General features: G+C 38.4%; 1 protein-coding gene across 3 annotated transcripts; it reads left to right on the top strand.

Moving 5' to 3' along the window:
- The first annotated feature begins 32,149 nt into the window (after positions 1 to 32,149).
- Positions 32,150 to 99,378, top strand: adamts18 (ADAM metallopeptidase with thrombospondin type 1 motif, 18). Of its 3 annotated transcripts, none has more exons than XM_065289307.1 (23): positions 32,150 to 32,578; positions 32,675 to 32,738; positions 33,614 to 33,933; positions 52,299 to 52,572; positions 53,228 to 53,427; positions 53,539 to 53,622; positions 54,187 to 54,346; positions 55,394 to 55,499; positions 56,193 to 56,330; positions 56,812 to 56,965; positions 61,158 to 61,253; positions 61,643 to 61,791; positions 67,414 to 67,586; positions 71,258 to 71,388; positions 71,505 to 71,628; positions 72,709 to 72,956; positions 77,448 to 77,568; positions 79,432 to 79,558; positions 85,569 to 85,773; positions 90,242 to 90,433; positions 90,870 to 91,115; positions 94,978 to 95,161; positions 97,143 to 99,378. In XM_065289307.1, exons 1-23 carry the CDS (start codon positions 32,477 to 32,479, stop codon positions 97,259 to 97,261), a joined length of 3,717 nt encoding a protein of 1,238 aa, XP_065145379.1. In that variant the 5' UTR covers positions 32,150 to 32,476; the 3' UTR covers positions 97,262 to 99,378. The 3 variants fall into 3 exon arrangements, with proteins under 3 accessions (XP_065145379.1, XP_065145381.1, XP_065145382.1); XM_065289309.1 differs by having other exon boundaries at positions 71,261 to 71,388; XM_065289310.1 differs by lacking the exons at positions 32,150 to 32,578; positions 32,675 to 32,738 and having other exon boundaries at positions 33,793 to 33,933; positions 52,299 to 52,576.
- Positions 99,379 to 144,179: the final 44,801 nt, after the last annotated feature.

Here is a 144,179-nt window from a genome sequence, read left to right on the forward strand (position 1 = left end):
AGCCTTTGTTGTTGCTTTCTTTACAACTATACAATTCAATAAATAATCAGTTTTCTTAATACAACATCCGCATTTCATTAACTATATATGTTGTGTATCAGGGGCCAGATTTACTAAATGGGGCAAATTAGCGTGAGAGCGCAATTCCAAAAAGTGCAGATGGGAGTGGTAATGTCTACGGGTTATTTACTAAAAAGGTGCAAATTAAATAACACAGGTGCAACAGCTGATTTCCATAATGACCAACACAATCTACTAAGAGCAGAGCAATTAGTTCAGGTCGCAAATAAGCAGAGCTGATGAGGTGCGGATGTTAACTGTTAACACCTGATGCTCTGAGTTTAGCACCATGGACATCATAGCGAACAAAGCCACAAGACACTGAAAAGTGAAGATTTACAATAAGTTTTAAAACACCTGGCATTGTGTGACTTCTCCTAGTGTGACTTCTCCTGCAACTTAAAAAATGGCTTTGCATACAATCGTGTTAAATAATATGTTCCTCTGGCATTCCAAATAAACTGTTATATGTTAAAAAAATCCTCTGCCTTGTACCACACGCTCTCTGATGCTTCTTCTATCAGCTACAATTTCAGCCATTTCAAGCGCAAAATAATTGAAGACATGCTTTTTTCTGTGTTAAAGGAACACACCACTTTATTTGAAAATATGCTCATTTTCCAGCTCCCCTAGAGTTAAACATTTGATTTTCACTGTTTTGGAATCCTTTCAGCTGGTGTCTGGGTCTGGCGGTACCATTTTTAGCATAGCTTAGCATAACTCATTGAATCTTATTAGACCATTAGCATCACGCTTAAAAAATAACTGAAGAGTTTCGACATTTTTCCTATTTAAAACTTGACTCTTCTATAGTTACATCGTGTACTAAGACTGACGGAAAATTTTAAATTTCGATCTTCTAGGCAGATATGGCTAGGAACTATACTCTCAAACTGGCGTAATTATCAAGGATTTTATTGCTGTAACATGGCTGCAATATCAGGAGACTATTTTCAGGCACTCCGTAATATCATTGCGCAAAAACATTAGTAAATCGTGTTGCGTAAATCATTTAAATAATCTCCTCCCATTTTGCATCTGGAAGGGAAACTCCTAGAAATGCATATCGTCGCTGCCTGATGAAACTCACGTATGTCCAAAACGGTAACTTTTCAGAAAGTGAAAAAAACACCGTATATCAAAAGCATTTGAATGTAGCGTTGTCATACTTGGTACGGCATATTTACATGTAACCATATTCTTGCATGATATAATCCACATTTGACCAAAATTGAGTTTAAATGGACATGCGTGCATATTTTACAGTAACTTTGATCGATACGCGTTCTTCCGATCATTAATTAGAATGGCCAAAGTCGTGTTTCGTATTGACAGATGAATACGCTCAGTTTATTAAATAGCATACGTCTTGGTTAAATACGCTTACTTTATTTAATATTAATTATAAGTGTATTAAATGTCCCTTGCAAACCATTAAGGGACAATGAATCAATACACTGACATGGTAATGCTACACAACAGGGGCGTCAGTTTGTGTTGAAAAGTGGTGGGGACAAAAGATCTTATAAAAACATTACTGCAGGACGGGAAAAATATTGAATAACGCGCATCAAAAATGGGCATAGCGTAGGCCAGTCAACAACAAGAAAATAGTCAGCATAAATTTATAAACCCTCAACAATGTCGAATGCACACATCACACATGTAACAGTCCCTGCAACACCAGCTCAACCGAACAGTGCCAAAGCACCATACCGTAGAAAACAGCAGCGCGTTCAATAAATGATTACAATGAATTTCATTACATATGTAAACACACCATAAGCATACAACACAACATATGTGACACTAGACCACAAAACCAGTCTTAAGCATCGCTTGATTTTTCAGAACATTTTAACCAAATGCTTTCAAAAAGTGGTGGGGAAATCCCCAGCGTAAATATCACCAATGCTAGACAGATACTTTGTTTGCACAGTCCTACCGTAATTAAGTAACTCCTAGATGTTAGTCTGGCGTCCGGGGGAAACGTTTACCTCGAAGGAAAGTCATTGTCATGTTTAATCGGCTATATCCAGTGCTGAGGTTCGATGAAACTTTACGAGACCTGCGAGATGCTTCACAGGCGGAAGATATGCGGCGTGATTGACAGCTTTGACACCAAACGGGTACGTGAAAATCAGATGACATGATTTCACAAGTTTTCATTGGCTATTTAGGTATGTGACGCATACTGTATATGGAAATGAACCTGGACATTCAATCTGTCGAAAAATCTCAAAATCGGCAAAATGAACATACGTGAGTTTCATCGGACAGCGACGATATGCAATAACGTCAGTCACCAAAATACCTAGACCACACCTTTCCAGCACTTATTATCCACTGCGTGTCTTTAGTAAATCCCGACAGTCATTATTTAACAACAAAATTATCGTTTGTGTTAGCGCAAGCTGTTAGTAAATCTGTCCCTAAGTCGTTGAATCATAATATCAATTGTTTTCTCTGTGAACAGCAAACGTGGTTTAACTCCAGGACCCTGCGGTCATATCAAATGAGTCACTGGTCTTTCTGAGCAATCAGGGCGGAAAATTGGAGACAAGAGACCTGACCGTGGCCTTCTAAAGCTGGGCTAACATGCTCCAACCAACGGATAGGGCTTTTTATGCCTTATATAGCCCTCTCAGATCACACTAACAATCCCTATTGTAACACAGATCATTAGGAAACAAACGTCAACCCTTTGAAATATGTCATTATTCATGCAGAGTGGTGAGCCGTGATGGGATTCAGTTACATTTTATGTCACTGAGAGTTTGGTGTAGGGGTTAAACAACCATTGCAAAGAGAACAATAAATGGTCTAAAACAGAGGTCTTCTACCTTTTTCAGGCCATGTACCCCTTTATGGATAAGATGAGTAGCAGGGCCATTGCACCCCAATACATGTATCAAATTAGGACTGGATTTACATGCTATGTTATGATGGTTAAATTACCAAAAATATAAATGTTATATAAATATAAAAATAATTTTTTTTTATACATTTTTGATATACACAGTCACATTGTTAACACAGGCTAGGATAAGTAACATTTTAATTTTACTAAATAGATTTTAAACTGGATACGTTATGCTCTTTTATTTTAATCAAGTTTTATTTGTTATTATTAGCCTATTAGTGCATTTTTGTTTGCTTAATTTCATTATTTAAAAAAATGAGTAAAAATACTAGAATTCAAACAATTTGGAGGAATAATATATAAAATAATAGAGTTTAATGGCTTACTTCAGTATTATGTCACGAAACACATAAGTATTAGTGATAAAAATAGCTAACATTTGACTTTATAATACATTGGTTGTGAAATTACTAACAGCTTGAAAACGCTCTGAGCGGGAGTCAAACCGGCAATCGATCCACCATATGAGTCAAACGCGCCGAAAGCCCGGGCACACTTCACCCTTTGCATCCATCTGCGGACGCATGTGTGCGGGAGACAGAACCGGGCACGTAAAGTGAAACACCCACATGATGGACCGAATGGGAGATTAGGGAATGATATTTACTTACTGCACCGCCTTCATACACTAGCAACAGAAAATAACATCTTCTACAGTCTTAACACATCACTCATGTAGTATATATCGCGTTTATGATTGCAAGGTGGTTAAAAGATAAATGGACGGATAACCTCATGAGCAAGGTAGAATAATTCATTTCAAAGCTTGTCATTTTAAGAACATCTTAAATGTTTGTCTTAGGAATGTCTATGGCATTGATTCAACAAGGTGCTGAAAGCTTTCGTTATAAATGTTGGCCCATATTGATAGGATAGCATCTTGCAGATGGAGATTTGTGGAAAGCACATCCAGGGCACGAAGCTCCCGTTCCACTACATCCCAAAGATGCTCTATTGGGTTGAGATCTGGTGACTGTGGGGGCCATTTTAGTACAGTGAACTCATTGTCATGTTCAAGAACCAATTTGAAATGATTTCGAGCTTTGTGACATGGTGCATTATCCTGCTGGAAGTAGCCATCAGAGGATGGGTACATGGTGGTCATAAAGGGATGGATATGATTAGAAACAATGCTCAGGAAGGCCAAGACATTTAAACGATGCCCAATTGGCACTAAGGGGCCTAAAGTGTGCCAAGAAAACATCCCCCACACCATTACACCACAACCACCAGCCTGCACAGTGGTAACAAGGCATGATGGATCCATGTTGTCATTCTGTTTACGCCAAATTCTGACTCTACCATCTAAATGTCTCAACAGAAACTCATCAGATCAGATCAAATCACCTTTCTTTCCCATTCTGACATTCAGTTTGGAGTTCAGAAGATTGTCTTGACCAGGACCACACCCCCAAATGCATTGAAGCCACTGCCATTTTATTGGTTGATTAGATAATTGCATTGAGAAATTGAACAGGTGTTCCTATCAATCCTTTAGGTCAGTGTATATGAACACCGACGCCGTCGAGGCTACACCTTAGGACCTACACACAACTAGCCCTTAAAATTAGCAGTCACTTAACTTGGCTTTTCCTAAGCACTACCCTGTTAAAAAGTCTAACCAGCATGTGATGTTAGATGCTGATCTTCAACATGATGTTGAAAAGCCCAAGTCACACCTTTTCTGTAGCTGGCTACAATTCAAATCTCCAACACTGGCCTTCAGGACAATAACAGCCATTGTACCTAAACTCACTCCTACAGGTATATCTCTAAATTTACACTCTTTACATGAGTGATGCCTAGTTGTTCCATTACAATGAGGCACTGAATCACCAGTGTTGGGAACGTTACTTAAAAAAAGTAATTAGTTATAGTTACTCACTACTTGTTCCAAAAAGTAACTGAGTTAGTAACTGAATTACTCTATAATAAAAGTAACTCGTTACCAGGGAAAGTAACTATTTGCGTTACGGTTAAAAAAAAGTTGCTATATGTCAAAGAATTTGTATTTTTTTAGCAGTTTTCACATGTCAGTTGAAATGAGTAGAACAGACAGGTGTTCATACATAACTTTCCATATTTATTGCACGTCAACAGACAGCAAGAGTTTTATCCTACACTTCAAGTATTATCTTTGTAAGAAAAGTAAACAGTTACACCATATAAAGTGGATTTAACTTCAGCAAACTAAATTAAATAAAACTCTCTCAACCTGAGACAACTGGTCAAGTAAACAACCTGTACTTCCAAGTTTTTTGTTCACAAAAAGTTAACTTTTAAACAACAAAAAGTGAGTTTGCTCTGTAGTCGTATTCTTAATTAAATAAATCAAACTCCCAATGTCAGACAACTGGTCTGGTAGACATTCTGTACTTCAGGTATTTTCTTTTAAAGTAAACAGTTAAATAATATAAAGTGTGTTTGCAATAACTGTAGCAAATTAAATAAATCAAACTGAGATAAATAGTCTGGAAGACATAGGCTGCTGTATTTCGTTTTCTTCATTAAAAAAGTAAACAGTTTAACAATATGATTCATTAAATTAGAGTTGCTTACAACGGATGTCGACAAAGTCTTCACTCCCGGACATAATGTACACATTACATGCACGTTCTTGCTTTGACCACAATGAATTTGAAGTAGTGCTTATATCTCCACCTTGAAAATGCCAACTTTTCATCGGATTGCTCCTCCTGACTCGCCATCTCTTCTGCTGCCGCGAATCTCTGTTTAGCTGTTCGGTGTGTGTGGGTAAATTCCAAATGCCGTTTGTGCGCCCTTGAAGGGCACTTCGCGAAGGGGATGTAAAATCCAAATAAACAGAAAAAGACGCTGTATTTTATCACCAAGTGTATTTTAATTAGCCACACTATCAGACAACATTGCGCAACTTTATCTAGAGTTTATACATCAAGAGATTTGATCTTCGAAGGGAATAGGGCATAGTGATCATCACTTTCGATTGGAATTCGCCCTGTGTGTGTGTCGCCGCAGGCGCGTGCGCTGGCATGTGTATAACAACACTGGCTCTGATTGGCTACCATGAAACACATTACTCTGCCTTAGCCAATCATAATCGCTTATCTCGTTATTAACCTACCTCCTCACTAGCTGTGTGAGCCAGGGTTGCGTTTGGATCACACAGGTTAAAGGGATAGTTCACACAAAAATGAAAATTTTGTCATCATTTACTCACTCTCATGTTGTTACAAACCCGCATTAATTTCTTTGTTCTGATGAACACAAAGGAAGATATTTTGAGAAATGTTTGTAACTGAACCATTCGTGGACCCCATTCACTTCCATAGTAGGAAAAAATAATACTATGGAAGTAAATGGGGTCCACAAACGGTTTGGTTACAAACATTTCTCAAAATATCTTCCTTTGTGTTCATCCGAACAAAGAAATTTATGAGGGTTTGTAACAACATGGGAGTGAGTAAATGATGACAGAATTTTCATTTTGGGGTGAACTATCCCTTTAAGTCAGTGCATAGTAACGCACCGCATTTAACGTCCGGTAACGTTAACGGCGTTGTAACAGCGGGAAAAGTAATTAATTAGATTAGCCCGTTACTGAAAAATGAACGTCGTTACGTAACGCCGTTCTTTTAAACGGCGTTATTCCAAACACTGTGAATCACTCACGAAAATGTTTACCCATTGGGTTTCTCTCTGGTAGAATTAACTGCCAGTCTCCATCTGAGTCAACAAGCACCTTTAAGAAACAACTGAAAATACACCTGCATTTACTTGACCATGCTTGACATGTTTGAGCGCATTGTGCTCATGTCGTTCACGGTGGATACATTTTCCCGAGAAACAAATTGTCTGTGGTTTTCTTAATTGATGATTCTTAAACTTCTGTTTCCGCTGCTCTGTCAGCTGTGTGTATCTTGATTTCAATGTTAAAATGTCTGCTGAGATAATAGGTTTTGTTTTGAGAGTTTTCAGGACATGTGTGAGTATATTCAGAGATCTGCTTCAACTTTTCTGTTTAGAAAAGAGTGATAAAGGCTTTCAGTGAGAGAAATTAAGCTGATGACAGAGTAATTTATGGTGCGGGCCAGGCACCAGTTATAATCTGTATTGCTGGGGTGGATTTATTGTTGATCTCTTTGGCTATTGCATTAGAAACACACAAAAAATTACCAGGTAATACAGCATTATGTCCAAAGCCCCTGCTAACTGCAGAGGCAAAATAAACATGTTTGATTTATCACAGAGGAAAGAGCTTAGGAACTATACAATGTAGAACAGAGTTGGACATGACAATGGCAAATTGCTCTTGGTGTTTATCACCCGCTGCCTGGTGCAGAGTATTTTGATCTGTTTAATGCATTACGTAAGCCTCAGATGATACACACCCCTTAGATCAAAAGATTACAGCTTGAATGGACTATTATGTTAAACTGCGCTATTGTAGCTGTGCTACACATGTGCATTTGTTTTGTTTTCTCTGTGACAAAATAACTCATCTTATTAGTTTCTAGGTTTCACATATTAGTGCACTTTGCTCTAAGATGTATTTAGTAAGAGCCTGCAGCCCAAAATGTTTTACATCTTCCCATTGAGTTTCCTCTTCATTTCATGACATTGAGATAATTACAGTTTATCCTTCCATTCCAGTCAAGTTGACCGAAGGCGCAAACATTTATATACAGCACATAAATCTGCTGGAGTGCTAAATAAACCAACAAAAGTAAATCCACACATTGTGCAAAGAGTAACCACAATCAATTGTTCTATCAGACCTGAGAGTTTTTGTTCTCATTGAAAAAGAGGATGCAGAGAGGATGGCACACCTCCGGGAAAATCATGGCCTCCTTCACACCAGTTTTGGCAAACTTGTACCCAGCCTGGAAAGGGAACAAACAATCTTTGTTTTCAATGCTTGGTTAAATCTTCAAAAAGGAGAGGAAATACTTTGTGTGTAGTTGGGACGTTGGCAGAGACTGACAGAAAGGAAGTAATGCCCAAAGAATCAATGGAAGAAAAACTAAAGTGGGTACGCAGGTGCATTGGAGCTTAGGGCGCACTCACATTAGGTAACCCAACCAAACCGTGCTCCAGCACAATTGTCCCCCCTCCCTACTCCCCCAGACGCACACACTCAAACTGTAATTTGAGCGATTCGAGTCTGGACACGCTTTCGTCATTAGGATGCGATTTTTTTTTAAGAAAACAGGAAGTAAAGCACTCTCTTAACACTGGAACCCATCGTAATGTTAAGTCTCTGTTTTTTAATTCCTAAGTAGGTGCACAATGGCTATGTTTCTACATGCACAGAATTTTGTCAATCCGATTGAATTTAATACGATTGAAGGTTACGACGATACAGTTTACATGCACCTTAAAGATTGCAATCTGGTTAAAATGTTCATTGTATAGAATCCGAACCGAACATTTGCGCAAGCGCACAGCAAGGGTTGCCAGATTCGCTGTGGACAGCATCTCTCATCAAGTCAAAACGGAGTTGGAGAAAGTTATTCTTAAGAAGTTTCCAGATATAGGTGATGTGATGAAAACACACTTTTCAAAAGTCACAACACAATTTTATTGCTTTAAGTAGCCTAATGTTTTAAAAGTACACGTAAACGTGGATGTACATCGCGTGACCCCAGTAACTTTACATTAATAATGCGTGATGCCACTGCCTTGCTATTGCGTGTTTCTGTGACGGGAATCATGTGATATAAGAGTTTAATATAAGACGTGAACTTGAGCACAAATGTTCTGCGCATGTGCACAATGTATTTTTGCATCTGATTAAGAAAATACTATGATTCACGCATTTACATGTGTACTTTTCTCCTGCGGATCGGATCACAGTACAGCACCCCCTTCAATACGATCCAAATTTGCATCCGATCGTATTGATTAAGGTGTTTACATGAAGGCTTTTCAATACGATTGAGCCATCAATACTATAGTGTTTGTAAACATACCTACTGACACACAGCCCTAACTCAGACATCCACATGATAACCCTGCTGCATGCATCAGAAGGTTTTTATGAAGCAGATTGCACCTTTCTGTCCTGTGCTCAGAAAAAAATTATTGGGTTGGTATACAGTGGTGTTAAAAAAATAGTATTGAAAACATTACAGACTGAATTCCAAATCAAAGCATTGACAAGATGTATCAAGTCTGTCTTGTTCTTTTAGAAAATAAAATTACTATTTTAAAGCTGTTAAAAAAATAGCAGTGTCAACATTTTTCTCTGTAGACACTTAAAACTGAAGAAATTTCTTAAGATTTAACTTTACTTTAATTCTTACACTCTGAGGCTATTTTGGGGATTTTTGCCTGGATTTGGCCTACCCAATTTCAAAAGCTTCCCATACCCACATGCAGAGGTGCACATACAAAAGTTTGGTATCATTTTACAGGAAACCCTTTGAAATTACATAAAACACTGTTAAAAGTGCTAAACATGGTTGTATGTGTTGTCAGTTCTCTAATAAGCACAAAAATAAATAGGCGCTTTTTTATGTTTTTTTTCTAAAGTCTGTATTTAAAAGTGTATAACTCTGGCCCTGAGTGGTAACGAAACCTCCAGACAGTTTTGTTTGATTCCAGCAATTGCCAGCTTACAGAGGAAAAAGGAATTTTTTCTCTATCATAATAAATGCAAAAGTTATTTTACTCCAACTGATGGGAGGACTAATACGCTTTTGGTATACAATTTCTGCCTAAAAACATTTGAAGTGCTCCCATAACCACATACAGTGGAATAAATGCAATATCTTTATATCATTTTGCAAAAATCCCTTTGAAGTTACATAAAAAGCTGTTGTTTGTGACAAATAGTGTTATTTATGTGGTTTTTCATATGCTAAAACACCAAATTTTCTTTTTTTATGTTGTAAATACTATCTTTGATAGTGTATAACTCTGGTTCTGGGTGCTCTAGCAGACTGCAGACAGTTCTGGTTGTTACCAGCAGCAGACAGTAAACACCCAAAAAAAGAATGAACTCTTTAGCATGTTGCATTCAAAAGTTATTCTCATTTTACTGAAGTGTGCGAAAATAAATTTTTCATATAAATATTAATTTTTTGTTTTGCACATATAATAAATAGAAAGGGATTAATTATGCACACAACCAAAGAAAATGCTGTGAATGGACTCATTTTTTAGAGTAGGACCTAAAATAAAAGATGGTGTATCATTTGTGGCTATATGTGCTATCTGAGGCAGTCCACACTCAAGTTTCCCATATGTTTACAAAAGACAATTTTTTACCTCATTATTCATTCGATGATTGTTAGATAGGTGATGATAATAGGACAAAAATAACGCTGCAGACTTATTCCTGAGAGTGAGAGCTTTCATTTGATATAAGACTTGCCCATGTTTGTCATACTTGAAAAACATGAAATATATGAATATTAAAAGATATTAAAAAATATCGGGGGGGTGATGGTGTAAATTAATTGTAAATAACTTTCTTACAGTAAAAGATATGTCAAAGTGATGCATATCTGCAGAAAGTAGAGAGTCTAAGCTTTCAAACAGTATCTCATATGTGGTACTGGGTCCATGACAGACCATTACAAATTACAGGAATATTTTATATTAAGTCAAAATAACATAATTCTGGACCCGGTACAGGGTCCACAGAGTTAAAGAAGTTAAACTATTGAATCACTAATATTTCATTGCATAAGCATTGTTGTTGATAACTGCTCAAAATCTGTGTTTAACCAACTTTTTGTACCTAGAAACAGGTATTTAAGCACAGGATCCACAGTTCCTGTCAATTTTTAGGTTTTGGTTTAGAAACTGCATTTTTATTGTCAGCCCACTTCCAAGGGCAACTTAATCTCTTCAAGTATCCTGATTTATTCAAACTGATCCATGTTCCCTTGTATACAATAAATAGGCCAAACACAGAAATATGACAAACATCTCAATACCATAATTTTGGCACCACCATGCTTAACTGTCTTTACACTGTACTGTGGTTTAAATTCAGTATTCCGGGGTCGCTGAAAACTATTTTACTCTCATGAGGCTGCAAAATGTTACATTATATACATGTTTCTAAACAATATATACATGTTTCTTTGGGTCAGTTGATGAGATTCTACACATGCCTTTTTTCAACACTGGTGCTTTACAGGGGGTTCTTGCAAACAGCTTAGCTTCAATCAGATCTCTCCTGACTATCACATTACTTACAGATCATTTTAGATCATTTTTTATCTTTCTAGAGGTGATGTAAGTCTGAATCTTTGCAATCCTGTCTACTCTTAGATAAACTGTTAACTGCAGTAACTTTTCTAAAATCTAACACCATGATACACCTTAAACTTAATACTTTTGTCAAAAAGATACATTTGGATTTATATTTGTTACAAAGTTATAGTTAGACAGATTTTAGTCTTGTTTTATTATAAGACCGAATGCAATAAATGGTTTAAGATAATCAATTGTTTACTATGATACTCACTAAGACATCTATTTTGAGACATGTTAATGTGTATTTGTCCATAAACCTAAAAGATGCGAACATGAACTCATTTAGCTCTATGCACGTACGCTATTGTTGGGTAGGAAGTGCCGAGCCGCGCACACAATGCGTTTTCAAGTTCAAGGCAGCAGTCCAGTCCAACACAGTTAATCTCATCAACACAATAAAAAAATCCCTTCAAGAATAAAAATATGGCATTGAGTTTTGTTGTAAAAGAGTACAAAGGGAAAAAGAAAGTCACAGAAAGACAAATAAGCTACTGTGCACCCTCTTCCAGCCTACAATGAAATCATTATGTCAAATATGCAACGTACGTTAATATTTTCTTAATATTTGTTTTTAACAATGAAAAGAGTGAAAGTAGTGCATTACACCCTATAGCTCTGCCGCATTATTGGAGTATTCCACTGTATTGCATAGATGGGCTGAACGAGCTAAAAGTCGCAGAGGGGAAAGAGCCGAAGCTTACACAGCAGAATTTGTAGGGGGGGGCTGAGAAGAATTTTGGGGTGGCTAAAGCCCCACCCCAAAAATGGCCTAATGACGCTCCTGGTGCCAAAAAATGCATTGAAATAAGTTAAATTGTTCCCTGAAGGTTCTCTACATAGAAGGTACATGTATGTGGCTTTATTAAGTGTAAAAATGATCCAGAGATGGTTTTACACATCCATTTACAACTCTAGGATTTGCACTTACAATGAAATGGTCTATTATTACAGTATTTGAAAGGGTCATGAATAATAATGTTGAGCTCTGCTTTGATTGGCTCACTGGTATTTAACAAATTTCATTGCAAAACATGCAAGTTTTTTTTGGGGGGGGGGCAAAAAACACTTTGGACAGTGCTTTGGACAAGACAGTAAACAGCTGTGAAATCACTTAAGATGCAACTTAAAACATTGCAAATGCTGAAAGTCAGAATTAAAAAGCCACACATTAGGAGGCACTCTATGTTGCAGATTCTCTCTATTTCATTGTAGTGCAGATGATATTAGAAAGAGGATTTAATTAGGTAAAAGTAAAATAAAAGCTCCAGATGGAAATGTTCTGTGTGACCCCCTATAGTGGCACACATTCTGTTCAGTGGAAGTTTCTTTCACTTTGACACTAGAAAGATTTCACCATTTCAGTTACGACTGTTAATGAGCAGTGCTGGTTTCTCTTCACAGACACTCACCATGGGAGAGAAAACTGAACTTCACGCCCGTCAGTAGTCTTTCATGAAAACTCCCAAATGCCCTTTACACTATCGGAGCTGTTGGAAAACATTACTACTGTTCTTCACTGACTTTTGCTCGTGTGAACACTAGTATATTCAAAGAAATAGTTTCTAAAATGAAATCATAAAATTCTCTCAATTATTTACCCCTTATATTACTGTTCTACCCATTCAGTGAACCATACTGTTGTATTACACATTTTGATCACTTAGCTGACAAAACTAAAAATATGTCTTTGCTTCAATTTAATTGTACAGGCAACTTACTGACGGTAAAAATCACATAATGCAACATATTGCTTGTCCTTCAGCCAAACCAATTCTAACTGGACCTTGGCCGTAAAACACTTGACCCTTCTTCAGCACATGTTCCTTTAAGTAAATAATTATAATCTAGTTTAGTGGTCTGTTAAAAAAATTGGAATAAGGAAAACTTTTAAGGAAACATCAAAGGCAACCACTCCACCCATAGACAGGGCACACCGCAAAGTAGAGGAATTAACCATCACACCATAATCAGGGATGATTTTTTTACTAAAGAAAGATCCTAAAAATACCCTTGCACTTCCATTTTTCTCTCGTTCTGCATTCTACAATATTTTGCCTCTAATTTATTTTTTACCTCAAGATGTTTACCCTCTAACTAAGTGAATGATGAAATTTTGAGACAAGATATTGGCGAGAGAGAGAGAGAGAGAGAGAGAGAGAGAGAGAGAGAGAGAGAGAGAGAGAGAGAGAGAGAGAGAGAGAGAGAGAGAGAGAGGAGTGGAGTGTGTCCATGTTTGCTATATGGAGTCATTTGGGCAACTGATGCCTGTCACGTCTTCCTGGATGAGCCATGCACTGCCATGTGGCACAGCCAACTCATTATTGTTTTACAGAATAATGTGTCATATTGTTGCAGACCCAACTTCTATTAATAGCATTTATTTGAAAGTTACTTTATAAACTTTAGTTACTTTATACTGCCCTCCAAAGCCTAGTGCAGTATCTACGCAAACACTGAAACTGAGAAAAATGGCTTTAAAGTTTTTACACTAGCCAGCCAAACATGTTGTAGGTAGATTAGTGGTAATGCATTCATGTAATGCCTTTTTAGGAAGAAATTTTTTATAGATAAAAACCATGACCACCGATGTGACCTTTGACTCCCAAAATGCAGATACTGCACTCTGCCTTTGAAAGACCTTACACAACTAAAACACTATTGCAAAAGCAAAGTGCAGTATCTACGAACTAAATGTGTTCATTCAACTTTTTCTCATGCTTCTTAATACATTTTGATTGTTTTTAATAACTGTAATAGTTTTATTTATGTTTGTGAATGCTAAAAATGCTCCTTATACCACAAAGAGAGTATTTAACTCATTTTATTAATTTTTATTTATTAAAAAAATTAAATTAGACGAGGTTTGCTTTAAAACAGTAGTTAAAAATTAACAATTTAAAAATAGAAGAACATGTTTGTCCCAAAGACATTCCGTGTGTCTCAATTCGTTCCCTAGCTCCCGAGGTCGTGAATCAGTATATCGTGTACACAGGTTCGGGCACTGGTAAGGACCCTAGCTCACTTCACATTGGGACAATGTTCACTTATTTTTCTGTCACGTGGCTGCTTAAGCGCGTTGTGATTCACAGCTGTTACTCATCAACAACCGGCAAAACCAACATCTCTCTGACTTAATTTTAAAAAACAGTACATTGTGGAAAATGCTGTCATTATTCTCTTACATATCTGTGCATAAAATTGGAGGCATATAATTACATTTTAAATTTAATAAATATATTTACAATTTTAAATAAATATTATTATTTTAAATATTGAGTAGATTGTGGTCCCTTTCTGTGTAGCAATGTGTGTTTATATTTACAACTAAAACAAACGTTTGTCTTTATAAAAGTTCTGTTACATTTCATAAAGTTTATTGAGTTGGATCACGTGATGTTCGGGTGGCGAGCGTCAGAAAAGGTCACGTGATTTCCGGTTAGGGAACATAGGGAACATCGATGCTCACTGGTTTTTGCGTTGCATTGTGGGAATTTTTAGGGAACGAACGTTCCAGTGCACTGAACAGATTTTGCGATTGAGACAGCCCTTAAAATGGCCGACTCCCTGATCAGTGCCCTGACTACTGAACAAGGGAGCTGATTGAGACACACGGATTATTGTTTCAAATGTACTATAAGTGGTACTAACAGTATGTACATTTTAGTTAATTTTAATTTCAAAGTAGCACAGTTATGTAAACTTAGATATTTTTAAGATTAGCTTAAGAAGTACTAAAATAAATGTTTTAATATTAAGTAGCCTACAAAATTAGTTCGTGGAGAAAGAGCACTTATTATGGAAGTGTACTTTTTCACATAGGGTGCTTTCTGCTGGCCCTGCTGCGATCGTCAGGTTGACTGGGCTCCGCTATCTTTGCCTAACAATAAAACTTTACCAGACTCTTATCAAACTTTTGAAGGAGTAACCCCTGTCAATACAATTTGATTAGCTGCCTAAAAAGTGGAGAGATGTTCGAATCAACAAACACCAATGCGCTTGAATCGGATTATATCATTATTGTCAGAGGATATTGCCTTCAATGGACGAGCACAGGTAGGTCAAAACTTGCTAGCAGCTGGCTAGTCAATGTTAACTACTTATAAAGCTGTAATTTGCCTTAGCATGAGTTATTATTTAGCTATCTTCATTACCAGTATTTGTTTATTTGCGTTTTAACGCAAATTCATTTGGCCGCGGGATTGTGCCATTGTTTGTTTGTTGTTGTGTGTTACGATCGGGGGAAACCGCAATATCTGCGGTATCAAAGCCGGGGAAACAAAGCCAGAACGCAGTAACATCACTTACTGCGGTTTGCCTTGGTATTAGCATGAATTTTGTAGTTACTGCAATTTTGACACCCTCATTTCTCTGAAACGGGACAAAATTGAACCAGGAGACTTTGTCACAAGACAGAACAGATGTCATAAAGCTCATTTCAAGCCTTAACTCAATTTCGACCAAGTGTGTAGTTACTGCGCTTTGGCTTTGGACGGCAGTATAAATAATGTGTTCAAATATTGTATATTTGTGTTAGATTAGATTTTTTTTTGACAATATGCATGTTGAACTGTACTTTGTTTATCATTACTGGTAATTATACACAAAAAAGTTGGTTCAACCTAAAAAAGTTATTAACCTGGTTTACTTTTTAAAATTAATTTTATGACCTCAAGAATAGACTATTGTAACTCGTTACCCAGGGGTGCAAAACGGCACTGCAAGAGTGCTTACTTGATCTAAGAAGTATGATCACATATGCCCAATTTTGGCATCTTTACACTGGTTAGCAGTTAAATATCGCATATATTTTAAAATATTGCTACTCGCCTTGAAAGCCTTAAATGGCCTAGCACAGTGCCGCATGGAGTCTGTGAGTTGCCCGCCAAAGCACATTCTAAATGTTTTAATCCCCATAAAACTTTATAATATATTCTCTAGAATCAGTAATATCTGGCCCTCTCTCATGGGTTTTTTTCTTTATAGGACCCGATGAAACGGTCTTTACGTTACAATATTACTACGCTCCCTGGTACAGTTTAATTTAAGTCATTGTACTCTGCTACTTTTGTTAAGTAAATGAGTCATTTATCCCTGACATGAGAGAGATGTAGTGAGCAAGATCTAAAGTTAGATCTGTGGTATCTAACAATTTTGGACGTAGCCACACTGTAAAAAAAAACTTTGCTGCCTTAAAATTTTTTGTTAAATCAACTCAGATTTACAAGTCATGTCAACAGAAATTAGTTGTCACAACTTATAAAATATAGTTGAGAAAAGTCAACTTAAATTTATAAGTTATAACAACTCACCTGTAGTTATAACAACTCATCTCTAGTCAAGATAAATAATAGTAAGTTGAAATGACTTGTAAATCCGAGTTGATTCAACAAAGAATTTTAAGGCAGCAAAGTTTTTTATAGTGCATAGATAGATCTATAATTTGGTGTTGTCGGCTGGACGAAAGGTGCAAAAATATAATTTCCATAATAACTGATGCAATCTACAAAGAAGCGCAAATTTGGTTAGGGTTTATGATATGGATTTTAAAGTGTTAAATAATGACGCATCTTCAGCGAAAATGTTTCACTACGTGTCTTAAGTAAATCCTTTATCGCTGGTGTAAACAGTATCTTTGTACCTGAAGAGTTCATGTAAGTACCTCAAAAGTACATATTGATATGTATATTGACATATTGACAAAGTATATATATCTGTATACCCAATGGTACACATTAGGACCTATTTAAAGTGCAGTCCTTCCAGAAAAACTCAAAAAAAATCCTTGATCTTGCGGGACGTTTTCTTAAAAAATGTGATGGAATATGCGGGATATTTATGCAATTTTATGCAATGGAATTGCAGGGACTTGCAAAAAATTGTTTTCAGCTTTTACAGCTTTTCAAGGATGTTCACATCACATAATCACATCACTTAATAACGTTCCCATGGCAACGGGGGACATGGCTGTGCTTGTGTGAGGTAAATGCAAAACTTTTCAACTTTCTGCTAAGATACATGTGATTTTTGCTACGAAATTGCGGGGATTATGAAATCATGCAAGCCACGCATATTTTTCGCACTGAAATCTACAATTTATGCTGCAAAAGTGCGGCGTATTTAAAAAATTTATCCCTCGCATAAATATGCGGACTTTGGCTGATTATGCGTTAAATCATGCGATTGCATAATCATGTTTTTCTGGAGGGAGTGTAAAGGGTACTGTCCCAGTGACAACTTTTGTACTTTTTTCTGATAGTGTATCAAATTAGAAGGTTAGTGTTTGTTCAAATCGCCAAACCTACAGTGTGACATCCCAAGGGGAGCCAGATTTTAATTACCTATTTTTTCACATGCTTGCAGAGAATAGTTTACTGGGTTGATCTTTAACATATTTTTTTAGGTTGATAGAAGCATTGGGGACTCAATTATAGCATTTAAACATGGAATAGTCAGATATCAATTTCTACCAGAAAGACTCGAAGATAGGTTAAGACTTGATATATGAGTTTATTTAACAGTAGTTAGCAACCAAGGTTAGAATGTAACACAGTATAGTTCTATGGCGTAGGCCCCGACCATAGTTCAAATCCGGGGGTCACGGATTCTTGCGGTTCCTGTGAAGATGAATACAGGCCAGAATCTAATGTATGGACGGATGGACGGAACCGACCTGGTGATGGTGGTAGGGAGGGTGGGTTGTAAATGCTGGCATCAGTATCTGCGAACGCAAAGACAAGTGAGTACAAGGCTTATATACTCTCAGTATCAGGGGTGATTGATAGCGCCTTGTGAAATGAATGACGTAACATTCGAGTTTCCTGGTAGAACTTGCGCTACGCTACGCTAAAGCTAACATTTATATAGATTTTTATATAAATAAATTCTAAGATGTTTCTGTAGCCTTATTATCCATGTTGCATTGTTTCAGAACAACTTTACATTAAAACATGTTACATGACGGTTTGCATCTGTGGCACAAAACATCATGTTATTTTTTTACAAAAAAACACGTGAACATGCATAATTGTGTAAATCTAATTTGGGTGTGCTCATATTAATCATTTCTATTTGGGAGGTGAGGCTGGTTTATTTGACTCAGAGATCTCATTTCTCTGTCTATGGACCCGTAGCGCTAATGAGTGACAGGCAGCTCCCACAAACACAAGGCTCTGTTTATCCTCTCAGAGGCATAAATCCAAATTCATTTTAGTAATCCCTAGCAAATAACCCCCACAAACCTCACAATGTGCATCAAAGCTTCCGTGGTGATTTTTGGGAGAGCGCAAGCGCTTTTGATCCGACCCCACGCCCAATGCATGCTGATAGACATAATGCTCTTGGGGGAAAAGGTAATACATCAGATGCATTTACGCAATCAGACGCTGTGTGAGAGTAAGCACATGCTACTCTCAGTTTCAATGAGACGACTTTCTCTAGATGCACCTTTATGTGTGTGTTGTTTATACAGAGGTGTGGGGTGTTAATTATCCTGTCTCCTATCCAACTCCTAGTTTTATTTGCTTTGTTAGCTTTGCAACCCATAAATGAGTAGTTCTTTAGCTGGGTTTTGATGGTGTGCGGGACTGTGAAACATGGCTATGATGACTGGGGTTAATACCTCCCATTAAATGCACTGTGAAAATCAGCACCTTTTTTCCCCTCAATGTCACTTTTTTAATCTTCCATTTTATTCATTTTTCTCATTCCTGTACTCATTGGCATCTGCATGACTGTTCGCCCCAAGACATATATTCTGTTCTGAGGCATGTCCCCTATTTATTCCAGCCAAACATCAGAGGAAATAAAGACACAACAAACCAAAGTGAGCCCATTTGGATGGCTGGGTGGTAATTTATGGCTTCGTAAATATAGCAGCAGATTGTGATGTGGTCCAGAAGGCACTGCGGCAGTGAGCTGTTGACAGTGAGCGATTGGATACGCTTTACCCTCCTATTATTCAAAAATGCATCCCGTTTGCTGTATCAGCTCAGCCTGTACCCCTTGGGTCTGTGATGATGTGGCATAATCATGTTATGTTACCCACAATTCTTTGCACACTTTACAGGCCAACATGAGCTGTGGGGAATATGGTGTGTTTATTCATTTGTGTCCCTTGTGAAGTGTAACCTTATTGGGTATCTTACATGTGGTTTTATTGGATAACAGATAGGTCTGTTGAGTAGGCTGGCTTAAAAGCCTTCATTTTTCATTTCATTAAAAGTTCTGAAACTGGAGTTAAGAGTTTACAGTCAGTATTGGTGTTCCTGTAGCTCAGTGGGCACAGCATTGTGTACAGCATAGAGCAAACATTTTTGGGTTTGATTCCCGGGAAAGCCCATCACAATCTAATGAACAAAATAACCTTGAAAGTAGCTTTGGATCAAATTATCTGCAAAATTATATGGATGTAAATGGAACTTAATATCATATTAATAGAATATGTAATGTCCTTAAAGGGTAAATTTTACAAGACTTTTTGAAAATGTCAAGTAAATCTTTGGTGTCCCCAGAGTGCATATGTGAAGTTTTAGCTCAAAATACCATATAGATAATTTATTATAGCTTGTTAAAATTGCCACTTTGTAGGTGTTATCAAAAATGTGCCGTTTTTGGGTGTGTCCATTTAAATGCAGATCTCTGCACTATGGAAGTGCTTCTAGGTTAATAAAAGCACTGGGGACCCAATTATAGCACTTAAACATTGAAAAAGTCTGATTTTCATGATTTTTCAGTGATTTATATAATTTAAAATAATTTGCTGACCTGCACGGCATTGTTCGGACACCAAAAATGTCACAAGCTGATAGTCACTGAGGGGTATGAGTCACTTACATTTGCACCTAAGACACAAATGAGGTAATACTCTTTATTCACTTATAATAATGCTTTCGGTGAGGACGAGGAGAAAAGAATGAGGAAAAAATAGGTCATAAACTCCCATTGTAGGATGGGTAATTGGAGCTCTTCAAATAGTCACTGCCAACTTCTCTTTACACCAAAAAAGACTAACTTGAATGGCTGATTGTGGTTAACAGCGGTGGCTTTTGCTATTGATGGAGCCCGGCTCGCTGTCTCCTGTTCACGAGTGAGACCCTGTCACAGCGTGTCCTGTCACGCCTGTCTTGCGCCTCCAAATGTCAATGAGAGTTAAATATTTATCTACCAAGTCCCTTTTAAAGCAAATTTATAAGAGCTCAATTGACTTTTTGTTTAATGTGGAAGAGGAGCTGAAGTAACAATGGTGGTTTTAATCTCTGCATGGTGAAAGCATGGGGAATATTTTCTGTGATGTGTAGGAAATGTGATTTTATGTGGTTGCATATTAGTGACAATGATATCTTGTGCACTGGTTGGCTATGTCAAACAGCCAATCAGAATGACCCGAGTCCCAGAAGAGATGCGCAACCCAGCCTGCATGGTCACACAGTAGGTAAGCTGGTTTAGTTGGTTGGTTGGTCTCAGCTAATGGTCACCCTGTAACCAAACTGACTTGATTGCCTGAGCTGCGAGACCAACTAAGACCAGCAAACCAGCTGGTGGCGCACTAGTTGCCCTTTTGTCATAGCTGGTAAATACATTGAAGTACTGCCAGCCAACTTTAAAGGTATGCAGTTATGTTGGATTTTAATTTAATTAAGTTATTAAAGTGTGGGGTTAAGAACTTAGGACAATGACTCTTTCTCTCTCTTTCTCTCTCTCTTTTTAATGATAGTTAAAGCATAGTCCATTAAGACGTCCATTAAGACATTGAGACGGCTCCTCTAAACAATTCCTAATCTAGCTTAGTCTGTAGGCCCAACTGTTGATTATTAACTGGGGCGATATTAAATCATGAATATGAAAACTGACATGTTTTTATGGTCTTGGTCTTGACTCGGACTCGACTGCATTTGAAAAATAAACAGACTTGGTCTCAAATCGGTCGCGACCCTAAAAAGACTCAGTCTTGACTCGGCATAGGTGGTCTCATCCCCATCACTAGTACACACTGTATATTCTATTCCATTCCCCTAACCCCAACCCTCACAGGAAACGTTTTCCTACTTCAGATTTTCAATAAACATCATTATGTGTGATTTATAAACTTGTTTCTTCATAAGAACCTCAAAATGTCCCCACAAAATTTTACTGGTATTCCTATCTTATTCCTACCAAATGTCCCCACAAATATTTACTGGTATTCCTATCTTTGTGGGTACATTTGGTCCCCACAACTTGATGATTACCAGGCACACACACAAACACAAACATAGACTTTAGAGCAGGGTCACAAACCCTGTTCCAGGAGATCTACCCACTTGCATTCTATATTTCCAATCTCGCTTTAACACACCTGGCTTTTTAGGTAGCCATGAAAAGCTTTATTAGCAGGATCAAGTGTGTTTGATTAGGGTTGAAACTCTGCAGGACAGAAGATCTCTAGGAGCAGGGTTGGTGACCAATGAGACTTTAAAGCATAATGTAGGAGCAAATACAGACTAATTTCGCTGTACACACATTCACTTTCAAAAATACAGTAATTGTACAGCTTAGTCACATTTCTTATGTCTGTGTAATATCTGTAATATATGGAATTCGCTGTTAACCTCATCTTAGCTTTAATTCTTCAAAGAAGGTGTAGAACTATTGTAAAAAGGGAAGAGTTGAACAGAGAGTTTCATTGAGTAGAGCATGGGCAGTGACTGATGTGAATTGGCCTCCTGATGGAGTCTGGAGATGTCTCTTTGGTCTCCCTACAGAAGGAAGCCAAACTGCCACTCGGCCCTCAGCTGACTCTGCCTGCAGCTATTTGCAAGACCCTCTCTAAATGTAAGAAAGCCAGAGGTGAAGGGGGGCTAATTTGACAAAGTGAAAGCAAATCATCTTAAAGAGTGAAAGTAGCATGCAAGAGAAGAATGTGTGTGTGTGTGTTCGTGTTTTTAGACTATTGTCAGGCCAGCCAGCAGGGGGCTGCATTTGGAATTCCCCAAGCATGCTTAAACGCATCTCTTTCTTTATTACTCTGTCTAACCTCAGCCCTGTTTACCAATAATCTTCTATTTACTACTCTTTTTTTTTCATTTCAACCAACTCATTGGCTTTTCATTTGGTTGTTAAATATCTTGGCTTGCTAAACTTGGGGAAAGTCACATAACTGTGGGAAAATCATGATTTTAGTAGGTATGATCTTTAAAATTTCACTTTAGCCTTGTTAAATTAAAAATCTATTCACAAGTTCACTGTGCAACATGAACAGTTTATTGTTTATAGAATAACACAAAACCTTGTACAGAGAGCATTAAACAACTGCGATGTATAAAACAGAATGCCACCAACATTTTGTCTGTGTTGGTGGCATGGAAATGCATGGGGTTTAAAAGGAACATTAAGCTGGGGAAGTAAAGGGCCTTCACAATTTAGATCTTTGAGATCATTTCATTTTACAAGTCCTTGAGAAAAAACAAGCTTTATGAGGATTGCTATTTAGCACAAACCTGTTAATAAGCCATATGTGAGGCTTTTATGGTCTGTCTTTTTGACAACATTTTGTTGGTATTTAAGGGGTTTACACGTGTTTTCTTCCAAACGACGTATAGGGGCCTGAAAGTTTTGAAGACAAGTTTTGGATAACAATGCCTTGTCATTTTGTCAAAACTATGAAAACGTGAATCTGTGACGTCATGCACATACATTAATTCTCTCTAATGCAGAGTAAAATTAAAACAACATTGCCGGCCTACAGGACTGTGTTTGTCCAAGATACTGAATTTGTATACTCTTCTACAACAAAGTTTACAAATTTGTTCCAATTCATAGTCCAGGGTCACTTGTAGAAATACACCTACCTTATCATTCGTCTAAACAAAATAGCTTGATGCTTTTGCCCTCACTCTAAAAAACAAACGGTGCTATATAGCACCAAAACAGTTGCTTTGGATCGTAACGATAGAAGAACCATTTTTAGTGCCATATAGCACCGGTGAAGAACCAGTGAAGCACCAGTGAAGCACCAGTGAAGCACCTGTGTAGAACCATATAGTGCTATGTAGAACCATATGTGGTGCTATATGGCCCCTATATGGTTCTACACTGGTGCTTCACTGGTGCTTCACTGGTGCTTCACTGGTGCTTCACTGGTTCTTCACCGGTGCTATATGGCACTAAAATGGTTCTTCTATCGTTACGATCCAAAGCAATTGTTTTGGTGCTATATAGCACCGTTTGTTTTTTTAGAGTGCTCTTAATTGTTTGTATTTACCATTCTGTAGAAAAATACTTTACTTTAATTAAAAATGTCATTAGAAATGTAACAGTGCCGAAATTTTCCCACCAATTAACCAACATACAACAAACCTGGTAAAATCTGTATAACATTATGAATGCCCGTGCAGCCGTACGCATTTTACATTCACAAATTAGCTCCAGTTGTTTGAATGCAGTGCATGCATCAAATTGCTTATGAATGCCTGTGCAGCCGTGAGCCTTTAACTTTTGAATTAGTGGCAAAGCAAGGGTATTGTTTGAATGCAGTACTTGCATTGGGTTTGTCCATAGGACTGTATCTTATAACTTTCTAGATATGGAACTAGCCTATTCCATAACTGATTCTTGCTATTGGACTTGGTTATGTTCTGTGTTTTTTTATTTAATGGAGAATTTTGAATGTTTTTGTGATTTGCATTAACCCTTGTGTTGTTGGGGCCATTTTTGACCAATTTTTTTTTTTTTTTTTTCTTAATTTGGCCATAACTTTTTTCTGTTTCAGCCAATGGAATGATTTTTGGTGAAAAATCTTATATTTACACATATTTAAGAAAATGCTTTGAAATTTTTCAAAAACTAATATAACAATATACCGTGGGCAAATTTACTACCCTTTCATGTTGTTAGTGGCCAAAAAAGGCCATTAAAAATATATACATTTTATATATAACTCAATGTACAAACCAGAAATTAAGCTTTTTTTGTTTTTTTACACAGGCCTACTAAAGGGTTAATGGTGTCACATGGTGCTCAAGAGTAAAAATGACAAATTTGACCTCTTTGCAAAAGGAAAAACCACCAACAATCAAGAATGCATCACTCTAAAAAAACAAACGGTGCTATAGCACCAAAACTGTTGCTTTGGATCGTAACCATAGAAGAACCATTTTTAGTGCCATATAGCACCAGTGAAGCACCAGTGTAGAACCATATGTGGTGCTATAGTGGTTCTACACTGGTGCTTCACTGGTGCTTCACCGGTGCTATATGGCACTAAAAACGGTTCTTCTATGGTTACGATCCAAAGCAACAGTTTTGGTGCTATATAGCACCGTTTGTTTTTTTAGAGTGATGATAATAAGGTGTCATGGCTCTGCAATAAAAAAGATTGTTATAATGGAAGTCAATGGGGCAAAAATGGCCACAAACCATAAATGATGGAGAAAAAAATAAAATCTGATGCTGCACAAAAACTAAAAATGCATCAAAACCAATGTTTTTACTAATCTTTGACATCGCCAAGACTGTAAAAAAATCCATGCCACAATCAATTTTTATATTGACAATCTGTAATTTTGTGTGTTTTTTTCCCCAAATCAGTGACACCACTTATGAACTTGGTTTGAACTTGGAGTTAAAATCATGGAATATTTGGAAACATTTGATAGTTTTGATCAGTACTGAGGTTGATTAACAGATTTATGAAAAAAATTGAAAAAATATTCATCCGATACATTTTTACAACAGTTTAATTTAGTGGACTTTTTTGGCCACTAACAACACGAAAGGGTAGTGAATTTGAACAATGCACAAGGGTTAAGCATAAAGGGTAGTCACAGAAATATATGGGAACGTCTAGAATTTCTATAATTTGTTTTGTAATATTAGAAATGTCATTAAATAATTTTGAATGAGTAACACAATAATATACCACATATTATTTGTGTAAATGTGTTATTGCCCAGCGTTGCATGTGGGGTTAAATACTGGTAAATAGAAGCATTATAATTCATCATGTTGGAGGGCAGAGTTGGAGGCTGTGGGAGCCAGACAGCCTGTGAATATATAAAAGCAATGAGTGCAGCTCAGGACTGCACTTCACCACCAGACCATGGCTAATGGGAGTTTAACAAGGTATTAAAACATAGAGCATAGACCATTATTTAGACTCCAACCTGACAGACATTCAGAAGAACAAGCTGAAACAAATCAGCTGAGAGAAGGATTGTCAGGCATTCATTCATCACATGAACGATGTTTCTGTTGTGCCTAAGTGTCTTTCCCGATTGTTTATTTGTCAAGCAATTTTAATGTTTAGCTCGGCTCACCTCTCTTAATCTTCAAATCCAGAATGGCTCCCCGAGCAGCCTGCTCAGGGCTGAGATGAGCCCTGCCTGCTGGCATGATCAAAGACTAGTTTTATCCTCTTGAGGGGTGTAGGTTACAATACCATTCACTTTACGGGTGGTCAAAGGGTCAGATGTACTTGCAACCACAAAGGAGATAAAACCTAAGAGTAGCAAGCCCAGGGTCAACAGATAGGGTATGATGTATGAGGCGAGTGGGGACGATATCATGTCCAATGCTTTCATGGACCACCACGACTCTACGACCACTTATCTGAATGTCCATGTGGTGGCTTGAAACCAGAGCTCAGTGATAGGATCAAAAAGTGAGCGACTTTTGAGATTAGTACTCAGAGTCAGAAACTCAATGTCTTTGTAATGTAACTCTTTTGGTAAAAGGATGGCACAAGCAACACCACGGCTGTGGATTTGGTTTCCAGAAAAAATGTAAAGCCTGAATTTATTGTAGGTTGCTTTGTTTACACTCTTAAAACGAATGTGTTAAAACAACACACCTAGACACATCTGTGTTATTTTTTGAACAACACACTTTGTGTTGTTTTAACACATCTTGTCTTGTCTTGTTTTTATTTGTTTGAACACAAAATCAACACGAAATGACATGTGTAATGTAATAAAATAATATGATGTAATAAAATAATACATATTGTGTTAAATAGGATAACACAAAACAATAACAAAGAGAAACAAAGGGTCAAACTGCCTGGCTATGAAGTAGCTTCATGCTTGTTTATGTAATTTGTTTCATGCCAATAAAAATGAACGTGAGAGAAAGAAAATTATGTGTGAGCAGGCAATATTTACTTTACGTTGCTTTGTTATATGGTGTGAGATGCCTGAAAGTGTGTCTTATGGCGCTTTTCCATTGCATAGTACCCCACGGTTTGGTTTAGTTTGGGTCGGGTCAGCTTATTTTTGGGAGCTTTTCCATTAGGTGCAGAACGTGGTACCCGATACTTTTTTCGTAACACCTCGGTTGGGGTTCCAAGTGACCCGTGCTGATACCAAACGTGACGCGAAAACACTGTAGATCAGTGATTGGTCTGAGAGAATCGTCACTACCAGCGTCATCGTTATAATGTAAAGATTAGCTTTATCTCAAGTAAACATGTTGTCATTTGTGCTCTGCTAAGTTCCCAAACTCGCTTTTAGCGATAAAAACATCCACAGTTTGAGAATCAGGAACACCATAACAGTTTTTTCCAAACTTGCAGTTTGTGGCGGAACATTCGCGACAAGCACGTCAGCATTTTATGCTTAAATGCAACTTCAATGACGCTCAGCGGAGCGCATCCACTGACGCCACTGGTGTTTGAACAGAAACTGTCATGTGAGACAGAGGTAGTGATAAACGCGATGTGCAAATTCTATTTGTGGTGGCCAATTAAAATTTTGTGGCGGACTGAGAAATAAATAAATGTATGGGAATGTACAACGACGCTCTCATTTGTATGATGTCACAATAGTATGCAGCGCAAATATAATGACACGCCTATAATCCCTCCCACTACGAAGTGATACTAAACTCGATGGAAAAGCTAACCACGCCAAAGTGAGGTGAGCTGACCCGACCCAAACTAAACTAAACCGTGGGGTACTATGCAATGGAAAAGTGCCATTACACAAAGTGTGTAAAAGTTGGCAACCATGCCAATATTCTAACTATACAGATACTTAAGACTATACAGATAACCGCATCCAGATTGCTCTTTAAAAATGAAGTCTAGACTTCCGGACCAAGAAGCTGTCAATTCAAATCTCACTAGCCAATGAAAATAAAGTGCTGTTAAGTCCCACCCACACAAGAGGTTTGTGCCAGAATGATAAACATAAAGATGCATAAATTAACGTAAAAAGCTTAAATTAAAATGCTGAAAGTGCTGAAAGCACTGTTAGAAAATAATTTCTTATTTCTAAAAAAGATTTCTTCTTTTTTTGTTATCAGAATGTTTTTCTCTTGTCTCATTGTATATTTTTGTTCTTTTTTGAAAGTTTGCTTTTAGTTTTATTAGCACAAATCTGATTCTATACTTGTTGGCATTACAGTTGCATATCTCTTCACCATGTTCTTTAGTTTGTCTCGACTGTTGAATTCTTAAAAAGTTGGTAATTTTTACATCAAGGATGCTTTATTATTTAATTTTTTTTTTCAATAGCTGTCATTTATTCCTTTTATGCATCATGATTGGAATCAGTGTGTGCACTATATTTGTCCCAAAATGCTGTTGAGATTTGACTTAAATATGAACTTTTATGAAGAGGCCAAGTCTCGCCATTACGGTACAGAAATGATAGAGTACAACGAACCACAAATGCTGTATCTTTTTCTTGATTATTGTATTTGGAGTGTCAGTGTTGCCACTCCTTATCCCCAGGCTCTCTCTGGTCATTGCGGTAAGTGAAGAAAGAAGCTTCAGAACAAATTACTGCTTGTTCCTCCAACCTCTCCACTCCTGCAATTTTTATATTTCCACACATGGGGGAAAAAATACCCAAAACAACAATATTTAGGCTGCAATTACTGGAGAGTAAAATTCTATGTCTGACAGCGATTGAAAGATGATGGTTTTGAATGGTCAAACACGGCACTCAGAAGATTCTTCTTCTTCAGACCGCTTCGCTAAAAATAAAGTGAGCCGGCCTGCTTGCTCGCTGCAAACAAGGACACAATGGAGGCTCGCTGTGAGGTCTACATTAATGCTCTTCAGCCAGTATAAATCAGATGGTAATAGGATGCAGAGTGTTTACTGCTCAAGTAAATTTCTGAGCTTTCATGTACAATAAATAAACATTGACGTTTAAAAGACTACAGGAACGAAATAAATGAGCACGTAGGTGTGTGTTTGTGTCTGTGTTTGTGTGTAATTGATAGATCACAGTGAAAGTCCTTTACCAGCAGACTCCCAGGTGCCTCCTCTCCCACAAATGATCTTCCTCTTACCTAAAGCCTGTAGGGCTAAAGCCCTCCTGCGGTGGTATTTTACACAGGTACTGTTTTTCCAGACAGAAACAGCATGTCATAGTCGTCCTCTCTACATCAAAAAACACTCAATTTTAATTCAAGTATGCTTTATTGGCATGACAAATGTTTTGTTGCAAAGGATTTACATACAAATACACAAAAAGGCAGTGCACATCAACAAAGAAATAGTAAACGAATATAAACGAAAAATATACATGTCATTGGCAAATAAGGATAATACCAGTTTTGTAATTTGAGAGAGAAATGTGACATGAATTTCTTTTCCTTTGCATCTCTCTGTTTAAAAATCATGAGCATCAATTGATCCTTAGATGACCTGAAGATAAACAGATTTGTCTAGCCGTCCATAAAGAATGTCTCGAGCCCTAAAAACCCTATATGGACAACAAAAAGATAAGGATGAGGTTTATATGATTACTATAACATTGTTTTTGACTTAGATGAAAACAGCATTTATTGCATATATGTAATTTCCTTTCAAATAGATGTGGACTGTGGACTTTTTTTCTGTTAAGTGAAGCACCATGAATTGCATGTGCTCATGACCCACCTGAGACCTTCTCAAGTGGACGTAACATTTTTAAATATATTGTTTTCATTTATTATATTATTCTATTTATACTTGGTCTGTTTGGTCTTTTTTCGCTGTTATATACACCAAAGGTAAGAAAAACTTTACAGCCTCTTTACTGAATGTATTCAAACAATTCCATCATAGGGATAAGGCACTTAAGATTTTATGGTTCAACTCAGATGGCTTTTAAGAGGAGACGGATGATGACGCTTGATCCTAGATTAAGAAGTCATTATCTAGTCTTATCAGATGGTGCAGCATTGTTTAATACAAATCCAAAGTCTTTTTTCTTGTCTCATAGCTAAGCCACCCTCATGCACCCACACAGACTTACACATGCACGCTTGATTATTTGCACTATGCTGACACTCTTTTGAAGTCCAGAAAACACTGACATAGTGCAAGAGAGATGCTCTTTCAGCAGCCTTGGTTCCAGCAGTATTTTTCTCATTTATATTTTTTTGCAGAGGGATTACAGATAATCTAAACCATGAACTAAACCAATCAGCTCTGAAATTAATCACAACACTACAAACTTTTTTAGTAGATTTTTTTATCTTAGAAAAAGACTTGGTATAAGATTGTGTACTTGGGCAACAATCTACTCATCCCATGAATAATTCCATCACATTCAACAGCAATAAAACATATCTGACGTCATTGGTTTTTAATAAGTTTGAGGGCACAAGCAATGTTGTATAGGCAGTTGTGCTATGCTCTGAGAAAACCTTTTTTCAGTATTATAGATAGTTAGTTCTTTAGCGAAAATGTGGCTATTTAACACTTTTTAGATAACATTGTGACTTCTATAGAAGCTTATCCTAACAGTCTCATTGCTTATAACACCGATTGTTTCAAACGTATTTCTCTAGAAGCAAAAATGAATAGGATTTTTACTTTAGAAACTTGAGTTCGTGTTTACGTTTTATGTCTTGAAGCCAAAGATGATATCAAGAATGTATTCTCCAGGGTATAGGGTGAAGTCAAGAGGTCAGTATTGTAAGGCATTTTTATAATTTCCTAAACTTTTTTGGGTTTTAGTGACACAGTCAAACAAATAGTTGGTGCAACTGCCACTCAGGAATATATTGACTTATGATTTATGAGCCTTCAATAGTCAACATTCTGGTCTGGATACCACAGTTATTTAGTTAAAAATCCAGAGCCATACAGTATATTATTGACAATACAGTATAGCTGCATTGGGTGCTGAGTAGAATTTAGTTTTCATAAGATTTATAGCCTTATACCAATCACCACAAAATGAATGATTCCTTACAAACCTGATGTTATCACATACATTCCACATGATCTGTGCTGTCTGTTTCCTCATAAATCATTAAAACCTAGCAGACTAAAGTTGAGATCTCTATCATTTTTTGGAGATGTGCTTTAACTGACCATCACACATTATGGTTTCAGTGTTCTCTCTGTTATTAAAACCCAGCATGGGGTAAATTAAGAGCAGATAAAGGCATAGTTCTCCTCAGCTGGGGCTGCCGCTGGAAATACACTGCTCCACAACATGCAAACAAATATAAAACAAATGATATACAGCCACGTAAAGAAAGGGGAAACAAATGCTTGCAAATATCAGGTTAGACGTTGAGGTATGACCTCAGTGCCTATTGCATTATTTTGGTTCAATTGTGTAAAAAGTTGGCACGTATGACCATTGAAACCAGCTTTGACAAAGCTAACCTAAATAGATAAAGATGCATGTTTTAAGAGCCAGTGCCATTGAAATCCTGATGTTTCGCTTTTTTTCTTTTTATGGTATTCCAAAATACAGAAATGGTCCAATAGCATCTGTGATTAGAAGTTAAGAACTGGATGGCATAGACAGCCTCATTTTTGGAAAGACATCTATGTGTGAGCCCTGTTTTTATTTACCATACCGCATATACAGTACACCCATATGTCAGCATATGAGCGTTGCTTCATGATATGGTGTGGATTCATGTTGAGCCCACTCCATTCAGTGCAGTTAGGGCACGGTTTTATAAACAGGAAAAGAAATATTGGCACACAAATATGCGGTAAATAATAACACTGTAGTCAAAGCAAAGCTCATCTTCCAGTGGGGCTTGCTGCGGTTGGCTTTGAGAAGCAGCCCCCAGCCAACGTTTGCTAAAACATCTGACAACAGTTTTTCTAAGGGCTTGTTTTAAAATGAGGCTAAAACCTAATGGATTGTAAAGGCGCAGTTTAACTCACTGAATGATTCTATTCACATGTAGATTTCCTTTGAGCTATTTGTCATATGGTGGACATAGTATAGAACGCAGTAAACTTGGCCACCGTTGTTCATTAGCCAAATTTGAACCCCCTGAAAAACAAAACAAATTGTAAGATGCTTTTAATCAGAAAGCTCTTTAAATAGTTTTTTAATGCTTTGGCTCAAACCCTCTTTTACAGGACATTTTGAAAAATCAAGTAGAGATCTTTTAATAAATCAGCAAGCACTGAAAACAAACATACAACTGTACTGTAATGCTCACATTCACGCATCAGTAGACAGGGCTCTTCTCCTGATAGGACTTTGGAGCCGATGTGAAGTGGTCACTAACAGCTGTCCTCTCTCTGGTTATCTCATCTCATATACAGGGAGGAGAAGCTCTTATTTGGATAGTGTTAAAACAAAGTACTTCCAAATAGATGTCATAAACCATTCCAGCAAACACTTAGGAGCTTCTGTACATGTAGGTATTATACCCCAAGCCTCACTAAACATGAGCTGAGCTTTTGCTGAACACGTTAATGACAGCAGAATATTTGAAACAAGACCTGACGTGAACGCGCTTCATTATACAGTACAGCGTACAGTATCATAAATCACCCCCTCAGCCCATTCACAACTTTTCAGTTTTAGATTGAACAGATAAACTTTCTCCACAGCGTGTGTTTACTTGCTCTGGCCATTCGTTTAAAGAGTGTTTCTCATTTCAATGAACTCTGTGATCTCCGTGCCTGCGCTCATCTGTTTGTCCGACAGTGATGAGCGCTGATACCCTAAATCGCCCGCAGATGCTCGTCGCTTATTGGTGGAAATCCAACCCCCACCCTTTGCCCATCAGCCGGTGCCACTATCGCCTTGTAGTATACACACGCGCGCACACACGCGCACACGCACTCGCTGACTGTCATTGCTCAGCATTCACCAGCGCGCTCCCGGACGCTACCTGTACTCGCGAACACGAGCGGTGTGCTTCGCCCTGATGCACCCGGTGGATTTAACTTGAGTGAAAGTGCTTTTAAAACAATTAGCAATGATTGTTTATTGCATTGCATGGATTTGTGGATTGTTCCAGTGCCAGTTTTTGAAGAGGTAACAGGAAAGGTGCACGCATGTCCATATGGATTGCATTGTTTTATTGCTCTGGACTTTACAGGTCCCGCTTGTGAACGGCACTTCAATGAGATTGCTGGTCAGCGTGTCGTTTGGGAACTTTGTCAAGGCAGGTGACATGCTGAAATCATTCGTTTATTAGATGCATATAACTAAGTCTCGTTTGGTTATTATTCACAAGTTGATGTTTGCTGTGATTTTGCAGGCTCTGCTGTTGTGTTGCCTTCAGTCTGTGTCATTAAGCGGTGTCACCGGCGGTCTCTATCACGGTCTGTGTCTTAACGTATTGACGTTACTTTTTATTTATTTTCTTAATGATGACAAGCGATTTACTGCTGCTGGGACGTACGCAACTTGCTGGTAAAAAGTTGCTGTATAATTTGGCAAACTGTTTTGCCTTGAAGCATACCTGTAACCAGACATCTATAAATACCTCCCTAAAGCATGCTACACAAAAAAAGTTTTATGCTATAAATGTACTTCCAGCTTGTGAGGATCCTATCCCTGTAATGGAGCATAATACTGTATGGACGTGTGCATTAAAGGCATTACTTAAAGCTGCCGCCAGAGCAAATTATAGTTATTTTTCCTATTTATTTATATTTTTTCATCTGTTTTATATTAACCCAAACATAAATGTGGACAAATTTTCTTTGAAATGGACAAAAATAGTTATTTTTCCTGAAGTTAGAACCGTTTTGCTTACATATTCAGATATGCTTAACAGACAGATTAAAAAGTCAATTTATAAAACATTAATAAATGATATTACGAATACATATACTTATCCCTTATTATCATATATCAATTACTTTTTGACTGCATATGCCTAACTTAAATTTGTTCAGTGTATTTTTTCTGGAGTGTAATAACTTTACTGTTATTTTAATAGGGTGAAAAATAAGTAATAGTAAAGAATGAGTAGTTGTGTCAAAACATTTAACTGGTAAACTATTTACATTAATGCATTTGGCAGATACTTACCCAAAGTGACTTATAGTGAATTCAAGCTATACATTTATTATCACTATGTGTGTTTTCTGGAAATCAAACCCTTAGCCTTTTGCACTGCTATCACATTTCTCTACTAACTGAGCTACAGGAACATGCATACTCTGACATTTTACATTGTGTTTTTTCCCAGATTATGATATTGCAACACCAGTGGAAGTAGACTCACTCGGCAGCTACATTTCTCATGATGTGTCAAGGCAAAGTCGGAGCAGGAGATCCCTGTCTGAAGCTGGTGGTCAAGTGCACTATCACGTTTCTGCATTCGGAAAGGACTTACAGCTAGATCTGCAGCCGTCCCGTGTGCTGGCTGATGGGTTTACTATACAAACACTGAGTGCAGAGGGCATCAACACAGCAATCCCTGACCCTGCTTTTCATAAATGTCTATACCAAGGTTCCATACGCAACCATTCAGAGTCCTCTGTGGCCATATCCACCTGCACAGGCCTGGTAAGTGTTTCTTTTATAATCTCTCTTTGGCTACACTAAAGTTGCACTGACAAAAAAACACATCATATATCTAAAAATGAGAAAACATGTTCACTGGAGCTCTTAAGCAAACCGAAGCGTAGACATGCTGGAGCGTCAAGCTCTGCTTGACAAATCTTGATCTCACTGTTTTTCTATAGAGAGAATCACATGTCTCACCTTGGATGGTAGACTACTGTAAAACCATATCCAGAGTTCTGCCTTCCTGTCTCCCTTGTTCCTTACAATTATAGATGCAGTGAGGTTTCAGGCACTTTGCTGGCAGTGCTAATCTTTGCATTGTCCTTTTCATTAGCGCTAGCTTCTCCACAATAAAACAGCAGTGACCCATTCTTTAAAGATGGTGTGACAACACAATGTGATTTGGAAGCAATTGCTTTTGAATAGACTCCTACGTCTCTTTGATCTACTCCCCCATCTTTTAAAAGCTCTTTTCTAAAGGATGGCCCAAGCTATAGGTGATTCTCACAGCAGTCTAATGATGCCCCTATTTTACATATACAGGACACCAAACAGGACCTTCGTGTCCTTTCGGATTTTGTGCTTAAATGTAAAAAGGAAAAGGGATATGTCCAAGTAAAAAGGGGTCTCACTTTCTCTTTCAACCTCACTTTCTTTTCCCTTTCTTTGTTGGAATGAGAAAGAACGAGTCACGGAGGACTTTAACCCTTCCATGTCATCTCCACAGGATGAGGAGCTTTGGATTAAGTACAAATGAGAATCTATTCATCCCTCGGCTGGGCTGTTCTGAAAAGCCGAGGAGGAGAGAGAGAGTGAGACAGAAAGGTTATGTGTGGTGAGAACCCAAATGCAGAAGTAAAATAAATGCTTCTGTGGATAAAAAACCCAAAAGCCAGTACATTCAAAGGTAGTCCTGTCCATTAAGTTACTGAGTCGATGAAAGCCTGATTTGCTTGGTCTAGTCCTCTTACTCTCTGTTAAACAGTGTACAGCATACCAGATGGAGAGGGATTCTGTTGTTAATTGAAGAACGGGCAGTCTTGGCCTTTGAATCAGGAACAGGGGGATTTACTCTTTAAATCCTGCTTCATTTAAGTTTTTAATTACTGTGCTCTCTGCGCCCTTCAGCTGCTATTATCACTTGCTTCGAATGGATTCTCTGACCTCAGATTTTACTGCCTGATCAAACAAGAACTTTGCTCCCGTTTAATTCCGGTGCTGAGGTTTTAAGTCGTCCTGGTGCATTTCTACCCTGAAACAACAAATCTGATGATCATAATGCAGTGGATTAGTTGGTGTATTCATTTATATAGAGATTCTTTAGGTGGGCAACATCTATGATAGCAACAGGAATGATTACAATTTTTCAAATAGCAGGTGGAGCTTCTGAAGTTTGGTGTGATGTGGGCTGTGGTTTCCTGTTTAGAGGTTAGAGTGACAGAACTTCGACCGTATGAAACTTTGGGTCGGCTTTGCAAGTTCAGAGTTGCCTTACTAGCCTGTAGGCATAAGTAAATTCACATCTTTCACAGCCTTTCCTGGGTCAGCCTTCCTTATGGGTGTTGACAAGTTTAAGCCCACCCCACTTTGAATTGTACAATTCTGCTTTTCAGATGCATTTTGACTGACTGGGCCACCAAACCAGCCAGAATTGGATGCATTATGACAATGAAAGACTATTATAAAACATGCATTGTTAAGGGAAGATTTTTTAGTATTTTGCATTTACCATGTTATAAACAATTGTTATTTTGCGTTAGTTTGATGTGAAATCGCGGATACACTTTATAATAACAATCCATGAATCATAATTGAACTTAGACCTAAATTAATTCTAACTTGAATATAAACTAATTGGGACAGATTCCTAGACAGGGTTTAGATTAATCTAGAACTAGGCCTTAGTTATATTATAAAATCGAAATAGTTTTTACAAATAAACTTTACAAAAGTGTGCATCTTGAGACAAAACAATGGCTTAACAACGTATATATGTTAAGAGATTTCATTACACGGTTTTTTAAATTAAGGCAGCTTAAACATTAATTTTAGTTTAGTACTAGGATAAACCCTGTCTGGGAAGCTGCACGACCTAATCACAAAATAATAAAGAATCATCATTAGTGTAATAATTAACAGGTATAAAACTAAGGTGGATGTTATTCATGTATGAATTAGTAGTAAATAATGACTCTTCATTAGTTTGTGATTAGTACATGCCTTAACTCATCATTAGTTTATATTTAAGTAAGACTTAATTTAGATCTTGGTTCATTACGGTTCATGGACTGTTATTGTAAAGTGTTTCCAAAATTGATGAACTTAGTGTAATGTGTAATTTATTAACTCATCCTCTGACCAGCATGCACATTTATTTATTAAAGTAGGTTCAATCTCAGACAAAAAGGTACCAAAGGTGTCATGGGGCAGTACCTTTTCCAAAGTTTTTTAAAAGGTGCATATTGGTACCTCAAATGTATATTTGTACCAAAATGGTAATTAGGATCTTTTTAAAAGGTACCATCCCAGTAACAACGTTTGTAAATTCTTTCTGAGGGTGTAATGAACCAGTTGACTTCACTAGTTCTTTATCTGTTCATGTTAGTCAACATCGTTTGTTAACAATCAGCATGTTTGCTAAGGTAACAATGGATTGACTAAATTGCCATAGATAACAAATGTTTCCAGTAAATTATCTCATGTATATCACATAGATGAAAACCATTTCCTTTTTCGTGATGTTTAACTTGAGTGAGATGCCAAAACAAGGAAACTTCTTCACATTATATATATATATATATATTACATTTTTAAAAATTTTTACTAAGCATCAACACAGAAGACTAATGTCTGATGTCTAAGCGTAATCAGCGTAGCCTAAGGAATAAAAAAACAGCTGTATTTCACAATAAAGTTTGTTTATCAGTTTCTGTTTTAATAATGTTAAAATTGTTTAATTTATTAAAATAAATTATTTTTCTATTGGAGGGCAGGACAGCAGGGCTTGATATGCTCTTCTGATTGGCTGTGTTTTTTGATTGATTGTTGCACCTCGTATTTGATTCACATCTGGTTAAGACATGTTTTTTTCTGAATTTCAGCTTTTTCAAAACATGTCCAATCATGCTGAACTCAGACATGACCCCCCCCCCCTCCTTGGTTTAGTTGTTAAACTTTCACCCATGTTCTCCAGCCGTGTTACTATTTACTTTCAAGAACACAAGAAATAAATTCTCGATTGGGTAATTTATCACCTAAGCAGACCTATTTACATGTTTCTGTTATTCATTATAAAAAGAACTGAAGGAATATCAAGCCATCAATATTCTAGTGATAGATAAGATGATGTGAGATATACATAAGCATTGTATTCATACAAATCACAGACCTCATGTAAGCTGTATAAACAATGACACTGAGCAATAATTGAATCAATTATGCACCGTGTACAGATGTTATGAGGTGTTTGTGACTTTTGCTGAGCAGGTCTCTCACATTCTCTGTCTTTCTGGCAGAGTCCTCGGGAATTGTGGGGGTTCATGAAGCCTTTTTGGATAGCAAAGAGTGTTCTTTTATCTTTTATGGACAGCCCGTCCCATAGTCCAGGGTGCTAGACTGTCTGTGAATGTGTGAGATGTAGTCGGAGGTGTGTGTGAATTGCTGCTGAAGCACTTCAGCTGTGTTTATTCAGTACCAGACCTGCTGGTTCAAGCTGATGCGCTAGCGTGTGGGATTGCACTTAGGGACAGTTGTGATGCTAATTCACTGTGACTGCAAAGGAGAAAAGCTGTCAGTGCACTCAAAGCTTGTCTGGATATACTGCAGTGAGAGTGGAGCACCAGGCCATTCAAACTTCAATAAAAGAAAATGACTGAGACTTACAATATACAGTCTATAGAGAACGAATCTGTAGTGCTTGTGTGATTCAGGAAATAGTGAGAATGCTTTGGGATTTCCATCTGTCATAATGATGGTATGGTTTGTGCTGTTGGTGGCCTCCCAGTTTGAGACTGACTTCCAACTATTGCTATTAGTGTAGTTATAAACTGACCACAGATTAATAATAATGTAGTAGACCCTTGTATTTATATATCTTTTTTTAAATATTTATGTGTGCTTATCCTTTCCTGTCATTTAAATGGCAATAGGATTTTTTGCTTTAACAAAAAATTCTGTCATCATTAAACACCTGAGTGTATTTGAACCCCTTTGAAAGTGAATGGGGTCTATGGCATTTCATGTAGATGTCAGGAGTTATTAATTGATAATTATAAGTATAGGAATATTTAATGTTTCAGATTTTTCTAACCATGCTACTAAGACTATTTGCATCTTGAATCTTGTGATCAGGGCCGGATTGTTCGGGCCTGCTTGTCGGAGTTGTACGTCGGACTGATGCAAAAACCCAATGTCGGCCTGACGTCAAAACCCAACTTTGGCCTGACGTATAAACCCAAAGTTGCCCAGACGTCAAAACCAAACGTTGTCATGATGTAAAAGCCCATCGTCGGCCTGACCTAAAAACCCAGACGTTGGCCAGACGTCAGAATGCAACTTTGGCTTGACGTCAAAATCCAAAGTCGGCCTAACATCAAAACCCAACAGCATGCTGACATCAAAACCCAATGTTGGCTTGACGTCAAAACCTCACTTTAAACTCACGTCAAAAACCCAGCTTCAGGCTGACTTCAAAACCCAAGGCTGGGATGATGTCAAAACCCAACATCTGTCTGACGTCAAACCCAAGTCTCCCAGATGTCAAAACCCAAACCGTTTTGATATAAAAACCCAGCGTCGGATTGACATAAAAACCCACCGTTGGCCTGACGTCAAAACCCAACGCTGGCTTAACGTTTAAACCCAGCGTCTGCCTGGCATAAAAACCCAAAGTTGGACTGACGTCAAAACCCAACATCATGCTTACATCAAAACCCAACAGCATGCTGATGTCAAAGCCCAATGTCGGCCTGACGTCAAAACCTTACAACAAACTCACGTCAAAACCCAAGGCCGGGCTGATGTCAAAACCCAACATCTGCCTGACGTCAAAGCCCAACCTCGGGCACACGTCAAAGACCAAGGCCGGGCTGACGTCAAACCAAACATCTGCCTGACGTCAAAGCCCAACCTTGGGCATACGTCAAAGCCCAAGGCCGGCTGGCGTCAAAACCCAACATTGGCCTGACATCAAAACCCACGTGGGACTGATGTAAAAACACAACGTTGGACTGACACAAAACCCAATGTCGGCATCCAATTACATATGCTTTGTTTCATTTAAGATGTTTGTCAGTACAAGTATTATTTTTACATAATTTTGTGTGAATTTGTCCGCTTAAGCACATAAAGACCTGAGAATCAATTGTGCACAGTCTGAGATGCTGCTTCCTGGGCATGTGGTTGGGATGTGCATGCACATAAAACTTTGCATTCATTCTCCTTCACATTTAATTGTCAAGGCTAAAACAGTGCAAGTTCTGCAAACTGCTCCTAGAGTCATTCACGCTGGCCACAGACAATCAAGCTGTTTTCCTCTTTTCTGAGATTTTTATGGTAAATAATGAGGTCTCTGTGAATAGTAGTTGCTTCTGACTCAGCCCGTCCATGAGTGTACTGTAATACAAGTACTAACATTGTGTTGTTGTGGACTTGGGCCCCCCCGGACAAGGTGAGGCCCCAGGTGACCGCCTGTATCGCCTGTAGGATGGTCCGGCCCTGCTAGCAATACTCAGCCTTACAGAGGCATGCTTGGCATTAGTTTGTAATCCTTTCTACCTTTCTATTCGAAAGCTTACTAAAACATGTTCAGCCAATCAGTCTTCTAGCTGCAACTTAATTAAGAGGCACGATGTGACACATGAGACAACACTCAGTTGATGAGTTGGACATTTATACCTGTGTGAGTTTTGGGAGGGCAGAGAGACAAATTGAATATACCTGTATGCTGGGATCCTTTGTAGTTACAAATGTCCCCTACTCTCCCTTTCATAATTCACTGGGTGTTATGCCACGTTAGCAGTGTGGGAGTTGCCAGGGGCAATTCCCTGGTGGTCTCCGTGGTGACAGTGATGTAGAGACTGCTTAAGGATGCCAGAGAAAAAGGCCTGTGATAGAGTAAGAGAGAATAGAGAGGGCAGACTGGTCCCACTCTGTTCCTGTAACAGCATTATACCCGCTTACTTTAAGGACGAAAACTAATGGCCAGTGGAGAAGTGGCTGTCACACCAGTACTGTCAAGCCGTAAAAAATTATCAGGACCTTAAAATTCATTTTGTACAACTTGTGTGTGGCATTTAATTTCTCAAGGTTAAATTAGCCAAGACCATGCATCTTTCTGGAATTAATGGGGTGATAAAAGAACAGTTTTTTTGTAATTGATAACTAACCTGTGTGATATGTGAGGCTTGGACAGAAGATTCATCTTTTAGGTCACATACCTTAATCAGTTAGCTAACATACCCATGGGAAGACATTGTGAGCTTGCTCTTGCTGGTTTAAAGATGAGAAGTACTTTATCATCTTTTGTTATAGATTTAAATGGTTGGAAATTTTAATTCCAGCGATTTTCCATTCAGTCTCTTGTGCACTTCACATTAAGACCACTAATGGACCAACTGGCCTTAAGTTTTATGTTCAAAAGCAGTTGCTTAAAGGTTATTTTCACTTATATGTTGCCTTTAAAGATATATGGGTATTAAGCCCAGTTGGAAGAAAGTTTTTATATGGTTTGGGTTCATGCATCAACTCCCTTCTTTCCCTTTTCTTACCTGGCTATTATGATGTGACTATGCTATAAATAATGGACTTCTTTATCAAGAAATCTAAAGGCTATTGTTTTAAAATGAATCCACCCAAACATCCCTTAGAAAAGAGATAATTTAGCCACAGTGTATGCGTGGTCACATCCTTGTTAACTAAATAAAGAATTTATTTACCAGCCCAGTTCTTAAAAAAGTCTTGCATCATGGCTACAATAAGTAAATCATTTCCATTACCATTATCTTCACATTATAATATAGACAATATATTTATGTAATATCATGTACATACCCCGTCTTATTATGGTTACTTCATGGTAGCTGTTCCTAAGTGCGCACTCATATAAGAATGGTTGCCTTGAACCTAGCACGATTGTCCCCCCACCTCTACAGGTTGGCACTCAGACTGTACTTTTATCAAACTGTGCCCTGTTGTCATTAGGATGCCATTGTTGTCATTAGGATGCCATTGCCATTGTGAAAAAAATAACACTGGAGCCCATCATCTTTTAAACCGCGAATGTCAGAAATGTGTCTTCAGACATTCACAGCAACAACAGTCAGCTTAAAATAAAGAGAATGAGTTAAAATTACTAAATGGCTTTTGGCCCAAATTTTCTTGCAAGGTCCTTAATTTGTCTGTGTAAACATAACACACATTCCCCACAGTAGTCACTGAGTCGATACTCTGGTCAGACTCAAACCGGTGGCAGAATGCAGATGTGTTTTAAAGCTGGGTAATAAGCAGCTTCTGGTTTCTCACCGCTCTTCTCTAACCTTTACGGCATGTAAACACTTACTCATCTAGATTATAATGCCAGCATGGTCGGAGGCTGTAAAAGCACATGCAGTTTACACAAAAACATGCTAATTGTGTTTTTTATGGACAGAGCAAGGAAATAAATGATTTTCCATACTTGTGCTGAGGACACACAAAGCAACTAGGGTGTACTCACATTATGTAAATGGTAACGTAAACGAGTATGTTTAACCCCAAAGTACGGTTTGTTTGGCTAGTGTGATCGCTCCATACAGTATCACGGTGCGGCATACCTAAGGGTTCCCGGTTACGCTTTGCAGAAGTGGGTGTCTGTCACGAATTTCCGCGTTTTTTCGTGATTGTAACACAAATTTCTGTTTATGTGTCATTGTTACGTATTGGTAACTTACTGTAACAGTTTTTTCCTATTTTCTTACGTTGTTGCTTCGGTTTAGAGATAGATTGACATAAAATGACATTCTAACCCAGGGTTTCCCGCAGAAAATTTGTTAGTTAAGGTGGTAGGGTTGTGCAGGTGGGCGGGCCGGGGGCGTGGCAATCATAGGGGCGTCATGATGAAAATATTTTTATTTAAAACACTCAAATAAAACTCAATTTTGAAAAAAACTATGACAGAAAATGAAGACATACTAGATTATTAATGAATTAAATGTTTTATCAACAGGCTAGTTATCCTCCAGACATTGACGGACCATGTCTTTCTCTCATTTCGGCCATGTGGCGTGTGCCTGCTCGCAATGTGAAGCGCGTCCATGCTATTCTCCGAGATGCACTTGACGGCCTTTTGTGCAGCAAATTTTTTTTTTGGACCCGGATACAGTTCGGGTATGGTTAAGGATGATGTGAGCGTGCCCATAGTCAAAGACCAAAGATCTTATGAAAGCACATTAAACAGCTGGTTCCTACGGTAACATTTTACATGGAGCAACCTTTAAGAACCGTGGTTTATTAGTTAATTCCCACATCTGATAATCCTTTGAAAATGTGACTAATCTCTTCTGGCGGCTTTTGTCTTTGCTGTGAAAATGAAACGTGCTTATCTGGCAGACGGTGGCCCTCTAATCTGCATCTCTTACAAGTGTTCCTTGAAGGAGATAACTAAATGTCTGGCACATGAATGGGAAACCAGAAAAATTCGTCCCTTCTTTGAGCGTAATGGGCTTTGAGTAGTCAGTAGTTCTTTTTGTAGAATGGTGCATACGTATAATTATGTGATCTCATATTACACATTATTACATAAAGACTTGCTGTTACCTGACTGTGTAGTCGTAAGTAGTGCAGAAAAGTCTGTCAAGCGTCAGATCAGGTGTGAATATCCTGTTTTTCTAAAATGAATTTTAAAGATTTTGCTACTTGGCAATTGATTGTATTAAGTATCATTGGCTGTGACAAATAGACTAATCAATGTTGTGATAATAGGATCCTTGCTGTTCTTCAAATCTTTTTTTATCTTTAGTTAGCTTCCTCTCTTATGTTTTTAGCCAGCTACTTTTTCACCACACTTAGACATGCTGCCAAAAAATACCTGTCCCAGATGGAATCCATTTACTTATTATCAACCCAAAGCACCTCCATATGCTAACTGCTGGGTAGAGTTGTTAGATATTTGACAGTAAAGTTTGGTATGTCTCTTAAACAAATAGAGTACATGTGTTATAATTGTGTAAAGTGGACTGTAGGGCATTTGCATTGGCCTTTTAGGATGTTGGTTAAATGCATGTTTGCGGGGTGGCTTGTACGGGAAGGACTTCAATGCAGGAAGCTCATCTTGGCTAATGTGCTTGCTAACATGGTTTGTTCAGAAAAGGAAATCTGGGAGCTTTTCGGTAGCTTATGTAGTCAGTCAACTGAGGTTCATTTTGATCTTCCATTACCACTTACTTTAATTCCTTCGGTTTGTGTCAGTTAAGGTTTATTGTCTGCTTTCCTCCTGAAAGTGACATGCATGTCAAGTATGGAATGCATACTTTAAAGGTGACCTCTGCATTTAACCCATCCCAGTGAGTAGTGAACACACATCCTCTTACAGTGCCCGGGGAGCAATTGGGGTTAAGGTGCCTTGCTCAAGGTGCTGTGAGACTCAAGCCAGTGCAAACACTATGAATAGAAACAGAATAAATTGGCTAATATGTATAGTATTCACAAGATACACAGATACAAAAATTAGAAACTGTTCAGACTTGCATTAAACCTTACCACACACTTTTCAACAATCACACAAATCCAACTAGACATTTTTGGATTGATGTTCACCTAAGGGAATAAGTAGAAAATAATGAAGAAATTTTTTACATTTTATCTGTCAGCATGGTTTGCAATATAAAAATGTGCGCAAACCCACATCAAAGTGCCGGGGTTGTCAAATTATTTTTGAAAGTAGTGTTTTATCATCTAATGCAGAATGTTTATCAATAGTGTTGGTTTTTGGTTGTAAGTATAGTTTTAATGCAAAACTACACTGTAATTCCATATGTTAATAATAGGATGATTCAGTAATAATAGGGCTATTATCATCAAAAAAAGTTAACCCTGTTATTTAAATAAAGTGAAATTACATACTACCCATTTTTGGTAGCTTGCAGCAGACGTTAGGCTGTGTTTAGTGTATGTGTGTGTGTGTGTGTGTGTGTGTGTGTGTGTGTGTGTGTGTTTGCATGTATGTTTGATGTTGTAGATTTTAGGTTTACAATGGATCACACTTCTGCATGTATGAAAATTAACCTCCGCACACACAAACAGACACATAAGCACATTGTGAATGAAAGAGAGATGTGAAATCAAGGCAGGTAAATTGCTTTTTCAAGTAGCCATTGCAGTTTAACGGGACAGGAAATAATAACGTACTCATTAAGGGCGCACTCACATTATCCAAACCAAACCAAACCATGCCCCAGCGCGAATGTTACCCCTCCCTACTTCCCCCATGTGCACGCACTCACACTGTACTTTTATCGATCCGAGTCCGGGCGCGCTTTCGTCATTAATGGCGCTTTTCCATTGCATAGTTCCCCACGGTTTAGTTTAGTTTGGGTCGGGTCAGCTTACTTTTGGGAGCTTTTCCATTGGGTGCAGTACGTAGTACCCGATACTTTTTTTCGTACCACCTCGGTTGGGGTTCCAAGCGACCCGAGCTGATACCAAACGTGACGCGAAAACACTGTAGGTCACTGATTGGTCTGAGAGAAGCGTCATCGCTATAATGTAAATATTAGCTTTAGCTTACTGCTAGCTTGCGCTGTCTCAAGCAAACATGTTGTTATCTGTGTTCTGCTATAAGTTTCCAAACACCCTTTTAGCGATGAAAAACATCCACAGGTTGAGAATCCGGGACACCATAACAGTTTTTTCCAGACTTGCAGTTTGTGGCGGCACATTCGCGATGAGCACGTCCGCATTATTATGCTTAAATGCAACTTGAATGAGGCTCAACGGAGCGCCGTCGACTGACGCCACGGGTCGGGTGTTTGAACAGAAACTGTCATGTGAGACAAAGGTAGTTATAAACGCGATGTGCAAACATCTATGTGGTGGCCAATTTTAATTTTGTGGCAGACTGAGAAATAAATGAATGTATGGGAATGTACAACAACGCTCTCACATGTATGATGTCACAGCAGTAGGCAGCGTAAATATAACGACACGCCTATAATCCCTCCCACTCCGAAGTGATACTAAACTTGATGGAAAAGCTAACCACACCAAAGTGAGATGAGCTGACCCGACCCAAACTAAACTAAACCGTGGGGTACTATGCAATGGAAAAGCGCCATAAGATGCGATTGTTTTGAAAAAAGCAGGAAGTAAAGCTCTCACTGAACACTGGAACCCACCGTAATGATAGGTCTGTGTTTTTTTATTCGGAGTCGTTTGGTGCGCGATTACAGACAGCCCTCTCACATGTCATCATATTGCTTAGTTGATCTGTCACGTGCGCAGCGCGGACATTCACGTAACCCCGCTGCGCGCATCAAAAGGTTTTTACGGAGGCAGATGAAGGTGAGTTGTCGCGCAACTGACGTCTTCACCTTTTGAATCGCTCCGGCCCTTCACCTCTGCAACCCGGCCGCGGCGCGATTAACCAATCCGCGCCCGGGCGCGGAACAGAGCACTCACACTAGTCAAACGAACCAACATTATCTGTTATTAAATGCATATTTTCACCCAATTTAAACTACTTTTAAAGTTTTAGATGTTTTTAAAGGTTTATTACACCCAAATACTGCTTTCTTTATTTAAATTAAATCTGATTTTAAGGAATGTTAAGTAATTATTGGCTCTACGTTGCATTATTTAATAACTCATCGAGTAAAATAAACAAGGAATCGTGTACTTTAGCCTTTTTAGTCAATCACATATTCAAGAACAGAGGGAATACACAAGGATGACTCTGGGGTAGATTTAAAATGTTTGTATTCATAAAATTATATATTGCAACAGTTGAATTTTAACACACACAAAAAAATAGTGTAACACTTTACAATAAGGTTCATTAGTTAACATTAGTTAATGTATTAACTAACATGAACAAATCATAAGCAAAACATTTGTTACAGTATTTATTAACCTTAATCTTTAATTAAGCTAAATAAAGCGTTTAATTGTTTTTTCATGTTAGTTCACAATTCATTAACCAACTATCAAGTATTACTAATTGTTGAAATTAACATTAACAAATATTAATAAATGCTGAATAAGTGCAGTTTATTATTAGTCCATGCAATTAATGTAGTTAACTAATGTTAACTAATTAACCTTATTGTAAAGTGTTACCCAAATTTATTAATTATGTGAACAACATAAGAACTGCATGGACAATGTCTTCACTGACTCCTAAGTGAGAGAAAGATAAAGAAATGAATGAAACCAGAAACATTTAGTTGAACATGTTCAACAACTCTTTAATTTTTGATTTCAAACTTTAAAGATTTTAGTCACCACAGAGCACATACATTATATACGGTACAAAATTATATCAATCTTCATACCAAGTAATGTTCATATTAGTATTGCATAGTGTTCATTACAGGATCAAAGGTTCTTGAAACATTCATGTCAATAAAGCACATCTGAGCAGATAAAAAATAATAATAGAGAGAGATAGATAAATATAAATATTAAATATTTAAAGCACACATTGTGATGTATGCAGCAGCAACTGGATGCTCTCCCCTCTTTTTTTCAATTGTTTGTCTATGATTCGATTAAATTCCTCCACTTCACTGAAATAGTACATAAAGAACATAATCACTGATTAACAAAAATGCTGTTAAAAAGTGGTACACAGTACAGTACAGTACAGTAAACAGTACATGACACAATCTAACACATGGTATTTTAACAGTCAATTATTATGATGGCCTACTGTTATGTCTGACTATAAAAATGTCACATGTCTCAATCAACATTAAAACCACATCTAAATGAAGAGACATATTCATAACATGTATTGTGTGGTAACGTCAAAAAGGCTGACTGTGATCATGTGACAGTTAAAACATATTTATATTATTTTAACTAAAAAAAAAAAAACGAGTAACTAACTAACAAGTTTTTACAACCAGCGTAATACAGTTTTCTTGTACTGTCACTAAGTCAACACAAGCTTTTATGCAACAGTTTAATTAAACGAATGTGCTAACAAGTTATTTACAGCATTATTCTATAAAAAGCACGTTGAATGACCTCTGTGTATGAAATGTGCTACACAAATAAACGTGCCTTGCCATATTACGTATGATGGATATGCAAGACTATTTAGCAAATCACAATCACTATGTTAATCGGCTATGTTAACTTTCCAATGAAATGCATCACGATTGTATTTAATGTTCAAATAAAAATTGATTCAAACTTGATACTCACACTCTGCTTGTCATCCATCTTTGTTGGTCCTCTAGTTCGCTAGGTGGCGTTGTCACTAAAAACCTAGGGTCCTATAACTGCGGTCCTATAACTGCGGTCCTATGACTGCGGTCCCGAAACTGCATCCTCCGCTTGTGCAGGCAGATGCTACTCAAACGAACCAGGCTTTGGGGGTCAAACGCGCCCGAGCGCGGTTTGGTTTGGATAGTGTGAGTGCGCCCTAAGTGTGAATGCAGGCCTAAACTCACGAGGTACACCTTTTCGTTTGACTAAGTTAGCAGAGAGAAATGCAAAACAATGTCTCTTAATTATGATTATAACAAATCATACTAAGCCTGCTGAATCTTTCAGAGCTATTCATCCTCAGCATTGCACCCATCCAATCTGATAAGCTGTGGTTGCGTTTGTTGGTTTTGTCTGGCATATCCAGGGCTCCTGGCACTGCGGTCTGGATGGGGCTCATCGGCCCTGTTGCCCTGAGTTTAACTTTGTGAGCAGATGCCCCAGATAATTGTGTCAACTTGCCATGGTCTACCGCTGTTTTCACAGCATGTGATTTAGTGGGTACCGCCTCAGCCCTGGGAGTGCCCGTGTTTACTTTGCCACCTGCAAAGTGGGAGGGGTCATCCAGGCGGGATCAAACGGTCAGGGGTGTAAAGAACAGAAGGGGGTTAAATCATTGACCGAATACACAACAATTCTGTAAGGATTTTCCTGCACTTGGAGGCTGGGATTAGGTTGAATTCCAAAGCCAGACAGAATGTGTTGATGTTCAGCAGTCTGGGAGACAGAGGTTAAAGATCTGGACTTAAAGAGGGAAAATGACCTCAGCTTGGGGACGGAGAGGTTGAGAGAGCGAGTCAAGCTCAGTGTGGAAGATTTCCGGCATGGCTTCTTTATGATACCACAGGTCTCTAAATATTATGTTCAAAGTTTTATCATTTAGCCAATATTCAAGAAAACTTACAATATTTATTCTATCCAAAAGCTAAACTGAGGGGCAGTGTTGCTCATCTTCAGCATAAGATGTTTATTATAACTTAATATATAACTCACTTACGCAATAACCTACACAGAAAAAAAAACATAAAAAAACATTAATGGAAATAACGGTAAAAAACCATGAACTGATGTAACATGTTTACACAGCAACAACGAAAAAGGGAAGATTTACCTTTCAATAGATCTGTCTTTTGATGTGATGCCCCTGGTTCAAATCCAGCGTTTCCAAGCTTGCATTACATATCACATCAAAAGACATTTATTTTCAATAAAAAATGTTAAAATAAAGTGCATTACCAGTGTATTTATTGGGTAGGGGTCAGTTTAGAGAGGCTTTTATTAGAGAGTTTATTCTCTCAGTAATGCAGCATCCATTTAAAAAACTTAATAAATGTAATCATTGACATTCTATGTTAACTATTGCATCCTGTCAAGGTAGAAAAATACTGAGGTGCAAGTATCTGACAATATAAAGCATGGATCTTATTACTTTTTACTATTGCAAAGAACTGCTGTTTTTACCTTGTGTAATATAACATAGAGGGGTTCTGGTGGACCAATCACAGCGCTTACGGTCCGCGTAGAGCCGACGCGCTGTTAGAAATTTTGTGAGGTGCGCGTCAGGCTACGCACAGGCTTCGGATAGCCTACGGCGTAGGACCTACGCACGACTATAAATCGCCCTTTAGTCTAATTCATCTCTTTGACAGTAAGGGCTCTGATGGACTGAATTCGATCCTGGAACTGATGACTGTGGTAACATGACAAATTTAGAGGCCATTACTACTTAAACAAGCCATGAGATACTGATAATAGACATTGCTGGCAAATTATAGTCATTGAAAATATGACCACCATGTATCATTAGAGTATGTTTGCAAACATTAAACTGAATTGAGACAAAAGTCAATAAATCGATAAAGAAACATGTATTTTATCATTTGCTTTACTAGAGCAGTAAAGCAGTTATTGATTAAAAAACTAAATCTTTTTCACACCTCAGTAAACACATGTATGTGCTTTTTAGGTTCATCATTTACACCTAAAACATCAAATGTAAATCTAGGCTCATTGAAATGCATTTATGCATTTGGCATGCAAAATTATTTTCATAACTGTGTTTATATTTTATCAGGTCATGCATACATTAAGAACTAAAACTTGGGCGTTGTTTGCATCATTCTCCACCAGTTGAGCTACAGTAAACCTTATGTACAACTCAAAGCCAAAGAATCATTGTGTAAGAGCATGTTTATTTAATCAGATTGACACGTGTTGTTTTGCTAATTAACAGTACACTTCTTGAAAGAAGTAAATGCTGTTACTACATTTGCTAGAAACGGCACCTTTTGGCTGTTTCTTTCTGTTCTAGCAAATATGAGGCCGTACTGTACATACACTGACCCGAGGCAAATAAATCTGCAGACACATCTGTATGGCTTATAATGAAGCAATTAGAGTCTTGACATGTTTTATTAGTAATGGCTAAACGTGCGCATGTGTTGGCTTGCTGTGGACGTATCCCAGGGCACCAATTCATGTCACTATCATAGCAGACGATAAGGTCTGCCTTTGACCTCACACCTCATTAATCAATTGCTCAGGAATATCTGACCTCCTCCACCTACCTCTCAAACATGCCATCTAATTCTGCTCAGAAAGACACTTTAAACATTCCTCATTTCCCAAAAAGAGAAATTCTTACACAGAGGAAAGGAGAGCTAAACATTTGACAGCTTTTTAGGAGACTTTGCGTTTTACTTTTGATCAATATTAATTGTTCTTTGGTAATGCTTCAAAGAATAGCTATAAAGAGCCAGCCAGTTTTGTACATAAAATCTTCTGTTACGTTTCGAGTGGTGGTCATGCATTGTTTGATAGTAAACAGCATGCAGGTCGACCAACTAGCTTCGAATCAGCAATAACATTTATAAATCAACCTGAAACCAGCAATGTGTTCTGGTCTAAGATAGACATTAGAGACACATTAGAGCGTAATTGAATACACTTAGATAATTTTTTATGTTAGCTGTTTAATAAAAGAGGTTTCCTCTTACCTTAAAGAGAGAGGGAGTAGGGTGTTTAAGAGTTTTGAGACCTGTGTTTTATTGAGAGGTTATAGATATGTCAGTCTCACTTAAAACGGGTTTATTATAAATGTCATGCCTGGCTCATGGCCATGCTAATCGTCACTGTAAAACAAGCTGCTGAAAGGTTATGCTGCATATGAAATTTTCGTCAGGTCTCTACTGAAACATTTGATGAATGGGAAGCCGCTCAAGATGCCTTCAGAAGCCCCAGGCCGCTGTACATCTTCTGCATGTCATGGTGTGTTTATTGTGTACTGACAGCTGTAACTATGGTGATGCCCATTTTTGTGACTCCGTAACAGCTGTTTTTTTAAACACTGAAGTTTCTTCTGGAGGGACTGTGAAGCCCCCGTCACAAGGAATGTAAAAGGCCAAGTGTGAGACGAGCTACACCTTTTTTCTGAATCTCCCGCAGGGCTTTTTTCCCATGACATCTAACACATAAATACCTACTTGACTTTAAGGGGTCCACTTCTTTGATTAGATTTATTTTGGTCTCACATCTGTGCACTCTTATTTTAAGTTGATCTGAAGGGTTATCTGTAGTTTTTATCGAATATTTAGGGTTAAACAGAAGTTAAGCTTTGGCAAATGTGCCAGAAAAACCATTATATGCAGATAACTGGGGGAAACATATTTCTCTTTAAATGACTAGTTTGGGGGGACTTGTAAAAAGATTAAAAAAACATTTTGGGTTAAAAAATATCTGAGTTAAGTAAGTTGCTCTTTTTGAAATGTGTCTATATATTTCATACGTATTCTATATTGTTTTGTAAAATGCATATTGTTTTAAAGCAGTTTTACAAAGAATAGTGACTTCCAAACCTTTCTTTAAAGAAACCACATTTGAGAATATTCGTTATGATCTTCTACTTGTTCATATTTATGTTCCACGTTTGTCTTTGCTTTACAAACTAAAAAAACATGTGCAAGATACAGATTTATGTTTACATTTATTTATTTACAAGATGCTTTCACCGATAATGCAACTTAAGAATGATGAAGCACATTTGTAACATATTAACATGATTTAACATGCAATGTAAAAAATGCTGGGTTATTTTCAACCCAACGTTGGGTCAGAAAGGGACAAACCTAACCCATTGTGTTTTTTTTTATTTAATTTAACTTTTGCTGGGTTGTTGTGACCCAAATAGATGGGTTGTTTTAACCCATTGTGGGTCAAATATAAAAAATTTCTGGGTTAATTGAATTAACCCAATAGTTGGGTTCATCCATTTTTGGCCCAACGCTGGGTTGAAAATAACCCAGCATTTTTTAGACAGTTAAGCCCAGAATCAGTGGCGGCTCGTGACTGCTCTTCCGAGGGGTGCAAATTCAAAATATGTGTTCGATGTGTCATGTGTGTTGCTCGTGTTTTCAAAATATGTGTTTGTTGCGTCATGTAAAACATGTGTATTGCGTGTCTTGTAATCTCATTGCGTGTCTCATAATAAGTGCCTGCTGCACACACGTCAAAACCGTTTAAGATTAAAGAGATGCTCACGTTCACAAAATACTGGCAAGACACTCACTTAACAGTAAACTCTGATTACGCATGAGATTATGTGAGTATCTGGCAAAGCGAGGGCTCTTTTATCATAAACCCTTTAGACGCCTCTGCAGCAGGCACTTATTTGACAAGACACGTGCTACACTTATGTTCACTTGACGCGTCTAACAGTTATTTTGAAATGACAAACCAGAAACATGACGGACTACATACAGGTTGTGATGAACTTCGCATCGTGCAACCTTGAAAAAATAACCCTTGTCACCAGCCGCCACTGCCCAGAAAACTGTATCTTATATTGATAGTACAACATCTGTTATATTGATACCTAAAGATACCTCTTTCTCTGTATTATGCAGTCAGGACTGATCCGGTTTTCGGGTGAGGAGCTTTTAATTACTCCACTACCGCAACATTTGGCTTTACGGCATAACTACACTGCCCCCTTTGGACATCAGCCACATGTCGTGTACAAGCGATCAGCTGAACGCAGTGTCCATGCCGATGAAAGTACCACCAGGTTTCCATCAGGCAATCCCTATGAGGAACACCATCATCATCGCCACCGTCAGCATCATCATCACCAGCACGGAAAGCTCCAGAGACAACATTTCTGTGGACGCCGCAAGCAATGTATGTAAGGGAATTTCCTTTTAGCTATTTGTACATTATATGTACACATACACATGTATTTGGTTTACTGGTTTAGGCTTGTTGGTAATGTGGACGATTAAAGTGAAACTTTACTTTTGAAGAATTGTCTTACATCATAGTCAAATAAGAAAAGAATGACCCAGGGATGTGTGGAGTGTTTCATCCAAATAAACATACTGTTTTTTTCACACAAGCGGTACAGTTGTCATCATAAATGAGTGATAATATCTCTCAGGTTCCACTCCTAATATAATAAGGGCCCGTATTTAATTTAGCATTTACCTTTAATATACATTTCAACTGAAAGGCGAGCACATGATTTTGAACTGTGAAGTCATTGAGGTACTGAATGCAACTTCCAAAAAATGTAGTTGCATAAGAGTATGTTTAAATTATTATATTCATCTAGATCACAGTGATAGAAATCAGCCATTTGATGTATAACCATAGCTAGTGAGTCAGCACTGGCAGTGCAATGGATGACTCCCCTCATCATAATCATCTGTTTAACATAAGGAACTGAATAAACTCAAAAATCTGAAAATGAGTTATGGAAAATGAGTTATCAGAAAGAATTTCCAATGTATTTAATTTAATCTTCTTCTTTCTGTCTCCACCTCATCATAACCTGCAGATACTCCCAAGCCTCCCAAACATGATAATTTTGTCATGCCTGATGAGTTTGAGCAGCAAAGTCGGGTGAAACGTTCACAGATTACATCCAACAATGAAGAAGGCCTGAACGTGGAAACTCTGGTTGTGGCAGACAGGAAGATGCTGGAGAAACACGGCCGAGAAAACGTCACTACCTATGTCCTTACCGTCATGAACATGGTGAGCAGAGCTCGCTGTCGAAAAATGACTCATTTAGAGCACACTTTTTTTCAATGTAAACTGCACTTGTGATATATGGTTGAGAGCAGTCCAACTTTTAATGTTAAACAGGTCTCCAGTCTTTTCAAAGATGGAACTATAGGATCGGATATCAACATTGTTGTGGTCAGCCTCCTCCTGCTTGAGAAAGATCCGGTAAGATTACACAATATTTATTCTGTTCTTATTGTTCATATTCCGTTCTTATTTCTTTCATTTTACAAACACGCCCAGGCAAAGATGCCTTGACTCCTAAACTAATACTAATACACTCTAAAAAAACAAACGGTGCTATATAGCACCAAAACTGTTGATTTGAATCGTAACCATAGAAGAACCGTTTTTAGTGCCATATAGCACCGGTGAAGAACCGGTGAAGCACCTGTGTAGAACCATATAGGGGCCATATAGCACCACATTTGGTTCTACATAGCAGTATATGGTTCTACACAGGTGCTTCACCGGTGCTTCACCGGTGCTATATGGCACTAAAAACGGTTCTTCTATGATTACGAGCAAAGAACCACTTTTGGTGCTATATAGCACCGTTTGTTTTTAGAGTGTAGCTAATATGATTTTTAATGTCAAAAACTGTAGTTTAATATTACATTCAGTATAAGACATACTGTACTATATATAATAAGGACATGAAAACATAAAGCAGGAAAGCTTTTATGACATTCTGCTCTTTTTTCATCAACCCTGCATCAATTGTGTCAGCTGGGCCTGTCTATCAACCACCACGCAGACCAATCCCTCAACAGCTTTTGCCAGTGGCAATCAGGCCTAATGGGTAAAAATGGCAAGCGCCACGACCATGCCATCCTGTTGACAGGACTGGACATCTGCTCCTGGAAGAATGAACCATGTGACACCTTGGGTAAGACCCTGACCATCCAACACCTTAAATATGTCTGAGCATCACCTGGTAATCAAAGTGCATGAGAGGTATATTATATAATGCGAAACTTGGAGAGAGCTCGTGACTGGTGATGTGTGTTCTAGTCTGCCCTGAAGCAAAGAATTCACCTGACTGAGCCCAAGAAATCTCAGATCCACTTTGCAGTCAGCTGGCAACTTGTCCTGTCTTTGCTAAGTTCTGTATAGAGGCGTCGGCCAAATGTAATGAATTCAGCTGTAAAACTCCAAACCACAAATATGCACATTTGAATGTATTGCAAATGGGAGAAGAATGTTTTAAAATTGCCCGTGTATGATGTGTAACTCAAACCAAAGCTGTGCCTTTGTCTTAAAACCATACAGTCAGTTGTATGTATATTTATGATTAATGGAATCCTTCTTCAAATTCTGTAGTTTGGGAAACATTGTGGTGCATTTGGTGACACTTAAAGGAAAACACCACCATTTTTAAAAATTTTACTACCTTAACTTAGACAAATTAATACATACCTATCTTTTTTAATGCGTGCACTTTTAATCTTTGTACAGCCCATCATGAATGTGTTAGCATTTAGCCTAGCCCCATTAATTCCTTAGGATCCAAACAGGGATGAATTTAGAAGTCACCAAACACTTCCATGTTTTCCCTATTTAAAGACTGTTACACGAGTAAGTATGGTGGCACAAAATACATTTTTTTGTTTGGATCCTAAGGAATGAACGGGGCTAAATCCTAACACATCGATGAGGGGCTGTACAAAGATTAAGTGCACGCATTGAATAAAGATATGTATTAATTCGTCTAAATTTGTTGGTAAGTACATAGTAAAATATTGAAAAACGGTGGTGTTTTCCTTTAAATCATTCATTACTGCTTTAATTTAGACCTTGGGTATTAGAAAGTCTCTTTGAATTGGATTTATGTACCCAACATGCATCAATGTCTGTAATGTTTCCTCTTCTTCAAACTGTATGTTTTGCGATTCCTCCTTCTTGATTCTGTCCTGTTCTCACTTCCTGTCTGCAGGTTTTGCTCCAGTAAGCGGGATGTGTAGCAAATATCGTAGCTGCACAATTAATGAAGACACAGGGCTGGGCCTCGCTTTCACCATCGCCCACGAGTCAGGACACAAGTATGTGTTAACTCCTGCTCTCAAGTCAAAATCTGTTTTAATTTGGGACACCATCTGCTGTGTAACATGCTTTGCAACATTTTATTTGTGTTTGCTGGTTTCCATTGAGATAAGGGGAAGTTTATATTATACATCTGAGATTTGATTTTTTTATGGCAAAGCTGTTTTTTGAGTTCTCTGGCAACCAAATCTGTCCTGGAGAAGCTGATAACATGTTGTGGGATTTGTAATTCTCAATTGTTTGGAAATTTTGGTCAAATAAAACAGACACATGCCCAGAATATGTACAGTTTGGGGGCAAAATGTTCCCCAGCCAATAGATATTAATCACAGATTTATTGAGGAGTGTCCATTTCTAAACACATGACAGGACTCATTATGTCTTACTGCATGTCTTAGCTATGATGCATAATCATTTTTAAGCATTTATTGGGTCGGTTATGAAAATATGGATCCAAATATGTGTGTGAATCATGCCACATTTTCAATTCAGTAGAATATAGAGCTTATTAAAGGGTTTTTGGGGATAAAAGCTCTCTTAGGTTTTAAAGGTAATGTCCCACCTGACTCAGGGAGTGGTTTCTGTCCTCAGGCTTTACAGTAATAGTCTCACTGGAGAAAACTTACAAGCTTTCTTGCACTTCTGTCCCTCCTGTTTTGCCTGTTTCTTTTATTCACTGTCCTTTGTCCCAGTTTTGGAATGATCCACGATGGAGAGGGGAATCCCTGTCGGAAGACCGAAGGGAACATAATGTCTCCCACGCTGTCTGGGAATAATGGCGTTTTCTCCTGGTCTGCTTGTAGTCGGCAATACCTGAAGAGGTTTTTAGGGTAAACTCTAATCTTCATTCAAATACATTTTCATGTCATTAATTTACATCAGGGTTCCCCTAATCTTACCCTGGAGGGACAGAGCACTACAGAGTTTAGGTCCAACCCTATAGTTAAACTTACCCACCTGTGATTTTCTAGTGATCATGAAGACCTTGATTAGCTTGCTCAGGTGTGTTTGATCAGGGTTGGAGCTAAACTCTGCAGTGCTCCGGCCCTTCAGGGTAAGATTTGGGGAACCCTGATTTACATGTTGGTCCAAACTGGTTTATGCTGGTTGGGTGCTGGTCTAGGTGGTGGTCACCTGTAAACGTGCTGGCCAACCACCATTGACATATGGTTGACCAAGCCTGGTCGGTTCTCCAGCATCCAAAACATAACATATATTGGCGACTGTTTATATTTACTGTAGTTCTTTTGCAAAAGCTTTAAAATGCTGGTTTCTAAGTTGATGTGTGCTTGCATGCATTTGTGTTCACAGTACAGCCCAGGCTTCATGTCTAGTGGATGAACCCAAACAGATAGGCCAGTACAAATACCCTGAACAGCTTCCAGGTCAGCTGTACGATGCTGATATACAGTGCAAATGGCAGTTTGGCTCCAAGGCCAAACTCTGCAACCTGGAGTTTACTAAGGTAACCCACAATCTAAAACATGTTATTCATTTATGAAGCAATACAATGCATCTTTATACTCAGTGTGTCTTAACCAAGGGGCATCCTTCCAATCTCCGATGACGCCAACACGGACGTGACTTTAACTGCAATTCATTGACAGGCCACTAGGGGCTGCAAAAGGGAGTCCCACAGACTCCCATGTTAAAATGGCCAACTTTACAGCAGAAAAAAATATGTTTACAGCCTGGTTCAAAAAGTGATTATGGTCTATTTAGCTAATTTTCCCCTTAATGACAACTGTGAGGGGGTGGTTTTTAAACTCATCCGTTTAAATTATATTAAGTCTTAAAGTTCTGCATAATTAGGATTGTGACCACCTAAGTGACGGGTGAACTGCCACTGCTGTCACTACTGTTGAGCTAGGCGTGTGTGGTTTCAGCAACCAGCCACCTCAGCTTCACCCATGTCCCGCTTCTTAACTAGGCTGGCCATTCATGCCAGTTCCGCCGGACACATCCCGAACATGTTTTCGGGTTCGTTCTCCGGAAGTCGCGTTGGTCGACCGCATACGTCATCAAGGTTTAATATTTCGGGTTCAATTTCAGAAAAGCAACCGTTACATTTCAAGGTAAGAATGAAACTACAATGATTGTATGTCTTAAAAGAAATAAATCTTAATTTTTTAATGTATTTTAACTGAAATGTGAGAACCTCGAATAACGTATGTGGTCGAGCAACGCGACTTGAACCGAAAACATGTTCGGGACGTGTCCGGCGGAACTGGCACGAATGGCCACCCTATTCTTTAAAGGGACCATTTAACTCTTTCCCCGCCATTGATGAGATATCTCGTCAATTAAGAGAAAACGCTTCCCTGCCAATGACGAGATTTTCCGTCTTTCCGCAATACCGCAACTTTTTAAAACCGGAAGTATTGCCCTATGGCAAGCGGCTGCATGTCCGTGTCTGTTTTAAAGATCGCTCTGAATGGGATCTCTATGAAAAGTCCGTCATAAAAATGGAATTATCTCTGCTTTTTGCTCAAAATATGGTGTTTTTGCAAAAACCTACCCATATTCAAAAGTATGATGAAACGGTTTTTTTTTGTTTGAAAGCAGAGGGTCTGTTCTTTCATTTTGTATATTGTATGTTTATATATTTAAAGAAGAACATTTTCTGGAAGGCATTAAACTTTGGTGAAAATCATGAAAAATGCTGGCGCTGGCTGGCAACTTTTTTTTAAAACGCTGGCGGTGAAAGAGTTAAAATGTCAAAAAAAAAAAAATCATACTCCACACTCCAAACAGACGGGGGCAGTATATCTCCAGAAAGTGAGTTGGTCTATTTTAATTTAGCAGCTGCAAATTTAGCAGCATATATCAAGTTTGATTTACATTAGCAACTAAGTTATCATTAGTCACAAAAAAAACCATTCGGTCTCATTAAAATTGCAATGTTTTCCGCTACGTTTCGTGCGTCCATTTGGTGTTCATTATCATTGAAGACATTTCAAGCTTCTTGGCTAATGTTACATTTTAGCATCAGCTTGGTAGATAACGGGTGAAAACCAGATCGGATCCGTGGGTAGAGCTAACTAATAAACGCTAACAGCTAAGGATGCGCGATAATTTGCATGCGATAGTCATTGCGCTTCTCGTCAGTGAAGCCGGTTTCTTGATTAAAAGTGAATCGCCATCAGCTGCTTTCAGATGGAGCCACATTTACTGCACAAAGCCGTAGTTCATGTACAAGCTGAGCATAGGTTATCGCAATGCCTATTATAAGTGAACTTCTAGTGAAATACTAACAGCATCTTACTTACCATTGGAAAAGAAATGTTGTCATTTCGGAGTCGAACCTCATTTCTTTCATGTCCATTAGTATCTCCAGCGATGAAAAGCAGTGCCAGCATTTACTCTGGTTTGGTTACTTTATTTATCATATTTTATTTGTGATTCCGAGCGCGTTGTTCCCTGCAGCAAATGGTTGTGGTAGTGGTAAATCTCTCTTGCTTTAGCCTTTCTTCCGCTCTCTTCCCTGAACTGAAATACGGCCGAAAACCCTATTGCAAGGCAGGAAGGCATCATGGCATGTCCGAATCCATGGCTGGCCGAATTGCATTTCTCTGAGCTGCCTTCATGCCTCTTAAGTCAACAAGTCAGCTGCCTTAGTTTTCGGACGCAGCGGTAGTAGTAGAGGGCTGTACTCCCACAAATGCGACTTATTGGTGTATTGCAGTTTGGCTGGCGGTTGTGTGCGTGGCCAGCATACCGCCTCCCATGGTCGAAACTGGTATTACAACACCAGTCGGGCTGTAGCTAGTTATTTAGCATGCTAATTCAGATTGATATTTCTGCAGCACTATACCTTGTAATTTTTTTAATGACATCTTTGCCCTTATTTCTTCTCATTCTTTTGATGCGTGTGTCACGGTCTTGTCAGACATCTGTGCTAGATATAGGTCTGCATGCATCTGACAGGACCGTGACAGTATTATGTTCTGTGTGGGGACATGTGGAATCACATTGTGTGTGTGGCTTCCACATGTTCCCGGTGTCTTGTTGCTGTCGTGATCTTGCCAGACCTTAGTATAAGTTCAGGTCTGGGTTCTGAGGGCAAGGTCAGGGCAGCATTGTGTTTATGTGGGAACACGTGTGTTTTCACATCATGTATGTGTGACACGTGTTCCCAGTGTCTTGCCACTTTCACCCTACTCCCTTATGTGCTCGTGTCTTACGTAATTAATTATGTTCACCTGTTCCCCATTGACGTCGTGTCTTTATATTGCCCTCTCGTTCTCTGTCGTGTGCGCGTTCATTGTCTTCAAGTCAGAGTTTCATGTTGTCCGTGTTTCTGACTCCTGATTCTATGTTTATTTGGTTCCAGTGTTTTGTTCCTGTTTCCTGTTTACCATTCGTGTTTAGTTATCTGTTTTACCCCCACGTGGGTTTTTGTGTTTGAATAAATCTCCCGTTTTGTATTTCCGTTGTGTCTGCGTTTGGGTTCTCTCTTTTGTTAAAACCGATCGTGACAGCGTGTAGCTAATTTTTAAAAATCTTTTACCTCAATTATTACAAATGGCACCTTTAACCATTTTCGAAAATCCGCGAGTGATGTGCGGTGACGCCCTGCTAAGGTGGTGACTACAGGCTCCGCCAACTATTGGCTTCAAAAAAGCTCTTCACAAACCTATGGGTGACGTCACGGGCCCAAGTCTATATTTTTTACAGTCTATGGTCTGAACATGTAAAATGACTCTTGCTAAACAGTTCAGAGTGATAGCAGACTTCATAAAAACATTTTTATGAAGATTTAGTAGGTCTTTAAATATTTAAATGTACTTAAACCTGTAGCATTTGTGTGTAGAGTAATCAGGGTGAACACAAACACACATCTAAGCTTTGGAAAGAAAACAAACTACCGGGAAAATCTACTCTGAAGTCGTCTTTCACAGTCTATGGACAAAACTTCAACAAAGATGGACAGGGCCTCCTTTGGCATTGGCTAGTGCCTCTAGCGTCTAACACACATTGATATGCAAATACAAAAGAGTGAAGACTAAGGCCTGCAAGAAAGTTATGCTTGAGAAATGAACATTGCAAGAGTCCATCTTTGGAATTAGACTGTGAACTTCCTCTTTGAGAGATTCCTGTTGCTTTTGTGTGCTTCTCAAGCCTTCAACGCGTACTGAATAGCGTTCTGAACATCGACCTTGACGAATGGCAGCTGTACATCTTAATTAAGCAGGATTGCGAAGATAATGGCTAATGTTTTTGTTTTCTATCCCCTCAAACCATCCTGTCCTTGTCACAAAGTCATTGAGATGTAATTAGCTGTGGGAGCTTGTTGTTTTTAGCAAGCAGGCTAGCAGAGTTAGCTAACAAATGATCCAGAGCCTAGCGTATAGCTTTTGTAAGCATCGTCTTTCTTGCGGTCTGCCAGATGCAATTGGGCCGTCAGCCAACAGTGGCTGGTCTCCCAAACCCTTCATCACCCATTATTATCGCTGTATTGTGGGAAAAAACTAAATGCAACGATAATAGCGTGTTTCCTTTGGGCAGAACAGTGATTGATTTTGACAGGGTTTTTTATTTGTTGAAGGAATTGATTGGCCGTTGCTCTAGAAACAGGGGGTCGATGTAGTGAGGTGCAAGCCAGGGAGGTTGAAGGGTTCCCAATGTGTGTGACTATTTTTGTTTTTGCCCACCAGGATATCTGTAAATCATTGTGGTGTCACAGGACAGGGCACCGGTGTGAGACCAAGTTCATGCCCGCTGCCGAGGGAACCATCTGCGGTCCAGACATGGTAAGTGTTTGTCTTATTTTGTCTGAGCTTGATTGAACTCTAATATGGAAATAAAAAACGGCCACATATTCACCCAAGCACTTCCTCTACTTCTCAACATCTTTTGCTGTATTGTGCTTCTTTGTTAAATGTTTCCTAAGGACAGTGGGCCAACTGTGTGTTTCCACTGTTTGAGTTGATGGAGAAGAGGGTGAGAGGTGCTGATGTGTGAGATTTTGTGGCTCGAGTCCTGATCTTCAGGTGTAGCTCTGGGCTTTATCCCAAACCCTCTCCCTCTCTTATTCTTTAAAGTTGCTCTCCTCACCGACCACACAGATACTAATCTTGATAGCTGTGAACTTAAATTGAAGTGTATTTTCCAATATCCTTTATTCTTTCCCATGATGCAGTGGTGCCGGAGAGGGCAGTGTGTGAAATTTGGTGATCATGGTCCTAAAGCAGTGCATGGCCAGTGGTCTAGCTGGTCAGAGTGGTCTGACTGTTCACGTACATGTGGTGGAGGGGTCATGTACAGAGAGCGATCCTGCAACAGCCCCAGGTAACCAAAACTTGATTTACACAAACACAATATTTGAAAACAGCTTTTTATGAACAATCTGCTATTTCTCTAAGGTACAGGGTGTAAATGAAATTCATTGTGTGTTCTGTTTGTGTGGGAGAGTTAATCCAGCTAAACATGGCATCATTCCCAGGACTCTCTACTTGCCAGCCCATTCAACATCTTTCAGCTGTCTAGAAGTGCAGAGCAGCCACTAATCATCTCATCCTTATCAAAACTTGTCTTGCTTCGGTTCCAAAATAAGCTCAGTTTCACAACCTTTCTCAGCCGTTGACATCTCTTATTATATATTTACCCGGTTCTCGTCTGAGAAGCTGGGAAACGCAAACAAACATTACAAATTACTGTTGTGCTTTTTGTTTATTTGATGTTGGATTCCCACTGTGGTGAAATGTAACTGATGCTTTTAATTGACATGAGGCTCCTGTATAGCTTAATGGTAGAGCATTGAGTTCATGGGTTCGAACCGAGGGGACACACATACAAATAAAAAAATGCATATTTTGTAATGCACTGTAAGTCACTTTGGATAAAGTGAATGACATATGCATAAATGTAATGTAACATGATGCCATGAATGGTAGTTTAGCTATGAATGGTGAAGCCGTGTTCCCTGACAAACTGACCCTCTGCCTAGATAATCTCGGATTAAATGTTTTAGTGGGCTAACTTTTCTGTTGAGAGCACAGAATTCAAAAGTCAAGTCAGTTTTATTTTTATGGCAATTTTACCATGCACATCTTTCAAAGCAGCTTTATAGAAAATGAAATTGCATTATTAAAGTCTTAAGCTGCAAGTTCTTATAAAATAATTTAAAAAGTTTAGAGTAGTTTTGTCAATCCTTCCTGTTATAGAGTATGTTATGGCAGGTTGAGGTTGTGTTTCTATGGAGGATAGGTGGCTCTACATTTGGTTTGGTTAGGTCAATGAAGCATGGGATAGAGATTCTTCGACATTTGGCAGTCTAGAACATCCTAACATATTTCTATTGGAAGAGGAAATACTAACAGTGGCTTAGACAGCCAGACTAACATGTCTGAGATAAATGTTCCAGTACAGCAAAAAAAGAAAAAAGGAAAAAAATGAATTATTGAATGAACAGACTAATGAAAAAGCAAATGGGTTAGGTGGAACCCTGGAAAAGTGGTCATTCTTACATGAATTCAATCATAAAAAAATGTTGCAAATAGATTACTTTTGGACAGCAGTGCACATTGTAATAAAAATAGCAGTTATTTCTATTACAAGAGAGCAATTTTGAAATACACGAACTGCGATGTGCTGTCTAAAAAACATTTTAAAGGAATTCAGGAAAATAAATGATTATAAACCTTAAATGATTCTTTATTCCACCCTACAATTTCTGCTGACAGAAATTGCTTACTTATTTGAGGGCAAACTGCACAGTTTTCATACAAGTAGTCTAATGATGTTTTCCATTGTGCCCTGATTCTGATGGTCTGTATTAGGTCAATGGCATCTGATCCACAGGAAAAGCTTAGATCTGTCAGATGGACTTGTGCTCTTGTACTCCATCATAGTTTCAGTGCTTCTGAGACAGTTGTTTAAAGCCACTGGCAGGAGATCTCCTCTCATTAAAACAACATTTATCAATATGATCCAATAAATATGCTCCCCTTACTCTGTCTATACCCATAGGCCAAATTTACATGTTTCTTTGAAATAAGGGTTATAAAAATTTATCTTGGCAACAGTCTAAAACACATGCAAATGGTTGTTGATTGAATTTCCTTGTTTAACAGGCTCATGATGTGTGTTTACTGTACAGAAGTAATTGTTAACCAGCTGAGTGTGGGTACCACAGCATCAATGCATCATTACCGGAGGCTACAGTTAAAAGGGTGGGATGCATGTGTGATCACCTTCAGGTCTTTGTTAAGCTTCTAATGAACACATGAAGAATTATTTTTAATTAGGTTATTACTTCATTGTTTACATCTGTACTGTTTATGTATATATACTGTAGGTCTCTGTATGGCCTTAATGTAAGCAGGATGAATACTGGTTAACACTGTGGGCATAATAGTGCTTTGATTAAAAGATGACTTGTTGTATGGGATGATGGAGAGAGAGATGTGTGTCGGGGGTGTTTGGGGAGATTCAAGCAAGCGGGTAGACAGGGTGACCCTGTTTCCTCTGAGGTTTGGATCCACTTCTGCTGTTTACCTTCACAGCGGGACATGAATGATACAACGTCTGCTGACATAAAGAGGAAACAGGAGGCATAGCGTTTTCTGCTTTGACAACAACTCTTGTTTAGTTTGTGTACAAGATTGATTTTGGCACAGTTGTTTTTGAAAAACGTCTAATCAGGAAATCTAAACTTCCCCCTCGCTTCTCATTTTTGTTGTGCTCACTGTGGTTGTAAGCACTTTACCATATGGGCCCTTACATCACTGTCTCTAAAGCAGTGGTTCTCAAACTTTTTCAGTGTGCGGCCCCCCTTGTGTAAGGTGCATTCATTCGCGGCCCCCCGAAATAAAAATTTAGAACAAAAACAGTTCTAAAATGCATCATTTTAATTAAACAAAACATATTAAATTATACCTAGTAGTGCTGTTTGTTAGTTGGCTTATTTTTTTTTTAGGTTTAATTACACAGAAATCATGTTAAATTAATGTAATTTATAAAATGTCATCAAACTGGGGCCCCCCTGGCGGCCCCGGACCCTAGTTTGAGAACCACTGCTCTAAGGCCATGTTTACATTAGAGCATTTGCGTTTTAAAACGGCATTTTAAAATGAAAACGATCCTCGTTTATACTGGCATTTTAAAAAGAATCTTTATCCACACTATACACCACCATAAACCCATGAAACATGACCAATCATGTAACTGGGCATGCGCATAAAAGTGTAAAATAACTTATTACTCTAATAATAGCTTACCTTTGCGCGTTTACCCAGCCTAGGGGTGTGCGATATTGACAAAAAGTCATACCTGGGTCCTTTGCTGGCAACTATAACAGACACTATTTTTGAACCTATAAAAATGTGTTTGGGAAAGTCTTATACTGTTCTATCTCCCCCCTACAACATATTAATATGATTAATAGGTTAATTTTGATTTTATAACTAAACATAAAGGTCTTTATGATTTAAAAAGAAAGCATTCAAGTGAACAGTACTAAACAGTAGCGAACTTGAAGCAAAAATAAATTTTAGCAAATGCAAACTTCAATCAAACATAGTAAGAGGTGAAGTATTGCTTTAGCCTACCAGAAATGCTTATTGCATTAATTTTTAAAAGTGTGCGGAGGTCCGTGCACGTCCTCCGCTAGCAACACAGAATAGCTAGAAGCGCAAGCGCCTAAACGAGCATTATATATTAATGACGTTGAGTTTATTGTTTTTATTAATTTATATTCACAAAACTTATCAACAAAACATCGATTAAAATTAAGAGACAAATTATCTGAAATGAAATTCATTTTAAAGTAGCAAACAAAACTTAAATTAAACTAAAAATAATGTCTGACCCATTACAATTCTCCCTTCATATTGGCCTTTACAACGCCTATATGGTGTTAAAAATTACAGTCTATCTTTCGTAAGCTAACTAAATTTAAACAAAACATAAACACATTAAACCCAACAATACTCAAACATTAATATAAAACAGACATTATCTATAAGGATACATGTTAAAACAATCAAACATAGTAAGAGGTGAAGTATTGCTTTAGCCTACCAGAAATGCTTATTGCATTAATTTTTAAAAGTGTGCGAGGTCCGTGCACGTCCTCCGCTAGCAACACAGAATAGCTAGAAGCGCAAGCGCCTAAACGAGCATTATATATTAATGACGTTGAGTTTATTGTTTTTCTTAATTTATATTCACAAAACTTATCAACAAAACATCGATTAAAATTAAGAGACAAATTATCTGAAACGAAATTCATTTTAAAGTAGCAAACAAAACTTAAATTAAACTCAAAAATAATGTCTGACCCATTACAATTATCCCTTCATATTGGCCTTTACAACGCCTAAATGGCGTTTAAAATGACAGTCTATCTTTCGTAAGCTAACTAAATTTAAACAAAACATAAACACATTACACCCAACAATACTCAAACATTAATATAAAACAGACATTATCTATAAGGATACATGTTAAAACAATCCGATATAGCGTTTATAATAGCTGGTTGGTAGATGTTTACTATTTTTGGCAAAACCTCCGTTGCAAACCAACATTATCATGAATAAAATAATTTTTACTTTGAAAATGATGCGTTGTCAGGTTAACATCAGCTGTTCGTTTACATAAGACTCCGTCTACGTTCATTTACACTCAGAGCAACGTCTGAGTTCTCAAACTAAAACAGGGTCTTCAGCGTTTGCGAACGAATCCGTTTGAGGGTCAAAAACGGTGATGAAGTGTAGATGAAAGGCGTAAACGTAGCAAAAGTAACGCGTTTTAAAGGATAAACGCATTAATGTAAACATAGCCTATAGCCTTAATAGGATCAGCCTAAAACAAAAGCGACACAAACAGTCATTTTGTTAAAATGTTACTCCATACGCGCTTGACTTAACCGGGAGAGTGATGCATAATTTCCCATCATAGTCTGTTTGTAAGACACACCTGTAGAAGACAGAACCGTATTGTCAGTCAGCACAAGAGCTGTAATTCATTTTTGTAGTGTGTGCAACTTTGTGTTTGTTTTCTTATTGAAGGCTTACGCTGTTTGATCACTGTCGGCGCATAAAAGCGATGAAGGATTTTTTACAATGTAAAGAAGGCTCACCTGTCCTCTCTGTGCAGTTTCCTAACCTCAAGTGTGAACATGCAATAAAAAACCAAAGACCAGAGACAAAAAGAACATGCACGGACAAACACGGACAAATTGAGAGAGCCGCAATAAAAAAAGACGCAGGGTGCAGTCATATGCTTTGAGGTTAGGCTACAAGAGGGTACCAAAGAGTCCTCCACTTTAAAACATGGTTTGGTTTTCTCTGAGGAAACAGGGTCAGGTTCTTCATGTGGCACTAAGCAGCATTCCTGTGGATCTGGGTGGAGGCTGACGCTCTTCTTCAGCCTCAAGTTGCCTCTGTAAAGCAGGGTGACCATTCCAACACACTGTCTGGATCCTAAGACCTGAACTTTTGTGATATTCAGTCCTTTACAACAAGCATTTGCCTTAGTTTTCCCATTGTAGCATTTTCCATATGGCTGCAATGTGCAAGCGATTCAGCTCAGATATTACGATCTGTAAAGCACATTGGCACATCTGTGTGTTGTCTTTTCCTTTCTTAAGTTTAATATTCAGAAATCATACCTGTTGACAACACAGGCGAGTCCAAGAGTGGATTTGCATCCCAGACACTTTATAACTTTTACAGCTGTCAGTTACGATGTGCTTCAAACGGACACATCACAGGTAACACACGAAGACATTCCCACGGTGAAGATGCTAATGCACATCATATGAAATACATCTTCCAGAAAATACAGAACGGATGTCATTCTTCTTGCATGTTGAAGACTCGCTGAGGGACATCTGTTTCTTTTCATTTTCTCGCGCTCTCATTGCCTCCATGTTTGCTGTGCTAATTGCTGCTTGTTTCACCCAAGCCCACAGCACAATGGAAAGTTCTGCCAAGGCCCCAGTCGAATGCACCAGCTGTGTAACACCAAACCATGCCAGGCCAATGCAGTGGACTTCAGAGCTCAGCAGTGCGCGGAGTACAACAGCAAACCCTTCAGGGGATGGTACTACAAATGGAAGCCATACACCAAAGTGGAAGGTATGGGAAATGTTTGTGCCATAATGTATTAATTATAACAAAAGCAAATGTCTCACTAACAGAGCCAACAAACCTCTGTAACAAGTTAATATGCTTGTTAACCCTTAAAAGGGCAAGATATCTCACTAGCATTTGCTGTTTTTCGACACATTAGCACCTGCATAATACAATTAGCTATTAGCTATGAAAATATTGCCTATTTCTATTCAACGGCTTGTATCTCCCATGAAAATAACATGTAAATGACATTGATTTAGATACAAATGAAACATTTATGTCATGATAAATGATCTCATGATTATGAGTTGCTTCCTGAATGTTTTACAGTTGTATGACCTTAGTATTTGCAGGGACCCACTTTGATATACTTGGCCGATGACTAATGGTACATTCACAAGGGGCGTTAACGGTTCTCATTTACTTTTAATGGGTGATGTCATACGTTGCGAAACTGAATTGTGGATCTGTCAGTGTCACGTCATTGGTGTTGCTTGAGGCAGAATTTGAAAATTTCTCAACTTTTCAAGTGCCAACGGAAGCGTCATCCAATCAGTTCGCCTCATGCAAATAACCTAGTGCAGAGCCCGAAAATTACGCTTATGCAAGACCGGAGAACAGAGAAACATGCGTTGCGCCCACTGTGATTGGCTGTTGTCACTATAACCTCCTAGCACTTTGGTCTCAGAAAATATCCGTAAAATTGGCAGACAGGCTTCTGTGTGAACGCAAACACATCTGTAAATGTTCTGGGATCGCTCCCGTAATGAGGACCTAGTAACATTCCCATAATATTCCCGGAAAGGCCTCTGTGTGAACAAGACGCAGAAACATTGCCGTAATGGGCGTGCCTTAGTGAGGACGCACGTGTCATCTAAACAATGAAGTTATGGTTTAGGTTTTAATCCTGGAGAACCCAAGAAGATTTTGGGTAGCAGCAATTAACATTGGCCAAATTTGACCCTGTGGGTTCTCCAGGGTTAAAATGACGGATTTACATGCAGATTAACATTGATGACGAGAAAACTGCAAATTGGAATGAAGCAGAGATCAGGGAGCCTGTCACATATCCACTCTGAAGCTGAGATCATTCACAAGCATAGAACGGCGTGTCACATGCTTCTTTATAATAATATCATTAACAAAAATGCACCTTCTGGAGAGAGACATAACGCATAATAAGCAAACTTTGCACGCTGCTGAGAAAAAACAACCAAGTGCAGGACTTTTTTACAGCATCTGTGTGACACACGAACAGATTAAGGAAAATCAGTGGCAGTGTGAATGAACCAAAAATCAAACGATCCCAGACTAATCCCGGATGTATATTTTGTGTATTTTCCGTAATTTGAAGATCGCATCAGGGCCCTCTGTCAAACATTAACACTGATACCCCATGTGAATGTACCATCAGTGTTTGGTTATTTTGTTGGATGTGCAAGATTTACTAAATGTGTAAAAAACAATGTTAAACTATACTTAACCTTCCCTGTTTGTTTTTGGTACCCTATGATATCTGACTCAGCAAGAGCAGGTCTGTTTTTAAAACAATAATTTACGTTTGGTTCTGACAAAATGTATTTCTTAAGATTGTTATATAAACCAAATGTATTATGCACCAGTTATTCATCTTAGATAATTTGTATTAACTGAGCATGAATGCATTTGTGCTGAAAACATGCAGCCACTTGCTTGTTGAAAGCACTGCTGCAGGCAGGTTTATACCCGAATAAGACTCACAAAGTTTATGTTTTGATACACAGTAAGTTAGGGGGCTGGAATTGATAAAGTGCAACCAGTAAAATAGGGGTAGGACACAAAGGTTTTCTTATTACTAATGTGAAAGAAACTGAATTTAGAAGATTCTTTGGTACACTGAAAGTGCTTGCTGTAGCTGAAAGAAACATCATGCTATAATCAGCAGATCATGTCTGGGCTTCCAGTGGACAGTGCAGATGTTAAAACGTCATACCCGTATCATTTTGAGGTGGTGTATTATTCGATCTTGGCTTTTTATTTTTTATTACTAAAGAGTGCAGATGTATGTGCATGTCTCATATACTGTAGGCCCGTATATCTGTGGGATAGTTGGATACAGCTGTGCTCCTCCTACATCTAGCTTTATGGTCCCTTTTGTAACAGTGCTTCAAATTTTAGTGTAACATGTGTTCTGTGGGTTTGTTTTCTATTGCATGATGTGCCTTGTAGTTACTGCCCAACAAACCACACACAACTCACATGCTCAGCAGATAGGTTTAGATAGTAAAGATTTCTATTGTGTCAAAGAGTAAATGGTGCTTAAAGGAAATTTTCTGTGTTTTTCTGTGTTTTTTTATGTCTTGTCAATTGTACAGTATCTTTCACAAATATACTTTCTATATAGTGGATAAAAATATGTTTGTAGTATGTGGTAATATACTTTTATTGGCACTTTACAATAAGGTTGTATTTGTTAAAGGGAAACACAACTTTTTTTTAAAATATGCTAATTTTCCAGTTCCCCTAGCGTAAAACATTTGCTTTGGAATCCATTCAGCCTATCTCCGTGGCTGGTGGTACCACTTTTAGCATAGTTTACCATAATTTATTGATTCTGATTAGACCATTAGCATCACGCTCAAAAAGGACCAAAGAGTTTCGATATTTTTCCTATTTAAAACTCGACTCTTCTATAGTTACATCGAGTTATTACGTGTGTTATTATATGATATTATGCAGTGCCCGAAAATAGTCCTCTGCTATTGAAAGTTACCATCGGGAATATTTTCAGGCACTGCGTAATATTGTTGCACCTCCTGCAGCCATGTTACAGAAGCAAAGTCCTTGATTATTACGCCAGAATAATAGTATAGTTCCTAACCATATTGGCCTAGAAAATCGCAACTTTTCATTTTCCGTTGGTCATAGTACATGATGTAACTACAGGAAAAATATTGAAACTCTTTGGTTATTTTTGAGTGTGATGCTAAATGGTCTAATCAGATTTAATGGATTATGCTAAGCTATGCTTAAAGGGATAGCGCCAGACCCTGAGATCAGCTGAATGGATTCCAAAATGGTAAAAATCAAATGTTAAACTCTAAGGGAACTGGAAAATGAGCATATTAAAGTGCAGTGTCCCTTTAACAATTAGTTAATGCATTAGCTAACATGAACTAAACATCAATTCATGTTAATTTTTAGATTTTCTAATAGGTTTATAAAAGATTTGGTTTGGTTTGAGCTTGTCAAATTTACTTGCTTTTTTAAGCATTAAATAATAGCACAAATACATGTCTTAAACCCTATAATCTGTGCTGCTTTAGATTGCGTTGGTCATTATAAAAATAATCACCTGCAGAAATTTCATCACCCTTCTGCGCATTTTTAAACTGCGCTATCATGCTAATTTGCCCTGTTTAGTAAATCTGAAGTGTTTATAGAAACATAATCATGGGCTAATAATGGGAATTATCCATATTGTCAAAACACACATTATGAGTTAAATCAAGGTGGGTTTGTTTTCCATTTGACACAAAAGCCCATATCCGTTTTGTCTAATAAAAATTTTATGAGCTCACGACTTCATATGTTCTCAGACATGAAACTGCATTCGAGCACACTGATAGTACAGCTTTGGAAGATCTGAAGTATAGTCGCTATAAGATCTAATAACCCCATTCATCTCTTTCTAGAAGAGGACATCTGTAAGCTGTACTGCATTGCTGAGGATTTTGATTTTTTCTTCGCTATGTCCAGCAAAGTCAAGGATGGGACATCTTGCTCTGATTACAAAGGAGGTGTATGTATTGATGGGATATGTGAGGTATGTGATAATATGTCAGTTTCTTTATGAGATATCCAATATTTGTTTTGACAATGATGGGTCATACTTGTTTGGTTAATGAAATTGAGTGATTTTATTTTCATCATTACTTGCAGCCGGTGGGTTGTGACCAGGTTCTGGGCTCAAATGCTTCTCTGGATGCCTGTGGTGTGTGTAAAGGTGACAACTCTACCTGCAAGTTCTACACTGGCCAGTACACCCTCCAGCATAGAGCCAACGGTGGGTTAATCACATTCACTTTCAATGGGTATTTGTATTGAGTGCAAACAGGAACAAAGGAACAGACTTGGCCTTACAATAACAATTTAATATTTCCAAATTTTAGCGGCAGTTTTCTGGACAGGGATTAGATTAAGCCAGGGCTAAGCCTTGGTTTAATCAGGAAATATTAATAGCTATTGCCAAACAAACATGCCTTACTAAAAACATTACTTGTGTGCATTTTGAGGCAAAACAAAGGGCACTGATGTATTTTAAGACATGTTGTTTTCCATTTGGATAGCTCTTACATTTATTGTAGTCTAGGACTAGTCTAATCCCTTTCCGGGAAACCGACCCTAAGTGTTCAGGATTATTTTGGGCAAAGTTAAAACAGTGGCTCGATGACACACTGGAGTCACCATGCATGGCCCCGCCCCTTACACAATGGCGAGCATCCATTTAGGTTGTAACAGTATTTGAGAGTTGAATAGATGCCAGCTTTCCCGCAAGTGGGTGTGGTTTCACGATGACAGCAGTCACACTCCCAGCTCTTGATAGCAAAGAATCCTGCCTATTTTTCCAGATGTTTTTAATCATTTATTAATCATCATGTGTGATTAATAACACATTTTGTACTATAAGTGTCACTATAAACTGAAATCTTATGTAGTAAATGATATTGTGGTGGCTTGTCAAGCATAGTCTTTATTCAGCACTTCATATTCATGCATAAAATTTCTGACTGCTTTCGTTCCTTCCTGAAAATCAGCTGACATGCTGATGTGCTCCTTTTCTTTGCTCTGCACATTTAATAAGCTTTTAAATATTTTAAATATAAATTTTTTTGCACCTGTCCAGAGGCAATGTTAAAAGTGTGTGGCCATCCTCTCCTTAAATGTAACTGAATGTTGTAGTGGGTTTTTTAATGCACTTACACTATACTTTTTTTATACTATACAGTTTAATCAGTTTAACTCAGACTAGTTGAGCTGCATTAGCTCAAAGTTGCCTATTAAAAGATGTAGAAACTAACAAGTGAGCAGATACTGTAACGACAAAAAAATGTCTTCATCCTGTCACCCCCCTTTTTCTTTTCAGAGTATTACCCTGTCGTAATAATTCCTGATGGAGCAAGGAGCATCAGGGTGCAGGAGATGGAGATCTCCACCAGCTACCTGGCTGTCCGCAGCCTAAAGCGTGGCACTTACTACCTGACGGGAGATTGGACAGTGGACTGGCCAGGCAGGTTCCAGTTCGCCGGCACCACCTTCAGCTACCAGCGCTCTTTCAACCGGCCTGAGAGCCTCTACGCTGCCGGCCCCACTAATGAGACCCTGCTCTTTGAAGTGAGTCACCCCGGTCCAATTCCAGCCTGACACCTGTTAGTGAATTAACCATGACAGGGCCTTGGCAAGAGTGCTGGCGCCGATCAGTCAGTTGAAATCAAAGCTGAGTGACAGTGGGTGGACGAGAGAGATGAGAAACAAATGAGAGAAAGAGAGGGATTGAAGAGAAGGTGCATGAATAAGTTGAATGGGCAGACTAACGCCTCTGTTTGGCATTAATTGCAGGCCAGAGCTGATGTGGTCATTGCGACTTTCATCTCTCGAGATCAAACAGTGCGACAATGTGAATGGCAGTAAACTTTGAACTTGCTGCACTGCATGCTATTGCTAATGGGCAGCACAGTGAACGTTTTATATAAAAGAGGTGGGAGATGAGTATAGCTTCAGATGACCTTTGAGGTTCAGGCATACAAAGAGCGCTTCATTTATTTGGATAAAGCTCTAAAGAGCTGAAAAGAATGGGAAATAATTGGATATTTCAAAAGAAATATTTCAAGGGGCACTATTTTTATCTTAATAAACACTAAAGAACAAAAATGGGACTTTTGGGAAATGTACAATCATATGCACTCACATGAGACATAAGCTGCTTTATATTACAAGGAACAGGATACCTCATGGGAGCCTTTGCTAGCTATGCCATTATCAAACACTTTTGTTCATGCAATATATTAACCATGGCTATTGTAGAAACTTACCAGAGTTGCGAACTGTACCAGAGACCACAACTGCAAGCAAACCAGGGTACAGAGCGATCACACTAGCCAAACAAACCATACTTTGGTGGTCAAATGAGGTCAAACGTATTCGGGTATGGCATAGTGTGAGTAGGCCGATAGATTTTCCCTGGGATTGTTGATGGATGCAAAGGATCTGATTTGCAAATAAGTTGGCATTAATCTCTCCAAGTACGCTCTGTAATGTTGAAAAGAAGACGAGGGTAGACGGAGATTAAAAGATTAAGATTTCTGCAATTGAACTCAGTAGATCAGAGAAGCTTGCAGTCATGATTTGAGGAAAGCAGCTGGTAAGTTAAGCTTGGCTGGATCTCTGTCTGCCCCGCTTTGGAAAATGGATCAGCTTTGAGACCCTTACTGCTAGAAACACTTAGGAAAATAAATTTTGAGGAATGTGAAGGTAAACTTTGACGTGGTTCTAGAGGTTGTAATCAGCTCAGTAAGTTGGGATTGGGAGTCACTAGACTAGACATAACAGACGAGTTCCCATCAACTTGATGTGGTTCTGGGTGAAACACTAGAGTGAATTAATTTAGGTATTGACATTCTTGTGGCATGACTCAAAAGGGTCATGCCAGTCTGGAGTGATGAATTGGGGTTGTCTACTATTGTTGTGGTGTAGAACCCGTGCTCCCATACATCAGTCTTGTCAATCTTTCATTCACTCTTGTTTCTTCATAACAGGAGGTCTTGCTATCCTTCCAACAAGGACACAGATGGATTTTGTGTGTAGTAACTTTATACTTAATGAACCTGTCCTGGTTTCATTATTGGGCATGTTCCCCAGATTTTCTGTTATTATTTAGATGGATGATGGCGAATGACAGTCTGAGTTCATCTTTAGAGAGAATAAAGCCAGTTTAGAAAGTTTTTACAGTATTGCAACATAAGTCACAAGAGGACACCAAAGCATCAAAATACTTTCAGTAATTGGATAGGGTAAAATGTCATTTTGATAAATGTTGAACATTGTTTAACATTTTGATTCTTGTTACATATGTTAACGTTGAAACTTTAGCTCTACTATATCAGAAAGCACAGGCATGGAGCAGTGGACTCATGTGGGTCAAGTTTCTGTGTTGTGTGCATGGTAAGATGGCTAGTGGATCACAGATGGAGTGTAGACCTCCTCCTGAGTCTTATTCTGGAATAGTTGCTCTATGTTCATTGCCAGTTGTAAATTTGGACCAGCTTTGAAAAGGCTAGCATGCAGAGTCCTATGGACCTCTTCCAGGGCATTAGATTTCGCCTGGACACTTGGAAGGAAAGTGAGCCAAGATGCTTTAAAGTTTTCAAACTTGCCACTGTCTCTCACTGTACTTTCCAAATTTCTTTCTTTTTTACATTTTACTTCCTCTGGAAAACCTTTATCCTTTAAACATAGCATTAGTTTGCTTGGCACAGTATTTTCTGGTACTCTCTGGATTTTATCCTTCTCCATAAAAAACTACCTAGTCACTACTGTCTACTCCATATAGCTCAGTGGTAATCTATATTGGAGCTTTTCCATTGCGTAGTACCCCACGGTTTGGTTTGGGTCGGGTCAGCTTATTTTGGGGGCTTTTCCACTGGGTGCAGTACGTAGTACCCGATACTTTTTTTAGTACCACCTCGGTTGGGGTTCCAAGCGACCCGAGCTGATACCAAAGCGTGATGCGAAAACACTGTACATCACTGATTGGTCTAAGAGAATTGTCACTACCAGCGTCATCGCTATAATGTAAAAGATTAGCTTTACCTTAGTGCCAGCTTGCGCTGTCTTGAGCAAACATGTTGTCATCTGTGCTCTGCTATAAGTTCCCAAACTCTCTTTTAGTGATGAAAAACATCCACCGGTTGAGAATCAGGAACACTATACCAGTTTTTTCCAGACTTGCAGTTTGTGGCGCACATTCGTGACGCGAGCGTCCGCATATATGCTTAAATGCAACTTAAATGAGGCTAAGCGGAGCACATCGACTGACGCCACCGGTGTTTATACAGAAACTGTGATGTGAGACAGAGGTAGTGATAAACGCGATGTACAAACATCTATATGTGGCGGACTGAGAAGTAACATTAAATGAATGTATGGGGATGTATTCCAAGAACGCTCTCACTTGTATGGTGTCGCAACATTAGGCAGCGCAAATATAACGGCACCCCTATAATCCCTCCCACTCAGAAGTGTTACTAAACTTGGTGAAAAAGCTAACCAAGCCGAAGGAAGGTGAGCTGACCCGACCGGACCCCTAAACCATACCCTGGGGTACTATGCAATGGAAAAGCGCCTTATGTAAACATATAACCACGCTTGTTTGGCTAGTGAAGGTATTCATTAGTTTTGAGTAACTGTATAATCTGTATAAAAACGATATAAACTGTATATATAACTGTATAAAAGCATCATAGTTGGCTGAGTATATATTTCAATTGTGATTAAATTAATGATCTGCCCACATCAGCAAAAGCCTCTCACTTACTGTCTATTAAAAAAAGAACCCTCTGTGTCCCACTGTTAGTCGATCCATAATTATTAATCCACTGTTTCAGATCTCATTTTAAGGTCAACAGTCAAAATTGCAGGTGTCTCAAGACTTTTAACCTTTCTAGCAACTATATAAACTGTATAAGAAACTATATTAAACATTGCAGATCTCTTGTGTAAATGCTGTATTCCCAGAAATGTTAGTGGCTTGTAGTACTGCTGAAAGTCTCCAGTGCGTTTAGTGACCCCATTTGATCCTTGTTTTGTTGATAGTGGTTTTCAGCAAATCCCTCTATTTTCTACATATAGTTTGGTGGTTAACCATTTCCTGTGAATTTGGTGTCATTGGTAAATTTCTTGGTTACAAATAGTCTCAGGAAAATCCCCAAGTGGCAAAGCCAAGGATAAAACAAAGCTCCTCTTCTTTCAGGAAGACTTTTCCACTCCATTAAAGTCATCCTCAGGCAATCCTCAATTGCCCCAGGCACAGATTTAGTAAAAAGCTGGCTGATCTTCCTCTGTGGTCCAGTCAAAAAAAGCTAAAAGATCTTCTCCAGGAAGAGCCAGCAAATATACAACATAAATAAAAACATAATCAATTATACACAAATCAGTAATGTAAAACAAATAAAGATGCAATGCACGCCACTGTATGGAAATGTAAACCGGATTCAAACAAACCCACAACTCATTCCACTTATGAAATTTATTACCGTTTTCCAAGCTGTTAAAGTAACACGCTTCGGTTCAGACACATACACAGTTTAATTCAAACATCCTTCAAGAGCGGTGGTCACTAATTCAGCTGGCACTCCTGACTGCTGTCTAAATCCTGGAGTGTAGTCCGTTTTTTACATGTACGCGAATGCACAGCCTTGCAAAGCATAGTTTATTTCGTACGTGAACACATACGTTTGACACATGCGCATTGCGAGAAATTGCAATACCTCTCCTAGGCTACATACTCTGTATGTGAAAGCGCGTTACAAAATCTGGCGGTGTGTGTACAGTACGAGCTTTCTCTTCTGATAACGAAATTTGCGTCACGCACACTCATATGCGCGTATAAACTGAACTATACTTAAGGCTTACGAGTGTTGTGGTGTCCATCTTAGTCTCAGCAGTACAGCCAAGAAAACATCCACAGCTGCTCTTGCACATTCTCCTTCAGTGGAAAAGGAGTGAGCTTTAACGTTTGGTAGACCCATTGTTTTGACTGACCCATGGCTCCACTGTCTGTCTTTTTTCCTCTGACTTGCTCATTTGATCTTTTCCTTTCCTCTGCAGCTCCTTCTTCAAGGCAAAAATCCTGGCGTGTCTTGGGAGTACACGCTACCCCACCCGGAAAGGAAGCACAACTACACCTGGTCTGTGGTACGATCAGACTGCTCTGCGCCCTGTGCTGGAGGTAAGTTTTTGTTCCTGTGCAATATATGTTCTGTAAATGTTTGGTTTATGCTTGAGGATCACATGTGTTTCCTGGATGTATGGGACAGCTAGAAGAAAAGCAGAGAATTTGTGCTTGTGTGTTAATGATTAAGGAATAATGTTTCTTGTGTGTAAGAGTGTTTGTCCAGGTAGATCAAAAGCACCTTTGTAAGCAGTAGAGGAAGACAAAAGTGCCCCCCACCTTCCTTCCAGATTTCCTCTAATGCCCACCCAATCTCTTTCCCTCATCTGTGTATGTGTCTGTGTGGTAGTGGCTCCTTCATTCACAGGCAGTTGTCTGAGTGTTGGTGGCAGGCAGACAGCACCGTAACATGCCCAGAGCACAGATCTCTATCGGTGCTCTCACACAGTTTCATTCATGTTTTTCTTTAGAGCAGACCTCTGGGCCGCCTCTCCCGGCCTCTCACACTGACAGAAGCCCGGCTTTGTTTGCCATAACAGAAGCCACACTACAGTACTGCCATTCATCCTGAGCTCCTATAATCCCCAAAAGACTGTTCACGGACAGTGTGGGCTCCAAGCTTTACTTTTCAAAAACTGTAGAGAGGATGCATTCGTTTATCAAACTTATTAAATAATAAAAGATGTATGTTAGGCCATTTTAAAAGTGATAGACCTCTACAACATATTCAAAGAGAGTAGATTTTCGTAGTATTGTTTTGGTGTTTGATAAAATAATACGTTTAACAACATAAGTTTTGGAACAGGTAGCGTTTCAAAATAGAGGATTTGTAATATACCAACACTGAGGCTTTTTACAGTTTGCAATGCTTTGCTTGTCTTGTCTATGTTTGTGGTGTCCCAGACATACATTGTCTGCTTTCCTTAGTGTCATACTTTGGTGTTTTTAAACTTTTTTTGAAACTGTGTTTTAGCAAAAATATACAATATCTGTTCACACACACACACACATACACTGCAAAAAAAAAAAGATTTTATTACTTAGTATTTTTGTTTCAGTAAAAATATCTAAAATTTTTTAAATTAAGATGTATTTTCTTGATGAGCAAAATTACCTTAAAAAAAGTTTAGTTTTTAGACAAAAATATAAAATGTAAGCGAATTTGTGCTTCAAGCAAAAACTCTGGCAATGGAATAAGAAATACTTTTCTTGAATTAAGTGTTTATGAAAAAAGTAAACTTATTTCCAAAATCTTGCAATTATATTTTTGTGAAAAACTAGACGTATTTTTTCTGTCATTTTGCCATCAAGAAAATTCATCTTAGTTTAAGAATTTTTAGATATTTTTACTGAAAACAAGACAAAAATACTAAGAAAGTAATTTTTTGCATTGTATTTTTTGTGCACATATTTAAATCTTTAAACCATAGATGCGCATGTTCTCCCTGTGTCAGCGTGGGTTTACTCAGGGTATGCCGGTTTCCACCCCACAGGCCAAAAACATGCAAGTTATGTGAAATTGGAGATACCAAATTGCCCATTCCCCAACTTGTTTATGGATTAACCGGTTCTCACCATGATTATAGCCATAGATGCGGGAATGGTGTAAAGAATAAATAAATAAATAAAGAACACCATAGATGCAGAAAATCTAACTACATTTATGAATAAAATTTGCATACCATATTAGAGTATTAGAGGCTATTACTTACATAAAATATATTTTTCTTGAAATGTCACATACTGTATCCATAAAATTCACTTTGATGGGGGACCCCATTTCCAGGCCCGTTTGAAAACAACGTCAGACTTACCACAGTCAGAATGCAGTACTTATGCCTATGGCCACATCTCATGCCATGCTTATATTCAGTATATATCAACATTCTGGCGTAATTTCTCTTTTTAATTTTCTCCCAGGTCGGGTCTCGACGAAAGCCATTTGTCTGCAGGATCAGCAGACACAAGTCAATGCTTCACTTTGCAACCCCCAGACCAGACCTGTGGTGGGCTCCCATCTGTGCAACACACATCCCTGCCCTGCCTAGTAAGTGCCGTGTGTGTGTGTGTTGTTTTCTCCATCTGAATGTTTGTGCTTTCAAGAACTGGCTTCCTTGTGCCATGCCCATTTCTCTCCAATGCTACAAGTGGGCATAGTGCCTCGGTATGGTTGTTTGAAATCAGCTTCAGCATAGGCAGAACCCAACACAATGCTCTGGAGACTCACAATATCTTACTCAGGTTTTCCTCTCCTTCCTAAAAAAAAACAGGATTAGCGTAGCCTCCAGACAGGGAGTGCATCTTCTCTGCCCAAACTCTAGGTCCAAGCCACACACCGGCATACACAGACATCCCTTACAATTACACAAATGCATACCCACATATACATAGAATCCTATAATTAGGACACACTCACACAGCCATACTGCTATCATTACAAGTACTTTCCAATGACTTAATGGTTTTATACTGAACTAATGATATTTTCTATCTTCTAAACCTAACCTTTACAAAAAACATTTAGCATTTTATTAAAATATTAGTTGTTTTTACTACATTTTAAAGGGGGAATATCATTAAAATCTGACTTTTTCCATGATTAAGTGCTATAATTGAGTCCAAGTGCTTCTATCAACCTAGAAAATGTGAAAAAAATCAACCCAGAAACTTAGTTTTGTTAAACCATTCTCTGCAACCACGTAAAAAAATAGGTATTTGAAATTTGGCTCCCCTGTGATGTCAGAAGGGGATAATACCGCCCCTTAATTAGCACCATCCAACCACGGCACTGCCATTTAGTGCAGAGATCAGCTCATTTGCATTTAAAAGGACACACCCAAAATGGCACATTTTTGCTTACACCTACAAAGTGGCAATTTTAACATATATAATAATAAATGATCTATATGGTATTTTGAGCTTAAACTTCACATATGTTCTCTGGAGACACCAAAGATTTATTTTACATCTTAAAAAAGTCTTGTGAAATGTCCCCTTTAAAGTTTTGTATGCTTTTTAAAATGTTTTCACAAGTTCGTTTTTCATGTTATACTTACTTTGGCCCTCACAAGAATAACCAAACCGGGCCACACAGCCTCTTAAAATTAAACAAATGCATGCAAAACAGTTCTCACAATTAGATAAATTCATATAGACAAAGGCAGAAATACTGTACCTCTCATTCTGTCTCGTCTTTCCATTGACTTGAGAGGAAACTTTTTAAATGATAGGGTGAATTAGGGTGAAATATTTCAGGAAGAGTCGAAGCCATATTTATTGAAGACTCCCACATATTTACAGTGCGCCATATGGATGGAAAAGAATACATGTTATTATTGGATATAGGGAGGATACAAGAAAAAATGTGCAATGAACTTGACAAATGAATTGAATAGAGACATTGTACCGTATGTTAAACATGGTTAATGATGGTTTCACGAACAGGAAAGAAAACATTCTGGGTGTAGGTGTCAGAAACTCCTCTGGGATCTGTACACAGGACTGACCACTGGTTTGACAATGAAAGTGAATTGCTCAAAACAGACTCTTCCTGTCTCTTCAGAGTTCAAAGTCAGTCTGTCTTTCCTTTGAGAATCTATTGCTATTCCTACGAGAACAGCCTTTAAATGACTTAAAGTCAGATTGATTTACTTATCTCATGCCTGTACTGCATCTACATACCCAGCATCCATCACTCGCTATGGTGAAAGGCATTGACTCGCCATTCTGCCATTCAGATAACAAATGTCCCCTTTAACCCTGCTGGCTTTCCTTTCGCTTCCTCTCTTTTTCTTTCCCTGTCTCTCTATAGACTTAAATCATCAGGCCACGTGTAAAATACTGGCTGCGTCCAATTATAATGTGTGGGCAATGGCGATGCTAAAAGTGGAAATCAAGACCATATGATTTTTTCCTTAAAGCAACAAGCTCTAACCGATTTGGCTTGTTCCATTCAAAGTCTGACAAATTGTCCAATAGGGTACAAAATAGAGTAATTGAAAACAACGCCATGGCTGACAGCAGAACAATGTGTCTGCCACGGTGAGGGATGTCCAATCATAGCCCTGTATTTAGCTGGAGTCAGACGCATGGGTTCAAATCACTCATCACCAAAATCTACCTGCATCCCAAAAACACTAACTTTGCCTGTGCTGTAGTGCGCAAAGGGGGCTATGATTATAAATAGAGATTACCAGTAATCCCAGTCTCCTTCCAGTTAGCGTCACACTTCATAACATCAACATCCTGCTTACTGTCGGGTCACACAATAGAGTTAAGAGCTCTTCAATGTTTGCATGTAGATACGACGGTGCATGGTAAATTATTAAGTGGCCCTGTGTTTTTCTTCTCTTAAGGTTCTCAGCATTCATTCAGGATGGATTTTCTTGTCTTGGTGTAGGTCATGAGTGTGCTTAGTGTTCAGATCTTAAATCCCACATTTACTAATGAGCTCACCCACTGTATGCCGAGCACAGTCTGTGTTGAATGACATCACAAAACGTTATTTTGAGCTATTATGTGCTTTGATTTATGTACACTGAAAATAGGTCTGAAATTCTTAAGGAAAATAAATAGGCCTTTAAAACATTTCTAGATAATATTTCTAGATAATATATGATAATGCATGCGCTCAAAAAAGAGACAAGAGACAGAAAGAGAAGATTCTGCTTATCTTTCCAGCAAATATCTCCAGCAAGACAGGTCTATCCATGTTTTATTATGGAGCGAAAGAGACTGCATCCCCACAGGGATTGAGCCCGTCTAGCCAGCCAGGAATCAAGCGCTAATCTCCGGACTATGGTCAGCGGGACTCAGTCTAGTGACATATATCCCTGCTGCACAGGCCGCACCGCTGCTCATGGAGCGTACAGAGCAGTGACTTCTAGGGGTGTCCTCGACTAAGGATTTACATATTCGAATCAGAATTGTCGAATCTTTCCATAGTCGACCGATAGTCGAATCATCTATGTTTGTGTGCATGGGTTGGGAGGGGGCCAGACCAGGTACAAATTGGTAACTTTTATTTTCTTTCACAAGCAGCACACATAAACAACTTTCTGATAAAGTGACCAAAACTGTCTTTCAAGTGATGAACGAAGACAAAACTGACGATGCATTTATATATTTTTTTATGGCCCTGTCTTGGAAACTCCGGCTACAATTAAGTGTTTTTATTTAATATGGAGCGCGTCAAAGCAGTCATGACCAAAAGAACCCGACAAATGAGAAATGACAAATAATTTGTGATTGTGACTGTAAATGATAAAAACTAATCTTTATCTACAATTCTTTAAACGTTAATTTATAACAAGAAAAACACTGAAATTAATGATTTTATAGACACTACGCGTTATTATTTAGCACAGAAATACCTGCTTGCTTGCTTTGACTTTGATCATCTCTGTATTAACTTTAGATACAGAAAGACCGGATGATATTATTTATTTCAGGAACCTCTTTGCTATCAATTGAAAGTGAACACCGACCGACCATAATATTAAATCACAAGAAAGACATTCGTGTCAGGCAGAAATAGGTTCGGTGCAGTTTCCGTTTCATCACCGAAATAAAAAAATGGTTTACCTGTTTTGTAGTTTAACTTTTGACAAGATAACCACTCGGTTTTAAATACATTTTAAAAACTTATACTCGTCGAAAAACATCCGTTTTTTAATGTTTAGCTTGATGAACTCCTAAATATGAGACGCAGAGCACCTAGCCCGTTCGGCTAAATAACATGCGCAAACATGGCCAGCACGCAATAGCGCAACATCGATACAACGAAAAGCTATCCAAAATTTACAGACTTAAATTAGATCAGAATTTACATTTATAATAAATAAATTTTTTTTTAATAAAATAAGGTCAGAAGTAACAAAGTGCAGAACAAATATGCAAAATGCCTCAAGTGCACGGAAACAAAACACAAGCCAAATAGTTAAATCAGATAACCCAAAGTGATTTATAAATAAAATAAAATATAGAAATTATTAAAAGAACGAAAGGCATAATATAATTTGCCAGCTTTGTCTTTTAAATGTAAAAACAAAGAGGCAATGGTTTATTAACATAGAAAACTCTTATGGACGTGTAGCCCTGTCACAGGGGTTGTTGGATTTATTAACGCATTTTTTAAATATTTATTGAAAGCTGCTACTTTACATATTATTTGCAGCATTATCATAATATGCAGTATATTAATATATTGTGAGAAAGCTGTTATATGTGTAATCAGATAATGTGTGCACCCATATACGGCCAAAATTGAATGATCCTCATTTCATAACACATCTGCGATGATTCGACTGTGAGATTGGTAGTCGAATCAGGCTTCTCCTATCGATGCATCGAATCTTCGACTATTCGGGGTCACCCCTAGTGACTTCAAACACGTGCCGGGCCCCACAGCGGCCAGCTTGGTTCCTTTTCTAAAACATCACATGAACAGATAAATGCCCATGCCTTAAAGACTTTTGCAGTACCTGGTGCATTTCCCCCTTTCTTGACAGTTTCACATGATTAAATGTTTTGTCTCCAACTGGTACCCTTTAAAGTGGGGACAGCTCTGGGGTGGCTTCCCAGACTTTCATGGAATTATTATATTGTAATTCAAGACCGTCGTAATAAATCACAATAAAGGCACAATGTCCAATTTTACAAAACCAAGCAGCCAAAATAAACCGTGTTAGCTTACATGCCATGCTTCTGGAAAGTGATATTTTTAGCAAGAAAATGCAGAGAGCCAAGTGGGTTTAGGAAAATAGATGGCTCTCTCCGTGCTCTCAAACTGACGAACGCTTCCAAACCAAAACCATACCCCAGAGAGTGCTGCTAAAAATTCAGCCTTTGCCCTTTCATACGGCCAGCTGTAGCTTAAATTTCATCGTTTGATTTGAAACAAGCATGCATTATGTCCTAGGATGCATCATTTTGGGCAGACGCCTAGGAAATGTGATGCAGTCAACAGTGTCGTCCCCACAGATATTTCTGATTTCTCTAATTGCATGGCTTGAAATATGTGATTTTTTTTTTCAAAGATTCCAGAAATACAAAATTAAAACCAAAGCCAGTAGTGGTTTGCACTGAGGCAAGGCAACTTTGCTCTCTGACCATTGACACATTGTCATTTATGTGGCAAAGAGAGCAGAAAAGGGAGTGAGAGGGCACGTTGTGCAACGGATTGTGTTTCTTTCCCCAATGAAAATTGTAGCTTAGCCTTTTGCCTCCAATCTTTCAAATGGTTGGAGAGAAAATTAAAGGATTTTTCTCAGGTCCGTGGCACAGGTCTGTGTGCGAGGCGGTGGGAGTGGTTGGGTGGAACTGGGTCTTCTGAGAACTCGACCCGGGACGCCTGTCCATTGCGGCGGCCGCAGCTTGCATCAGAGCTGTCATTTACTCTAATCTCTCCCCTGCCTGCCCAGCTCTATTTTAAAGCCTTGTTTTATCCGTAGCCAAGAGAAGCAGGAATAGCATTGCTATCTGTGTGCTGGAGGAGAGCGGGTCAGACCTGGACAGGAAGTGAGTGATTCTTCTGAATGATTGGCCATAATGGGCACTATTACATTAAATATCACAAATGGTTGGAGGTGCAAAGTGTCCATGGCCAAGTATGGCATATTATGATTATTCAGAAGGAAACCACTGATTCGTCACAGCTGTTGCTGAAGTGAACACATTCATTACAGAACCTTGAAATGCACACAGTTGTCTTCTTTACTTTTTTGAGTTATTTTATTAAAATCATATATAATGTATAAACTTAGCTCTTGATGCCTTACACCTCTATTGCTTGAAAAGTAATTGTACAGGATGAATGCTTATGTTTGTGCCCATTTAAGACTGCAGGGAGAGGGTGGGTACAGAAATACATATGTGGTTTCATGATTGGTCCTCTGCATCATGTGGTTTAGACTAATGAGGTCAGTCATGATCTAATGATTGTCACATTATTCGAAGAAAGCCTTCTTGTGTATGTGTGTGCCTTATGCGTTTATGGCGTCCTCTATGTTAAATTCAGCTTGAATGTTGTCTAAAGGACTGATCTGTTTTCTTAACAGCTGGACCACAGGTAAATGGGGAGTGTGCAGTAGAACATGTGGAGGTGGGCAGCAGACACGAAACATCCGCTGCATGAGGATGGTGACATATCAGCGGGAGGAGGTGGCAGCTTCTTCCTTGTGCCCAATTATCACACCTGCCCAGCTTCAGCCCTGCAACTCACAGGCGTGTCCTCCAGAGTGGAGCACTGGCTCCTGGTCACAGGTGGGTTTACTCTAGATTAACATGAAACCTGTTTAAGTGTGTTAACTTATTTTCTCTTTTTTTATCTGTTCTTTGATATAATTGAATTCTAAACTGTATTTTATTCATTATATTTATTAACTAAAAGTGTGTGTAACTCGTCAAATAAGAGGAAAGGTGAGGATTTGAGATGCTAAATATGATGTATCAGAGATGTCTGTGATGAAGCGCTAGTGACCCCTGCTGTTGTAGCACAAGCAGAGCATCATATTCAATCCATCTGACTATTTCATGTTGTACTCCCTTTGTGTTTGTACAGTACTTGTACTAGAACAATGTGTAATAAATGAAGAGTTTGGTTCGAAAACAAGATACATTTTTCAAAAATCTTGTGCATTACAATTAATATCAATCAAACTGCAGTTGGTTTGTTTAAGCCTTCATAACTAAAAAAAACAGCTAAGTAGCACAGTAAAACACAATAAAAACGTGATAACTTAATAATAACATGTTTTAAACATAATTTTAAAAACAGAGTTATCTCGTTATGAAACCAAACTCTTCAAATATGTTTTCACAGTATGATTTAGTGCAAGTTTACTGTACAGTTACAAGTTCCCATATGACGTATGTCGAACCACCCCAGTGTTTACAAGTTTGGAGAAAGAGGAATGTTACGACGTTGTTGTATGTGGATTGATACAAATGAATGTCTTTGTGTTAGTTTATTTGTTTAAAATGGTCCGCAAATGTGCATTTCACATATGTAACATGTGACCTTTCGACGTGCTTACGTGCGTCATACGGCTAGTGCAAGACAAGAAGTTGTGGTTTAAAAGTGCTTATTTATTTTATTTCTTGAGAAATGACAGTCGTAGGATAAGACCCTCATTTGGTATAGTTTAAAGCCCTTTTAAACTGCATTAAAACTGTGAACTGTTGGGGTCCAATAAAGTCTATGAAATTGAGAAAAATCCTAAAATGTTTTCCAAAAAACTTCACTAATTCTCGACTACACAAAAAAAGACATCAACATTTTGACATGGGGGTGAGAAAATTATTGGGATTTTTTTAAGGTGTCAAAGCTTCTTAGTCCAGTTAGTATGAGGTGCGGGTAAACACATTTATTAATGAAATCATATTACATTATAAATATGTGTTTTGCATAAACAGTTTAATATATTTTAGAACATTTCACTGTACTGCTAGATATTGATTACATTTCTTATAAAGGTCAAGGTGAGTTCACACCGCCTGTCTCTACAGTTCATATACTTGTTGTTTGAGGTGAACTGCACACCACTCTGACCTTTACAATGTTTAAACTAACATCACACTGAGCAAACAACAACTCTCTTTCACTTGTGATTCTCTTTCTTTCTTTCTTTCTTTCTTTTTTTCTTTCTTTCTTTCTTTCTTTCTTTCTTTCTTTCTTTCTTTCTTTCTTTCTTTCTTTCTTTCTTTCTTTCTTTCTTTCTTTCTTTCTGTCTTCTCAGAAAAGTTTTAATTCTTATTTGGTTTTAGATACAGAACCAAAAACAGAATGATGAACAAATGAACAGCTCAGATGCGAAAGCCTCTAACCGCCATCTCCATCAAAAAGTAGATAATGATTAACTGAATGCTCTCAGCACTAGACCCCGAAGCCATTTGTTTTGAGAATAATGGCTGGCTGATGAAGTTATTGGCTGGCTAGCCGGCTCAGCCGAAACCTAAATGGCTGCTGCAGCCGCCAAACTTTTCATAGCTGCAAATGGCTGAAGCTGCCACATGTCTACAGATGTCTACGTTATACTGATTAACAGTGTTGGGAAAATTACTTACAACGTGTAATACATTATATATTACAAATTACTGTAATTTGAAAGTAATTAGTCACACTACAATATTACTGTCTCTGAACTGTAATGAGATACATTACTTTTGAGTTACTTTCATAAAAATAACAGAAGTATGACTAGGCATTATAAAATGTTAAAATGTAGTTTATTGCTGCATAAATCTAGAAGTTTTGTGTTTGCCCTCGAGCTTTGAATAGGCACAGTGAAGACTTATGGCAAAATACAATAACAATCACTGTCAGAATCATAAACATAGACAAATGATCTGGTAAAAGTCTGGTAAATTATGGTACACATAACCAAACACAATAGAGCTAGAGCCCACTATAATGCTACCTATAGACTAATAACATGGCAAAACACGCAACCTCTTTTCATTACAATTCTTTAATTCACTTTTAATTCAGATTCACAGCACAAACCTGGCATGCACTGGGTTGAATGAATGAATGAATATAGGTTCCCATACAAAGGTTGGTAAAAACTTTTAACATTGATGTTTAAAAGTCTACACTAATTTTACGTTGTAGTTTTGGTTGCTGTTTGTAATAAAACTGTAGATAGCATAGCAATAGCCTAGCAATCTATTATGTATCTGGACTGTAACCATAGCAACGTTAGCTTACCTTGTCATTGCTGGTGTGATATGGATTTTACTGGCAAGCTTTTTAAAAGTCTCTTTACTTCTGGGGTTCAAGCAGCATGGGAGACCGATAGAAAGAACTTTCTGTTGCTTTTACTTAGTGCTCTCATTCGCAGAATTATGCGTGTGCGACGCTACCGGACCTGATTGCGACCACTTTAGTCAATGTTATACAGCCACGGACTTCCCAGAAGAAACGCTCTTATAAGAAACGCGTCTATATTTGACTTCACCGATTCCAAATCGCAGTTTCAATACAAAATTAAGTAAACATGAACATGCTGCATACAGCACCCGGAAACAGACATACAATTTACCCGCAGCTTTTTCCTGTGTGGATGCTGGTCGCGCGCATTGGTCAAAAATAAAAATAACACGGTCTATTTTTGAAATGCATTGTCGTGACGCGCACGTTACTAATGCATCACTTCTTCTGTACGGAAAACGAGCAATTTTAATTTCCCAATCCGAAGACTGCAGCCTCCGGAGGTCGCATTTTTACGCTGCCTACGTCATCAACACTGTCTTATTTCAAAATATCAACAATTATAAAGTTTATTCTTATTATAAGTTAATCGTAAATTGTTGTAATATGCGTATGGCTTGCGAATGTAATGCTCAGTTAACTAAAAAATAAACCAGGCTTGATGACGTTTGCAGCCTGCATATGCAACCTCCACAGGTTGCAACCCCTCTCTGTATTGTAGCAACGAGCGAGCACAAGACTGTGCTGTTATGAAACCAATCGGAAAATGGATCTCGTGTATTGTTTATATATTTTGTGTGTGTATGTCTTTATGTGATAGAATTATTATTTGATTGCAAATAATTCTAGCCGGCTCAGCCAAACTTTATCAGCTGGCGGCTCAATTTGGCTTAGGAAATTATTGGCTGATGGCGGCTGAACTTCTAAATGGCGCAAATGGCGGCGCCTGGCGGCGGCTTCGGGGTCTACTCAGCACGTATTATACGTTCATGAAATACACTGAAAATAATGATTCATTCAATTTACTCAATTTTTTTAAATTAAGTGGTTGCAATCAATTTATTTAAGCTACATTTAAACAAATTTTTTTTTTACATTTTTTTTGTTTAAAGCAACACTATGTAGTTTTTTTACCTTTAAATAATGTATTTAAAATTATTTCAGTGATAGAACAACTTTTAACTGGACAAATTGTACTGTTGCTGCAACCTGAGCAGCCTCCTAGCTGCTACAAGCACACTCTGAAAGTGGCGGTGGAGGGTAGGAAACACAGCCCCGCCCCTCCCCCTGCCTGCAGAAGAGAGTCTGATACCAGGCACTGTTGCGCTTTTCAACCACATGGGGGAGCTGTAAGTCATTTTTACATGGAAACTACAAAGTGTTGCTTTAATGTAGCTTAAATAAATTGATTGCAACCTCTTACCTTAAAAAAGTGAGTAAATTGAATGAATTTTTTTTTTGTGTACTTTAGCCTCAAATCCGCTTTATCTCGGCCTCAGGCCATTTAGAAATACCAGTTTATTGGTAGAATCAGATAAGAGTCTGATACAAAAATGCTCATTTACAAGAAAAACTGTATTTTATACAACATTTCATCTGAGCTCTTTAATTGTAGAACTTTTCAATTACTTTTATGCATTTTGAAGATACTTTTATCCAAAGTGACTTACAGTGCATTCTATGTATGTGAGTTCCCTGGAAATCGAACCAAAGACCTTTGCATTGCTAATGCAAGGCAATATCAGTTGAGCTACAAGAACACTTTTAGGTCAAGCTATATTAGAAATTTATATAAATTGATAAACACAGTGAATTGGAATGGACAATGTTTTTGTGTTAGTTATGAGGTTATGAATGTTTCTTTGGAGTTGCAGAGGTGCTTGCTGTAAAGGAGCTTTAAATTTCTCATTCATACTGTAATGATATTTGTTTGAAGTCTGCAATTTGTAGATTTTTAATGAAATCTTTAATATATAATGTATAATTTAATGTATAGTCTCTCTCTCTGTCTCTCTCTAGTGCTCTAAGAGCTGCGGGCGTGGGCTGAAGAAGCGTAGTGTATTCTGTAGCAGCACTGATCCAGGTGCCAGAGCTGTGGTACCTGACAGCATGTGTAAATTACACCTGAAGCCCAAAGCCCAGGAGACCTGCGTGCTCAGCCGTTGCCCCAGGAATGAGCGTCTTCAGTGGATAACTAGCGCCTGGGGAGAGGTAAAGCCCCTCATAGGAATATCAAAGGTTACCTAGATACATACCAAAACAGTTTCTATGCTATGCACATATTTTCACCCATTTGACCCTACTGCATTAATAAGACATTTTCATGCAAATCAAGTAAGTGACATATTAAATCATCTAAAATGCACAATTTTATGCATGCACATGGTTACAACAACACCTTTATATTTACATCGAAACACACGTGTGTAGATTGCAAGTTCTCCATAGCTCTTTGATTCCAGACAGTCATGCAGATAAGTGGCACAGCTGGGTGCTTCCGCTGTCTCTCTTCCTATTGTGCATTTGCATCTCACTCTCCTCTAAATAGCATTGTTAACACGTTGCTATGGAGGCAAACACATTGCTTGTGTGTGCATATGTATGTTCATTATTGTCTGATTGCACTTCCACTGGTTGTTTTACACAGTGCTCAGCCTCCTGTGGAGCAGGAATGAAGAGACGGGAGCAGCGCTGTGGGGAGAAGGACTCCCAAGGAGGCTTCACGGAGTTTCCCACAAGGAGGTGCAGGAACGTACACAAGCCCATAATAGATCTTGAGCAAGCATGTAATAATGGTCCCTGCCCAGAGCCCCCGCCTCAACTCCTCCACCCTAACTCAGATAAAAGTGATACCTCTGTGACCATGAGCTGGTACTCATCTCCTTGGCTGCAGGTAAGCATGTCTAGCTTTTTGTAACATATCAATATTAAGAGATGTTCATTCATATAATTGATTTTTTATGCATTGTATTACATCCCATTAAAGAAACTCTTCTGTTTCATTCTGTAACAACCTTTACACGCTCTAGAAATGTGAATTTTAAAACCATTGTGTTACAAAAAAAACTACTACCTCAAATATGCAGGGCTGTGACAGTAGGCACTGAATTAGATGAGAGTACCTACTACTCATTGACCTTTAAAACAGTACTATATAGTATTAATATGGATAGTATGAATAATATCGGACGTAATGAATCACGTGACATCGTCATAATGAATCACGTGACACACGTCGTCATAATGTAAAAGTCGCTTACTGGAATGAGAACAAGATGAAATATAGCTGCAAGCAGCAATTACCGGGGTCAAGCCAAAAAGGGCACAGAAAAAAGTAAAGTTGAGTTCGGATGAGCAGTTTAAAGAACCTAGGAAAATCTCTTGATTTCAGACAAAATATTATAACAGTTATCAGCAAAAAAGCTGTGTTCTCATTTAATGAAATCTCTCCCTCACTCCTCGACTAGCATTGATAACTAGAACACTGAATGAAAAGTGAGTGGTGCTTGCAGTGGCAAGACTCAGCTCACAAAATGTTACAGTGGTGTTAATCAGTCAAAACAGCCCACCCCCGTGTCTCTACGGTGTTCTGATGCAGAGATATAACTCTTGCAAAAACGGTTGATAAGGTATTCTCATTGGTTGCTAGGGTGTGAATTGGCAACCACAAATGATTATACTCCAAGCCATGAAAGGAATAATCCATGATGATTCAAGGTTTTAGATGTACTGTTGCAGTAGTTTTAGGCAAAAAACAAACAAACATATTTCTATCTCAAAACCGCTAGGTGGCGCAATGACAAAATTGTGCATGCACCCTCAGGTCATGACTGTGTTACATCTAGATCAGGGGTCAAATAAAATAGCTTGAGGTCCAGAAATGAACCCTCCTCCAAGCCAAGGTCCGGACAATTATGTACTGCACGTAAAAACATAAATTGACGGCTTTCACCAGACTAAAGAAATTAGTGTAAATATTTGCTTTTATTGAACAAAATGTAAGTTATCATGTATTCTGAATAATCTCTCTTAATTCATATGGATTTTCTCTCTTAATTTGTACTGTTCCTTTAAGTCTATAAAAATGTAAATAAGCTCAAATGAAATAAATCAGGTTAAACTGAGTTTAATTTAAAGATGGAAGCATAATCTTCCTAGTTAAAAAAAAATCACATTACATTTATGTTAACTTGCATACATTAATCTGCCTGAGAACTTTAGTGGGAGAAATTGCTTTGTCCTTTCCAGCTAACATTTTAAATATTATTTTCCTCACTTCATGTCTTTCTTTTCCATCTAAAAATGTTTCACGCAGCATCCATGCACTATTTCCCCATCTGTAACGGGCTTGTTATGCTTTCCTAAAATCCACTGTATTTTCAGTGAACACTCATAGGCTCGTTTTTGGGTGGAAGTGAGTGAGGACCCGTGTGGGTCGCTCAGACTGGGCTTTTAGTTCATTTATTTTTCGCACCCTTCCCTCGTACTGCTGAGGGTAAGTTTCTTCAAAGTGTCTATGTTTAGTTTCGTAATAGCGTTTAATGTTACCACTTTTGACAACCGCAACAGACTCCGAGCAAATGAGAAAGAATAAATGCGTATTTTTCCACCCACCTCAAAAAAGAAGTTTTCAGCACCAACTTTCCTAATTTATGAGAATGCCATTGTTTTTCACTCTCTGCTCTCTTCGCTGCACATCTGTCTGTGATTGTTCGTGTCGGCGCGCAGCACTCAAACCTGGGTCGGTGTAGGACCCAAATAGCGCTACTGAGCTGCCTTTAAGTGCCTGATATAAAAATAATTTTATAATAACTTTAAAAAGTAATTGCTTTTTATTTATTTCATTGCGTCAAAAGGATTTGCGGTCCGGAACGACGCATCTTGCGGTCCGGATTCGGACCGGGGTCCGCCATTTGGTGAACCCTGATCTAGATAGTGTCATGACTATACAGTTTAGTTTAGTGAAAAAACAGTTGCATGACCATAGGGTTGCTTGATTTCAAAGGTTTTGTTTAACTATAGGGCCAACTAGTGGTGCAAGCATACAATTTTTTTTGTGTAGCCTCAGACTGTGGATGTACATCAGCGTACCAAATCTGGTGAAAAAATATCTTTTCGTTGCGAAGTTATAACCATTTATGTGAAAAAAAACACAAAATTTAAAGGTAAGATAGAACTTTTTGTTCAGAAGTTAATGTATTGTTCTTCCTATGGTGTTTTCGAGTCAATCGGAATAACGCTCGCGGAGATATTTGCGGGTGTTTGTTAAGTACTTTTTTTGATGCGCAGGGTTAACCATAAGGCAAATTCTGGCATGTTTGATATCGTTGAACTCGGCAACTATTCAGGACTACAAAAAATCTATTCCCATGAAAATACGTTGATCGCAGCCAAAGTTATAAGCATGTACAACATTCGTCTGACCACTAGGTGGCACTGTGACGAAACTCTGCATGCACCCTCAGATCCTGACTGGCATCACAACTACCAAGTGTAGCGTCAATAGACAAAAGATTGTCGAAGATACAGACTAAAACCAGTTTTTTTGCACTATACGTTAAATTTGTTGACGCGCTATAAGACAATGGATTGGATTATCGAAATTCTTTTAATAACTTTTGGCGTGAGTGTCTCTAGATGGTACATAGCAGTTTTCGTGGCAATCGGGGAAAAGCTCTAGGACAACTTCGCAAAAGTACGTTTTACGAATAATTCAAAATGGTGGAAAAATTTTCATGAATGATAATTACGTCATAGGGTCCAATCGAATCGTCTTGAACCAAGAAATCAAAGGAAACAAGAATTTTGTGTTTAGGACTTACGGGTCAGAAGTTATAAGCAAAAGCATAAGTCTCCTTTAAAACACCTGATTCAACTTATCAGCCTCTTTCCAAAATGGTAAACATGTCTGTAAGTTAATCAGGTGTGTTAAAAGAGGAGACATCTAAAACTTTTTGGAGGGGGTGCTCGAGGACCTGAATTGGGAAGCACTGATCTAATGTGTGATGTACCGAGCACAATGTTTTTACATCAGACCTGACTGCTAGTGCAAAACCACAGTGTTCAGCACGTTCTTTAGGCTTTTATTGATAAAAATAATGCGGCTGCTCTCCCCCTCTTTCAATTTAGTTTTATTTTGCATGCGTGTAAAAGTAGCTTGAGCTTATTTCCTCAATCGCTCTAAAATATCTGAGAAAGCTCTTACATATACATGTACAAAACAGAGTGCAGCATATTTACTAACAACACAAGCAGAAGACTCTGACATAATATTAGTGCATGTCAGTTTAAACCCATCATTTCTCCCACACGAAAGCAGACGGACTCGCTCACAGACCACCCCCTCAGTAATCAGGACAGAAGCGGTAGAAAGTGGACAAAATAGATGGATTAAAACACCAGGTGTAAACGTAAATGTGCCTTTCTCATCCACTTTATATCCGATTGACCTGGCATGAACAACTCTTATATGTAGTTTATGTTACACAACAGGGAAGTCACTTTAAGTCATGTTAACCACAGATTTTTTTCTTAATCATAAATAGAAGACTGCTTTTTAAAAAAAAAACATTAAATTCCTCAGGGGACCTATGGTGAACCAGTCGTCTTGTCTGGCCTACAGACTGACATGATTCAACAGCTCTGGGCACATTCAGATCAATTTACACCAGTCAATCTTCTAATAATTGAAAAGCCTGATAATTAAATCAATTGATAAGCTGTCAGACCTTTGATCTTCTCGTTCTGTCTTTCAGTGCACGGTTTCCTGTGGTGGTGGGGTGCAGACACGTAGCGTCCAGTGTTTGAAACAGGGACGTCCTTCAGTAGGCTGTTTACCTCATCAGAGACCCATAAGCTCACAGGCATGCAATACACACTTCTGTCCTGCTCCTGCTCCCGCTTCTGCACCAATCCCACCTGCTTCACCTTCACTTAAAGGTATACGCTTTACTCTAGATGCTTTTATCCAAATTGATTCACAAAATTGAGGAATGCATTAAACTAATAGGGAGGCAAAATAATATTGACAAGTGCTATGCAAAGTTGTTTACAGCCAGGGATTTTATTTTTACGTCATCATAGAACAATCAAATGTTTTTATTTACACTCTCAGAAATAGAGTACAATAGCTGTCGCTGGGACAGTACCAATATTCCCTTTTGAGGTATAGATATGCACTCTTTTGCTACTTTTTGAAAGGGTGACAGCTTCTATACCTTTTTTTCTGAGTGTTGGTGCATAAAGGTGATGACGCATGGTACAATTGTAGTGGGGATCAATCCAGCATTCTTCTGATTACCTGCCATGAGTTCACCCAAAATGTTAATTCTGTTGAACACAAAATAAGATGGTTTGATAAATGATGGTAACTGCACAATTGACGGTACCTATTGACTTTCATAGTGAAACAAATTCTATAAATGTCAATGTTTAACGTCAACTGTGTGCTTTCTATGATTTATCAAAATATCATCTTTGGTGTTCAACAGAAAAAACTCATACAGGTTTAGAACAACCTGAGGGTCAGTAAATGACAATTTTTGGGTGAACTATCCCTTTAAGCAACTACGTTTCCCTTATTTATCTCAACTCGCAGTATATGTGATGCCTCAGCAGACATACCGCTTAAAGTTTATTGGATATAACCTCTCTTTTATCATCCTGTAACTTCTGTAGCTTGACTGGTAGAGCTTGACTTTAGAGATGTTCTCAGAAAATACCCATACTTTAAATGCACTGCAAGTGACATTGGCTAAAAGCTTCTGCCAAGTGCATAAATATGATGTTATTCTATCTACTACAGTATTAATTTATTATTTTATTCTTATTGCATGATAATAGCATATGCATTGTAAATCAATCATGATAACTGACAGTAGCCTATTGTTATTTACTCATTATGGAGTGGTAAACACAAGGATAAGCATTTTTAGTGCTCTACTTATTTTTCTAATTGTTTAAGACCACTGGGAGATTATGATTAGCCTGGCTCCGCCCTCCTACGTGCTTCCGCTTAATTTTCATTTAGCTTCAGCAGTACGTCTGGGACCCCTCTGTAGAGTTTCGTTTTCTCCTGCAAAAATCTGCAGGACCAATCAGCAAACAGATAGGGGTGGCTAAGAAAGATGACGTTGAGGTCGTGCATCAGTTTGAGTTGTAGTTCAGTAATGGCAGCGGAGAAAGACGTGAGAAAAGCTATTTGGTCCGTTGTTGCAAAACTGCTGAATATACAGAAGTTAAAGCCGGAGCAAGAACCAGGTTTGCTAAGTTTTGTTTGTCTGATTATTCTGACTTGTTGTTTCCGGACGGTTTCGGTGCATGATATACGTCACGACCAAACGTTAGCGATTGGTTATGGCAGATTCAGAGTGACTCTGGGCAGATCCAGTAGTTTTAAACTTCAACAGAGGACCCTCCTTAACGGAAGTAACGCTTTGCAATGGAGCGTGGCCAGACTCTCTGTACAAATGAAATAAATGTACGAGAGTCTGGTTGGACCAGGCTAGATTATGATGCCTTTGTGTACAAAACAGATTCAGAAGCACATGAAGATTGAAATGCTGCTCATAATTTATTAGAATGTAAAACACACCCAAAATGTTTGAAGGTAATCATAACAAATGTCAAATAACATCATAATTGTCTCAAAGTAATATGTAAGACTTATTCTTTATAGATTTTTATTTCTATTATATTTCTATTGTAAAACATACTGTAGCAGTGTTTGTACTTGTGCAGAATGTTTGCGCAGAGACCCGGTCAGGTCCTTATCTGTATGCAAGTGCAGTTTTTCCAGGTGGTTTGCAGTAACATCTCTCTTCAAAGTAAACAGTACTTAAACACTGAGGGTTTGAGTGGACACACTTACTTTTATGGCTAAAAATAAATAACGGTCATTATGTGCTTTTTCCCCCAACAGAAGATCAGCCTTGCATTGACTTCTTCAGCTGGTGTCATCTGGTGCCTCAGCATGGTGTTTGCAATCACAAATTCTACGGTCAACAATGCTGCAAGTCCTGCACCACCAAACGCCAATAAAGCAGAAGATCTTTATTTCCCGTGAGCCTCACCACTCGTTCTGAGATTGACCACTATGGACAAAGTTGATTTTTGCAAGATGTGGCCAAGAAAGGCATTCCAATGGAACGTGTCTCTAGTCTTATGAGACATTATAATTTTATGAAAGACTGTCAGAGGAACTTTGTTTTAGAGAAACTCATGCCTGATTCTGGATTCATCAGTGGTGTATCATTACTGGAAATGTGGTTCTATGAATGGATCTTCAGAACATTCATATTGTAAATATCAGTGTTTAGTTCTCCTCTTTTTAAGTCATCAGCCTAAGTCAAATTCATGTATTACATTGAAGAGCACCAGGTTAACATTGGAATTACTCTGGGTAATGTGTGAAGTGTGACTGAAATACTGTAAGTCACCGTCTTCCTGCACACCTTGGGATTTCTTCAGTCTGAAACTGAGGTGCTAAATTTTTCCTGTATTCATATAATGAATCATTGTATCTGTGTTTTTGGTGCAATAAGAAGTGCAGTGCACATTCTCATTACATAGTGATCAGTAGTGCTGCCTTGTGTTTTTTGTCTTCCCCATTTACATGTTTTCATTTGGCAGATGCTTTTATCGAAAGCACATTGCATTATATTTAATTCCGAGCTTTCGGGCTCTGCTTATTTTACCAAGTGGTTGATTGAACATTTCAATCAACCAATCAGATTTCAAAAATAAGATCTGATTTTAGGGTTATGTTGGTTAGAGTTGGAGTGGGTTTAGGTTTTATTTACAAAAATGTTGTCCTTGGGTCAAGACAATACAGTATGTAGCCCCGAGGATATCTCTCACTTGGCAAAATCAGGTTGAGCTAGATTTTGTCAGTTTCCATGTTTCTGGGAATCAAACCCATTTTGTTGGCTTGAGCTACTGGAAGTAACTGCTTCCAACACGGCACAATTTGTTACATTTCAAGTTTTCCTCTGTATCAAACCTGTTCTTCTGAAATCTCTTCTTAAATTGTTTTTTTTCTGTTGCTGATGCTAAATTCGTTCTGTCAAGAGCATTCACTGATTTAAACAGACATTAACATTTCTTCTGTTACCTCAGCCTGAACTGGTATCCTCTACTGTGTAAGGTTCAATCACAATCCCATCTGATCATAACCGAAAACTAAAGTTGACAAGATAGATGTATGATTAATGAAGATCAGTGTTTCTGCTGAATTATGTAGCGGGTCCATTGGAGGACGAACTGTGTTTGGGTAATTTGTGTGCAGTTCCTGCAGTGCCATCTCTCACGTGATGTACAAGAGGGCTAAGTTTGTCCCAGATGTGTGTCAGAGAGAGTAAAGTAGTCGCTCTCAGTCACTTTGGGGGGACCAATTAGTGTGCAGAAGTGAGTGTCATGTTCAGGAGGAGGAGCAGATAACAAACCCAAGCCTCTCAGGACTTGGGACCTCATCTCAGTTTACTTTGTTGGAACTTTTTGTCCCTTTTTTTCTTTCTCTCTCTGTCTGTTGCACTTGGGTCCACTGGGCTACAGATTTGTACGTGCCTAAGGCTTGTGCTTAGCAGAAAAGTTGAGCTACAGATTCTCATGTCCTCACCTTGGTAATCTTTCAACACGGTTCTGGTAAGATGGGTCAGAGCCTTTCTCAGGCTAGGAGTGCTTTAACAGTAAACATTGGAGCAGGTGGGACTTGAGAGATATGACGGTACTGATTCTGTCCTCATTACATTCCTAACACTTCATTACCAATCCCCAGTCCCTTGAAGGGATATTTGCATATACTAATAAGTGCAAAAGGTCACTGCAAAAGTAGATGTGGCACTGCAGGTTGCTCTGCCCCTTTTTTTGCCAGAACATTTTAAAGGGTACTCAGAAGTTTCTTTTCTTGTTATATAACTTTTGGAAGAACTTCAAGTCTCCTAAGTTACATTTGTTTCTTTTAAAGTGTTCATGAAAAAATGGAAATGCATTGTTTACCTGTGTCATTAATCTTGTATGTTGTCCTTTTGCAATATCTTTCATCACTGTCTAAATTGAAAAAGTGTGTAATTTATTATGTCTTAATAGTTCCTGGGCTACAGTGTTATTTCGAGGGGATCTTGCTTGTATAATAGTACACTATAAGTGTAATATTTAATATTTTCACTGAAAGTTTTATAATTAAAAGTATTTGATTTACTGTATATCTGAAGTGATGCTTTTTACTGTACATATTGGTTAACTGTATTAGGAAGAAGAGACAGAGACAGCTCTTGAATGAAGGAACTGCAGCAATATCGAAAGAATGAAAAATGATACGCTGTCATCACAACAACAGAATCACTATGAAAATCAAGCCAGGGGCAAAGTGGATTTCAGACAAAATACTCCCAAGCGAATCTTGAGAAAAGAAATTCAAACACAATAAACAAAGTTACTCAAACTATGGCACTTACAAGTAATAAAACTCATACAAGTAATAACGTTTCCTAACCAATTGCAACATGTTAAATACCCCAACGTTCATATTCCCCCCTTCTCTTTTTGTTCCAGGCGAAATGTTCCTGCGTGTACTAAATGCCCCAGTAAATCAAACAGAGTTTGCTTAAGTCCTCCCTTGACGCTCTTGAATATCTTTTCCTCCTCATAATCTACGCACATTTGTCACTTTTTGTCAGATTTCTTAATTTCCTGTGTGTACAATTATTTGTGATAATTTCTGACAGCATCGAGAGACTCGTAAAAGAAAGGAGCAATTCCTCATCCATGTCACTCGATGCACACACACTGATTACGAAGACTGAATACCAAGCACGTCTGTGGCTTTTCTATATCCTCTTGTGCATGCCGAAAACTCTCTCTTTGTTTCTCTTTGTGCTTTCTCCCTCCCAATCGCACACACACGCACACACAGTCTCTAGTTCTCTCTCTTACTTTTTCACTCTGGCTGTATGATGCTTCTTCTCCCTACTTCTGACAAGCATTCTTATCGCATCTTAACAGGGTGTTGGCCACAAGCACTCACTCGTTCACCCTTTCTGTGTGTCTCTGGTCCAGCCCTCAGATGAAGTGAGAACTGTCATCTTGTCCAGACAAATCTTCAGTCATCATCGGTTAAAGTCCCCATGAAATATTTAGTTTTTTTCGGCTTTGATTTTTAAGACATCATACTGTACAAATTCTAACCTGTGAGGTAAACTAAATGCTATTGGTCATTTTTAAAAGGGTGAGGAGCCACTCAACTTTTTGAGGAACAACTAATTGCTTGCAGATTGTTAATATAATGGTAAGTTTGTGTTTTTCAATAAAGACCTGCAAAATGTAACTGTAAAGTCAATAGTAGAAATTCAGCCTAAATGCTAACATAGCATTAATTAGCATCTAGTGCTAACTCAGCAGTCACAACTTTGTTTTTAACATTTTAACCAGGAGCCTATATCTCAATTGTGACATCACAGTCTGCTATTTTGCGGTGTTTTGCGTGCAGGAGGCTTACATAAAAATGAGGAAACAAATGAGTTTGAGGCTCACGATACATAACCATGTCTTATTATTCATCTATGCCTAGGTAAATACAGTAATACCTTTAAGTCTTAAACTTTTGTTAAACACAGAGCTTATTTTTTGTGATAATACAAAAGTCTTGTGGGGATTGGGGAAAATTAATCTCAGTCTCATGACATATCTTCATTGTCCTCATTGTCCTGTTCATTGTCAAAAAATGGCAGCAAGAAGCGGCTGGAGCACATATTTATTGTAAAAATGTTTTCACATTATAAGTGACTTTGTCGCTGTGTGTCGCTCGGCTCTTTCAAAAGAGGCGTTTCTAAACATTTCTCAAATATCTTAATAACGGTTTATTTTTCAATACAATTTACAAATCAGTAAATGCCAATAAATATTAGTCTTGCTGTGGTATTGTTGATAGCATTGTTTTCAAAATCTTAAAAATGTACCCAAACAATTACTGACCTTGGTCTTTTATTCCACTAATTTTACAATAAACTTCAATACACTTTATCCGTCACTTAATCCAAATTATCCACTTTATCAGGTGATTATCATCCTAAAAACAAGAGAGCACTGATCATAGAAGTACAAACAGTGTATTTCATTGTTATTAACATTCATAATAAAACTGACCCTAAATCAAACACATGATTTAGGTCTCAGTTCAGATTTATGGGCTCACTTTGAGATAAACACCACTTAGCACTGTTGGCAGCGATTGGAGTTTTTTTTTTTTTTGCAGCAATTGGAGTTTTTTTATATAATTTCAAGAACAAGAACATTGCATACATACAAGAGGATAACAATGTGCTTATTTAACATTCAACATACCAATGGATAAAATAAAATAAAAATAAATTAACAACAACATGGGGATATTCTACAATAATTCAATAAAAGAAAAGGTTTCAAAAATTGTATATATTCGCTTTGCTTTTTTATTTTTTAGACTTTTAATAGTTTCAAAATAATTTCTTAATTCCGTTCTAAATAACATGCTATTGGGTTTATTATTTGCCCATTTTTGTTTATGGATGTGAAATTTCCCCTATATAATCAATAAGTTGATTAACAAGTCTTTCACCACACAGTTACTTTTATAATACAAAAATATATCCTTACCAGATAACCAAATTTTTGTTTTGGTGAGTTTAAATATCAAGTATTCCACATCAATCCAAAAAGAGCAGCAGCGATTGGAGTTTTGAATCGTTTCGGAACAGTCATGACGTAACGAAGTTTGATAAAATCACGTGATTTGACACACGCTTCGAAGCAATAGGTGTGTTCGACTTCATGCGGCACTGCGCAGACCGATCGGCGGCTGACTTGAAGCAGTGCATTCTGGTTAGTACTTTTGTCCGACTTCAGGTGGCGCTGCAGGCACGTGACTGTGTCATATGGTTTTTAAGTACCGCGAGAGCGTTTCGAGAGTAGCCGGCTAGCTCAGCCGGTGCAGCTTCTCCAGAGCGGCTGCCCGGAGTTGTGATGACGTAACAGCTTTACGTGATTGGTCGCCTCATTGATGACAACACGTGCGTTTCAAGTTTAATCCAACCTAGTTCCACTAATAAACATTATAAATTCATGTTTTAAAACAGGAAAAAAACACTTTAATATGCTTAAATATGTTATATTGTGTCATGTAATAAAATAAAAACGAAAATAACAAACTCTATTGGTATTTTAATAATATAGGCTTGTTTCCCGTTATTTTCGGGTATACAGTATAAGCAGCAATTAAAATATTCGATATAAAATGTTTCTGGTTGCAACTATTTATTAAAAGGTTTGTTTTTATCAAATTCAGCATCTAACTAACTTCATTTGCGTTTAAAAGCAAGGAAACACGGTGCACACGTCACTACGGCAAGCAGCAGGTGTCCGGCTTGACGGCTCCGTCTTCAGTTCCTCCCTCGACTGCAAGCGGCAAACCTCGCCGATCGGTCTGCGCAGCGCCGGGTGATCTCGAACACACCTAATGATTCGGAACAAGAGTTTTGTAAAGGTTTTAAAGTTTAATGTTTCGAAAGCGGCCATCACTAATTACCAATTTGAAATATAAACTCGGAAATACGTGATTAAAGACTCGATAAGAGTTCATTATTTATGAATAGAAACGGCCTCTCGTTTTTTATTTATCCAATCGCAGCGCTCTCTATGAGCGCACAGGAGAAACTGCAGAGAACTGACGACGATCAACGAACCCATGGGGTAAGATTAACATACCGTCACCTGCAGGAGCAAGAATATGTAATATAAAGCCATAATTTCATTACCCACGTTGTCATAAACCAATACAATTAAGGCACACTTAACAGTCTATTTGTTCGCGTTCTGAAGATAGAAATCATTAGCAGATAAGGCGCTGGTGGGGCGAAATCTGCCTGACTAAAATAAACGCCCTGACAGATGAATACAGTGCCTCATTAAAGTTGTGCTTGTTCAAAGTATGACGATCTGCGCTAAATGCGCATGACTCGTATTAAAATGTGCGACTAAATCAGTTACGTCAATGTCAGTCACAGCATTAACAACAACTTGTTCAGGTAACTGACACGGCACAGGTTAATTAATCAAACTTACTTGAAAAACGCATGAGTCTGAATATTTTAAGGAAGTCAACTTGTTTATGTTCTTGTATTTAGCACTATGAGACAAGTCATATATATTCACCTGCTGAGTATCCTACAGAAATGTGATATAGGAACATATGTGAAAAGTTGCAGGGATATGTTTGGACATATGTATATATTTCTAAATCTACTTGTTTAAGACATATTATGAAGTATATGTGTAAATATGGAGCAGCGAATATGATCTTACTTGTCCAATCAAATATATGTATCCATTGACATAACAATTCAAGTAATTAACTGAAATATCATCAAAACGTCAAATTTTTTGCTGCATACATGCAATATCCATGTGACAACATGTTCATGTATCATTATATATGCTTTCTGTACTTAAAGGGGACAGAGAATGAAAAAAATCATTTTTACCTTGTCTTTGTTGAATAATGGTAGTCTACCCACATTCACAAACATACAAAAAGTGCTAGACATGCTAAACATCTCAGTCTCATAGAAATTCCTCTTTTAGAAATGTCAGCCAATCAGTAATGAGATTGCAAGTTAAGCCAGTAGGGGGAGTCAAAAGGTGCAAAACCACTTGTTTAAAATCCCCCACCCTAATAGAGCTATCTGAGAGAGGTTTTTAGGAAGCTTCTAACTGTGCATTCAGACCGCCACCGGCGAGAGCGTCAAAGTGGTCGGAAGTCATTCATTTTCAATATGAGCCGGCGGCGAGCTCCAGCAAGCAGCGGCGCGGCGCGTCATGCACAGAGTGAGCGTCGAGGAGAGTTGAAATCAGCTCAACTTTATGGTAATGAGATATAACGCGGTTCGGCGGCAACCAATCGGAAGGCGGAAATGTTCACCGGCAACCAATCGGAAGGCGGAAACCTCCGCCTGAGAGGAGTTCAGAGAATGCATTCGAGCGTCAGAGCGTCCACTACAACTTTTCTTTAGCATCGTTGTCTGGGCAGCCAGAGCTTTTATTGACGCTCTCGCCGGTGGCGGTCTGAATGCACAGTAAGGCATAACAGCCCCAAACAAATTTTTTTTTGTCTACATGTCACATCACAGAACAAGGATAAATACTCAGTTAAATCATTCTATGTCACCTTTAAGATTTCTGTATGGGGTGTGAACAACGTCTCTGTGTGTACAGATTGGGTTTCAACAGGATTGACAACAGTATTTAGCTGCAGTGTAGAGTACACAACCTTAAAATCACAATAACATGATGGGGCCATATTTACACCATATTCACTCACACGCTATTTTCTTACCAGCTTTCTTTTCTACGTTTGCCCCACTTCTCCCTCCCATTTTTCTCTTTAGTTTGCACACACATCCTTTCTCATTGCCTCTGTGGGAGAATTTCAGCGTAGGTTATTTCGGGAGGATTAAAACGTCAGTGTGGGTTTAGATGGCTGTGATTGTGTCTGGGCTCAGGAGCGGGGCTCATTTGTAGCTGTCAGTCGGCATTGGCCTTTTCTCAGTAATGTAAAGATGGCAGTCTCCGTGGCCCCGTTTGTCGCGGCAAGAGCGATCTCGCAGATTATCATCTCAAAGGGGCTGATAGCAGCTCGCTCCACCTTTGTGTGGCTGCCTCTCCAGCTGAGCGGAAGACCTCCGACCCCAACAGCCTTGACTCCTGGAAGCTCTGTGACTTTGAAAAGTTTTACTGGTGGCATTAAACCCCTGTCAGAAAGTCTATAAAGGGGAGATTTGTGGAATGCCACCCACATTTTACAGGCTTTTAGGGGCAAACATGGCTGTATTATATACTTAAACATACTGTTTTAAAGGGACTCTCCACTTTTTTTTAAATATGTTCCTAGAGTGGAACATTTGATTTTTTTTAAAAATCCATTCAGCTGATCTCCGGGTCTGGCACTACTATTTTTAGCATAGCTTAGCATTATTCATTGAATCTGATAAGACCATTAGCATGCCGCTAAAAAAATAACCGATATTTCAATATTTTAAATTTTGATATTTTTCCTATTTAAAACTTGTCTCTTCTGTAGTTACATCGTGTACTAAGAACGACGGAAAATTAAAAGTTGCGATTTTCTAGGCAGATATGGCTAGGAACTATACTCTCATTCTGGCGTAATAATCGAGGACTTTGCTGCCATAACATGGCTGCAGGAGGCGCAATGATATTACGCAGTGCCCGAAAATAGTCTTCTGCTATTGAAAGTTACCAAGGGGACTTTTTTCAGGCCTGTGTAATATCAAAACTCTTTGGTTATTTTTGAGCACGATGCTAAATGGTCTAATCAGATTCAATGGATTATGCTAAATGTGGTACCGCCAGACCCGGAGATTGGCTAAATGGATTCCAAAACAGTAAAAATCAAATGTTTAACTCTAGTAGAGCTGGAAAATGAGCATATTTTAAAAAAGTGGTGTCCCTTTAAAAAATTTGGAAGTTGTGAACAGGAAGAAGTGTTTTTTTTCCTTAAAAATGTTTTTTATACAGTAACATCTAAATTTAGATTTTTTTAAATCTTACTTTTTCTTAAAGCATGCAAATTATGTAATAGGCCTGTATCAACTACATTATATGAGGTTACACTAACAAAAATAATTTTTTATCATATTAGATAAAAATACAGCAACAACAGCACATTTTCACTTTTTACAATATAAGGACAGATGCAAAATTTGTGCAGACACAGAGTATCGCAGCGTTTTGTGGCTAGGATTGTTGTCTCACTTTATCAAATTTAGCCTAAGGATAAGCAGTTATAGTATGTCATGTTGACTAAAATGAACATTTCTTTATTTCTAAAACCTTTTTCCAGCTTTTCTCTTATGTCCCGCTGCCCATTGTGCTGATTCAGTTGGAGATCCTCTCCAACACAGCACGATTAACACAATCTTATTATCTTTTATCATATTAGTTACTTATTGGAAATCAGCACCTCCCGTTTAGCTTCAGGAGATTGTACAAAGTATTTATATTGTCTTTTATGCTCTCTTACTGTACACACACGCACGCACGCACGCACGCACGCACGCACACACACACACACACACACACATTCTGGTTTCCATGTTTTGTGGGGACATTCCATAGACGTAATGCATTTTATACTGTACAAACTGTATATTCTATTCCCCTTACCTGCCCCATTCCCTAACCCCAACCATCACAGAAACCTTTCTGCTACCTTAGATTTTCAATAAACATCATTCTGTTTGATTTATAAGTTTGTTTCCTCATGGGGACATCAAAATGTCCCCACAAGGTCACAAAAACACTGGTATTCCTATCTTTGTGGGGACAATTGGTCCCCACAACGTGATAACTACCAGGCAGGTACACACACACACACGCACACACACACACAAAGAGAGAGCGATAAATAATAGAGGTCGTGGACCAGCAATGTTAGCACTTCAAATAGAGAAGTGCACAAACACTCTGAATAATTTTCAAAATAGTTAAGGGCATATTTACTGCAGCGAGTCTCTGAGCATCTCCTCCACAGATCATTGATTAAAACTCAAATTTATTGTGTTTTTTCTGTATGCTATGAATATTATTGATCTGTGTGTTTGTGGCAGTGCTCCCTCATCTATCTTCCTTTGAGCGACTTGTTCAGATTTTGCTCCCCTTGAAATGTAAGAATTGATTACAATTCCTATAGCCGCCGACAGCCGCTGCCTCCTCTTCAGCCCCGCTGACCTTGGCACGGAGAAAAAGACGCTTTAGCGCAACTAGAATAGCGCTCTGTTTCCCATTTTCGCTCTCTCTCCCTCTTTTCTTTTCTCTCTCTCCTCTGCCTTAACCTCTCCACTCAAGGCTATTGCGATGCATTTCATGACTGTTAAACTGTCGTAATGTATTACCTTAAAGACCACAGGCAATCTGAAGTCCTTCCTTTTGACACCCCTGAATTAATCAATTTACTGCCAAAAGCAGATCCATTTCTTGTCCATGTATTTCAAGGCACTGATGTGCCTAAGATTGTAAAACAGCTTCACACCTGCACGCACATACCAGCCCTTTTCTCTATTCTCCACTCCCCTGAGATGTTGTGTGTTGGAGGACATCGATTTATTTTACATAGTAATACAAACAGTGGGTGGGAACAGGTCACCTCAGCTATTGCCACCTGTGTGTCTGCATGAAGCACATGGCACAGGTCAGTGAAGCCCTTTCTGCTTGAGTGCCTGCTGCAAATTTCATAGTACGCATAAAGAATGCCAGTTGTCCCCTTAGAAAGGGACGTTGAAGAGTGGAGAAGCCAATATCACTTGAGTGAAAGCAGTCATTTTTGTGCAAGGAATGAACCCAGCACTGTTCCATTTGACTCCAGTAGAGGGGGGTACGTACCTGCTGGTGTGCTGCAGGCTTTGTTGCATCATCTGTCCCTGAGGACTTTAACATCCATTAGGAATAAGGGTGATATTAAAATGATTACAAGAGGATTTATATAATATCTTCACATACGAGTTAATAGGTAGTTTAATAAAAAGATGGAGTTGAGTTGTTTTTCTCTTGTAAGATTTGTGCTCCTGTTGGTTCACTCAATTTGTTGATTAGTTTAAAGGTGACATAGAATGATTAAACGGGGTATTTATCTTTGTTCTGTGATGTGACATGTAAATTTTGGTTGGGTCTGTAATGCCTTAGAAGCTTCCTAAAAAACCTCTCTCAGAAAGCTATTTTAGGGTGGGGGATTTTAAACATGAGGTTTTGCATCTACAGTATTTGGCGTCCCTTTTGGCTCAACTTGCAACCTTTATATGAAATGCTGCCTTTGCTGCCACTCACAAGAATGTAAACTTCGCCGTCTTCAGGACACGGACAGACCAAAATTTTACAGATAGAAGAGCACACCTCGGATCGCGACTCGCCATTTTGCCTTAGACTTTGCGAACATTGCTGCAATTTATTTCTGTTGGAGGCATGAGGCTGTATGTATGCAAATTATTTTGAAGGGGAGGGGATTGAATCAGAGTGTGGGGGGGAAGTGAGATGCATTTTACGTAATATGTATCCGTTGTTCAGATTGTGCCATTTTCTGGTGGACAGTTCTAATGGAGGAATTTCTATGAAACTGAGATGTTTAGAATGTCTAATGCAGGGTTCACACCAGGTGCGGTAGAGGCGGCAAGCGAGAGTGATTTAGATGTTAAGTCAATGCAAAGACGCTATTAGGCATCATGCGCACGGTAGGCACGGCGCAAAAGGTGCGGTGCAGATAGCGCTCCGCGGATGGCGCGTTCCGTCCAAATTGAACGTTGCCGCGGCAAGCGTGCAAGTTGAAAAATCTGAACTTCACCAGATTTCCGCGCCGCGTTAACCAATCAGGACCGTGTTGTAGTAGTGATTACAGAAAGCAAGCGGAGTCTCAGTGGAGTCGCAGAATCCCCTCCCATGACGTGAATTTCCGTGTGAATGTCTCGAATGACTAGAATTTCACACGCGGCTTTCACACAGTGACATACCTTAATATATATCAGTGCTATTGCTTTATCTCAAGATGCACAGCAGTATTGTTTTTGTTATGATTTTTTTACTTAAAGGGGTCATAGTGTGAAAATCTGACTTTTTCCATATTTAAGTGTTATAATTGGGTCCCCAGTGCTTCTATCATCCTAAAAAATGTGAAAAAAAACAACCCAGCAACTTTGCTTTGGCAAGCAATTTTCTGCAAACATGTAAAAAATTTGGTCGTTCAGATTTTGCCTGTTTTGTGAGGTAGGTAGCAAGGCCAATTACAATAATACCGCCCCTTAATCTAAACTATCCAACCACGGCACTGCCATTTAGTGCAGAGAGAAAGAGAAAAAGTTATTGACAACACAATTGAGTTTCAATTTCAACAAACCACCATCGTTAGCTGTGTCCCAATTCAGGGGCTGCGACCTTCTAAGCATGCGACCTTAAATATGAGCACTCGGTCTTTCAAGGTGGCAGCCTCAGAAATCCGCGAAGAGAACTGAAATGAGACGGTCTAACCTTCGGACGACCCCATAATTGGCGTCACCTGCTGCGCCTGTCAGCAGGACATAGCGGAAACGTTTCTGACTTATTAAAATAAATATGAAATCAGAAAAATATTAATTTAGTTTAGAAAATATGACACGTTGATGTAGATTAAACTATTCAACAGTATATTAAATTAAATTAATCAACCTTAGAAATATATGCATCATAAAAATAATAATATTAACACAAAACATAACTTATAATACTAAAACAGTGACAAACTTTTTTTGATAAATACACACTTTTATTTAATGAAGGTTTTAATTGTTTATTTTAGAATATCCAGCTGCCGTTGCAGCCGCGCAATGAATCTTGGGATATCCTCGGCTGTTAAGGATCCATTCGTTCTATCCTTAACAGCGCGGAGAAATGAGGACGCATTTTGAGGCTTCATTCTAAGCATCCTTCGAATTGGGACGGCCTTACCAGCCTGAAGTCGCGCTGCTGTGACGCAATCGGTCTTAAAATACGTCCTTAGAAGGTCGCAGCCCCTGAATTGGGACACAGCTGTTGTGATCAGTGTTTGCATTTCATCAGCTGATTTGCATTTTAAAGGACACACCTAAAAACGGCAAACACTTTTGCTCAGGCTTACAAAGTGGCAATTTTAACATGCTATAATAAATGATCTGTGGGATATTTTGAGTTAAAACTTCACATACGCACACTGTAAACACCAAATATTTATTTTACATCTTAAAAAAAATCTCATAATATGACCCCTTTAAATGTCCTAATATAACTAAGGCCTAGTCCTGGATTAATCTAAAACCTGTTCGGGAAACTTCCCCTTTATGTTAGATCTCATGCTTTTTGTAGAATGTTGTTTTAGATGTAACCAGCATTTTAAAAACAGAAAAATCACAGACAGGCAATAGAAAAGAAATTCAGCAAGGTCAGATCTCCCAAAGCAGCCAAGAGTTATTAGATCAAATGCTTTTTGAAACGGTAGCAAATTAATACTTTTTAGCAGAATATGGTATAAAAGTTAAGTAAATTGAAAGTAGTAATATGGTGCCATAAAAGGTGAAATTTAATATCATGGCATTTAAACAAGCCTTGCACAATCTCCAGTGCTTCGGGACATTTGGGAACAAAATCCGACTGCAGCATTTCAGTCAATTGTACAGTGGTAAAGAATCATAAAAAAATCATACAGTACATAGATTTTAAGTAAAGAAGAACTGCCAGACTTCCATTTCTTCAGTTTGTTGAAACTGCAGTGCATCTTTGTTAAAGTGTCTGTTTGTGAAGTTGACATCATGCATACTAAAAGTTGTGAAAATTGGCACAGACGCTGTTCAGCACTCTAAATGCGAGCTATTTTTTCATGCCTGCCTCAGATGATCCTTCTAAAAAACAAGTGACAGGCAGGTATAACTCAAAACTGGCCTGCCATCTCCAAAGATAACACCGCTATCTCAGCTAGTGTTTTGCTTCAGAGCTGTCAAATTTGTCAGCAGGAGACAGGGGAGTGCCGATGACAGTTACAGCTCATACTTAAGTCGATTTTTTTTTGCTCATTGCCTCTGGTAAAGTGAGCATGAAAGTGGCGAGTTGTGGCAGCGTTGCTACCCGTTGTCGTTATTAAAGCGCAAAACAAGCTGTCACCGTAAGCCGAGCCACGCTACTGAAGGGCTCAAGAGCCTTCGCGTGACGCCGTGAAACGCAAAACAAATAAAGCGCGTGTGCCTCTAATAACCTTCGAATAAATAAATCATATTTACAAATCACTCCATTATCGAGGGGAACGGCGGTGAGCTCCAAGAGTGCGCTCACCTTCTCGGCATGCTGCTCAAAGCCCAAGGCACAGCTGTCAAACATGGTAACAATTACAATAGATATCACGGCAAATGAAGCAAATCAATCACCTTCTCCCCCCACCCCCCTTCATCACCTTCTAAAAGAAAGAATAAACAATCATTAACATTCTCCAGCATCAATAAGACCTGTTTTGCTCTGGGAGGCTTGTGTTCTCATTTGGGATCCACAATCGGGGGTGTAGAGGGGGCTGAGCGCAGTCCCATAAGCTCTTGCTGTGGGAAGTTTACTCTCCACAGTCCCGTCTACCTGTACGCATTACTGGCATCACATCAATTACTGCAGGTTTAAAGAATCATTTCGCCCGAACCTTTTTTGGGGGGCTGGGGGGCTTAATTAGCCCAGAACGGTGCATGCTGTTGGGGAAGTGATTACCAGACCAGCCCTCAGAAAAAGAGCTGTGAAGAGTAGTTTTGGAAAACAGCAGGGCACAATGATTAGTTCCACCACAAAAGCAACAAGAGGAGAAATAGAGAAAGTTGCTTTGACTCCTTAATACCTTCCCACTGTTCCAGGCTGGAGCTTGAACAAGGCATAGTCAATAAAGAGTACTTGTCTCTTGTCAAGTGCATAGTGCACTGCAGGTACTTTTTATTAGATACAGATTTTTCAAATGTAAAATGTCTGAAAGTCAATTTTCTTTCCTCTGTTTAAATAATTAAAATAAAAACAGAAAAAATCTTAATCTGTGTATCTGGTTTGTTTTATAGTAAAGAAGAATGAACGTTCTCAAAAGAAACAAAAATAGCTTGCATTTTATATAAACAAGTTTTTTTCAAAGAATGCTTAAAGGGACTGTAAGTAGGATTTACCCCCATCTAGTGGTGAAATTTTATTTTGCATTCAAACGAACAGTGCTCTTTAGCGCCTCGCCTTTCCAAATGCGTGTTGCAACTACAGGGTTGTAACGATAAATTGTGACCTGTCTAAAAGTACTATGGCATTTTGGTCAGTAAGAAGTCCTTATCAATCTAAAATCATATCGGAGTCAGAGTCTTTTATAACGTGCATTTAAAAACCAACACTTTTCAACAAAATCATTCAAAATTTTCTTTATTATATCTTTTTCTGTGGCACAATTGGAGTTCTTGCACGAGAGCGCCCTCTGGCTTTTGGGTGTGCTGGGATGTCACAATAATTCATTAAAATTCATTGAGAAAACGGGCATTTGCATGATTAATTGTTACAGCACTGCCTACCAACCACTTCTCAAACATATAAAACACACAAAGTCAAAGTACAGTTACAGGTTTTTGATTGCAAAAATTTACAAATAAACAACAGTATAAAGGTATTACAAACAAAACTTGCAAACTAAATCCATAAGATCACTTTATATGAAGAATTTTTTCACACTGGTTGTGTCCAAACAGCTTTGTTTTCTCTCGTTCACTCTAGTTCACTAATATAAAACGAGTATAAAATATAAAAGTAAATAAAAATGAGTAATTAAATCCAGACACTTAAGCTCGAATTCTCACGTCTTCGCAAGAAGACGTGAGAATTCCTTCGACTTGATTCTCAATGGACAAGTAGCGGTTAGCTTTGAGTGTAAATTGTACACTTACTATTGCAATGCATTGTGGGGTTGAATGAGTGCAATCAATAATGTCCACTATGATTTCGGACACCACTAAAAATGAATGTTCCTTTAAATAGTACACCATTTAAGGGTATAGGGGGCTATATCGCACACAGACAGTCTCTTTAAAATGTAAAGCAAAAACATTAGAGCATGAGGCACGAGAGCCAATAGTGTTTCACATTTCAAGCTGATATAATTAAGCTTTTGGTCACAAGACACACGAGAGCAGATGATATTTTACAATCAAAGATGATGTATCGTATTTTTTGGCGGCAGTTTTTAAACGACTGTGCCATACCTGTCAACACTCCCATTTTTCCCCAAGAGTCTCCCGTATTTCACACCTATTTCCCGCCCTCCTCCCGTTTTGTCATTTCTCCCGGAAATTACTATAATGTATACAAAACCTCCCTTCACATGGTGGTCATCCGTGATCGCTGTCACCCCCTGTCTTTAGGAATCCAAAACATTTGTTATTTTTGACAAGGTATTTGTTCCAGAGTTCATTTTAGTAACAAGTCAGACCATTAAACAAACAGAAACCGGAAGTAAAGTTCCGACCAGACGCTTAACTGCGACAACACACGTAAGGTCCGATAAAGCCGTCTATATGCATGATATCATTTTAGTGCTATAAAAATGAATGCAGATGCAGACTGTCAATCTTTGCCCACCCCACCCCACCCACCCCCTCTGAGGTCTCCCGGATTTTGGAATCCAAATGTTGACAGGTATGAAGTGTACATGCACTGAATCTAATATTACAGCAAATAGTTGTCGTTTGACATTGGTACACTTGGGAATATTTGTACTTTTTGAAAAAAAATGTGACAGTTTTGTATGCTGTGTTTTAGATTTAAAATAAAAAATAAATGGGTATGTTATTTGCACAAAATGCCTGAATAGTGTAATATGTAATATGAATACAATCAATCCTAGCGGTTATAATATCCCTATGCATGTCTTCATTGCAAAATTATACCCCAATATACAATTCCATACACCAATATATTAAGTTTCACCTGCTGCTTGTAGAGGCACTTAATTTTGTAAACACATTTTGGGTCTTTTTTCTCAATTGGATACCGTCTATATCGTTGTGGTCTGATACAACCCTCCTTTGCAACAAAAACTCTTTCAGGAATATACACGGAGGTCATGCATTAGCTTTTTGAACAACATTTTGTGCAGCTGTATTTTTCAAGCATGGAGGAAAACTTTCAATTTTATTTTCATCATAAGCTGTTTTAATAAATGTCATTGTGACATCTCGCATGAGGCTTTGACTTGAACATTTATTTCACTTTATTACACGGCTCTCTGGAATGCTTGATTCTGATTGGTCAGTTGAGACATTTGCAGGTTCGTTCTTTTCAAATAATAACCGGTCCAAAGTAATAACGCATAGCCGGTACTACTTGTACGATTAAAATCGCTCCGCGCCAATAAAGATTACTAGCTGTTTAGCGCCATCTTGTGACAAACATTGGACAACCATAATTTTAACATGTACGGAAAAAACAAAACATTTAAACAGTGGATAGAAGAACGAACAACGACAAGACACAGAGAGCTTACTGAGACTGAACTTGACAAAATAGAGCATGACAGCTACGAAGCCAACACACAAAAAAATACAGAATGGGCATTAAAACTTCTCAAAGACTGGCTAAAAGAGAAAAAATTGAGACAGACAAGTATGAAGCAGAGGATCTTAATAAGGTATTACGATCATTTTATGAATCTGTGCAAAGTTTCGCGGAGGGATAAAAATGTTAATTTAAAACAAATATGCCAATAAAATGTTTCATATTCATGTCCAGTTTTTTTTCTTATGTGGCAAGTAGCCGTGTAATAAGCGGGATAATGTAGAGGCAGCCGGTAGTTATTGGGAAATAAGCCCCTTCAGTGTGATACAAGACCCTCCGCTTCGCGTCGGGTCCTGATCAAACTGTCGGGGCTTATTTCCCGATAACTACCGGCTGCCTCTACATTATCCCTTACTTGTAGAACATACAGAGACATTTATTGTATATTGCCATCAATCCCAAAATTACTATGATATGAATTTTGGTCAGTATCACCCAACCCTAGGTACACTTAAATGCTAGCAGGATTTTTACATAAAATCAACAACATTTGGTAGTAATATGCTATTTTAAGCCATTTCCTTTGAAAAGACACTGTTTTGATAGGCATGTCACATTCAAGACTTGGAAGTAAACGCCCACTACAAAGATTTGCTTACGTAATAAAATACTGCTGTGATGTATTCTGAGAACAGCATGGGTCATTTTGGTTAAAAACTTATCAGACAATGGCTAGAGGGCAAAGCAATATGGTAAACATGGTAAAAACATTGTTACTGGTGTGTTGCAACATTACTGTCAGATCCAATATAGTTTGCACTGCATCATCTTTTATTTACAGTCTGTGTCTTTTTTTAAAACTAATCTCCAGTAAAATTGAAGCGAACAAACAAACGGCCTGTCTTATGGAATCTGAAACCTTACAGGATGTTTTATAGTTCATTCACCTTTCATTTGATAGTTTTGCATTGGTTTGTTGTAAATGTAGTAATTAGAAAATGCCTTTCTTACAGTAAATGGCTTTACAGCTCTTCTAGTGTATTATAATAAAATAAGCATTTCAAGGTGAGCGATGATAATGCAGATGTGTTCTTCCTGCTTTTCAGTACATGAGGACGATAGCACTACTCAGCTTATTTTCAGCCCCACTTTCAGCTTGGAAGTGCTGGATATTGCCGCAGAGTGTCTGCTGTCTGAATACCCGAGAGCGTCTGTGGCCACTGCAGTGCTCTCACCCAGCATGGGTTATTTATGTCTTTGCTGCGAGAGGGTCAGTGCACAACGCGGGCCAAAGCTGAGCAAGAGGACTGAACCCAGAGATGGGGTTGTTGGTTTTGCCAGATACACAAGCTTTCTCATTCCCTGCTGACTAGTAAGATGACAGGTGAGGCGTATTTCTGCAGTGGGGTTTAATTTGTCAAAGACATCTCACTGGCAACGTTTGTGTGCCCAGCTGTGCGTGTTTGCGTGTATGCATATAGTGTGTAGGGTTATATTTTGAACAGAAACATGCATCCTGGTCCAAATATATCCTGGCATATTCTCAGGTGCATAGGCAGATCCACGGTATGTGCAGAGACGTACGAAAATTCAGCGAACAGAAGAAAACAAGGAATGGTAGTGCACACAAACACATATTCAATACAGAGGGGGATTCATAGAGAGTGGCAGTATATCAAAGCCAGTCTGATCCATCCCCAGCTGTCGGTTTCTAGGCAGTTTGGGTATGGCGTTCCCTGCTCTATCCCTACACTATTATGCTCTTTGATATCGGGGTAAAAGTCTAGATATTGAATTAATAGCATGTTGCATTACAACTCTCTGCCTTCTCTTATTTTTTCTTTCTTTATGCATTTGTCCTGCATGTGCAGGGGAGTTTTTCTCACCAAATTATTGAGAAGCTCCACAGCAGGCATCTGGAAAGGCCTTTAATGGGGGTATCGAGAGAGAGCTGGAGTGGTTTGTGTTTATGATGTTTTGTAATGGCTTCGGGGGTCCGGTAAGCCGCTGGAGTTGTGTTTTCCGTCCACGCTATATCTCTGTCTCCTAGTCCGCCCTCCCCCTGGCCCGGTGGGATTTGGAAAAGCACTCCGTTGAGGGCTCATCAACCGTTTGGCATTTGATCAATTCGGAGGTCCCTTTGTGCAGGTAACCCACAGATAAAAAAACATTGTTATCAGCAGAGGATCTGAGGCAGATAACAGGGTTTGAGAGGAAGAAAAGGAGAGAGAGGCGATGGGGGGCGTATGTGGAGACAGAGGGACAAGGAGAGATGCGGATAACGAAAGAGGGATGATGGGTGGAGTGACAAGTTGGAGGTCAACACAATGATATGAGCCTTTACAGCTGTCAGAGAGTTGAGAGTGAAAAGACTGGAAAATGGAATGGAAGATTGAGATAACAATGTAAATAGGGTAGCAAGTAGTTCATCATTGAAATTAGCAAATAACGTTTTACCAATTAAGACCTTGTTGTGTGTAACAAAGCATACGGTTTCCCATTGACGTTCGAATATTTTTAATTCAAAGGAATTCTGTTGGAACCAAAAGTTTTTGTGGGCTATTAATTGCTTTTATTTTTCTCCTTAGCTGAAAATAAATTTTGAACTAACATATTATGAAAATGAGGCTGGAAATCTTTTCTCTCTGGTCATTCTGCTCTAATAACATTTTACAATAGTGTTGATGAAAAATTGTCCTCGGCTTAATTAAGAATTAATCACTCTAATGGAACTTCACATTGTTGGACTTTAAGGCGTCCATTGCGTGTAATTTAGAGGAAAGGCACAAGATACGAATATCTAAGTTCAAATATTTATTGATCAGATTGAAAAAGTTTAACAGCGCTGGGTCCTCTCAAGTAGCGAACAACCAGCTCAGGAAGTAACATGCTTATTTATAAAATATGTGACGTCGATGTTTCTTCAGAAAATCTCCACCCACAAAGGCCGTTCCCCTCGTCCATCTGACTCCATCACCACACCCAATTTTAGCCTGTAGGCAAAGATGGACACACATAGACAAAGAAAAAACAATCTGTTCTCCTCTCATCCCTGGGAGCCCTGCAGTTCCTCTCCAGTACTCCTCCACTTTGAATAGCATGTTATAATGCTTTCTTAGAAACAAATCATTAATAAAACATTCATTTATAAAAAACATAAGCTGTAAGATGAAAGTGATTATTATGTAAAACATATTTCAATATCATGACATCATTTCATTATTTGTAAAATTGGTTATATGAATATGGCACACATTAAATTCTTTAGATAGATAAACACATATTAAATCTTTTACTGCAATACTACTTCTAAGCAAACACTTTAATCATTATTAAAACCATCTGTTAGGAAAGAAAACACACACACACAGACACACAGGAGATTCTGTTCTTCAAGGTTGAGCTGCCTTGCCCCCATTAAGTTATTCTGTATGCAACCTTCATTTCATTGGTTAATACAAATTTATCAAAGACAACATCTTATATTTGTTACATCAATTATTCAATGATTAATACTGATTAAGTAAGAAATACATTGCATATTTTATCCTGTGAACATTAAGGCATTAGTTAATGACATAGTCGCCTGTTTGCTTTCCCCCTCAGGCCTCTCTCTTATCTTGATCAATGCCAGTCGTAAATTCCTAAATTCCTCCTTGCAGCACACACACAAAAACTGGTAACTTTCCACTCTCAAACACAAACACCTCATTTCTACATAATAGCTCAGTGCATATATAAAACACACAATGTTTATAGAATAAAATGATTAATTAAAGAAATATAACATGGAACAAAATCAATTTCCACAGTCCTTATTTGGACATCTTTGTAACTTTAACACTTTTAGCAATCAGCATGAAATGTAGGCAGTAAATATGTAAAACATAATTATTCAACAACACAACAGTACTCCATTGTTCATGAATTGGTTAAATGCATTCATTAGTTAAACATACTAATTTTCACTTTCTCTAAATATAACATAGTTATAAAGCAAACAACTTGTTTATTGAAACCATCTGTTCTGCGTGTTTTCTCTTCAGGGCTTTGTTCCTACCCCCAACTGAAACAGCCTTTCAACTTTACACACAGACATTTACTCACATATCTCAGCACAGAAAGCATTATGGCACATATGGATTATAACATAACATACTGATTAATAAAACAACATAAAAATCCCACAATTCCCTCTCTTGACCTCTGAAAGAGGTCACACATTTTCTTCCTCCTCCTCATCCAGGTTCTGTAGGCCTAATAGCGGCATGCTGTATTTGGGTGGATTTTCTTTTTTCTCTATTGCAGACACTATCAGTCTGTTACACAGGGATCTCCATTGTTTATGCCAAATATTATGGTGACTATAATTGCAGTTATAACTCCTACGGCCCACAGAACCTTCCAATTTGCATATAGCTTCATCTCTGTGGAAAAATACACTTATACCTATTGGCTAAATTCGAAAAACACTCTTAAACTTAATACTTGATAAAAGGTAGGAGTATAGTGAAAGAAGTAAAACGATAATACTAATACAAAATTAAAAGGAAGTAACACGATAATAATAGTAAAAAAATAAAACTTAGATGACATTCACAATGAATAAACCGTAATTGTGATGTTCAGATCCCTGAACACTTCTGTCAGGATTCCCAGCACTTTGTGGAAATCCAATTTATCCAAGCCACACCCCAGGCGGGGAGTGGATACACTTGTTATGTTTTCTTTCTCACACCACTCTCTCATACATCTGAGGCTGTGGGTAAAATTCTCATATGTTGGTAAATCAGTACAATTTTGTTTTATTATTAAATGAAAAATCAATCTGCCGTCGTCCTCATGGGTAACTGCACATTCACCTGTGTGTTTGTTCTGTCTTACAACCTTTTGTGTACCGTACTTCGCTTTGAATTGTACGGCTATACCTGCTCCATAGGCACAATCTGCACTCACACAGTGTGCTAGGGGTTCTGTTGCTGGGCTGGAAAAAATGTCACCTTTTTTATGCACAATTTTACAGTGTGTTTGTTGACTTTGTTGTTGGTGTTGTGTGAGTGTCTCTGTATTCCAGCTGATTCACTTTCACTTTCAACACTTTCCCTCTCTTGGACCTGAGTCCTCAGGTCCACACCTGTGTCTGTTAGAAACCCAATCATCATTTTTAACAGCTGGGTCGTTCTCACAATTTCGTTGTTTGGTAGCCTGGCAGGAAAAATGTTCAATCATAGCAGTTAGTTTCTAGAAATAAACAGCATTAGTTAGTGGCAGGATTGGATCCTGCACCAAGGCGTTCCTCGGACCCGGAAACTGACGACCTGTAAACAATTCAAAGGTTGTAAAACCAAGAATCCTGTTAACAGAAAAGTGAATAGACATTAATGCAATTGGTAATGCGTCAAGCCATGTTATTTTTGTCTGTGCACAGATTATGTCAAGTCAAATTTTAATGTCAAAGTCAGGTTCAGTATTTCATCTTTGCTCTAACATTGGGGTGATAAGCAGCCCCGAAACTATATGTCAATTCCAGTGCGTGTTTGTCAATTTTGTCAGATCTAACTATGTCTTGGGAAACCATGGTTGGGGATATAAGTGGTGTATTAGGCAGTTGACAACAGCCACGTCATTAGGTACCTTCACAGCCTGTAGTATGTGTCAGGCTTTGCTAGCATTTACTATAGGCCGGCCTTCCCTGGTTTCAAACCCACCTATCTGCCATATGGCAGTTCCATATATACTTCACCAATCACATATGCAGATTCACTATAAACAATCACCCTCTCTTCACCAGTGTAGTGCAAGGCTTTGATAACAGCTGTCATTTCAGCTCTCTGTGCTGACCGTTTACCTTTCAATCTACCACTCAGTCGTGTTACAAAATCACCCACAACTTGCTCAACCACAGCAAAGCCTGCCTTCAATGTGTCATCTGCTGCTCTGAAACAACAACCATCTATAAACAGTGTGAATAACGGTGGGGTAGTTGTCAGTGGTACCGCGAACAAACCATCTCTCAATTTATTTGCTTTTTCAGTCAATGGTATAACAATTATAATTAATTACAATAATAATAATTTTTATATCAGTCAATGGTATCCAATCCTGCGGCTCACCCTCAGTGATTAGATCTGCCATGTGAACACCTTCATGCACATATATGATGTCTGGGCTGGCAATTTCCTTAAATACAAAGTTTGTTACAATAATCAGTTATTTTTCTATTGTCACAGCTTTTCTTGTTTACCTTTTATAGTGTTCTATGGTGTTCTTTTTTCTTTTTCAATTTATTTCTTTTATCTATTTTAATATCCTTTCTGCCATAGCTGTTCTATGCCATATATATTTACTTTTTAGCTCAGTACCATCAGTGGAGTTCTGACGTCCTCTGTAGATACCAAATTCAACTATGCATTTCTTCCTGTCAGATTAATAGGAGTCTGATTTGATTTCAGAACAGGTAGTCACACCTAACAACAAAGTTCTTTATCAGCCTTTAAATTTGTCTAGCTGATTTTCTCATAAAGATTGTCTGTGTCCCTATAGTAACAAGGTCTTTACTAAACATTGAACGGCTGTTTACTCTTTCCCCCTTTTCACTCAAAGGCTCGTATGAAGATGAAAAAGTTCAGTGTCCAGTGAAGTATTGTCCAGTTTCTCTTGCCTCCAAGAACAGTATTGTCTTTGTTAGTCTCTTTCTGGATTCCACTCAGTCTTTTTGGTGTTTCATCCTTGTAAATGTCTCTGACCATATGCAGTGCCCCTTCACTGCTTGAGTTTAAGTATAGTCCCATTCAAATAGAATGTGTTCTCAGTCCAGTTTATGAGTTACTTCTCTCTTTGTAACTCCAACACTTTGATGTCACACACAGTTTTTGCCACTGTCTTTTCATTGCCAGCTTTTATTCACTTTCTTGAATGTCAAAGGATGGGAATAATCAGCCCACAAGGTTTCAGCTTGACCCATGCAAAATATTGCCTTTCAATTTAAAAATAAAATTTATCTTGTGACCACCTTCCATCATCAGATGAAGACTCCTCTTCATTTTGTTAAATCTTTTTTTCCTTTATACAATCTATCTGTTTCATTCACCTCTTAACAATTTTCTGTCCTTTTTTTTTTAATTGTTCATCTTTATTTCCACATTCAATAACTTGGTCTACTCTTTTCTCTAATTTGTTGTTTTTCTTTCAAAGCTTCGCCTCAGTCTTTCTGCTAGATTTTGCTTAATCCCATGTATGGTTTTAACAGACTCATTATATCACAGACACACTACATTTTCACACAAATAAAATCTGCATCTACATTTAATTCACCGCTATTGATTTGAAAAACAGGCTGTTTCATTTGGGCTTTGGCTTTCTCATAAGGATTAGGTGTGTGCAAGGAGGGGTAGATCGATTTCACTGGGGGTGGAGCAGCAGGAGGAGCCGTAGGTGTCATACTTGAGTCTGGCTGACTGTTTCCCTGTTTAACTTCCTTTGGCTTTGCAGCTGCACCACTGTCAACTTCCCCTAACTAATGCAACCTCTTTCTGTCTTTTCTTAACATCTTTAGGATCAGTTTGGGCCATCATTAATTGAATTATTTTTTGCCATGGCACATACACCGGTGAACACACATATTCATCACACTCTTTCTGAAATTCAGCCATAATATATATCAACGTTCAATACACGGTACAAATACTATTACAATACAATTTCTCAGACAAAACCACAACAATAACAGTAAGACGTCAATTTTCTTTTCCAGTATTCGTAGGCCTTACACCTCACGGGCTGCTGTACACCCCCTACGGCTACAACCGAGTCGGTATTTTATAACACCTAATGTATTAAAGGAATCCTCAACCTTATATTTAATTCTGTTAACTTACACCGCCATTAACAGTATCTATGGACCTTTCATCCAAGAGCCTCTCACTCCTTACGGCTACAACCGAGTCGGTATTTTATAACGCCTAATGCGTTAAAGGAATCCTCAACCTTATATTTAATTCTGTTAACTTACACCGCCATTAACAGTATCTATGGACCTTTCATCCAAGAGCCTCTCACTCCTTACGGCTACAACCGAGTCGGTATTTTATAACGCCTAATGCGTTAAAGGAATCCTCAACCTTATATTTAACAAAAAAAAAAAAATTCAAAAATTTCAAAAAGTTTTTCACTCTGATCAATTCTTATTGTTTAAACAATCAATTTCAGTTCGGAGCTCCTTATCAACACAATTAATTTGATATATCCAAATAGCAGAATTCGATACAACAGGTTTCTGCTTACCTTGTTTATTAGAGCGCTCTTTGTGTTGAAATGGAGCCCTCCCTTACTCTGCTTTCTTCAATGTGAAACCCTCCTTCCTCTCACTCTCTCCTTTCCCTCCACAAAACGTCGGTGGTCACCAATTGTTGGACTTTAAGGCGTCCATTGCGTGTAATTTAGAGGAAAGGCACAAGATACGAATATCTAAGTTCAAATATTTATTGATCAGATTGAAAAAGTTTAACAGCGCTGGGTCCTCTCAAGTAGCGAACAACCAGCTCAGGAAGTAACATGCTTATTTATAAAATATGTGACGTCGATGTTTCTTCAGAAAATCTCCACCCACAAAGGCCGTTCCCCTCGTCCATCTGACTCCATCACCACACCCAATTTTAGCCTGTAGGCAAAGATGGACACACATAGACAAAGAAAAAACAATCTGTTCTCCTCTCATCCCTGGGAGCCCTGCAGTTCCTCTCCAGTACTCCTCCACTTTGAATAGCATGTTATAATGCTTTCTTAGAAACAAATCATTAATAAAACATTCATTTATAAAAAACATAAGCTGTAAGATGAAAGTGATTATTATGTAAAACATATTTCAATATCATGACATCATTTCATTATTTGTAAAATTGGTTATATGAATATGGCACACATTAAATTCTTTAGATAGATAAACACATATTAAATCTTTTACTGCAATACTACTTCTAAGCAAACACTTTAATCATTATTAAAACCATCTGTTAGGAAAGAAAACACACACACACAGACACACAGGAGATTCTGTTCTTCAAGGTTGAGCTGCCTTGCCCCCATTAAGTTATTCTGTATGCAACCTTCATTTCATTGGTTAATACAAATTTATCAAAGACAACATCTTATATTTGTTACATCAATTATTCAATGATTAATACTGATTAAGTAAGAAATACATTGCATATTTTATCCTGTGAACATTAAGGCATTAGTTAATGACATAGTCGCCTGTTTGCTTTCCCCCTCAGGCCTCTCTCTTATCTTGATCAATGCCAGTCGTAAATTCCTAAATTCCTCCTTGCAGCACACACACAAAAACTGGTAACTTTCCACTCTCAAACACAAACACCTCATTTCTACATAATAGCTCAGTGCATATATAAAACACACAATGTTTATAGAATAAAATGATTAATTAAAGAAATATAACATGGAACAAAATCAATTTCCACAGTCCTTATTTGGACATCTTTGTAACTTTAACACTTTTAGCAATCAGCATGAAATGTAGGCAGTAAATATGTAAAACATAATTATTCAACAACACAACAGTACTCCATTGTTCATGAATTGGTTAAATGCATTCATTAGTTAAACATACTAATTTTCACTTTCTCTAAATATAACATAGTTATAAAGCAAACAACTTGTTTATTGAAACCATCTGTTCTGCGTGTTTTCTCTTCAGGGCTTTGTTCCTACCCCCAACTGAAACAGCCTTTCAACTTTACACACAGACATTTACTCACATATCTCAGCACAGAAAGCATTATGGCACATATGGATTATAACATAACATACTGATTAATAAAACAACATAAAAATCCCACAACAGTTACTTTTAATTTAAAAGTAAAAAAAACCCGAAACCCCCTTAGAAATAATTAAAAATGTAAGAAATCTTTAGAATGAAAACAGTCACGCATCGATGTTGCACTTAAAAGTCTCAGCTCCACGAGAAAGGCGCACACAGGATCTGAAAATAATAAGTCTGTGACAAACAGCGTAATGACATGATGTACTGCACGCTTTATTTGATGTGCGTTACTCAGCATGTCAAAGAAAACTGGAAAAACAAAAAGCGTCAGAACGAGCTGTATTGTAAAACATTAAACAACGATAACCACACAGGCAGAAAATCCACATTCAGCTCTGTGTGCCATGACTGCGTTCTTTCTATTCTCTTCTCTGTGTTCTTCCTATGAATTTTTGATAGGACAGCGGCCAGTTTTGTATCTTTTGTACAAACACACACATACAGAGAGAGAGAAAGATGCAGAACAGGAAATAGAGAACCAAATGCTTCCACTTTACTCCATCGCAACCTGAAATTGCAAGGAAGTGGTGATGGAAGAAAATAGTAGGCTACTGATAGAAAGTGGGTGAGATAGAAAGAGTAAAAGAGATGAAAGCCTTCATGCAGCGAGAGGTGGCCAGACAGAGCCCCCTTGCATGCGATCTAAATCGTACAAGGCTGTGCTTTAATTGGATTTTTTTATATCATGATTGAATCCCCAGACAAAGAACCTGGTAGCCAAACGTCCACTATGATTCCATCTATCTATGGAAGACATTTAGCTTTTTTGTTTCTTTCTCTCTCTCTCTCTCTCTCTATACTTGAATTGAAATATGTGTGGGGTTGGTCTGTGGGAGGCAGTGATGTTCTTTGCACAGTGACAGGGCCATGAGCACAGCAGGACACATCCGGATTTGCAGGAGTCCTCCACACAGTCAAAACTATTACCCGTGACCTTTAACTGTGGCGGAGACACCCCCCACCATTGCCTAAAACAAACACACACACAAACAGACTGAGACAAACAGACATTCATGCCACAAACACACACTGCCCGAGCGCCACGCTCAGATCCACCATATATCAACTGCAAAATGTTCAGGATTGCTTTTATGGCCAGAGGAGATGTTGGTTTATCAGGCTAACCAGCTGTTGGTTATCATAAGCTCTGTGCAGGTGGATACTCTGAAATGGTAATGGGCAGACAGCTGTAGATGCCTTTCTCGTCAGCGCTAGAAGTTGGGAAAAGTGACAGAGTTTATCACCTCCCGCCCAGCCCACACCGGCTGCGTGACACCGCCTGTCACACTACTGTCCGTCAAACGGCACTCGCCGGCCATGCAGAGCCACAGATTTGCCATCCCAGGAGGCTCTGAGGCAAAATATCTGCTTGGTGATATGTATCACTGCTGCCGCCCTGTCCCCTCTGGCAACGCAAACCTTTATTTAACCCACACGCTTTGCTTTGCCCCTTATTTTTGTGCAGCGCGCTCAGACTTTTAGCCATAGTGAATTCGTGTTTGCGGCAGGGCAACTTTGTTCTGTGATATATATCCCGGTTCCACACAGTGATCACGGCTTGCCCTCTTGTTTTATCTCCCTGGATAAAATCTATAATCATAGCCCCACTTTAATATGAGTGCACCATCCTGGGCTTTTCTGTCATTGGCTGCGTTCTCCCCTGCCTCATGCCACGGAAAGAGAAAAGCGACTAATTTAGTCTGAAGTGCACGGCGCTCTTGTGCTGTTGTTTAGCTGCGCATATTGTGGGCTGTCGGCGTGCTAGAGGATCATGTTGAGAGGCTTCGTTAAATGGCTGGATATGGATGCGGGATGGGGATGGATGAAAAAGGATGTTTACATAGGTGGATGAGAGTGAGATGAAAGATTGCAGTTGAGAGTTTAGGGCTTAGAAGGTCGGCTTCGGCTTAACCTTTTCAACGGGGTAAGATCGATTACAGGAAACACAGGAGAAGATTAAGTTTTAGTACAATGGCTTTCTTAGATGGTGGCATGAGGTCTGGAATGTGATCAGCATTAGATATGCTTTGAATTCAGTGTGTGTAATATAAAGCCCTTGCTGGTGAAAATACACGATACTGACATGTATAGAGTGGCCGGAATCGGGATTTGAGCATTTACAGTAAGCCGCACTTAAATGCAGATGATTGTCTTTGCATTTTATTGAAGTTCTAAACGTAGGTTCGAGAGGAGCCTAAACATTTAGGCCTGTCAATCATCATGGGCGTAGTATATAAGGCAGCCTTCAGGCCTCCAGGTCCAGCTGCAATTTTTCAGGCATCCCTCCTTCTCCCCATGTCCTCCTTTACTGCTCTCTTTCATCCTCTGTGCAGTTCTGTTGCGGGGGGGGGGGGGGGGGGGGGCATGGGGGGATAACTTGGGGCTCCAGCCCCGGCCTCACCCTAGAGTCAAATTAGCTACAAAAGTGAGCGACACCCATATCCACTAGATGTCGCCTTGGGGTTTTAGGAATGCGTAATACCGCTGCCATCCTGGAACATGAGTCTTGTCATAGGAAGTAGCTAGGTAACGCTGCTATCTCCGCCTGTACTTCGGATTTATGTACGATGCCAGACTTTTGTGCTGCGTATAGATGTTAGGCCTACTAGCACTATGCATTAGAAATGCGTTAGAAAAAGTAGATTTTCATAATATCAAGACTTAATGCTTAAAACTTAAAACTTAATGCTCAATAATTATAATTAATAATTCCTTACATTTATACAGCACTTTTCTCAGTACTCAAAGCGCTTTACATGGGGGAATCTCCTCAACCACCACCAATGTGCAGCATCCACCTGGATGATGTGACGGCAGCCATATTTCACCAGAACGCTCACCACACACCAGCTTATTAGTGGAGAGGAGACCGAGTGATATAGCCAATTAGTATGAGGGATGATTAGTAGGCCAATGGGAAAGTTTGGCCAGGATGCCAGGGCACACCCCTACTCTTTTCGAAGGACATCCTGGGATTTTTAATGACCACAGAGAGTCAAGACCTTGGTTTAACGTCTCAGTCGAAGGACGGTGCTTTTTGACAGTATAGTGTCCCCATCACTTTACTGGGGTGTTAGGACCCACACAGACCACAGGGTGAGCACCCCCTGCTGGTCTCACTAACACCACTACCAGCAGCAACCTGTTTTTTCCCAAGTGGTCTCCCATCCAAGTACTGACCAGGCTCAGCCCTGCTTAGCTTCAGTGGGCAAGCTGTCTTGGGCTACAGGGTGATATGGCTGCAAATACATGTCTTGACTGTTGGAACGAACAAAAAAAAAACCCTAGAAAATCGCATTCATGACGATTTAGGGTGATTTTATTTCCGCCTACAATGACGCTGATGCAGGGCTCCCCTGTTTCAAGATGGCGGCTCTATTTGACACATTTGTTTCAATGAACTGCCGCAGCCATGGCGACATCTAGTGTACATATCTATGAGCGACACGCACTCGCTTGATGGGTGTTCCTGGGCATGCCTACCCCTGGTTGCTTGGCAAAAGTAAAGTGGTATTAAAAGTCACTTCAGAGGTATTGTTAAGTTACAAGAACGATGTTTTTGGATTTAAAAGTATTTCTTTCTCAATTAAATTAACAAAATATATGAGATAAAATGCCAGACTTATCAGGTATATACAGAAATACACATTTTCCGACATCTTGAATTATTTTCTTTGACTCGAGCCACTGACCTACGTCACGCTGCCCTTTCAATCCATTTTGCAGTTGCTTTGTCATATCGTGCAGCATTTGCATAAAATAGCCTCTTGTCTATTTTGGCCCCACCGTGCTCTGCGCTTGTCCCTGGCAAACGGACACTCCCATTTAAAAAAGAATGGTAGCCTGTCGCTCTGTCTCTATCTCTTGCAGGTGATGTAACTCTAGGGTCAGGTTTGCTCTCTCTGAAGGTTCAGAGCTCAGCTGCATCTCCTTTCGAGGACCGCAAGCCAAGTTTGTTTACCATAAATCATTAAGATCTGAATGTGCAGGTGAACTATTGAAACGTATAAAATGTGGGGTTGTACATTTTTTATGATAAAACACAGGGTTAAACACAGCTGTTTTGTTCTAACACACACATGCACAGCACCCATTGTTGTCCTTGTGACCTCTAAACCTCCACCTCCAACACATCCTCATCCCATTGCGTCAATATTTGACGCCACTTGACCATGCGTCAATATGTTACGCGGAGGGTATACCCTTCGCGTCATTTTTTGACGAACTGGGGACTTCAATACTATTAGGTACGCGAAATTAAACAGTTGTCGCCTGACATTGGGGTTAGGGATAGGTTTGGGTAGGGATGTCATTATGTAAATCTAACCCTAAACCGACGCGAAAATGGTAAGAAAATGATACGAAAATAGGAAAGAGAATGCAACGGACTCAATAGTATTGAAGTCCCCAGTTCGTCAAAAAATGACGCGAAGGGTATACCCTCCGCGTAACATATTGACGCATGGTCAAGTATAAACCTTACTATTCAGTCTCCTCCGTGTTCCTGAACCTGGATCTAAAAGGAGCCAAACCACCGAACTGAAGCAATATAAATGATAATTTTTTATATTTCAGCAGGGATTGACTTGACTCTCACTTACGTAGATGAATAAAACATAATTGTTAGTGCTTATTACCAATCTAAGGTAGCTATGAAATGAGAACATTTTAAAGCAATGTTCTTTAAACTCTCTCTCAGTGTGCACACTTTCTTCATTATATTTACATTTAGGTTCGCGAGGCAAATAGACCTCATTCTCCAGTCTGCTTATTGCATCCGCCGCCGCTGTAACTATATGATCAGTCAATGTTTAAAGACACATTATGAAGTGGATCATTTTCATAATTGTATTGTCTTATGCCTGGGCAGCTCCCTTTCCCACCCGCAATCCTCAGCCGGCAGCCTTCCGCACTGGACCATAAGCATCAATTTGCAAAGCTGTCACACAAATGCTTATCAGCCAATGGCTTTGCCTTGGTCTTCTCATCCCTTAACAATTACAGATAACAAGATGAACACTAGAAATGAAAAGGCTGCAGCGTTCTCTGCGCTGAGTGGGCCTAGATTGAAACTGTATATCAACAAATTCATCCGCACATTAACCTTGAGTTTATGCTCTCGTCCCTTTCATGAGCCCGGAGCAACAAAACAGCAACGTTTTGCAGTACAAGCCGCGTTCGTGCCACTTTGGGAAGATTTACTTTCCCTTGCTAATTTTGAATTTTGATGGTGAACCCTGCCAAGAAGTGCATTTGTTGCAAAGGGGTAAATATTTACAAGGGTGGAACAAACACGACCTGTCTCTGGCAGCATTACATATGGCGGAGGGTGTAATCCGGTGTACGAGTGTGTGCAAGTCTGTGATAATATTTGATAGAGTCCATCAGTGGTGCGACTTTTAAAGCCAGATTTATTGAGGTGTACTGCAGATGCAAGCCAGAGAGAGGCAAACAAAGAGAGAGAAAGGGTGGGTAGAGGTGATGGAATGGGTCTGTAACATTCAAGCTTTAATATTCACTTGTTTCCTGCTGATTGGAACCCGATAAAAGCGGATCAAACTGCCATTGTTTTTCCCCTCTCTTTTCTAAATGTACAGGAAAACACAGTGCATCTTGTTTATTACCACACTTACACACTACTGCATAACGACTGGGAAACACAGACATTTAAACAATAAAGCGAGCATAAACAACACCATATAACCACAGCACTAATGCACAGTATGATCTCTCTCTTCTTATCTTCTCATTTCATAGCCACAGCTATTACCATTCCTGCAAAACCAGAATAATTTCTGGTATTTCTTTCATAAAAACTTCATAAGGTGCTATCAAATAAAATCGAGGAGAATAGGAGTAAGATAAGAGAACATTTTCTAAATGCTTGATTCCTCAAGATGAGAAAAAAGGGAAACCAGTACTACAAAAATTTCCACATGTTTGATGTTACCTCATAGCTTTGAATATTGTAGGCTTTCAGATGTCTGGACGACTGCATGTTCTTACACAAGATGGCACTGTATCTCCTTGCTGAGAGATATCATCGCTTTAGGCACTGTTATATCTTTGCAAGGAATCGGTTAAGGGGAAAGGGGTTGGCTTTGATGAATACAACATTACAGACACAATTACAAACTTTTAACCATTTTATGCTAGATTAATCTGACTATCTTTTAACTTGGAGGCATTAAATGCACATTGAATAAATGCATGACTGAGGACTAAGTGTAGTCATATTCTGTAATATTCAAAATTAAACACAAAAAAACTTTTGTAGGGAAAAAATAAATGACCTAAAACTTTGTCAGACAGGTTAGTAGTAAATATACCTTACAACTTTAATTTACCTGTCAGTATTAATATAGGGTATTTATTTTAGGGTCTTGCAATGAGAAGTTGTTAGAGATATGCGGCGTAGAAACATGCAAAATTTACAGATACGTTTTATTTCTGCCACTACTCAAGTTCAAGACTTGTGCAGTAAAGCATAATTACGAGACCAGCTGATTTCTTACATCATCAATTCGTTGTGCTTCCACACTATTGCAGGTGTGCCTTTAAAATTTCACCTTAGTTCACTTAATTTGCTTTTCGCATCCTTGAACACCAGAAGCACTCGTAGAGTTCGGTTACTTCACAACAAAAGTGAGATTTCCATCTCTGTTCCTCATAAAGGCTCTTTACTGACATCAGAAACCTACCCTCTTTTTGACCCTTAACTGAGTCATCACTCATACACTATTAAGAATGAAGGTGCTTCACAATGTCATTGAAGAACCATTTTTGGCTAAATTGTTCCATAAAGAACCTTTAACATTTGAAGAACCTTTCTGTTTCACAAAAGATTCTCTGGTCCCGTACACACTGCATATTAATTCGGTTGTCACTTCACCTTTTAATGCTTAATCCTGTTCTGTACACACACACTTCAGTAATTTACGGTACTGACAACCGAATTCCACAACCGAATTAACTCCCGCAAAATGCAGGTAGTGACACCCGCATTTACAGAAACTCTGCACAGTGTGTACATAACCGAACTGAACAACTAGTAGTTAATCAAGTGTTTAAACGTTCATCATAAACAGGACTGGTCTCTCTTCTGAAAAAATAAATGCTTAGAAGGGGAAAAAGTCTTCTGTATGCGCGGTTCAGAAAATGACAGAGGCACAAGCGTTTGCTGACTAGTGTTGCCAGATCTTGCACTAAAAAAAACAGCAAACAAGAAGAATCCAATAATAAACCGAAATAAATCTAAATGCTTTATCTCAAAGATCAAAATATTGGGACCGGCCCCGTCACGCTTTATTAACATCAAAAACTTGATCGCTTCATGAGCCAAAAGCTATAAACGGTTAAGCACCAAAACGGTATTTACGTACAAAAAAGACGAGGACCTGGCAACACTGCAAGACCGCGCGCTCCGTGCTGTGAAGCAGCCTCACAAAAGCATAAAATACACAACGCCAAGATGGAGGTTTATTGCAAAACACAATGCTGTTATTATTTTGGTCAAATCTGTGATAAGCACGCGAGACGGCAGAACGTTGCTATGGTTATCTCTGTGTCAATCATCGCATTTTCGGGAGTGAGTCTTGTTCCGTACAGACATGAAACGAACATTTAGGGGATTCACTCCCGCATTTTAATGCGGTTGTCACTCCCGAAAGTTTGCAGTGTGTACGAGGCCTCTGTAGTTTAAAGGGTTCTTTTCAAGGTCAGAAAGATGGAATGGTTCTTTGAGGAACCAAAAATGGTTCTTTTATGGCATCGTCATGAAGAACCTCTAAAGGACCTTTATTTTCAAGAGTGTAGTTGTGTGTAGTATGTGCAAATTAAAAATGCAGGTGATAAGACATTATTATTTGCAGCAATGTAGAACCATTTTTGTTCTCAAAAGAACCTTTCAGGTTACCATTTCTTTCTTATGCCTTTATATTATGTTGAACCTTTCTCCACAAACATCCACTAAAGATCCCGAGGATGTTAAATGTTCTTTATGAAATTATATACCTTGACAAAAACATTTTACAAACTGTATTTTTTTTTATTATAATGTCAGAACATTTGTTTAATTTTAGTGTTTAAATCTTATTCATTGTTTAATAGTAACTCAGTAACTCATAATCATCATTTTTATAAATAAATTTTTTTGTACATTTACATCCCTCAAAAAACTCCCTCAAAAAATCTGTACATTTTTTCTTCATAATTCAGTATTTCTAGATGATAAGTTTATTATTTTCACATGGTTTTATTTGACTTTATTACACTGCTCTCTCTGAAATGCTAGATTTGAACTTTTTATACCTACTGCTCAAAACTAATAACACACATAACACAGATGCTGCAAATCATATTGACAGGTACAGTTTAATATTACACAAATTAATATTAATTACATATCTGGCAATAAACAGTATATATTTTTATTAAACCAAATAGTGTGTCCGTGATATTTCTACGTCTTGTCTTATCTTAAAAACGAAGGTAAACGTGTTTTCCTCATTGAAGGTCTGTATTCGTTAAAGATGAGCAACTAAAATATTTGAAATCAATATTTAATGCTGCTTAGCTTACTTATGAGGTAAATAGCCGTATAATAAACAGGATATTTTAATAATGCCATTATATAAACTCCCCCCTTTAATTAGAATCACCTATTTACTCTTTCTCTGCCATTGACTAGTTATCTCATCAGTTAAGAGAAAACATTTGCATAAAAAGTGTTCCTGGTGAATTTTTATGTTAATCTACAATACCGCAAGTATCCACTGGATGGCACACTTACCCAGTTTATGAAAAACTGAAGCCAATACATTATTTACTAATTATAAACACTGTGTATGTTTTGATAATCGTTATGAATCTGATCTCTAACAAAATTCCTTCACAAAAATGCATTTTTTTTTTTTTTAAAGAAAAATACCCATATTTAAGAGTTTATAAGCAGAGAAAAAAATATATAGATAGGATGAAACATTTTGTTTCCCGTTTCATTTGTTTATTGTTTGTTTGAAAGCAGAGGGTCTTTTCTTTCATTTGATATATTTGTATGTTAATATATTTTTAGAAGAAAATTTCCTGGAAGGCATTTTGTGAAACTTTTGTGAAAATCACAAAAAATGCTGGCGTGCAACTTTTCAAAAAATGGCTGGCGGGGAATGAGTTAATAATGCCATTACACTGAATCAATCATGGTGCAGCTGCTCAATACAACTAATCATATAGACTTTTTAATTACTGCTTATCAAATGCATCACAAAGATATTTGAAACTAAATGTTACATTTCAACCATTTATTTGTTTGTTTGTTTGTTTGTGTTCTAAACATGTATCCGAAACAGGCCTGGTACCAGAGTGACATACTGTAACTGGGGGGCACTTTAATTTCTTGGGTGGGGAAGGGGGGGCTCCACACTATACCTTATTGTGACTGATTTCCTGCTCCTATCCATTTATTTATTTCAGCTTGCTATATTATTGTCTGTATTATGCCTATACACATTTGACTTTCACTATTAAATCTCCTAACAATCTTAATAAGCCTGATAATCATGAATTAACTTTGCTGTCTCTTACCTAAACTCAGGCAAGTTATTTTCATGCGCAAATGAAAAATGGCGCAGTGGAATTTTGTGACACATGCGTTTCCTTGATTGATGTTTCAGCCTGCGATGTTTCAAACTTTCGTTCCTTAAATGCAAATAAAACAAGCTAGCAAAGCCACTGAATGTCATCATTATGGGAAAAGAAGTTAGAAAAGAGAAATGCGAAAAATGTACTGCTGCTCGCTCTGGGTAACTCCAGTCTCGATAACAAAGTGACTGGAATACGTTTAAGTTGAAGCACTTAATTAACTGTAAAAAATCAAAGTTTAAACTAAATAAAAACCTTAAACATAACTAATGTAAATGATATCAAATAAATGTAAGTATTATAGGACCAGTAAAAAGTAAATGACAAAACTATGGCCAAAATAAACAAACACTGTAATTTAGATTTGTAGAATTTGTAGAATTTACAGTATTACTGGCAGCTGGATGCCAGTAACTTACTGTAGATTTAAATTTATGTTAATTACCTGCAACAGTTTGTTCAAAGTTAAATGAAAATTAAACATTAGCAAGTCTGTATCTTTACAGAATAAAACTAAAATAACAGCCTCAAGCAAAGCATTCTGGGAAACAAAATCTGAAGGAAAAACCCAGAAAAAGGTTGATGAGGATTTTTGGTTCCCAGAATGCTTTGCATGAGGCTGTTATTTTATATTTTTATTCTGTAAGACAAAGACTTGTTAATGTTTAATGTTCATTTAACTTTGAACAAACTGTTGTTAGTAAATAACATAAATTTAAATTTACAGTAAGTTACTGGCATCCAGCTGCCAGTAATACTGTAAATTCTACGGAAAACTTTTTACAGTGAATTGACAAAAATAGAATTTAATTGCTACAAAAATAAATACATTGAATAAACAAAACCACAGCATCTAGAAGTTTACAAATCCTTAAATGGTAAGTTTAATGTTTGTGGCCCTGCTTTTTTATAAAGCAGATGATCTGCATTCAGATTATTATAATGCTAGGCAGCAGTCTCACATATAAAGGAAAGAAAAATAAAAATAAAACTGTTGCTTTGTGAACAGAAATGAGTTATACTTAAATACAATTTTTTTTTACATACATTATATGTGTCTTCCAGTGGCGAACCGTGGGTACTTCAGCTGGGCCTTCAAAATATGCAATGAAGTGCAAATGCCTCTACATCCATAACTATTCGTATTTCGTTAAATCATACAATGAACGTGTAAAAATTCTGAGCACGCAAAGTTAAATTACAGAATGGGCATTGTCTGCCTTTAAATGCAGTTTTAAAGTTTAAAATTACTTTAATCTAACTGATAAACACAAATACAGACTCTGCTGCTCTGTAATGACAGGGGCTCTGTAAATTTGCATTTAACAAGCTTAAATTATGTTCTTTAATTTATTTTTTAATTTTTTGGAAATATATATTTAGCTGTAGGATACCTTGTTAGTCTTTTCATAAGGGGAAATATACCACCCAGCGTTCTCAGTGCACCTCCTTGTGGCTTATAACTGTTGTTATAAGATATCCAGGGCTCGCAAAATCGCTAACCCGAGCCCCGAGGTCCCGGGGCTATAGCGAATTCATGTCGAAAAATGTATCTCCGCCCTGCCCATCGGGTATATGGTGGAAAAAAATATTTGTATGTTTTCGCATTCTCTCAGATTTAGTTAGGAAATTATATTGTATGTAATTCGGCGTCGTCTGTCAGTCATTACTATCCTCACGTAACAAGTGAAACTGTCAGGAAGTAAAAGTATAATTAAACCCATTATTTTTCTCGTGTTCGCGTCATTCTCCTCTGCACGCGCTTCTCCCGGCAGTGCTCTTCACGAGTACGCGCTTAAGTAATTTCGTTTTTACCTCACCCCTATCAAGCTAGCCACAACGTCAATCACGTTTTCCGCCATTTACCTCAACCACTCTCACCGCAGAGTTTCGGGCCATTAGACTGTATTAATATTAACGGTCTATGATCTTCGTTTTTGGTGTTTTACAGCAGCTCGCATCCAGTTTGTTGCATGCTTAGGACTTCATGAAGGCTTACAATGCTTTGTTTTTTACCCGCCCACTTGAAATCAAAACGTGATTGGTCAATTTGCCCGTCACTTTCCACACCAAAACACATAGCTTGGCCTTCCCTGAGATTCATGAAGTCCTAACCAATGAATGAGCCAGATAACCGGGCCTTAATAGAGACAGACGATTCTGATTGGATTAGATGTTTTCATGACATGAACCTGACAGTAAGCTTAACGTTAGAACATAGATGAGAGAAAATATATTACATGTATTGTATTAAATTGAATTAAATAGAAATTTAAAAATGTAAAAACATATTTTTATTGAATACTATATTATTTATTATTTATTTATAAAAAATCTTTTTATAAATTTTTTAAGGCCTTCTCTGAAGGCGTAGAAGGCCCTGAAGGTTCCCCACTGGTGTCTTCGCTTTATCTCCTTTTGGCATTGATGGTGCTTGGTTTGTCACTCTCTGCGCTGTCTGTGGTCCTGAATGGCTTTTTGATTTCTCTGCTGCCCGTCCTCACTTGCTCTTATTTTTGGATTGTTCCCTGTTTTGACTGGACTCCCCAAATAGAGCTATCCTCGTCTCTCTGCACTCCTGGAGTTTGTTAACTCGTTGTTCAGCTTCATTAATAATGTCTGATTTATCTACGCAGTTTGCTTTGAGAATGATAGTGACAGAGACATTACTTGCTCATGCGAGTTGCATTTAAGAAACAAATGTTTAAAACTTTGTGTGCTGAAACATCAAGGAAACAGTGCATAGGTCGCTCAAAATGTACTGCGCCTTCAAGTAGTAGTAGTTGCAGTCATTGGCACAAACTCTTTCTGAGAGTTTGTGCCCCCCTCCCTTGGCACCTGGCCTGATCGGAACAAGTTCACTGACTCATACTTGACCACTTATTGCTCACGTTCCTATTTGTGCTAAACATCTGCAAGAGGGTCTCAGATCAACAATTACCCATAATACACTTCAACATCATCAGCCAATAAGATGCCAGTCTGTATTGGTTTTATGAATCTGTTAATTTTACGATATGTTGACAAAACAGAGAGTTTTTAAGTAAAGCCGACAAGACACAATTTTTTGTTGAATTAACTTAATTAAATTATGTTCACATTGTTAAATAGATTTTTTAAGTACTCTCCACTTGAACGGATTAAGTAAAATAGGCAAAATAGAATAGTGATTTACATGTTAAGTCGATGCAAAGATGTGAATAGGCATCCTGCAGTGCGGAACACACAAATGGCGTAGCGTGAATTAAGCGGTGACGCGTGATCCGCGGGAACCGGGCAACTTGAAAAAATCTAAACTTTGCCGTATTTTGCGCCGTGCTATCCAATTAGAAGCTTGCTCTAGTAGTGACGTGATTACAGGAAGTGAGTGGAGGCAGAAATACAAAACACCAATGAAGGACAATAATCATCGCTATACGAGACATTTTTGTTATTTTACAGGAATTCAAAGGATCTTGTTTGGAAGAAAGTGAGTAAGGATGTCAAACAATATGGTAAGTTTACTTAATTTGAGCTATATATTTAAGCAATGTTCTAATAACTCAATACGGAATAGCCGTTTCTTAATATAATCGAGACACAAAGTGTAGTTTTAAGATTAGTGTAGGCGAGAATATATAATATGTATTATATTCAAATCTGCAGTCGATAAGTAAACATAGTGCCTATTTGAACATTTGCTTATGCTGCGTTCAGACCAGCTGCGGTAGAGGCGTCAAGCGTTGATGCACGTCTGGCGGTCTCACAGCGCAAATGAGGCGTTTAGCATGGCGCAAATTTAGCATTGCCGCAGCAAATGCACCGGTTGGAAAATTTGAAATTTGGAGGAAAAACATGCCGCTTTAACCAATCAGGAGCTTGCTCTGGTAGTGATGTGATTACAGGAAGTGAGCGGAGTCACAGAATTTACGCGTGAATGTCTCGATAAATAGAATATCACATGCGAATGAAGCGATTAAACTCAAAATGTTCAAGCGGCAAACGTGGTAGACACGAATTTGACGCCTCAAACGCGGCTGGTGTGAACCCACGGTTAGAAAGGAGTGGGTAAAAGCCTGGATCTGCCAGCCTGGCAGAAGCCCCTCCCATGACGCAAATTTACGCGTGAATGTCTCGAATGACTAGAATTCACATGTGAATGAAGCAAGTAAACTTTTTGCTGCCTCTTTTGCGTCTGGTGTCATGCACAGTAAGAAGAAAACAAAATCTCACAAATATTTCCACTAGTTTCAGAAGAGATCTTAACAATGTCACAAACTGAGCTCAGACTCAAAATTCAGTTTTACTGAAGACTTCAATATTGCCCTTTTTAGCATATTAACCCAAAACCAGATAATTTTACCTTAAAATTTATTTTACATCTTTATATTCTTAATGTATTTTAACAATAGTCGTATTTGTTACTATTTTTAATTTCTTCTAAACAATTTTAGGAAAACATTTAAGTTAATGCTTGAAAAAAACAACATTGAGAACTCAATTAAATCTTCTGAGCTATAAAAACGCAACCTTGGGGCAATAAAACTTCCCTCTTGGGGGCTTTTAACCCAACATGAAAATGAAACATGTTCAAAGAAACATTTTATTAAATGTAAAAATAAAACAATGGCTTTCCTAGAAATAGTACAAAGTAGCACTTGAAACATCTGAGGCCATGATGCACAAACATTAAATCACTTTTTGTTCTTTTTTGGAAGTTGGAAGAGCTATTAACTATAAAGAACAAAAATGCCTGCATTATATTACAAAGTTACATCATGTTACTTGAATGAAATATTGACAGTACTTTGGCATATACTCAGATGTATGACAAGGGGTTCAGGCAGCATTCATGGCAGAAGTATACTCTTGCATCTAAAAGCTTTGAAACCGTTCAATTCCTCGATCGAAAAAGCTGTTAAAATGTAAAGTATACCTCATGGGACAAAAGTGTAATCCTCTATGGAGGATTGAATTTTCATGACAAAATTCAACTAAAAGCAATACCTCTCAATTTTTTAATACCTCTGTTAAGCAAATTGTGGTATTGGTTTCTGTTTGAAAGCTACTCAGAGAGTTGATGTCTGTCACCCGCCCAATATGGCCCATGGGTTTGAAAGACAATACACTTAAATGGAGAAAGTCAATCTGCCCTTTGCTTCAGTTGTGGTGTTAAAATGATTCTGTGGTGCATTGCTCTATGCTAGTTTGTTGGTGACACTCACACCGGTTAGATCCGGTAATTTAGTCATTTGAACACACTGACTTTGTCTTTCCTGAAATCTTGCACTGCGGTTTCACTTGAAGGTCCAAATACCAATTCTAGTAAGTACTGCAATATTTTTTTTTTGAGGAAGAATAGTGCAGCTCTATAACTGATGTTGGTTAATTTTTATTGTATTTTTTCTTTTGTTTCTGTCACAGAACAGAGATAGTAAAATGAGAACTATTCAGTAAGGGCATTTAAAGTGCTTCTGTATAGATCAGTCGTAGAGCATTTTGATAGCAACACAAAAGCTCAAGGGTTCGAACCCACGAAACACATACTGATGAAAAATAGTATAACTTCTAATGCACTGTATAAGGCTCTATGAATAAAAGCAACTGCCAAATGCAAAAATGTAAATCTCAATGCCTGCTGATCTGTCATCATGCAAAGTAAAATTTATAATGAGACAGATTGACATTTATTCATCATCCCTAAAGTAAGGGGTCTTTTACTGTACCATGAAATATTTTGTGATACGATATATGCTTGTATTCTGGACATAAACTTGTACATGAATACAGTTAATACTTATTTTACACAGCCTATAACAACATTTATGTAGTACAGTAACCAACTCTGGTAAATATTTAATCATAAAAATAAATCAATAAATAGTACTGCATCGCCTCTTTGCTTGTAATGCCAGTAAATCACATCACTTCTTGCATTTAGCATCACATTGTTCAGAGCGAATACATTTGTCTAGTAAATTAAAAGTGGGTCAGTATTACAAATCGGATTTGGGCCTTTATTTGCCGCTTGCCAGTAAATGTTTCCTTGAGATTTGGCATCGATATATGCATATAGAAACAATCAAGACAATACCATATGTCTAGCACACTGAAAGCTAATGCTTATTTATTTATTTTTCCACACTAAGTAGGTTTTAAGAGCCATTATTCGAATGAATCAAATGCAGCCCTTTTACAGAGAAGCGCTAGCTTTGATCAGTGCTTTCTCTGGTGAGTGTTTGTGACTCATCTATTTGCTGTATAGTTATAATTAAGCGACGTGAACATGCATAGCTATATGTAAAATTGGGGTGGGGGGAAGGCGTTCTCATGGAAAAGATTAAATGGGAGACTTTTGGAAAGTCCCCAGCTCACTAAGTCTTTAAATGGGCTCTAGCTGTGCTTGGTAAAGTACTACAAAAACCCTATGATTAATCCTCCATTCTGAGCCGAGTTTCTCAGCAGCAACTTCTATACTGAGAGTTTGTTTTCATGCAGAAAAACATTTTCACATTAGAGTGCAAAAGGTAAGAGATGTTTAAATGCAATAGAAGGAATATGAATGAATAGATATGGCATGTATAAAAGTGTTTTAAAACATTAAATATCAAAGTGAGAGAAACAGAATATACCATAGTAAAGGTCAAATTTAGAGATACCTTATACAGTACAGTACATCGTCTATATCTATTCTCATTTTTCTTATTCCAAAAATTTTCGATTTCTCACGCGTTTTTATGCATTCTGCTATTCCTGTTCTATCTTATTCTGCAATGATCAGGTACAATAAATCTGCAATAACAACTCATTTTCTGTCACATTTTCAAAATCTAGCTTTTATTACAGTACCAAAATATTTTAGTTGGTCAGTCATTGGCTTGTTGGATTTTATTGATTCAACATTAAAGGACAGGGGAGGTTATTGGTCTCCTCGACATGCGGGGCAGCAGAGGGACTGACCTAAAATCCACTGCTGTCTTTTCAGGATTCCTCCAAAGCTCTGGTCCATGATCAAGTGCCAGCAGCCTCTTAAACATCTTACTCTTACAGCGAAAACCTCTGAGATAGAGTTCAGTGCTATGGGCCATCTCTCTGATTTTCTCAATCACACCGAGTAAGTCTTTAACAAGTATAGGCTGCAGAGTTGGAAACAAGTACAAATGCTGATCCTTTTTGTTGCTTGGGTCAATTTGCTGTGTCGGATGGTTTCAAAGCACTTTATCAGAACAACTGCAAGGTTTTGAAATGGGCTCAATTCCAGCAATAAATGAGATGCATTGATCTTCGAAATAAAATCTTAGTCTGCAGGGAAATAACACTTTGGCGAACAATCTTTGAAATGATGCTGCAATTTTAGACTCACCCATACATTCAGAATCATTTCGGCTTCATATTTGACGGTAACCTCATCTCTAAAAAAGTATTTTCGTCTGCACTGAAATGACCAAATACCTGTATCATATGTGACAGACATGCAAAACCGCAATCAATGTTTTTCACAGATAGGTAGTGCGACTTTGTCACACTTTAGGAGAAATAGAGGTTGTAACCTCTGCTGTCTATCATACCGCCGCCTTATTTTTGTCCGTCAGTTGGAAGATGCAATCAGCCAACAGTTTTTCATCTAGTCACCTCCTCCAATTCTGTCCAATCGCAGTAGAGAATGAGCATGGGTAAGGGTCAAAAGATCATTGTCTCTCATTATTTTTTTTCTTTCTCAAAAGTGCTGAACTAATTTGAAAACTTTGAAGTCTTTCTTAAGGGAAGCGCTTACTGTTGTCTGTGTTATTATTGAAATGACCTACAGATGCACACTGGGGGGCTGAGTTTGTTGTGGAGTTTAACACAGTAAATCGTCTGTGCTGTCACTCGGCATCTGTTCAGTCGAAGGGAATCTGGTGCAGTGCGTATTATTAGAGTTTTCAAATGTCTGAGCGGATGTCTAAACGTACGCATGGAGTGCTGCCGCTGGTTTCGTTCGAGGGCGGCCTTTTGTTTCTTTGCAATATAGGCAAAGAGAGACTTTACAAAGCAAACAACATGGTTTGCTTAAATCAGCAATGCAAATATAAAACGTGATAAAATGAATGTTTGCGAATACTCTGTCACATTAAATTGCATTTTGTCGCGCTGATGCTTTGATCACGGTAAACAAGAAGGTCCCAGGAGAAGCATTGCATGTGTTTACAGGCTACAGTAGCGGCAGAGTAACATTGCTACAGCTTAGTAACAGCAGACATGACAGCCATACGCTCCCACTGTACCGCTATAAGTGTGACATGTTTGTGCCAGACTGCCTGCCCCCATCTACCTAACCTCTTTGATTAAATGTAAATTTCAGGCACGTACGCATGAAGCACAGCATGTTGTAGTATGTATTTGGTATTAGGCATTGCAGCTTGGTGGGAAAGGAGAGAGCAGTTTCTGTGGTAACCTCTAGAATACAATTTAGTTGTCATTGAGGTTTTTGGTACAACTAATAGCGCTTACGGTAATGAGCACCAGGCCAACTGACAGAAATAAACACGTAACAAGAATTCCACTCATTTTGCAATGATCAAAACAGATGACCTAGTTTATTTTCCACTTGGCAATATTTAAGCAAACTCTTGCACTAGGCTGTTTTAAGGCCTCTGCATCAAGTACATATCTGACAGGTAAAAGGTAGCAGACAAGCAGGTGTGGCAGAAAGAAAACAACAAAAATCAACGCTAAGTCACTTTGACTGAATTCATAAAAAATTTAGTGTTTAGATGGATGCAGTGTTTAGAGAATACATGTGATGAAGAGGCCACTAATTTGTTTGACAAGTATAAATATTCACAGATAAACAAACCAATCTAACCATAGTATGACAATGAAAGAAGCAGCACAGTGGTTCTTTGACAGACTTAGGGGCCGAAAACACCAAATGGATTTATGGAAGTTCCCTGCACCTTTTTTGAATTATTTTTTTATGGTCAGTAAGCGTTATGCGCGCTGTTTATGCTTGCCGAACGCCTTGCTTTTTTGGTGCCTGCCACAGCACGTGTTTTTGAAGGAGCCCAGAGAGCGGAAAGTGCCCAATGTCATATGCGTCTTTCTATTGTCCAATCAAATGAGGGGAGAGGCGGGCCTTTCGTTGTAGTGACAGAAGTTTACAGTTGGTTGAAACAACCGGACTGCAGTCACTCACTCTCTCCTGTGTGTTATGCAACTCCCACCCTCGATCAAGGTCAGAGCAAGCATCCTCTTTTTAAAGTTTCTGCTAATGTGCCACTCCACTTTTTTAAAAAAATGCACATGCGCAACACTCTACCTCCTCCTGAGAGGGAACGCCTATTAACGTGTGCAAGAGAGAGCATGCACGAGCGTAGTTCTTCTCATCGCTCTGTTTACAAGTTGCTGCCGGCATGGCTCCTACATTTAGATGTTTACAGTGTCTGCACGGTTCGTGACTTGTGCTAAGGCTAGCATCGCTAATTGTAGCTTACATCAACTTTTACTAGCAGTGATTTTAAATGGATTTCTCCAAATAGCATGCCAAACTTTACCTGTCGAGTAGAAACTTCGCGACTGAGGCATCAGTGTGAAGCCCAACATGTTTGAAATATTCTCCCAAAAAACACTCTGGTCTTGTTTCTTTCTTCAGAGGCCTTTCTCTTCTTGTCATACAATTCGTAAACACTTTTTCTCTTGCGACCCTCAGACATTTTGAAAAAATATGTTGAGAACGCGAGGTTCAATGAATGGCTGAAACCGTAGCCCACCACACATATACACCTGAAAGTGCGCTTGCCCAGTAAGAGAACATAGGGATGAGCACGTACGACGGCCTTACGTAAACATTTCATCAGAGTGATTGACAACAGTCTACAGAGTGGTAGAAAAGGATGTTTCTGGTTTAGTCATTCATATGGCTGTGAGGCAGTGGGTTTTACTGTAGCAATTTTCACCAAATAGTATGTGATACCTACTTCTAGTGTCCCTTAAAAGGTCAAAGAGAGCAAACACTCTTTTTTAGCTGCCTAGCCTACCATAACGTACAACCGTCAACTGGAATCGAAGACTAAAACTGGAAAAACTCTGACACACATGGATAAATCTGGCATTAATTCAGCAAAGATGTAAAAGACAGACTAAATGAAAATGTTAAACACTTTGACCCCATGTTAATAAGTGTTCATTACACAAGAAAAATGGCCCATCTGTTCAAGGTTTTTGTGAAAGATAAGACGTAACAAAACCCTTAATAGCACATTTAACCTTCATAAATCCTAATACTATACATAAACGTAAAATATAGTCACATCTCTCAGAATCATGGGAGCACTTAGCCTCCTTCATAAGAATAGAAGTCATCAGTCTATCTATCTATCTATCTATGCTAAACAGAATCACTCAAAGATGGAAAAAGACATCTGTGGCGATGAG

The sequence above is a fragment of the Paramisgurnus dabryanus genome, chromosome 2 (assembly GCF_030506205.2).
Source record: "Paramisgurnus dabryanus chromosome 2, PD_genome_1.1, whole genome shotgun sequence".
Lineage (NCBI taxonomy): Eukaryota > Metazoa > Chordata > Actinopteri > Cypriniformes > Cobitidae > Paramisgurnus > Paramisgurnus dabryanus.

Coding starts and splice junctions, on each gene's coding strand:
- adamts18 (XM_065289307.1), top strand. CDS start 32,477: ATGGATTGCATTGTTTTATTGCTCTGGACTTTACAGGTCCCGCTTGTG. Junction 32,579..32,674: donor CGTTTGGGAACTTTGTCAAG/GCAGGTGACATG, acceptor GTGATTTTGCAG/GCTCTGCTGTTGTGTTGCCT. Junction 77,569..79,431: donor CTCTGCGCCCTGTGCTGGAG/GTAAGTTTTTGT, acceptor ATTTTCTCCCAG/GTCGGGTCTCGACGAAAGCC.